Source organism: Uloborus diversus, chromosome 8 (genome assembly GCF_026930045.1).
Source record: "Uloborus diversus isolate 005 chromosome 8, Udiv.v.3.1, whole genome shotgun sequence".
NCBI lineage: Eukaryota > Metazoa > Arthropoda > Arachnida > Araneae > Uloboridae > Uloborus > Uloborus diversus.
The window spans coordinates 67,121,249-67,265,427 of NC_072738.1; the positions used below are offsets into that span (position 1 = coordinate 67,121,249).

Below are 144,179 nucleotides of genomic sequence, written 5' to 3' on the forward strand. Positions count from 1 at the left end.
TGACTGCGAAAATAACTTTCGAGGACCTCTAAAAACTCAAGGGTTAAGGTTAAAGAAAAAATAAAAGTGGTTTTAAACATCATTCATATGCATCTTTTTGGGATATGAGTTTCAAAAAAATTAAAAATGGTCGAGCGAACTCATTCGTTGGATCTGTATGGAATGACCCATATGCGATAGCTTATATAGGCTCTAGTTTATTTATTGGTCAACTAGCGAACCAGCACCAATACTCTGCAAAATTTTCCCGGTCCTTAAGGATTTTTTCTCATCCACGATTTAAAAAAAAAATCCCATTCAAAAAATAAATTAATAAATAGAATAAAATAATAATAATATAAAATAATAATATATCCAACTAGTCGACCCGTACGGAACTCCGCACTGTACTTCAAATCCTTTCATGTGGCATTTCGTTCTTTAAAAATTTCAAAGAAAGAACATTATGAAGAAGAATCGAAAAAGTAAGCGGAAAAAAGTAAACGCACAAAAGAAGGCATGTAATTTGAAGACATCAGCAACAAAACCTCGTAAAAGACAACGTTGTGATAATGTGATCATCGCTCACGTTTTAGCTGTACGTATTTTCAATACAAACATAAATATCATAAAAAATGTGACTGAGTGACTCGTGAAAGAGCAGTACTTGTGCATGTGAAAAAACAGGTTGTGGCAAATACAGTCCTGCCCATGTGAGCATATGACGGAAAACAAGGAAACATTAAAGAGATATTAATTGGCACAGATTCAAACTGAAAAAAAAAAAAAAAAATCTGCACAATAAAAACTATTTTTTAAAAGGTCTGAAACCTTAAACCTGATACTTCTCTTAATGCAAACATTATATTTTAGCTTTCTGAGCAGAGCCAAAGTTTGAAAAAAAAACTTCTTGAATAAGAATAAATTTATTTACAGGCTGCATTAGGGTTTCGCAACAGCAAGAAGCGTTCCCATCTCATTTATTTTACTACCTCACTTGTATTATTTATTGTATTTTAAGTCTTTATGTAATGCATGAAGTTTGTCTAATTTTTCGATACAGATCGTCCAGGCTGTGCCCGAACACTCATTCTTCTGGTTACCAGTCAAACGTTCTGCCGATCCAGCCATTCAGCTCTATTGGGTACAGTGCAAGTTAAACTTATAAATTTAACCGAAAACCTCAGTCCGGTGCTTTAAAACAGGTTTTTTTGACATAAAAAACAATTTTTAGACCTTGGGTCTATTTTTCGTTATTAGCCTACGCGATAAGCTTTAAAATGAGGGGTAAATCAAAGAAATCGATCAAGAAATGAGGAAGTCTTGCGTAGCAACAAAAAACAGGCTACAGAAATAATATATAAGGATATGATGTTTTTTTGTCTGAATTTTGTGACTAATTTCCAAAATGGTCTATGATTAGTTAGTAATTGACCCATTTGCTTATTGGTGCATCCCTAATGTATACTCACACTATAGTAATAAATTCAAACTAAGAAATATTATTGTTTTTCAAAATTTAAATGTTTTTCTCCCTCTTAGATTGGTCCTTTGTCAAACTGTTTGGCAGCCCTCTCTCCACCATTTGCCCAATAGCTACAACTAGTAAAGTGTATGTAGATACCTCATCCAATAAAGTGAGTTACGCTTTTATTGTAACTACATTTTGATTTGAAATTCTTGTTTTTGTCATGTTATGCTTTATAGTTCTCTGCATGGTATCCACACAACTGGAAAGTTATGGATTTTGACCATGATCAAAATTGGTCATGGAAAGTCATGATCTTCAATTACATGCTTAAGTATTTCATTAAATATTACTTATGTTCTTCAATTTTACTTTTAAAAATTATGTTAAGTAGTGAATATTCATTTTGCATAAAATCAAAATAAATAGCATGATTGTACAGTGAGTAAAAATGTCAGTTACAAGTATGGCAAATTGAAATATAATAAACCTTTTGCAAAATTACTTAAAAGTGGATCATAAACTTTAATACCTTTTAATGTAACTACAATCTTTTCTTAGTTAAAAAAATGACTTTAAAAAAAAAAAGCATTGAAGTTTACAAAGTAACTTTATAATGTCCAAACTGGTAGACATTTTACTACTATACTACACTGTAAGTAATATATGTTACTGTGAAAACCAAAATTGGAGAATGTTGAGTTTTGCATTATCAGCAAAATTCAGTCTTCCATCGATGTCTTTGGTATGTGAATGTTTATATTCTCTACCTAAATCAACATTTCCCGACTTTCATAGTTGATTTTGGACGTTAACAGTAACATATGCATTATAATGACATTTATATATATTACTCATTGTAAAGAAATAAATTATTTAAAGCATATTTTTTTAAAATTGAAGATAATAATCATAACCCTTTCTTCATTCCACTGCATCCTAATTTGAGCTAGAATTTTGTTTGGTTTTTAAAATTCATCAATTGTTGTTCTAAAAGTTTGTTGCATGGGTTTATTCTTAAATCTTTTAAAAACTTTTATTGCTTTATTACTAGTCTGTTGCGTAATTTTTATTGTAAATTTAAATGAACAAAGAAATTCAATGAAACACAATTTAAATGGGAATAAATTTCTATGCAAACAAATCTAAAAGTCTATAATTGGTGAATTATTCTTTAAAGATAATGCAATGCAAACATACACATTCAGCACATACGTAGTTTGCTTATGTTTAACCACTATCAATACTTAATATATGAAAAACAAGGTTATGTTTCCAGCATTTTTGTTGATTAAACTTGGTTCTCTTGAAAAAATTCTTATTTTTTTTGCATTAAAAAAATGTCCCGTTTAACTAAATATATGACATATGAAATACACCGCCAGCTCAGTCAATTCCAGCTGAGGACTACAGTTTCGTGCTTATTAGCACTCATCAGCCCGGCATAGGAGTGACTGAGCTGGAGGTGGAAAACCTCTTAAGGAAGCCAAGAGTGCCAAACAAACTGGTAGCTAATACAGAATTAGCACTGACCAGATGAGTGACCGAAGCAATGGTTCGGTACAACTTGAATATTGAAGACAAGGCAGTAAGTTACCGTCCTATAGTCAGGGCTAAGGCAGAAATACATGAAATACACCGTGGCAGTGAATTTCATGTATTTCTGCCTTAGCCCTGTCTATAGGGCGGTAACTTATTGAATAAATATATGACTTTTATTTTTCTATTTTTCATAATGTAGAAAGTTTAAAACGCATTTATTTGCACATTTCTGATTGATTATGTGCCCAAACCTGTTAAAAAATTCCAAACTACCTCCCCCCCCTCAAAAAAAGAATGACAACCAGGCACTGGGTCAACTGTTATCTAAGCGTGTTCTTATGAATCAATCTGATAACCAGGCACTGGACCAGCTTGTTCTTATCAATCAATCAATCCCTAACACTGAATTTCTCGTGTAAACTTAATATATTTGTTGTGTTCTATCATGCATATTTATTAGAAACATTAATTACGAAAGCAATTAAACTCTCTCCCCAAAAATGCATATTTATTGACAAGTGTGTCTTTGCATTACCTATAAATATTTAGTAACAGCAGTTAATGTTTCATTATATGCAAAAGTAGGTTTTAAATACAAAAGTAGATTTCTGTGAAAAATCCTTATCTATCTTGATATTCATGGGAAAACAATTGTGTCATTGTCAAATACTAACGTTTGTAATTCTATTTTTTTTTTCAGTGTTCTATATTTACTTTATTAAATTTAGTTTTTAGTTATGTTAGATTATTTATTTTTACATAAAATAAGATTAAAAATGACATTTTTTCCTTTTGTACTCTTATTTTTGTATTTTCATCTATACTATTTAACTCCAAAATGAACAACTGCAGCTGATGCATAATTCATACAAAAACTCCAGAACCAGAAAACCTCTCAAAAACCCACACGGACTGAGTGTTTTCCACCCATGATATGAAAAAAAGAAAAGTGTTAGATATATTGAATGTAAAGTTATTAAAATTGGTTAAATTTTAAACCTTTTTTTACATAGATAACTTTTGTCAATCAATGTTTTTTTTCTTCCTGTAAGCACGGATAATGATAGTCTGTTCCATTTTATGGTTCATGACTATCTTTCTACATCTATTCTTTAAAAATACTCAGATTATATTTGTTTCAATTTGATAAATGTATCTTTTTTTAAAAAGTCTGGTTCAGAATTTCAACTGAATCTGGAGCCGTCAGAAATGGTGCACAAGGAGAGTTTGAGGGAAGGCAACTCCATGCCGGAAAAGACCTTTGCTGTTTTTGACTTAAAGGATATTCTGGAGAAGTCTCGGTATGTGAATGTTGGGGCGACCTATAAAAAACCTCACATTTATGGAATCATAATGCCTCCTGTGCTCCATGCTGATCGTAAAATCACAGGTATATTAAATTCACAATTCACTCATTTTCAATAACAGCTTTCCTTTAACTATTCATCAACTCCTTGTTTGGAATTTTTGTTTTTTAGTTTAAGGTGAATTCCAGGAAAAAAGAGACATGACACTTGAATTTTTAAAATTAATATTCTGCCACTTGCCATATACCATTCTCTTTAGAAGTAAATGAATTTCTTGAATCTGTTTTTTCCAAATAGTTCGATGACTTTAAGAAAATCAAGTGCAAAATCAAGTTTTCTCTTTATGTTTTTACAGAGCAAAAAATCTCTGTTTTCTTACATACTGTCATTTGAACAAACTTATTATCAGCAAATAATATTTAGGTTAACTTTTATCTTTTGAATGTCTAGTTTAACTTTTTGGTAAGTAATTTCAAATTTCTTTTATTTCAACCATCAAGTAGGTCCATTACTGAGGTGACAATTTGATGTCCTTCCGTTACCGAAATACTACATCTCAACTAGAAACCAATGTTTTTTTAAGCAAAGCAGAATTTTGTCCCTTGTCAAGGAGGCATAGTTAAAATTTTAATAGATGTTTAATTTATATGGTTTTTAATGGTAACGGAAGGATAAAAAAACACGGTAACGGAAGGACATTTATCTATAAGCTGATACAGGGTAATATGTAAGGATGCTAATAGAAAACAAACTATTGTTTAAAGTTAATTGTCACATTTCAAACTTATATAAGTAATATTTGAACAAAATTATAAGTGCTTTTATTTAAAAAATAAATTTTTATTTACATTTTCAAAAAAATGTTTTATGATTTTATTTTTTCTATTGTATGTGATGAAAATCAAGAAAACTACACTTTAAAATTCCTAAGCATGTGAAAATCTTTTTGGTATGACATGTTTGTGATATGACAAGTCAATTCAAGCAGAAACATTTGCTTACAAACTTGAAATTTATATTGGAACAATACAATATTGAAACTGCTTCCAGATTTGTTGCCATAAGTCACAGGAAAGGACTGTTGAGAGCACTGGTTTAACTGTTAAACGAACTACGAAGAGATCAGTAAATTTAAAGATCTACTTTCACAAAGATGGAGTAATATTCATTCTCATCCTGACACCCAAAATATGCACTATTTGAACCCTGTAACAAGTTAGTATAACTTGATTAACTTCTGTTACAAGACCCTGTAACAAGTTATAGTAAGTACTTCAACAAATCTACTTCAGCAAATCGAAGGAGATTTCCCTTCCAGTTCAACAGACTGAGGACAGTTATAACTAATATCAAAAATGAAGATACAGCTGAATCAAAAACACCAAATCATAAAGAATATGCCAAATGATTCATTAATGTTTGGACAAGTTTTGTTAGTTGGATGGAAGGGAAAGAAATTAACAAAGAGCAATATTAGACAAGTACTTCATATAGAAGGTAAAGGAATAGAAATAGCTTGTTTGAGAATGCATAATAATGCGGTAATGATCTTTGTATTTCCTGAGAAAGAATTTAAATGTTCTATGGATTCTGATAAAATTATTGAGTATTTAAAGAATTCAGAATTGTAACAGATGGCTCATTCATTAGATATCATTGTTTCAGACTGCTGTATTATCTGAATAAATATTTTTAAGTTGAAATTTACCAAGTTTAAAAGTTTAATTGCTTTGGATTTCTTGTCCTTCCCTTACTGTCCTTCCGTTACCCTTAACAAATGTATAATTTATGTGCTTAAAATATTTATCTGTTAAAACTAGAGGTTAAATTGTAACCATTGAACACTCCGGTATGTGATCTAATTTTTATACAATTTTCTCTTTTATAGTTTAGCTAAACGTTTAGGAAAAACATGATAGCGTGAAAATCATGTTGCAAAAATATCCTTCCGTTACGGTTTTTAAAATTTGAGTTAAAAAAAGTAACTAATGAGAAATTCTTGGCTTTTTCTTTTTTAGCAACTTACTATGATGTGTATAAAAGTCTATGCATCAGTTTTTGAAAAAATATGTATTTTGATATGCTCACAGACAGAAATCCATTGATTTTTTGTAAAAACCACCCTTCCATTGCCGCTGACCTTAATTATTTGTTCATATATTTATTCAACCTTGATTTTACGTTTCAAAGTTGATTCTTAAAGCTTTAATTATTTATTTCACAAAAGTCATTGCTGAATTATCATATTGGTTTAGAACTTTATAAACTGCACATAATATTCATGCTAAAAATTTAAAATCAATAATAATAAAAAGAAATGTGTTTTTTCCCTTCCAAGCCAATTGTTTTGTCGTGTATGTTTTTAGCAAATCTTGTCAATGTTCTGTGTCTTACTGTGATAATAATCTGTACCTCAGAGCCAGAAGGTCATAAGTCCTAAAATTGCGATTTTCTGTTTATTTGTACATTAGATGTAGAAGCTTATCCTGCATTGAACAATGTAAACGTCATTCTTAAGAGAAATCCTTTTAAAATTTTTACCAGAGCTAAAAGAGCGTGCGTCCCATCCTTGGCATGTGACAGAAAAAAGTTTTTTCTTTTTGCTACTGGATCATTTCACGGTATTTTTGACATTTATGTAAAACCCGTACCGTGACCTTTTTTTGCCATAATTTTTTAATTTACTGTTTGATTTGCAAATTATTTTAATTTGATTTGGTGTGTTTGCAGGAAAAGCTCAAAATAAAATAATATGCTAATCAAACAGTAAAGTAAAAAGTTATGGCAAAAAAAGGTCACGCTACAGACTCTACATAAATGTCTAAATTACTGTGAAATGACCTTACTGCAAAACTATCATAATCTGTCTTATGTTCCTCTGGCTCTGAGGTAAAGTTATCATTATGGCTGCATGTTTTAAAATTTTTTTAAGAACGTTATATACCTAAATAGTGCTAAGGTTAGTCCCAGTATATCTTCAGCAAATATAAATTAATTTTATTATCATTGTTTACTCATGAAGGTTTTGGGCAAGAGCAGGGAGGAATTCACTGTACATTCTACAACCACCATCCAAAAAAGGCTCTTAAAATAGTGTACTTAGATGTAATACCATGGTACTTGAGATTGTACACACACACACTTGCCATCAAGCACGGAAGTAAAGATATTAAACCTGGTGAGTTGCTTCCTTAGATGCACTGTACAAGGTGATTACTGTTATTTGTTTTCTGAATTATGTACTAAAAATGTAATGTTGGCATACTTGCCAACTCTACTGGTTTTTCTGTGAGATTCCTCGATTTTAATCATTTCTCTTGATTGTGTATAAGATGTAAGGAACATTTGGTTGTACTAAGAAAGATAATAAAAAAATCCTTTCTTTCCTAACTAACAATGAAAAATCCGTGGTTAATATCTACTGGATTTTTTAATGATCTACTGGATTTTTTTCAAGTAGATGTTGGCAGGTATATATTGGGTATTTTCAAATATTTTTGTGCAAAATAGCACCTTTATTGAAAGGCAGTGGAATATAATGAAAAGAGACATTATGAATAAAAAATTAAATTAACCTCAACATGGCAATATTGTCTCTGAATTTTCAAAACTGTGAATAAAATTTGGTGAATATAAATTTTTTTGGAAGGTCACAATGACCTCCCATGAGGGCGGCCTTGGCGAGGTATTGATTGATTCCTAAATGAGTACTTAGTAGAAAGTAAGATGTATAGATTGTAATTCATGAAATAAACTTTATTTGAAAGTATTTTAGTGTAAAATTGGAAAGTTCTGGAGTTTTGCGGAAATACTTTTAATATGATCGGCCTATTTTTTCCTCATTTTGTTTTTTTTTGTTGTTTGATGTTGGTGATTTTTCTTCTCCTACCATTAAACAATAAACCTTTTCCACCACAGTAATATTTTTGTATTACTTTAAGTTTGTCTTTGTCATGAATTCAAAGTTTTGTTAGTTAAGTCTAACTAAGAATGTCAACTTATTTTTAAATTTATTTCCATTATTATGTTTTAAGTTGTCATTGGATTTTGCATTTTGAAGCTATTCCAGTTAAGATGTCGATAAAATTTTATAGGAAGTTCAAAGGGTGATGATAACAAAGTTGACTATTTTTATAGACTCATATTTTCCTGTAAAAAACTGTTTAACACTAATTTTTGTGAGAAATTGTGTTCAAATATTGTCAGAAAAAACTTGAGTTGAAACCAAGTGTCGTGTTGTATTTGTGAAATAAAATTATTTCTTGATTGTACAATTTCCTCCCCATTTGCAGATCGGATGCATTATGAACCTGCGCGGGATCGCAGTCGCCCACACCATTTGGAACTGATGCTGACGCTTCCACCCAAATCGGTGGTTGAGTTGAGTGTGGAGTATGACCTGGCATTCTTAAAGTGGACTGAATACCCTCCTGATGCCAACCATGGTTTCTATGTTGGGTCTGCAGTCATCAGTGGCATTTTGGATTCGGACAGGAACATATCTCACTTTCCTTCTAGCACATCATCAAAGTGAGCTCATACTTTCCCCTTTGTCATTGCACTTCTTTTTAGATAATATGCCAGCTGAACCATGCCTAAGCACAAGCAAGATTTTCTTTTTGTGCCCTACACATTTGTTGTAAAACCGAAAGACATTATGCAAGATGCAAAATGTCCACACTTAGTAGACTGAAAGATGTCATATAGCAAAGGGAAGTAATTTACAATAGAATAACTTGTGAAACTGTTTATTAATCATAATATTGAATGAGTAAAAGTTGCAAAGACTAAGGCAGAAGTCCAAAACTCTAAGGTACTATCAAAATTAATAGGAACAAAAATCATAAGAGCTAGGTTATGATGCAAGTTGAATGATTGATAACAAGAAAATAAAATAATCCCAATGACTTAATCAGATATTCATATCCACTGCTTTTTCCAATCATGCTTACAAATCCTCTCAAAAAATTTCTCAAACTTCTATCTAAGTAGTTTTTTATTACTCTAAAACTCATATCTAAAAATCATCTAATGGTGTGACTTGCATGGTTACATCAATAAGGATTCACGCTCTTAGATTCCTGTTGACTAGGGAGAAAAATCATGGGAACGTTAAATACTTCTAACAGTTACTAAAAGAAATTCTAAGATGTAAGGATAAAAAACCCTAATTGAGCACCCCTCCATCTGCAAACCAAAAGTCCTTCTCTATGCTAATGGAACGAAAACCCTTTGTTCTAAGACGGGGGGTTTTCAAACTGGGTGTTGTAGAAAGAGGGGAGGGGTGCCATGAAGTATCCATGTTATCAATATACATGTTTGGTGGGTGTGCCAAGTAAGGCCATCCCAAAATTTTTTAAATGTAGCATAGTTAAAATTCTCTGGATTGTGACCTCATCATCACCATCGTGAAGCCTAACTGATGACAAAGCCTTATCAACACGCAGCTTTTAATAAGCAGGCAAAAGTGGAAAATAAAATACCCTCCTCATATGAGGAGGGTATTTTATTTTCTGAGGGTTTTTGTCACCCATAAATACAATTTGGGCATATATGTGCAGCATTGCAGCACATGATCAAATACTCCACTCGATACTCGGGTATTATATTATAAGGACACTGGACTGTTATGAAGGCTAACCACGGCTTTAATGGCTAACAATCTGTTTTCTAGGTTATCAAATTGCGAAAGAATAATGACGGTACACAATGACATTTATCTTTGTGAATTCGTCAACTATATAAAATTAGGCTACAAGAACAATAAAACAACTTTTTGTAAAAATACTAGTAACAGTGAACCATGCAGAAGCAAAACGTACAGGAAAATAAGATCAGAACGTTCTTACGTCATTCTTCCCTAAATATTATGGAGGTTCTAAAATTGCTGAAAAATATAATTGAAACTTAAATTTTCACTTTATTTTGTTTTTTAAAAAGTTTTTATGAGTAATCTGTTGAATATGCAAAAACTACTACAATTCAATCATAAAGAAGCTAGATATTAGCTTTTGAATCCTAAGGTAGCCTTATTTGGTACACTTTTGCATTTATCTCAAAAAATAGAGATGGATTAGGGTACCGTAAGAAAATCTTAACTCTTCAAAGGGTGCCATGAGCCGGAAAAGTTTGAGAACCTTTGTTCTAAGATACAAAGCAGAAAGTCATGAAAGATTATGAACATTGTCAAAGATGCTTCTTTAGTTTTCGTTTTTGCTAATATTGGGTTTAATAATGCTGATGGGGCTTCGGTGGCCGAGCGGTATTGCTCAGCAACTGCTTGGAAGCAGATAGGTGCGGATTTGATTCCCGTCTACTGCTCTGGGTGTTCTTCTGATTTCCTTGTATTGTAATAAAACTGAGTTGTGCTATTTGTCTTATGCGTCTGAGCAAAAGTCGGACTTCCACCTAAATGGGGCTCAGTCAAAGGGAAGCCGCTTATATTAGCTTCAAAAATGGATTAACGCCTTCTTTATCCATCACCTTGGGATGTTCCAAGGGGCATTAGAAACAACAACAACCAGTAATAATACTGATAATTTTTCTAATGAGTGCTGAAAATGCTTAATTTTTCTCTTTGGCACTGCAACCTCAAGTACTTTAGTCTTATTTTGGATTTCTAGTACAGTAATAAAGCTAAAATTCTCAAGCAGATTCAATCCAAATTTATTTACTACTTGTGTTACAGAACTGATAATCATGATTTTTTGTCTTATTCTTATTTGTAATATTTTTAATGTTTTCAATCTTTAATTGCGCCGTGATTTTTGTGTCTTCTTTTTTTCTAAAAGGTCCTATATACAGACACGCTACTTTTCCGCGGAAACGCGGATTTCCGCTTTTCCCCCCTTGAATTTTATTATTCCTGAGATTGATACAGATTTGCATTAATATTTTCATAGTGGGAGGGAGGGGGGAGGGTGACTGAAATGATAAAATGTTCCATGCCTTCCACCCGCACTGAGTTTTGAAAAATATTCCTTTTGCGAGAGATGTCCAGATGCGCACACGCATTTGAGCTTTGCTATCAGCGAATGTCCATTCTTGGCAATAAATCGCTCTCTCTCCAATGCTTCCCTTCCGCTAGCGTTCAATAAGTGACGTCACCTACGGAACGCCCACAGCTATAGAACGCCAGCGGAGTTCGAAGTTCACCGATTCTCTTGGCGCACTCGCTGACTATTTAGGCGCAGATCATTCTGCGCTTGTGTCGAACGCGCGGATTAGGTGTATTTCCAGGGAAAGCAAGCTTCCTCGATCGTCCACGACGAGATTGTATGGTTTTTTAAGAGCGATTCAATATTTCTTGTCTTAGTCGTTTCAAAATCCTTTAAAATAGCAAACAAACTTGTTTCTTTTTTTTCTCTATTCACGTTGAGTAATTCAATTTGAAATTATCGAACGCTGTTCCCGACAGTGGTTAGTTACGCGACATTGATAGCGTGGAAAAAAAATTAATTCCGATATATGAATGGTTTGCACAATCAGTTCCTTTTACATTAAGCTAAAAAGAAAAATTAGACATCAATTAATGTGTATTAAAAATATCGGTTGGTGTTCATTGGGTTTGTGGACAATTTCTGCAATTGTGGGTGCAGATGTTAAAGGAAACTTAAAAATAATTTAACACTGCTTTTTCATTAAAAAAAATTCAGTATTTAAACATAATACATTTAAGAAAAAAAATATTTAAACAAAAGTTTGATTGTATTTATGACTGAGTCCATTACCATCTGAAGTAACTAAAATCTTTGAAAAAATAAAATTGAAAAAAAAAATGTAATTGAATTTTAAAAAATCAATATAAAAATATATAAAAATAATATTATTTGTGCTCCCTGTTTGAAAGTATATTAATTACTCTCAAATGTTAACATCTAAGGTTTTATTTGTTACGCGTAAAGTTCAGCTTTTTTCTTCATCAAGCTGTAGCATGTCTGTATATAACTTAATTGATTGTTATAATTGTTAATTTTTATTGTAATAATTAATATTGTTAATTCCATCCATTTTAGTGTCCCAAATTGGACTCTAAGGAGTCAATCATGTTTTAAAACTATTTTTACCAAATTTAATAACGTTGGTAATTTTTGTCTTTTTAAATTTTACCAACTTTTTAACACTCATTGTCGAGATTTAGATATTTTCAATGTGCTAAACTTTTTCTATTCCTTCTGCATATACAGTTGCCACCAAGCTCTTGAACCAGTCATTAACAGCTTTAAGTTTCTCATCACTGCCATAGCGCTTTCCGCGCAAAAAGTATTTCAACTTGGGGAATAAGGGAAAGTCACTAAGTGAAAGTCACCTCAGTCTGTAAATTTCTATTGGGCACAGTCTTCTTGCTCTTATGACACTAGGAACCTCACACTTGGCAAGATATTTAATTGTAACGGATGTTTTAAAGTCGCACATCTAAGCAATAACTAGCCCTAGAGGATCACAGCTAATGCCAGACTGAAGTGAAGCAATGCCAAGGTCAAAAATCTTATGGCAGCGGTGGTGGGGGAACACACCCACCTGCCAGCACAAAACATTCCTTGCTTTCTAGATGGCTCTCGTATAATATATTTTAAGTGCTATTTTTGCGTTATTTGCCACTGTAATTGGAATTTTTTTTTCTGTAGTGTGCAATACTTTTTAAATAATTTATTTATTTATTATTTTCTTTTTGTAAAATGTTGTCCTGAATATGCTTCTTATTCCCTTACAGCTCTGAGGGTCATTTTGTAAGGGTCCACACACAGATCTTATTGGTGTCCCTACCAACTCCAGACTTCAGCATGCCGTATAATGTCATCTGTCTTACCTGTACAGTAGTGGCCTTAGCCTTTGGACCTATCCACAACATTACCACCAAAGTGTAAGAACACATTTTTCTACAGACTTAATTCTTTTTAGGAATACAGTGCATGAGGTCCTGCTATTCTTTAAGTTCAAAGTATGATAAACATTTCCTCAAATCCAGCCAATGCTTTCTCACTGTATTACACTTTATTTATTTCAATTATTAGATGTTTTACAACTGATTTGCATGATTGAAGTTTTAAAAAACTTATTGCTTTCATTGACTTTCCCTAGGGAACTTTTCTCCTGCCAGCATGATTTCTTCCCTAAATGCATCTTAATAGGCTCCTAATTTTTTGTGATGATTGATTTAAGTGAACAGCTCATAATAGTGAAATGTTTAATTTTTCTGTGATTGAATACCATAAAAGCACTAAGGGGAGTACTAGTGCATAATACGCTGTCTTAAAAACTCCAGTTTTGAACCAAGTGGTTTTCTTGGTTTAAAAATAAGTAAATGTTGATTCATGACATCTTGTTCTGGATGTTTGTAACTTCATAAATGGATAGAAATCCCCAAATGTTTGAACTTCAAGTTAAGAGAGACCAACTGTGGACTATAAGTTAGATAATTATTCTTAGAACTCAGTTGAAACAATGTTATCAGAAATTAATAGGATGAGAATGTTGCTTTGAAATTTATGGCTGGTAGTCATCTCTGTATGCCATCTTTTGACTAAAGATTTATTCTTACATTAGTCATATAACTTTTGCTTTGAATGATGACTTCTTGTTTTCTTCAATAAAGAGCAACATGCAATTCATAAGGCAAGGAAAAAAAAGCATCCGTTTTAATCAACAACAAGCCATTTTAATTGACAAAATGTTTCTAAAAAGGGAATCACAGATTGCTAAGATGTATTTATGATTATGAGAGGTACTCAAAATATTTATTATGCTGTATGCATATTTTTGCCATTGTGTATTATTAATATGCATACTGTTGCTTTGTTCTGTACTGTAAATGAAATCTAAATTAATATAGCTTACCATATTAGGGAAGGCTATCCTTTTTGGATACAAACATTACAGTTTGACCACAAGTACGAGTAATTTGACAATCGATTAAGTTAAGCTAATTCCATTTGAAGGAATCTAGCAGGAAGGAAATGAAAATAGCGATGGGATTTTGATACACACGTTTTATAATGTCACTAACGCCTTATTAATTTATTGAATTCTCTAAAGTAAGATGAGGGGAAGCGAAAAGAGTCTCCATGGAAACAACAAAATGAAAATGAAATGCTCTCATTTCATCCATAAATGTAAATGCGGAATGTTAAGATTAAAATTATATGTTGTACGGTTATAAATGAATTAATTTTTATAATGAGAATATAGATCAAATATAGTTTTGATAAAAAAAATATTGGCTTGAACAAATTGTCATTTTTACAAAACTGCATCGAAATAATTAAGAGCCAAAAGCGCACATCTGTGATGAACAAACTACCACCCCTGTAAACTAATGGATGCGTCCATTTCCACCAATAAACTGCATGCTTGCCTTTCCATATTATCGGTGGTCAAACTGTAGTGTTGGTAGCAAAGGGGAAATCTCTCTAGGACATCTTTGTCCAAGCTCCGTAGTCAACAAATTATGTGTAGTTAGTAGAACCTGGATTAAATGAACTAAAAACTATTGAAATACATTTACACTAAAAGTCCCTAAAATTATGCAGCAAAATATGCACTTTTTTACATAGAGAAAATTAGTTTGATCTGAATTTAAAATGATTGACTTTTATATCCCAAAATGGAAACCATTAGCTTTAGTTGGTTAGATCATCCTGCTTATAACATGAAGGTTGTGAGTTCAAATTCCCAACAGCCAAAAAACATTGTTTTTCTGATTTATTTTCTTCAGCACAGCTCTGATCCAAATTTCCATCAATTTATAATATAAACTCGTTGTAGAATTTTGAGCTACAGTTTGATTTTTTTTTTTTTTTAAATTGGGAAACCAGACATTAATTTTAACATGATAAATCACAGTGTAACTTTCTAAAAAATTCTAACAAAATAGAGGCATTGATTTCAATTCATTTTGATGCTTTCAAAATAAATTGAACAAGAATGAATCGGAATGCTATACACTGCACATTGCTTTAGTGTATAACTTCCCAAAGTGTTGCTCGATTAGTTAATTGGTAAATGTGAGGACTCTGTCAGTAACTCGAAGGTCATAGAATCAATCCTCCCATAGGCTAGAAAATACAGTTTTTGAACGACTAATCTTCCTGAGCTGAAATCTGGTCCAAATTTCCCTGAATATATGATCTTAAACTCATTGAGGGCAGGATTAAAAACCACAGTTGTGTTGTTGGATTGAAATCAGAAAAAAAGTTAATTTTAAGATGGTGAATCACATATATATTATTTGTCAAAGGTGTCTTTTGTGGGTATGCCATTACACCCTTTTCATCCCTCATTAAACTTCAAAAGTAAGACATAATTATAGAGATTTTTGCACCGCCATCCGCAAAATATAAGCAAGTCATATTTTTGCTAATGTTAAAAGAAAGTCCTAAAAAGCCAGGTTTTTGAATTCCTTCTGTGGATATTTAAGCAATCATTCGTACAAAAAATGTATGCACAATAATTATTTATCTGGCAATAAACCACAATGTACCCTTCAATGTTTTCTGTTGTTCAGCCTTGCCTTTTGTCATTCAATATCGCTTCCAAAAATGAAAATACCCTTTCAACTTATGCAGGTGTTATTAAAAAGTATTTGAAGTGTTTAGGCTTTCTTTTTTCAATATTAAATTACATTTTCATCTGTAGTCATCTTCACCATGATTGGATAGCATATTCTTCATGAGTATACTGTTTGAATTATATGTACACAGGAAAAATTGAATTGCTATTATATTGATAAGAATCTTGTTTTCAAGTCAAAAATCTAAGTCATTCAAGCCCATTAAACATGTGCCAAGCAAACACTCTATTGCAGAGTTGCTCACTGACCTCCCCATTAGGACATCCTTGAATTCCTTTTCTTTCCTCATTGGCTATTGTAAAGGATAGTGTACTTTTCTACAAAATAGCTACAATCATCTGGTTTTTGAAGGACAAAATATTTCCTTTTAGTTTTCTTGAAGCAAAAAAAAAAAAAAAAAAAAAGAAAAAGAAAAAGTCAATAGAGTAATTTGCAATTATTAAAAAAAAAAAAAAAAAATGCGCTTTTAGGTATACCTTGAAGATGAAAATGTTGCTTTTTCAAAAACTACTTAAATATATTTCCGTTCCAAAATAAACTATTTTTTTGCCTCATGTGTACATGTATATTTATGTGCATGCAGTGGCACGTTCAGAGGGTGGATTTTGGGGATATTTCCTCCTCTGAAACCCAGAAGTTTTAACCACGTCACACCCTGAATTGTTTTCCTGTCTATGCCATTGTATGCATGTTTGTATGTGTTTAAACATGGGATATGTATGCTCTTATATTTTAGATAAATATACATCTGGACTGTCAAGGTTGATTTCACTGTAATGTTTCTGTTCTAGTTTGCACCCTGTGGACGAGCAGAAAAAGGAATCCATGTTTTCAAAGTTGAAGATGAAGATACGAAACTTGTGGGGCTCAAAGCCCCAGGAAACAGTTTCAGACCCAAGTGAAACTCACGAGAGGTCTCGGTGATAATGTTTTTTTACTGCCATTTCTGTAAATACTGCCATTCCACTTAATAAAATTTCTAGTAACAGCTTAATATTTTGTCTTTCTATGTTATGAATTATGCAAATACAAATGTGACCACCAACAACAGACTCTGGGCCCAGCTAGGCTGGTCCTAGTCAGTTTATTGGTCACCAATAAAGATCAATGGCCCTCTTAAAGCTAACTCCCCCTACTCATTACAGCCTCTTCTGGTAAGTTTTTCCAAGAGCTCACAGTCCTCCTCAAGAAGTAATTTTTCCTAATTTCCGGGTTAGCTTGAGATTTGAATAGCTTAAAAACTATGACCCCTTGTCCTACTTTCCGTGTTTAAATTTAATTCATCAAAACCTTTGCTTTCATTTTGATAAATTTAAACAACTGAATCTTGTCCCCTCTGACTCTGCTTTGCTCCAGGCTATACATGTTAAGACTAAATTTCCATTACATTTGGTATTTACCCACATGAGAGTGAACTCAAGCTTCCTACAATATACACATTATGTCCTAAGAAATACCTTACATTATGTTTCAAAGAGAAGGAATTCTGTTACATTATGTTGTAAATCAGCGTTAGGCAACTTAAATTAACTACTGATCTACTTTTCAAGTTCGGGGGAACAGTAAGATTGTTTTTGGTTGGGGGGACTGGTCCTTCCCTCGCTGTGCCTGTGATAAAATTTGGTTGAAAGCAATGCTTTCCTGCTTAATTTGTAAAGTATCCATACCAAGTTTTATTTGTCAATCCATAGTAACTTTTGACATTTTTAAAAGTAAAAGGCAAAAAGAAAAAAAAGTTTTACTAGAAAATAAAAAATTGTGGTGTTTCCAACAATCATAAAAAGTTATGAAAAAATATTTAAATAACTAAGTCTAATTTATTTCTCAGAAAAAAAATTGATAGTGGTACTCTTGACAAAAAACACGCTCAAGAATATTGTCCTGATTGACTGAAAATGCACGTGAGGTCGATAGCGAGTGGCTAGTTGTAAATGTTCATGGTATGAAAACAGGACACAGTTTGAAAAAACATTAAAATTTTATTGCATCTACGAAAAGGTAATCATAAAGTGGTTCGGTACATACAGAGAGAGAAAGAGAGCGGGACATCCCCGACAAACTCGGACGGGCCAGCAAATGCTGTGCTGACCAAGCGAAAGAGAACCTTTGGCAGATTCGAATGAAGTCGAACATAGGAAGAACAGACATAAGGTCGACAAAAACAACAAGTGTGAGTAACATACAAAATATCTCGGATAATTCTATGTGAAATCAGTGTGCCTCTGTGTTTTGCAAGACATCAAACCTCAATGCTCATTGGGGTTTTGATTTACTTCTTTGAGGGAGTGGCGTTACTTTGATGACATTACAACAGAAATGGCTCGCAAAATTATGTTCTAACAAATGACATCTTTAATTTAAAATAAAAAGTATGAGTAAAAATGAACATGACGAAGAAAATTTCAAAAAAGGGGGGGGGGGTGCATATTTATTAGATTGCTACTAGCGTTTTTTGCTTGTAATTTTTGACAACAAACAAAATTACATATTTATCTAGTACTTTTTACGTAATGTATGAAACCACTTTTGGATATTCCACGTTGATTGATTAAAACAAGCCATTATTCTCCATGTATGTTAACTTTTGATTGAAATTCTACCAACAAGTTCTAGCATGCAGCAAAATGGCGTTTACTGTCTCGTTACTTTGATAGTCTTAGATTTCCATAGAACTATGTATGTTGGGCATTTGAGCGCCTTGACTCTATTGTTGCATAGAATGATATAGACGGGGCTTCGACTATATTTTGCATAGCATTTTGTTATGTTCCCTATATACATATTCAAGCGATTTCATTTTTTAATTGCATTATTTTACTAAATTCCTTCTTTTTACACTGCCAAAGGGTCTTCTTGGACGGCTTTTCTACAAATTCCCACTCTCTGGAATCATCAGAAAAGTAGATTTAAGTTACCGCCTTTTTTTTTCAGGAACTTAAATTTGAAAATTGTATAACGTTGTTTTTAGTAATAATTTTAGCGAATATACACTTTCAAAAGCATTTACTACAATTTTCTTATTTTATAGCTCTTTGTAATAAAGTTATAGTCACAAAGAAACCATTACATTCTCTATAAAAATAATGGCTAAACATTGCATATCTTTTTAAAAAATTCATCTTTCAATGATTTAACGTTTAATACACTTAATCTTAAAAAAGCTTTTTTTTTAAAAACCATCTTTGACATTGAAAGAATTTTTAATTGTAATCATATTATGAAACTTTGGCTGAGTTAATTTAATATCGTCTAAAAAGAAATTTTATACCCATGAAATTATCCTTATATATGCATAACAGTCTACTGAAATAGAATGTTGTATTTGCCATTCTGTGTTCATAACCTACCATGGGAAACTTTTCAAGTTTCATCCATAACCTGGTTTATTGAAGAAATATGAACCAATAGGAGTACTGATTTCAGATAGAATTAGCCTGTTTAAAGATTCCTTAGATCGTTTTTCCGTTAATTATGTCTGCATCAAACAACCTTCAATGGTTTTTTATTAAGGGCATCAATGAATATGTAGTTATTAATAATTTATACATATCAATATTTTAAAAGTTATTACTTTTTCTAAAGACATGATTTTAATAAACATCTACAGAACTTTTATTTATAGTTTTTCACCCAAAATTGATTTTAACTTGAATGTTTTTCAGAAAAATGCGCAATTTCAATTTTGACAACATTGTTAGCAAACAAAAACTTGTGTGTCACGGCCATTTCGTGGTCACGAAATCCCCTCCCCCCCCTTTTGCTTTTCAATCTTACCTTTTGAATTTTACCACATAGAATTTTTCAATGAGAGGGGGGAGGAAATTTTAGTGTCGATAAAACGGGGGGGGGGGGATAAACCAAAAGTTATACGCACATGTGTTTGTGGGATCATAGGTATGAGCATTCAGTTAAAATTTTATGTTGCCTTTTTTTCCTCCAAAGATGGATTTGCCAGGAGGAAACCATGATTGGAATTGTATTTATATTCTAAGAACAATATAATATTTTGAAGTGAATTTAAATTATCATTCTTTTCTACTTCGAGCCGCATTCTATCGTTATAATTTCACTTTTTCTCTCTCCTCCAAAACGGTTTGAAGCAGCTTTTTTGCAAAACATATTTCAAAGTCTTCATTTTTAATGAATTTTATTTTAATAGTTATGTAACTGCTTTATATGTGTGTTGCAGCAGGTCTTGTCCTCCTTATTTTAATTTTGTTTCGTTACTCACAGGGGGGAGGGGGGGGGAGAGGGAAAACAAATATCAATGAATGATATGAAATGCCTTTTATATTTTAAGGCAATGTGGAACTCATCAGCATTAATGCTTGCTTATCTTTTGCTTTTCATTAATACCTTCATAAATACTTCACCATAACTTTAAGAGGGGATAAACTATTCTGTCATAACATGCCATATTGCTGATTAAACTTATTAGAAATTATGTTTTAAGGTAAGACATTCATTCGACAGTAGTTGCAGATATGTGCTTTTGTGAAACATTTTAATCTGCTAATCGTTTTTCATGATGACAGCAGAAGTAAATTTATCTTGAATACAAATATTTTGTAATTATAAAAACTGGTTTTGGACAGTAAAGAAACTACTTGTAGATTGTTTGATGCAGCAAAATGCTAACATTCTGTTACACGATCGAAGGATTGAGTGCAGAATTCAGGTGAAAAGATATTGCCACAACAAATGCACTTTAAGAAAAAAAGCGAGTTATTAGTTCCAGAAGACGTCAATTTTTAACGTTCTATAACTCACCAAATTTTGCACTTTACTACAAAACATGGAAATTGATTTTGAGAGAACATAAAGAAGAAAAAGCTGCAACACAAATTCATATACCGAATCACTGTTCAAATGATATGCATGATAACAACAATGAAGTATAATTTTCCTTTTCGATATTTTTTTACATTGCACAACCCGACATAAATTATCTGAGAAAACAAAACTTTTATATTTCTGTGTCATGATATAAATCTCTGAAGGTCATTCAACATCCGAAAACATAGTAGCACCGAACCTCATCCTGCGACGACAACGGCTACTCAACAGTATAAATAGTGTTCTAACAGCGATAGAAGTGGATAAAAGTTGACGATCAACTGTGTCTATAGAAATGTATATATAGGCTCAGCCCTTTTTACAAAAGGGAGTAAAACACATATAAAGCTTTCTTCGGAGAGGGAATATCTCGAACGGTTCCCGTAATCACAGCCGTTGAGCTGGGGCCGCACGGATCTCCGCTGCGCCATTTTGGTTGTATCAAAGAGCTGAAAGATCGACATAATTATTGTGTTTTCCCTTAGTGGAAATCTTCATCGAATTTGCGCATGCGTCAGGTCTGCGCTGATTTTATCAAATTAGGGGTGGAAACCCGGAAGTAAAGGGATGCAAATTCGAAATAACGTAATCAGAAGTTCTTCCGAAGAAGTGTTGAAAAAGAGAGTTAGCAACTGCGAGCGGAAAGTGCCCATCCTCAACCTATCGCCCCTTTTAAAAATAGATTATATACCGAGTGCTGGTCTTTGCTTTCGGGAACAGAGAGTAGCAGTTTTGATCCTGGTAACTTGCTGTTTCACCTTGGACGAGGTTATTGAAAGAGAAGAAGTTCTTAGATCAGCACAACGCTAAAAATTCTTATCGGCAACGCAAACAAGCTCTCCCGCCCTTATTTTAACGAATGGAACGCTTAAACCTCAATGGATCTGAACTAAATTCAACGAACAAACTTATTTGAGGCATTTGCAGAGCAAATGCAATGACCCAGCTTATGACTGGGAGTAAGAACTTTTGATGGCAGCCGTTTGCACTATCACCTGCAGTTGACCTCTACTGAGCTATCCCGCTTTGCCTCAGGTAAAGAGTAGGTCGAAAATTCTACTTTCAATGATTCGTTCGTTTTCCTTCTTTTACTGAGTTTTTTTATACACGGTTTTAAAGTACCTGCAAGGAATCGACTTATTGGATAATGTGAACACAGGCTCATAGAACCGAAATGAGATTGCATTCGAAACAAAGTTTCCTGTGAATTATCCAGATATTTCTCAACAGGGTGTCCAAGAAAGAAATATTGCTGATGGACAGAAGTAGAAGCATTTGATATTGTATAATTTGCTAAATGCATAAAATTACTTGACTTTTTTTCATTAAGAGCACCATCTTCCTTACCAATGTACTTGAAAACCTTGGATCCATAAAGAAATATTAGTTTCTGTTCTTTAAGTTGTCAGAACAGTACAAAGTTTGAATTTACTCTAGAAACGCTTTACTGCTGGACTTTCAAGCAGTAGACATGCTACATATTTTGCATTAATCGGACTGCCCAACAGCTTTTCTCCACCATTTATTGCTTAGCAATTGTGAAACAGCAGTTTTGAACACCAAGTTTACGAAATATTGAAAATCTCACCAAACTTTGTTTCAGCGCATTGTTTTTACCAAAACATGGAGTTCTTAAAAAATCGCTTAAGCTGCCAGCTGTTGAAAAGATTTTACACTTCGCAGCAAAAAGTACTTCTACCTGCACTGGATATTACGATCATATTTGCGATCAAATTTGAACATCTGTGAGGTCAACCGACCTGTGGATTGAAGCCTTCTTTAACCAATCAAAAAGTTTCAATTTGCAATTCGAGTGCCCGCACGTATAAACGACCATCAGAGAACAGTCGGACAATCTGCAACGATTTCCCAATAGATGTGCTAATGGCGTTCAGAATTCCGTCTGGCCCCAGCACTGGAAGGCTTCATCGCAAAAAACAACCTCAAGAGAAATTGAATTAATTCAGACATTTGATCGGAAGAGAGCCTGTCAGCTCGCTCCAATGAAAGCTCGTGATATCACGTGGGAAAAGCAACCTTGTGTACCGCAGGTCTAAGGTTGAGCTCATCACATATATTTCCACGTCTTTGCTTCAAACGGACCGTTGTGGAACATATATTGAACACACATTTCTTGCTCCGTTTGTATTTAAAAAAAAAAAAAAAAAAAAAAAAAAAAACTTTATCACTTTATCGTCTTTGATTTAATCGGATATATAAGTTTAATGCTTTGAGATGAAGCAATATTTATAAAGTAATCAGTTCAGTAAAAATATTTCTCTTAATCCTGGAAAAAAAAAAAGAGAAGTGAAGAGATTTCAAATGGATGCCTGCTTGAGGAGGACATTGAGAATGAGTTCACTGGGAAGGGGAGATCAATACTATTTCATATACTTATACTTATTTTATTCATAGGTCTCACCATATTTTCTTTCGCAATCGCATTTAATATATTTTAATGTATGAGGTTGTTTTGCACGACGAATCTTCCAGGTGAAAAAGAGAAACTTTAAAGTCGAATTTGACGTTTATAATTGCTCGGAGACTGGCTTAGCATTGCAACTCCGTTACTTCAAATTCTATTAACCACTTTAGACTGATAAATTTCTCAGATGTTTTAAGCAGTATTTCAAGTATTTGGCATTCGTGTTTCAAAAAGATCATTCATGCACTAATAAAGAATTTTCTCACAACAACACATTTTTCTTAGCTCACGAGAGAGACTTATGGTCTTATTACACGGTGCGACCTTTTCCTGAAACTCCCATGTATTTCTATGGAGAAAAATTGCTCGGTGTCGCCGACAATTGCATGCAATAGTTGCACCTAGTTGCAGGTTTTATCTAATGAGAATTTTTCAGACTGCATGACGTCAGTGACTTTACTATGTATACTTGGTGTCGTCCGTCAGTACTTCTGGTAAACCTGTGAGTGGGCGGAGAAAGTTGCAGCAAGTTGCTGCAACCAAAGTTGCACCATGTAATGAGACCATTATTCTGCAGTTCAGAGAAAAAAGAAAGATAGTTTAGAAGAATGTTTTATGAAGTTACAATTCGAATCAGCCACTTTCTTCTGAATTGTTTTGACGAATCAAGGAGCTTGATCACAACCGTTACTGTGCCGGAGAACTGTTAAGTTACTGGATCTAGTTAGGCCTCAGTTGAAGTAAATGAAAATATAATTATATATTTATTTCAAATAGTTAAAACATTGAAGCCTATGGATTGGAGAACTGCTGCTCCCTCTCTCCCTTTAGCACAAAAATGTTGTTTGTGTGTTTTTTAAACTTTACTTAAATCGTTTACATGTTCGAAGATGGTGGCTTCATATTCGTTGAATAAAACATTCTTCTGAAAAGAACGGATGCATCTTTTTATTTCTTATAAATTCCCACAAGAACAGTTTAGTTTCGGGTACAATGTTAATCTAAAAAAAAAAAAAAAGATCTTAAAAACTGATCATTATTTAAGATAATTTCCTTTGAATTAGACGCTTCTATTATTTTTTAACCCATGTGATTGGGAATATATCTATGTAAACAATTATTTTTTGCTTCAAATAACTTTTGATAACGTTTTTCTAAATTGCAGAAGAATTTCAATTGAAAAATAGTCTTCTGCTTTGTTTTTGAAATAGTTCATCGAATCATTTCGCATTAAAAAAGTTATGTATAGTAATGGTACACAGAATGATCTAAAAATCGAGCATTTTAATTTCGGAATTAGGTGATAAACTGAATTCATTGAACGAATTATTTCAGTTGCATACAAAAAGTAACTTTTATAGATATTTTCAGGCAGTTCCTTCGTATTAATGTAACAAGTAAAATTTTGTGTCTATCGAAAGCGAGAGTAACAGAATTGTACTAGAAATTTAAAGCAGGTATACCGTATGGGTTAGTGCTTAGTTGCACAAAATGTCAAACATTCTTCAGTTTATATAGTTAGTTGCCAAATTACTGGGGACTTGTTATTTACTGTTTTTTGACGTCATCTTTTAGAATTAACTTTCCTGAATACTAAATTATGAACAATGAGTATTTTATTTCTAGAATAGAAAGACTTCACAAATCGTTTTTCATTTGTGATCTTTTTGTCTTTCTTTTTTAAATCAAAGACGATCTTTTTAAAACGGCACGCAAGGATTTCTTTTTATATATGTGCGCATTCTTAGAAATTCTGTTGACGAAACAATTTTCTTCAGGGACTTGAATAAATTGGAATCAAAATGATGTATCGAATGTTACTGACACTTAAACTACTCAGTAGTACCTTTTCTATTTCAACAAACTCAGTTCTTTTAAGCACTTTCCTCTCCTTTCTTTAAAACAGAAAATTAATGTTCCATGCCCGCATAATTTGGCAACTGACTGCATTACAAAAAATCACAATTGAAACAAACACTAGGAATAAATTAAAGTAAGACGAATTAAAATATATTGTTAATTGACGAGTTGCATACATCCTCAAGAAGCCGGAACATATCACATTGTCCCTCCTGCTATATATTGAATAGTTCAATAACAAAAGAAAACGTGATCTTTTTTGATAAATTTGAACTATTCAACTTTGTGCTAGGTTGGAGGCTTTTTTGGCACTGGTGTATGGATTTGTACATATTTCAGAACAAAAATTTTCCAACTTCATAAACTTACTATAATCTCTTATTTGCTTAATCACTTCCAGAATAACGTGTTCGGATCATAAACAAAATTTTTAAAAATCTTTTATCGATGGCATGTTTTTTTTTTGGGCATGTACCAGTGTGGGCATAAAGTTAATGTACATTTGAAGAATAACGCAGATTCTGTCAGTTTCCAAGTACAAGAATTATTTTCAGAATTACTTGGCACAGGCAACAAATATTATCATTCATTATAGCATTATTTACATGGTCAAATGGTGTGGATTGCTCAAGTACTATAAACAATAGACCACAATTTTAAACTCTTATTTCAATGATATCGCAATGTGTAAAATAATTTCAATGCATTTTAAGGTTTTTAAAGAAAATATTTATTTCGTTTTGTTTATAATCCGAACTCGAACTCGTTTATTTAGAAACCTTCATAACATCAACATTTTACTTGAGGAAAAAAAATCTAGCTTTCAAGAGATAAATACCAATTAAGGGTTTTTGTAAACAGTCACAATTCGTAAAAGGTTTTTTTTTTTTTTTTTCGTAACGTTTCCAAGAGTGCTTCAGGAAACATATTCATTTCAAGTGCAAACAAAACGTCACTGACACAGATAAGTGTTGAGAATCCAACTTCGAGACAGATCAATCGCCCGTGCTTTGAAAAGAGTTCTAACGTAAAGGCTTTGCTCCGAAACGCTTTCAAAAAGTCCCCACATCTACACAGGATTATCATCAAAGAGCTATAATTCTATACTTTCTCTTAAACTGAGCATATATCTTTCATTATCAAAACTGTAAATGGTAATACTATTAATAACAACAACATTTAATTTGCTCGCCTTACAATAGATTTAAGATTTGAACAAATATATTCTTAAGTATACACGTAACAACAATCCTTATTATATCCTAAATTAGGTTTGGGTAAAAATGCAACGAAAGAAACTCCCGCCGTCTTGCCCCTTGCCATTTTTTCTGCCAGCAAAAACGTTTTCGCGACTCTAACTAAACTCCAAATTCTTCTAACAACTAGTATTAGTATAAGGTGAAGCAACGAAAAGTTGCGTCTAAATTGAGCAAATTTTACTTCATGTCCAACAATGGTAGATTTCAATTTTAAATGCCTCCGCTGTCCAACCTCAATTCTTAATTGGTGAATGATGTTCAACTGATGTCGCTTCATTTAGTGTCCAAAGTAAGAAAAAAAATTCAGACATTCTTTGTGATTATGCCTTCATAGTTACTCTGAATGCCTTTAGTGTCTCGTGAATATTCCAATTTAAGTTATATGACTAATGATAATTTGTCGTTATGTTGATCCTTATTCTGGATTTATTAGTAACGCAGCTTCTTTAAAAGTGACATTGTTTTATCATCAACAGTTTCCCACTAATTAAAGAAAGATTTTCATGGTAAACAAAATGGCGTCCCCTGCAAGCGGTTAACTACTGATGGAATCGAGAATAAGAGCATTGTTAGCTTAACATTTTATCGTAATCGAATGGGTTTTCTGTAATATGTAAAATGTCTTATTTCCCACACAGCTCAGTAAAATTGTCAGTTACGACTTTATGCTTAAGTTACTTTATCAGGCTTTATCTTCTTTGGACAGGCCTGGAAGGTTTCTTTTGGTTTTGGTTACTGCCTTGGATCCTATTTTTAAAAATAGGTTTGCATACATTTTTATATATAGGAAATACCTTTTATCTTTCCAAACTACTTTATCAATGTAAAAAGTCAGGAAATAACTTGCTTTCTCACTAACCTACTGACTAGAATTAACGCCGTCATTTAATTTCGTTTTGGGCAAGTACAAACCCTGAATCACATTTTTGCGACTTTGAAATTCAAAGAATGCCATACGTTGCTTTGATCAATCTGAAATATCGGCAGGCATTGTGCAAGAAACATTGCTCAGTTGCACAGCCTGTGGAAGTTACAACTATTATACTTTCGCCCTGTTGCAAAACTTAAGTACGTGTTTCCATGTACTTAACTGCCATGCCTGTTTCCATGTTGAGTGTACTGTTGTCTTTGTGAAGGGTTTTCTAAGATTTATTCACCCAATAAGCAAGACCTATAATTTCTTGTATTTAGAAGAAGGATGAAACTGGAAATCTATAACGACCGAACTTGATGAGTTAATTAAAATATGCCTAGTTACCAACAAGGCGAACCGTATAATGTATAACTACAACCACCACCGATGTTCTAATGGCTTGGAGTGGACAGAGACGGGAGTGCGACTGAAAGAAAATTGCTGACGTGAATTGAGCGTGAGCAGACTAACACAACGTGAACGTAAGTGATTTGGCAGGTTGAATTGACTAGATTGTTGGAACTGAGCGATAACAAGTATAAAGTTCATCGACTAGGAAAACACAACAGGCAAGTGTATAAAAAGCTTTCGGTTGCAGGCATGGCTACGTAAGGTCTAAGAATAATACATATGTACAAGTGAGATGAAAGGACGCCCCGAGGACAGGGTCCAGAAGGCCTCTCGTAGGTGTGTGCGCCTGGACTTGGCTGTCCTTTCGACAGAACAGTTCTTTCTTTGTAGCTGCATCGGAAAAACTTTCGATTAAAACACAGTTTATGGATTTCCATCGAAAGAAATCTCAACGTAAGTTATATAAGTAATTACTGTCTTCAAATAGACCCAGTTCCTTCGTAGAAAAATGGTGAAATAATATATGCGTTGTTAAGATGTTTTTGTTGTTTATTGGTATTATATGTTTGCTTATGATGAAGAAAAAAACTTATTTGTAAGTAAATGCGCAATTAAGTTTTCGTGTAGAAATTTCTTACTTCTAGTAGTCATTTGCTATTTGAAACCATAATAAGAAATATAGTTGCAACGTATGAGATTTTTTTTTAAAGCGTATTTAAAGAAAGTTAGAATATGATTGTAATATTTAAAATCAAATATTTTATGCAAACTTTTTATCATATGCAATGAAGATGCACTTAATATAAGCAATTTTAAAAGGACACCTATTCTTCACGTTAAATGCTAAGGAAATGTCCATTTCTCTTTGTCTTTGTGTATTTCATGCTTGGAAAACAGACCAAACTATGATATATTTAGCTGTTTCAAGAGGTAAATGAGGGAAATGTTGAGATTCAAAATGTACTTACGACTTGCTGACTGGGAAGAAAAAAAGCAAACATCAAGTAAATGATTCATTTTTTTTTGTGGTATGTGTGTGTTTAAAATGAGTTCATTCACAATGAACTTCAAAATCTTTGCCTCCATCGCTCTGATTTTGTTCTCCACGTACTATCCATCAGTTCGAATTGGGCTCAACAGATGTCCAGAACACACACACCGAGAGAGAATTGATCATACGCGAAAACAGGGGGTTTGAGAAGATTGTGGATTTTAAATAATTTCTACACCCGAACTGAAGAGAAGATGGAGGCTGCCGGTAGGAGATCGAGATTGATACGTAACAACTCCCCCCCAAATCGCAGGCAGCAACAGGTGAGTGTATCCACGGGTCCTTCAGGAGTAGATGGTGATGACTTCTCGTCCTCCGCCCCGCACCATGAGTACTCGTTCTAGCCCTTCCGTGAGCACCTCAATGAATTCCATATCTAGGACAATGTTAAGGTGTAAAAATAAACTGAATCATTGAAATTCAAGAGATGACTGAGGATGCATGGTATAGAACGCCTATAACAGGAGAGGCCGACGCATTCACCATTTTGGAGCAAGCGTACAACAGGGAAAGCTACCTTTATTGGCAATCATTTTCCAAACAAGGAACGAGAGAGTCGGAGAGCGAAGGTGAACATTGGCGAAATTTTGGAAACAATTGGCGTCGTTTCCAGGCTACCAGTCACTTCGCGGGCTATTATTTATCTATTTCTTTGTTCTTTCTGCATCTGCTGGAAATCTGAAGAATTGAAATAATTTTTGGAGCTGTTTACACAATTAACAGCCGAACAACCACTTATTTGACTCAATTTAACACTTGATAAAGAAATGTAAACATCAGCAGCAATGCTATCGCTACGAAGCACTGGATCAAATTTGCTCCAAAATGGCAGATGCGTCGGCTCCTCCACTACAGGGGCATTAGCATGGGATAAATACAGGGGCGTCCCGAACTCAAGTTTTTGGGAGTGCGGAAATTTACATTTTGCCGAATGGAACTTCAAATTGAGCCGAATGATGATAATTTTTCCAAATCGTCAGACACAATTTGCTGAATAAGAATTCTTTTGGGAGGTCATGGTAAGCTCCCGTGATCCCATCAGGGTGCCCCTGTATAAATACAATATTTTATCTGATGAAAGAACAAATAATATCTAAACATCTATATTTCAAGAAAGAAGATGATCTGAATTTTTGATACCTTAGAGAGAATTAGATATCTGCACAACTGTGAGATATCGTTTGGATTTCTATCTTTCTTGGATGTTTTTGAGACACATGACAATTGTACGCATTTTTAATACACTGCCGTGCTAAGCTCATAAGTATTGTCCGCAGATAAGCTAAGAATGAGAGATTGATTTTTTGAAGTTTTAGGCCTTCATGTACTTGTTTCAAATGCTCCATTTTTAGAAATATTTTAATATTTTCCATTAAATGATCCTAAAACATTGGTAAAATATGTTAAAATGAACCACCTGTGGCAATAACTCAGGTTTGAAAGAAAGTGCATATACGACGTTTGTACTAAGCGCGGCAGAATATTAGAAACACTCAAGGAATTTTGAAGATTTTAATAAATGATGCAGTGAGAATCAAAGGTATGTAAGTGGACATTTTCAAGTTTTGAGTAAAACGCGTTTAAAGAGAGGTCTTAAGTAGACTTTCATTGAAAATGTTTTCTAAATCAGGCTGTATATCAGCATCTACCAGGGCTACTAGTTCTATCTCTTGCCTCAAGACAGAGGAGATGTTCCCCTATCATTTGTATTAGTAATGTCCGAATTTTTAATTTTGCCACTTACATCCTTTGCTTCTCACTGCCGCAAATGTGCATTTAATATTTGCTGTGGGTTTTCTTGATCTTGAAAACATTTAAGCAAATGTTGTTCAACACCATCCTATCCATGTTTCCATGACATGAATACTATTTGGTTACCTATTATGTCTACGAATATATATATATATATCATAATCCGCTACCCAGTAAAGTCAGCCAACTCTAAATAAACCGCAAAGACCGAAATAAAAAAAATGTAAAAGCAAAGCGCCACTCAAGGAAAAATCAACGTTGCTGGTTGACAAAGCCGAAATTTTCCTTACCTGCAAAAAGCATACATGTAACCAATGTTAGAAAATTAATGAAATTAAAATCGACATTGAAAGGCTTTATTTATAGGCTGCTCATAGTCGAACGGTAGGAATGGTGCAGTGATAATTGCACAAATGTTCCGCAGTTCAAGCGCTTTTCTAACAGTTGGCGTTTCTGTCATTAATTCATCAAATTCTTCCCGAGCGTCGAAAATTCGCATAATACAAAATGAAGGCTACATTTTACATTTATGTCCTACTTACGTTTCGAGTAAATATGGAAGCCTATAGAGGAAGGAGACTGATTGAAAGACAGCGACTCTATAGACTAGACAACATTAAACTGGGGCCACTGAATATACAGGGTGTTCCGTTTTAACCTGCAAGACCTTTATTTTCGCAACCGTTAGTCCTAGATGTACTAGTATACTTCCAATTGCAAAAATGTTCAAAATCAGATTCAGGGTTAAGACATTGAAAGTTTGAAGCAAAAAAAAAAAATAATTAAAAAAATACCAAATTTAACTTTTGATACGTGTCCTACGTCCCCCAACTTATATTCATGGAAATAATCTCCATTGAAAACTATTACTGACACAAAAAACTTGACATTTGTTCGACCAAAACTCAAGGAGATATTCCAGTTTAAAGTTTTAAAGGACCATACAGAAGATGAGATTGGAACTTATCGCCCTTTCAGAAGAATGAGAGGTTGTCAAAGTAAAAAAAAAAAAAAGTTGATTATATTTTTTATTGCTTTTCAAAAATAAATGCAAATGTTATACCGTGATACATTAAAACGCATTGCAAAACCTCGAACAATTTGAAAAACCACACTCTATGTGCACATTAATTTTATACACTTTTTAACCGCTATAATTCCCCCCAAATGGTGTTATTGACGGCGAGTGTAAAGTGGTGCAAGCCACAAAACGCTGCTTTTCATATCTCGGAAAATATTGGTCGTACCAATGTCAAACTTTTTGTGTTGGAATTATATTTCAATGGAGATTATATCCCTGAATATATGTAATGGGACCTGGGGCCTGTATAGAAAGTTAAATTTTGTAGTTTTTGATTCATTTTTGTTTTTGCTTCAAACTTTCAATGTCTTACCAATGCATCCGATTTTGAACATTTTTGCAATTGGAAGTATACATCTAGGACTATCGGTTGCGAAAAGAAATGTGTTGCAGGTTAAAACGTAACACCCTGTATAATGAATGTCAATGATAACATGTTGATGAGAAATGTGCAGCAATAAAGGATACAGTTTTCTTCTCCGGTCCTGAGTTTTGGTGGTCCTGGCAAGTTGATGACGACTAGCTGAGCCTCTTTTGATTTACTCAAAATCACCTCGTTCAGTTTGACTGCAGTGTGCATGCGACGAACGTTCGCCTCATCCCTAGAAAAGAGGAAGTATATGTATTTCGAGATCAAATTATAGAACTAGTCATTGGAGAAAATCATGGTTTAGAAGAGAAAACTGGTAACAGTTATCTGAAAAACGTATGCGTTTTACAAACAATGTAATTTTATTCCTGCAAGCTGTGAGGTCTGTCTTCGCAGGAAAAAAATTAAAACAACATAAATGTGGAATATTTATATTTGATGCACTACTAAGACCTATTATACTTGATTCTAATTAAAGCAGCACAACTTTATCAGTGCCTTAGTGACGCAACATTTACGTCAGTAGGGCATAAATAAAAAAAGTTTGCTCGACATTTTCTTCGCTAAATTAATTTGTTTCTAACGAAGACTTAAGGCTTCATCGTGATTGTGACCGAATATCAACGTGCTCAAAACTCTTTCGCATGAAAAAAAAAAAAAAAAGATCCGTACGATGTATCCAACGTATTTTCCGAAACTTGTGGTATAACAGAGTTAGTTTACTCATTAAAATCCAAGGGTTTTTATGGTACATGATTTTAATATGCATGAAGAAATATCTACCAAGTTCAACAGAAAATCCTTTTTTGTCTTCAAAATAAACCTCGGGACACAGTAACGTGAGTAGTTCAAACGAACTATGGTGCATTCAAGGGGAAGAGATAGTGGAAGTAAACAAAGAGTGTTGCTGTTTGTTGCTAACCTTTGCCACTTTCGATCGTGACCACGCATCGGACAAGCATTACTCATTGGATTGGCGATTCTGTTCACACTGTCTGAACATTTCTCTTATCTTTGTTCAACATCCCAGCACCAAGTATACAACGGTGTCGCCAACAGACCCCTCATTTCGAGTTTTTCCAGTGGGGAGGGGGTAGGGTCAAATGGTGCATTCATTCTCAACGCAAATTTAATAGGAAAATAGCTAGTGTAAAAACATAAACTTTTTAAAGCGGGGGGGGGGGGGAATTGACCCCTCTAAATGACAGGTCTGGACGAAAAGTGTCACGTTGCTTTGTTTACTTCGGCTATCAGTTCTCGCTGAGGTCCCTAAAGGATGACTTGGGGGGGGGGGTGACTGACCTATCTAAACGACGGTACTGGACACCAAGCGCCACGTTGCTTTGTTTACTTCCACTATTAATTCTCGTTAAATTTACTACAGGAAGCTTTAAAGGGGTAGTTGACCCCCTCTAAACGACGGGTCTGAACTTCAAGTGTCACCTCGCTTTATTTACTTCCATTATCAGTTCTCGCTGAATTCACCACAGGATGATTTCGGCGTTCCTGGATCTATACTTACTTGCAGTTTAAGTTGACAATGACAGCACGACGTGCGGAAGAAAAACCGAGGATAAAATGACTTACTAGCTACCTACCCTACCTACTTCGCGAATAAGCGGAGATCGCCACCTGTCTATGAGCTGCTATTGGCTGGCGCGTTTGATTGAAATGGATGAAATGCTCCGCGGATGAATTTACCTCCTGGATGGTAAAATTGAAAATATTTAACGATTGACAGAAATTACGACAAAAAAGGTTACGTATGCATGGGTTTTACGTAACCGTTTTTGTCGTAATTATGGGTTAATGCGACTAAAGCGATGAGTGAATTTCTCCCGAATATCGTACAAGGCTCTAGGAACTATTTCCATCGTTTGGTCTCAGCCTACTTCTCCATTGTCAAGTAAGCTTGCACTCGAGTATAGATCCGTATTGATTCAGAGAACGAACTTACGGTTTCGTGAGGAGGTCCTTTCCCTCTGCCGGCTTCTCTTTGATATCATTCTCGATAGCCGGTGATGCCGGAGGCTCCTCACACGCGTCCACTGAGATGGCTGGAGGCGGACTGGCCGGAGGCGGGCTCGAGGACGAAGGGGGTTCAGACTCGATTGGGGTGGTATCCTGCTCTGGCATCTCGATGAACTGAACCTTGCTGGGCTTCGCGGTTGGTTGGGCTACGCTGTCCTTGATAGTCTGAACCTGTGTAATGATTCATGTATCAACCTTAGCACGTTGAGTTGATTAAAACACTTTATTCAGCAATGCATTTTAGCAATATGACATTTACTATGTTTCATTCAATGTGATTAATTGGTTATTATTTACAACCACCTGGTTATTGTGATTAAAGTGAAAAGCAAACGTAAATAACGAACAAAATATGAAGAAAGCACAACATATAGCTATTTCAAGGCTGCAATGGAACCTTTTCATCAGTGTTAAAAACTCAGCACATAGCAAGCAATTCGTGCGAGAACTGAATGTCACCACGTGGACACAGGTATTTTATATGAAATGGGTCAACCTATAGGAATTCACGACAACAAACTACAAGTCAAATCTCGGGGTGCGCAGCAAGCGGGGTAGACAACCAATCAAAGGCTAGGAAACAAAAGAGTGGGAGAAAACGAAGAAATTAAAAAAGCAATTATAAAAATTGCTTCAAAGTATCATGAAAAATGGAGTGCTGGAAGAATCATTGACTAGAGAATGAGAATTTTCTCAAGTATAGTAAGCGTCTCAAAAATCGAGGTCATAGACCGAAGAATATTTGCGAATAGTTCTGACAGATGAAAATTCGAAACCGTGGCCAGTCCAACAATGCTGAGCGATGGAAGAACGAGCAAGTTCCTCATGTTTAACATAACTATCATGTTCATTCAGACGGTGCTTGAGAGCACACTTAGACTCCCCAACGTAGCCAAGTTCATATTTGCAGGAGATGTTACAAATACTCCAGTTGCTATGGCAATTAATGGGATGCTTCAAGTTTGTAAACTTAATCTTATCTACAGGAGAAAAAGTAGTATCGAAACTAAACTTCCTCAAAATCTCTTTTTCACCTGGTTATTATTAACTATAGTTGGGGCAAACCTTAACTGGCAGCGTCGTAAAACTGCGATTAGGAACTGCGTAACGTCCACAATGCTGCCAGGTTAGGTTCGCTCCAACTATTACGGGCTCTGCTTTGTTCACCGATTGCGACGACCTGTCTTTTTTCCAATAAATTGATGCATTGCATTGTCATATCCGGAAGTTTTTTCTGTTTTGATCTCTAAAAAGTGATAATCTTTAAAAATGACTAAAATTGGTCAAAAATCTCAAAATATGATTATAGATGGTAGAGTTGATGGCTTCAGTGTGAAGGACCAGGATTCGAATCCCAGCTTGGGCATGGATGTTGTTGACCGGTATAGCACTTCTTATACACTGGTGAGCAAAACTTAAGGAACAAGTGGTTTTTCGGCCACAGATCCCCAACAAAGTATTAGATAGCCATGAAATTGCAGTATAATATGCACGTAATTCAGTAGAAAGACTATTTGTATGCAAATTTTAGAAATAAAACGTCATAGGTGATATAAGTGTACGTAAACCTTGTGGGTCGGCGCGCGCAGGTCAAAGCTGTGATAAAAGGATGAAGAGCACAGTAGTTAAAGACATTCACTGCAAGTGCAAGTGATTTGTTTTGTGAAACATGTCTTCAAGAAATCATATAAACGACTTTACTCGAGGAAGAATGATTAGGAAGCTTGAGGAGGGACGTAGTGTGCCCAGTGTCGCCGAAGAGTTCGGGATCAACAAAAGTGTTGTTTCTCGTGTTAGGAATGTCTTTAAAACTACTGGTACAGCTGTTCGGAAGGTTGGTGGTGACCGTCCAAGGAAAACAACACCAAGAGATGACCGTTACATTGTCGTACAGGCGAAAAGAAACCGTTTTCAGTCAGCGAGCGCCATATCTCAGCAACTGTGCACAGCCACAGGACGACAAGTATCAAGATTTACAGGGGCCAGACGCCTCCACAAAGGTGGCTTATTTCCTAGACGTCCTGAACGCTGCATACCTTTAAAAGTTAACCATTGGCGGCACCGTTTAGAGTGGTGCAGAGAGCACGAAACCTGGACACCTCATCAATGGAGTCGTGTCCTCTTCACAGATGAGAGTCGTTTTAGTGCTACAAGCGATTCTCAACGTCAGTTGATCTGGAGAGAAGTTGGAGCTCGATTTCATCCCAATAACATCGCGGAAAAAGATCGTTACGGTGGTACTGGAGTTCTCATCTAGGGTGGCATTATGTTGAACGGGCGAACTGAGCTTCAGATCTTCTTCCGAGGTTCTGTAACTGGAGATCGCTACTGCAATGAGGTAATCGTACCCCATGTGCCTCTGTTCCGATTGGACATTGGACCAGACTTTATTTTTATGGATGACAATGCCCGGCCACACCGTACTGATAATGTTCAAAAGCTACTGGAAAGTGAAGATATCAGACGAATGGATTGGCCAACTTACTCTCCAGTTTTAAATCCCATAGAGCATATGTTGGATGCATTAGGGAGACGTCTTGCGACACGACAGTATCCTTCTGGTAACACCTATCAGCTGAAAGATGCGTTAAAGGAGGAATGGAGACGTTAACCCCAAGAACTCCTGGATAATCTGATGCTTAGCATGGAGAGACGATTCCAAGCAACAATTGCAGCAAGGGGAGGGTATATCCCATACTAGGGAACATCTGCCAGTTGTACTTACGCTTCTTCAGGCAATCATGTGTAAAGTCACTATATGTCAAATAAAGCCTTTTTTTATTCCATATCCTACTTTAAACTTTATATTCATTTCTGGGCCATTATTCTTTCACCACCATTTAAGTACAAAATAATGTACATCATATTCAAATTTCATGTCAATCGGATGATTTCTTGTAGAGTTATGACAAAAAACTCACTTGTTGTTTAAGTTTTGCACACCAGTGTAATTATGTCTCAGTGAATTGATCCTATTTTAGGCTCTAGATCTCCCAGCTTTCCATATTAGCATTTTGTGCTAGGTCTGTACAGCCAAATATAGTTGCACAAGATGCTCAGTCATTTGGATTAAAACGTTGCAAGTAATGTACCAAAACAACCAAAGGTTATATTAAACTTTATACCAGGCTACCGAACAAGTATAGACTCTGAACTAGTACCGAACAATACAAGTATTGAGTCTCAGTTTACAGGACAGTAACTTTTGAAGCTAAAATCTTATTTTTTTAAGGCTGTTTGAAAATTCTTTTAAGGTATTTGTGACTATATGCCATGAATTAAGGTTTATTATCTAAGTTGTAACGCAGTGTGATTGTTCAATGATTGTTTTTTCAATGATTTTGAGCTAGAGACTCTGAGCTCAATTGAGTTTTTAAGATTTTGAAAACGCTTGTATGGCAAAGACAGTCCTTGCGGTTACATAATCTACTATATATTAAAATCTGTTCGCGTCCGTCCGTCTGTCTGTCTGTCTGAAGATCGATCTTCTCGAGAACCACTGCGAATGGAGAGTCAAACGAGATACCGATCAATTCGAAATTTTCCAAAGAAAACAATAGGACCAATCTCGTAATTGTGTGACTTTAATTAGCGGAGATATTAATTAAAACGTTAATTAACATAACGTTATTCAGGAATTTTTATTTCTTTCCTGTTGCCATTTTGCATAATCGTGAGCAAGTAAAATTCTAATAATTGTTTTAAAAGAGATTTTTTTGGCTGCTGTCCAAATCTTAAAACAACGTTTCCATCTAGAATTTCATTTTAAATTAGCTTAAAATTGGTTGCTCTATTCGGACATAGCCTTTGTTTTATCGTCTGTCCTTTTTTTTTAATTTTTTACATTCAACGTTCTTAACTCATTTCAGCATATGAAAGTTGTTTCTTTTGCTATGTTTATTGATTGTAGTGTAAGTTTATCATTCACCGGCCTCATATTTTGGTACACTTAGGATGTGTGACTAATTATGTTTATTTTGTTGGACTTTTTCCCGTCACATGGATGAGTTTTCGAATTGTAACAAGTCTCTTTTTCTTTCCTGTTTCTATTTTTAAAATACAGTTTATATCGTTAAAAGAACATGTTAAATTAAGATTGTTTGGATTTTTATGTGAAACAGAGTTGAACAAAAAAGATTGTTTTTAAAGATTTTAACTAAAGCTAAATTGGAATCTGATTTCTTGGTATTAAATTAATGCTTATTAGTAGTTATTTAGTCTTGGTGCTTTAGTTTCTCGTAATCAACCAAAAAGTATGTGTCATTCTATGTAAAAACTGATTTTAACTGTACATAAATAGTTCAGATATAGTCTATCAGATGTAATTCATTTTAACGTGAGCACAGATTATAGTTGATAATGCATATATTTTCATCTTTTGTGCTAATTGAAAATACTCATAACTTGTATCATTGATAACTATGATTAACGTTAAAGAGATTTTTGTCAAAAACATGCTCTACTGGTGTTTCGCAAACCTTGCATTACGCGTATTTATTTACTCCTTAGCGCTTTAGAAACTGATGTCAGAGTAATACAAAAACATCAGTTGGACATCTCTTTCATTTTTTAAGTAGCCCGTGCAACGCCGGGCACGCAGCTAGTTTGAATTAAAACTCGTCATAGAAATTGAAATGGAGAATGGCTGTTTTGGTGAATGAGCTGAATGGAGCACGTAACTTATAACAGTTTGTCAGCTGCTGAAGTGTTAATAACTCCTTAGTCATCAGTAGCTAGTAGATAGTTATTTGCGTCACTGAAATGAGGTATGAAAAACGGTCACCCCAGTTACTAATCTAAAGGACACCGGCAATCGAATTGGACAAATTCTCTCTGAATTCTACGGAAGAAAAAAAAACTTTGCCAACAGGGTTTGATTGCTGAAAAGTACTAATTTCTTCACTGTATGTGCCTTTTAAATCGAATTAAAATGCACATTTAGCTAATGCGGTAAAGACAGCATTAAGTTGGTTACACAAGCAGTTTCAACTGAACAGTTAACTGAGTGCACTGTAAGTGCTTCCTTCAGCGTACATTTTCAATTCACAGTTTCAACTATTCAGTTCCAACTGTCAGTTTTGTACGGCCGACTTGATCCAAATTGAGATGAGAACTGTGCAGTTGAACCTCCACACACGTAAAAATCAGTTGAACCTTTCAATTAAACGAGCTGATGTGTACATCACATAAACTTCCTTTTACTCCAATTTAATGTCATTTCCCCATTATTGGCAATTTTAATGGGATTCAATTGTTTACTCTCTAAATATAACCAACAGTGATCAAATTAAAAACAAATTTAAATTAAAAAAAATCGCCAAATTTGTCACTAAGTTGGCGACAAAACTTGGCGAGCAAAAGACTGGTGATATATCGCCAAGTGTCCGACAAATTATAACACTACGTCAGTTTACATCGAAATTAACAATGATTTCCTCCCAAAAAGGGGCAAAAGACCCCCTTAGGAACATCTGAATGCAAACAAGGAAAGGTGCACAACTAGGCCCCACTAGAAGTCTACGTACCAAATTTCAACTTTCTAGGACGTACCGTTTATGAGTTATGCGAGATACATACACACATACTCACATACGCACATACATACGTATATACAGACGTCACGAGAAAATTCGTTGTAATTAATTCGGGGTTCGTCAAAATGGATATGTCGGGTGTCTGTAGGTTCTTAGGCATATATCCACGTGTGGTCGGGTCGAAAAAAACTCAACATTCATTCGAGGGTGAGAAAAATGGAAATTTAGGCTGATTTTTGAGTGAAATTTTTTTCGCGAATACAATACTTCCTTTTTCGTAAAAGGAAGTAAAAAAAAAAAGGAGAGAAAAAAATCATTCGTTTCAGCTTAACTGCAATTTTGCGTTGAACTGATGCTTAACTACCTCATGTAGAGGATAAAATATTCAGTTCAAACTGCATGTCCATTTTTCTTTGCATTAAAGTAAGAAGAAAAGGGATGTAAGTGCCAAAATTAAAAATTTGGACGTAATCAGTACAAATGGTAGGAGAACCTCACCTCTATTTTAGGGGAAGAGATGGTACTAGTAGCTCTGGTTGGTGTTGCTACACAGCAGAAAAAAAATTCAATGAAAGCCTACATAGGATCTGATGTTTAAACGCTTTTTACTCGAAACTTTGAGAAGTCCACTTGCACCCCTTTGCTTCTTGTTGCCTCAAATGATCTCCGATTTATCTATGAGATAAACATGTATTTCTGACGATTTATATCGTCAGAGAATAATAGACTCACCACCGTCAGCGTTCCTCTCCTCTGCTTGATGTGCTTGAGCATCTGTGAACGCTGTTCCATCATGAGCGTGCGCTCGTACGTGTAGGCCGAGATATCCGTATCCACCTGAGAAAAAAATCCATCGTTAGCTTGTCATTATACTTTGATTTTAACAATGAATACTCCTATTCAAGATACATAATTAGCTCCCCGTTGTGTGTATGCAGTCAACCTGGAACTCCTGAACATTACATATTCAACTATCCTTTAACCAGCTCTTTCCATTGCACTTACAATGCGAACCTTTCTCTTCTCAACAATATTGCATATATTCCATCTCATGCAGTTTCACGTAAGAATATCTATAAAATAATGACCCTACTCATATCACAAGCAGATGACTTTAAATTTCCTGCCCAAAAACTTTCAAAGAACTTTTATTGCAGTTTAATATTGTATTTCCAGTCAACCAGATATTTCCAACTTCTATTTCCCTTACTTACTGTATTTTTAAATGTTTTATGTTTTTGTATCAAAATTGTTCCAGCGAGTGCTTGGTCGCTCGTGACCTGTTCTGTTAGCCACAATCACCACATCCGGTTAAATCCTCACCAGGGTTGGTACGGTGGTGATTTGTGGGATTTAAATAAATAAATAATAATGCATACTGATACTAATCCCCGCAGTGATTTTTGAAGGTTGAAATGAAGGATGCGAAGGGAAAGATTAAAAACAGAAATGGAAGTTGGATGAATTTCGAGGTTTATCTTCAATCATATCAAAAACTTAAATTTATTGTACAACGATATAGCATAACAGCTTTTTTTTTTAGACGTTTAGGATATGATAACAATCATAGATGTATTACCAAACGAAATTTCAGATGCTCCATAATGCCTTATTATTTTCTTATTAAAATCACTTTGTTAGTAATACATCTATGATAATAGCACGTTAAATATTGATTATTTTAATTATAATTCAAACTTCTCTTCATAGGAATTTGAATGATTTTTTACATCGATATACGAAATGAAGAACGGAAAATACTTGTTTCGCTTTTAACAGAATATATTTAGTTTCTCAAAATGAACATTATAAGTGACTAAGATAATTTTTCACTTTACACGTATTCTTTGAAAGTTGGAACAAACAGCGTATTTAACTGAAAATCAGGAGAACAAAAAAGTTATTAAGGACGGGTGTAACGTAAGTCTTTTTCTACTAATTTAGCCTTAAAAGTAGCCAAGAATAGGACGAGATTTTAAACAGAGAAATGAATTCTGACAGGAACCTCCGAAAGCGATTTTTGCAACACAGGTAATTATTACCGTGTATGCGATCCCCTTTTAACTCCTTGAGTACATTTGACGAAATGCGAGTCGTCATGCACTTGTTTTGCCTAAGCTACAGATGACAAGTCTGATCGTTACCGACGAAATACAATGTTTCCTTGCTCAATCAATTGCTAGGTGCTACGTCATCAGCTTGAGGCGAGTTTCTTTTCACTACGGTTCACCTTCCTGCTTGTTATAAGCTGAACTACTTGAAAGTGGTATTTCGACGGCAACGGTCTGATTCGTCAAACGAGGACGAAAGCAAACGTGTACGTTTCTTGTTAATGGCACGAGTGATTGTTTTCAGTTTAAGCGGTCATTTATTTCAGTGTTTCTGATCGAGCCTCAATTTTAATTAATTTGAGAAAATAAAACTCTCAAATAAAGGGATTCTGATGCAAAATCTACTATTTTCGTAAACTTTTCTATGAATCTGAAACTTTAATCCGTTCCAAGCACAGCGATTGGATAGGAACTAGTTATAACTGCCCGTAAAAATATAACGTGCAGTGTAGTTTCCTATCATTAAATGGCAGAAAAATTTAGAAAAACGTACTGCGTGTGTTGGGGCTCTACTTTTTGTTCATTAAAACTAGGTTGATGAATAAACATAAAAGAGAGTATCAGAGGCTCATTCGATGACTTTATCTTCAGTTTATCTACTATTTTTCGTCTGGGATTGACATAGGAAGAAAACAATTTAAAAAATGTGCTCTTTACCATTTCGACGACCTCTACTTCGGCTGAAATGCGTAGTTGGTAAAGGAAAGTTGACAGGTCCTTCTTCATCTGAATGCTGTTGTCCTCAAGTTCTGGAATTAGTTAAGGGTGAAATAATGTATGGTAATACCCTAAGATGTGTAACCTGTTCCTTAGAACTGCAACGAGAAAAATTCACAAATCAATGAAATTGGTGAATTTTATTATTTGATGAAAAAACTTATTTTAACATGAATTTTTCCTACTGGCTGTTTTTGCATTTTCAATATATTGCAGTATAGATGGTACTGGATTTATTTATACATTATGAACTTAGATAGACTTCTCACCCCCCTCCCCCTCAAAAAAAAAGATTTTTTTACAAAGTGCAATTTATGTTCAATTTATGGTTAAATTTGTATTACACTGCTATAAATTAATTCCAATATTAATGATTGCTCAAGCTTCAACTTCATCTAGAAAAATTTATTTTTTTCTTTGTTTATCCCATTCGTTTTGAAACATATTATCAGAAAATAAATACCAATCTTTTAATTCCTACTGAGAATTAGAAAACAAACTTTTGCCTGAGAAATTAGTTTACACTTCTTAAGGCATCTGCACTGTAAAAAATTTGTGTAACCTTACTCCATTAAATCGATGGCAGCTTAGCTGCCTCCACTACTATGGAGTAACTTAAACTGATATAACTGAGGCGTAAAGTTACCGATCGCTTGTGGAAGATTACATCATGGTAATGTAACTATAGCGTAACGTCTCACCAATTTCTGAGTAAGGTTGCGCCAGAATTTTCTGTGCACTTGCAGAGATATTGCTTGAAAGCAAAAATTAAGCTTTCATCTAACTTTTTTGAACGATTTATCAAGTTCATAATTTTTAACAATATTTAAAAAAAATTAATACGCATTATTTATGTATTTCAATATACAAACAAGACATTTTTATTGCACTAAGAGAGGAAATGACCTGAGTGGAGCTCAAACTCGGAACTCAAATCTCACAGACGAGACGAGTCGCAAAGCAAGAGCGTTTTACTGCTCGGCTACAAAAGTCGGTTTTTGTTTTGCTTATAGAGTTTAGCTGGTTCGCAATGATTGTGATCTTTACGATGCGCTTTGAATTCTACTGAAATCATAGTGCAAAGTTCTTCCAACAGTTTGAGTTCTTTAAACAATGATTCTACACACTTCCTTACACATTTTTTTTAGTATGGGGGGGGGGGGGAGAATCCTTTATTTGTCATAGCAATCAGAGCTGTGTAAAAAGTAGCTCAGTGGGTTGAAATGAAAGTGTTCTTACGCACCTGATTTGAAAATACAGCCATACAACGAGGTCGATAGCTTACATATTTTTTCGTCAGCTTCCCCCGGTGCGTTCCTGCTTGGAATTTACTTTTAGAGTTACCATCTTATAGCAACCCAGTCATTTTCCATTCGTGTTTAAATATTTGCCAAAGCTACGAAGTCAGAGATACCGAGTCAGAGTCTGACTAATTTTCGGGTGCAGGAGTCGGAGTCAACTGTCCTAAAATTCTAGGACTCGGAGTTGGGAGTTGATCATCAAGAGCTTTTTACGACAAGATTTGTTTGAAATAAATCCGCCTTTAAGTTCGGGATCTATATTGACTTTTAGTTTCCCCGTAGGTGCTAATGTTAAGGGATTTGAACTGTTCAAAATTTAACGAAAAATTGTTCAAATAATAATAATAAAAAATGGGAATGAGGTGTCTTCGCCGAGATCTTTTGAACAAAAAAAAAAAAAAAAAAGTTCGAATCCCACTATTGACTCAAATGTTATTAGGGAGACAGACAGACAGACCGACAGACTTTTTTTCCATATTTCAAAACCCTACTTTCCAATTTTTAATTTTTCGATACTTATCTAATAAATATCTTTATTTTTGACTTTTTTTTTGTTGCGTCTGTCTGCGTGTATAACTGTTACTCAATCTCCTCCGTACTGGCAATGTCTACGAGATCAAAACTGGCACCGTTGAATACAGGACATTCAGGGGAAGTTATTTCGCTCTGTTTCACCCCTCTAAAGGGGCAGGATGTAATGGGCGGGACTTCCAGTCCTGGGAATGTCCTAAAGGTTATCCTCACCCCTGGATGCCCTGTAAAAGCATTAAAATCCCCAATTGTCACAAGCCGTAAGCGACATTGAGTCATTGCAGTTGGTGAACAGGGGCTGGTTAGCGAAGCGAGCAGGAGACTGAGCTCCCCTAGTATCACATTAAGTGTAGGTGTTTTCACTAGATCATCATCCCTTAAGCAAAGGATACGTGCAATGGTGAAGATCCGTAGCTTGCAATTCTTCCACACTCTGTGTTGCTTCAAGAGGAAAGGCAGGAGCATCAGCAGGCCGCCGTCGTCTGGAAACCAAGAGTTAAGGAAAACAGACAACAATTCCGTGCACATAATTTTTAAACTTAAGAAAACTAAGTCCCCAAAAGTTTTAAACACCCTTTCTTACTTCCATTTAAAAAAAAGGAAGTATAGTATTCGCGAAAAAATTTTCACTCAAAAATTGACCTTCATTTCCATTTCACTCACCCCCAAATGAATGTTGAGTTTTTTTTTTTTCGTTTCGACCACACTTGGATAAGTGCCTAAGAACGTATAGACATGCGAAATATCCATTTTGACGATTCCCGAGTTAAATACAACGAGTTTTCTCGTGACGTCTGTATGTACGTATGTATGTGCGTATGTGCAGATGTGCGTATGTATGTCGCATAACTCAAGAACGGTATGTCCTAGAAAGTTTAAATTTGGTACGTAGACTCCTAGTGGGGTCTAGTTGTGCACCTTTTCTTTTGGTTGCATTCAGGTGTTTCTAAAGGGATTTTTTGCCCCTTTTTGGGGGGAAATCATTGTTAATTTCGATGTAAATTCAAGTGGTGTTATAATTTGGCACTTGGCGATATATCGCCAGTCTTTTGATCGCCGAGTTTTGTCGCCAACTTGTCTACATTTTTGGCGGTTTTTTTTTAAAATTTGATTTCAATTTGGCCACTGTTGGTGATTTTTAGAGTGTGAACTATTGAATCACATTAAAATTGCCAGTAATGGCGAAATGATATTAAATTGGAGTAAAAGGAAGTGATGTGATGTACATATCAGCTCGTTATTAAAAATAAGTTTCACTTTAATTGTATTTAAAGTTATTCTTTTACTTTACCAATTAAATTGTTTAATTCTTAATCTAAGAGAAACTAGAGGTGATATGTGTCATTTTGTTTCGTGCTGCCTGGTGACCATATTTATTATTGTTTAATATAGTATATACTATATTGTTTAATATGGTACTTTTTAAGTTAAAAAAGAATATATTTCGCCAAAAATGTCAAAATTGTTATTTTATTATTATTATTATTATTATTATTATTATTATTGATTATTAATTTTTTTATTCACTGAACTCTGGAATGCCTCTTAAGTCGGAAGAGCTAACCCATAGTTTTTTTTCTACGAAATATTTTTTTAAACAATTGCTCATGGCTGAGGTTCTCAACCCTTAATTCTCGCGACCCAGTTTTCAACCATCTAGTTTTCATCGCCCCTCTCTTTTGCCTATTGCATAAAATAACATGAATAGTATTGTATTTTCAGCTCTTTGATGTTAAAACGATACTATTACTTTAACTAAAAATTTGTGCTTAAACTGCAGTTTTTTTATAAATTCTAAATAAGAGACTCAAATCTTCAGATAGATAACTTAACATTCCTCAAATCATAAAACCTTAATTGCTACATGTTTTTCCACAAACGTTATAAAGTTATGCTTATTATTTTGCGTTGCACAGAATATTGGATACTTACTGAAGTGCAAATGTTCTGCTTTTACGCAAATAATTTGAATTACTTTAGCAAAGCATTGACACTTCACATGTAAAACTAACACCGCTTATATGGGTCAAAGTGTAACTTTTCTGTCACACGCCTTTTACAGTAAAAACTTTGAGAAACAATTAACTTAACCATGTTTTTTAATTTCATCAAAAATATATCTATTTAAACCTGCCAACAGTTTTTTAATAAAATTTTTTATTTCAATATATTTTTGGCTCACAACATGTGAGTTCTCGCCTCCATGGCTTATCACACACCTGATGTGACTGTTTATGTTGCTCAATAACTTGTTTAATTTAAAGTATATATCTGTTTATTTATTGTTTCTTTAGCAAGTGTCTCAAATACTAATTGTTTTTTTATTATTATTTTTTTAACATTGTGTTTTAGTTCGTTTTAGTAGGATAAGGAATTATGTCACACAATAAATTCTCACGTCCGTTACCCAAAAACAAAATGCCATTTCTGATTAACAGATGGCAGTAATGACGTCGCATTTTATTTTCCACGATTCAAGGGTTGTTTATTGTCATGTTTATTTTCAGCCATAAAGAAGTTGTGAGATTTTTGTAGAAAATCAAGATATATTTTGTTTTAAAAATGAAGTGTGGTCATTGTGAATTCTCACCTCCGTGAACTTGAATTTCAGGGATGTAAATTAATGTAAAAGAAGTGAACATGTTATCACAAGCTTAACATGTGCACATTGTAGCAAAGAAAAAAATATATATTTCCCTGAAAAATGTAACCATTACACTTATGGGTGATTCTCCAAAATCACAACAATATTATGTCCCAGGTGCCTAACACAAAGGTTAATTGATCTAGAATTTATTTTCCTTCATTTGTAATAGTTAGAAATAACTTTTCCGATGCTATTTTCTTCTTATTAAAACAATAACTCATTTATTTTTTCGAACGAAATTTTTTGAATAACCAGAAAGACACTCTTTTGGCATATTCCCATTCGATTCTCAAATATACTTAAATTATTTAAAATTTCTGTCTATCCACATTCCACAAATTTAACTTGTAGTAATAAATTACTCATACTTCAGGTGTAAAACAACATTCTTTAAATAAATTTAATTATTTAAACAATCAAAATACATTATTTTAAACTTTGTCCCCAGGTTTTCATGTCATTCTCCTGTCCTAGGAATGAGTTCAATTATTATAAATAAATAAATAAATAAATAAATAAAGAAAAAAAAAAGGAATTTTTAGTCCGCTTTCTGACTTAGATATAAATTCGAGTACAACTTTCTAATATAAAGCACCTTTCTAAATTAGAGAATTCAAAACAATAAACAATAGAACTTAATGTGAAATTGTTATTTATTTGGTGGTTTAGAATTTTAGTATAGCAATTGAAAAATACTTTTTTTTGTTTAAAAAAAAAAAAAACTCCGTTATTCGAAGTGTAAGATATCCAGAGTGAATAATATGGAAAAACCTATATAAGGGGACCAGGACTCGAAGAAATATTGGACATTAGGGAGTGTCCGTTAAGGGAGGTTTTACATAGATTTTGTTCGGTCATTCAATAACATACTTTTTGATTTAGGGGGGTTACAGTTATATCTCTATTACTTTTATTAAATTTTTGATAACCTTCGATGAAACTGACTGCTAGTCACTCTCCTGGTGTGTGAAAATTTGACCTCATGTTTTGAGGGTTGTAGCATAGTTAAAGTGAGTTCCATCTATTTTTCCTTTAATAAGTTCCTAACAAAGAGGAAGTATATTTTTTTCAGATTTTTATAAGCATTTTTATTTTTAAAAATTGTGATTGGAAAATGTCAGGTTTTTGGAGAAACACCCCAATATTAACGGAAAATTCCTCACCTCCGAGAATCTCACCTCCGTGACAGACCTAATCAATGTCATTATATCCGAGGTGAAAATAAATGATGGAGGGGAAATACCTCAATTTTAGGCAATCTACCAAAATCATAAATTAATAGTATATTCTCAGATTTACTAATTTGGAAATATGTTAATATTATACTATTTCTTAACACACATTTGAACTAAACGGTTAACTAAAATTATAAGTCGGACTTGAATTAAGAGAGATTAATATTAGATTCACACTATTCATTAAAATAGCTCATTTTTTGCACAAATAACAAAATTACTACTTTGATTTTAAATGGGCCTCTAATTTCAAACACTAAAAGTTTTTTCTTCCTTTTTTTATTTCCGTGAACAAGATATTTTTTATTTTTTTTACTTATGAGTGAAATAATTGGAATTTAGCTGGGCTATTGTTTATGGTTACTTCTAGTGGGGTAACACTTTCATCTAAGAATGAAAAAAAAAAACAAAAGGTTTCGAAATTGAAAAACATTTTCGTTTAAAAGTTACTTTCTGAAGAATGACCCATCGAAAAAATTCACAAGAAACAATGACGATAAGTTCAAGATGTAACATAGACTGGTATTCATAAGGCAGCTTTGCCAACTTGAGAGAAACTAGTTGAATAGCATTTGAGATATTTTTCAGGAGCATTTTGCAATATTTCGGATCAGTTTAATTTTGTTTTCATCGCGTGTATGTTCAGTAATCATTAAATTAAAAAAAAAAAAAAAGGATCTAAGTCCGCCCTGAAATTGTAGTAGTCATCTAAAACAGTAGCATATATATTTTTTAAATTAATAAAACATTAACAAGAACTAGGTCTCATTTGGAGCATAAACAACTTGAGTTTCCCAAACATGTCTGTCATTATAGCGTTAAAATAACAAAGTACGGAACAACAGAAAAGATCTTGAATATAATTAAAAGTATTAATTATAGTTAAAGCTTTAAGACTTAGAATAGTGCAAAAAATAATAAAAATATCACAAGAGGTAAAAATGCATGTAGTGAAAAAACAAAAATTCAATTAGTAAAGCAGTGAAATTAAGGATCATATAATGGAAGAACAGGTGTAAATCCTTTGGGAAGTCTTTGACGAAAAAAGTCTGACAGCAGATACTGTCTGCGACTTTAGGAAAAGCATTTGTGTCATTGCTTGAGAAACCTCGTTTGATAAATTTATGAGGAGCAAAATAACTTTTCTGAGGAATAGTTGGCAACCCTCCATTAGATTATTATTTCATTAAAAAATACACTTATGCAACCCTCTTCAAAAGTAAAACACATGAATGTCAACACGTGTTTCACATTTTATTCTGTCATAATATATTTTCTTTTGGATTATTTCAGTAAATTAATTAATTAGCACCATAGCTTTTCTTTTTTGTTATGCTCGTGCCCCACCTTTACTGATATTGCACCTTCCCTAGAGGAACGCGCTTCACTGGCTGAGAACCGCTGGCTTGCGGAATGTTTTACAGATGTAATTTAGACTTGATATTTTCTGATTGAACTTTATTCAGACCTTATCAAGCCTGAGAAATTTTCTAAAATAATTGTAATAGCAACAATAATGGTAACATTAATATAAGATTGCCTCAAAATTATAAAAATTCAGCTCTGAATGATCAGGTGTACAAATAATTTTTACGTTTCATCTATCTTTCATTTTCCGGTAACAAGGGATGAGTAATTAATATTAAAACCAGAAAATGTTACATAATCCACCAAAATAGTTTTAGTCCTCCCCTTCCCCAATTGTTCGCATAATCACTAAAATATCTGCTTTAAGTTTGTTGCTTGTTATATGTACTTTCGTCATGAAAAGTAGAGTCTGCCGTTTCAGCGCTTAGCGAAATAAGTAATATCGCATATCAAGATAAGTAAGATATGACAGATTAATGTTTTGCTGATCTAGCCCGATGTAGATTAAAAATATATTCAGTAACTGAAAGACGTAAATTAGAGATATTCGATCAATTTGACCAATGTATCGGTAACTATATAATAGCAACGTCTAAAGAGTTTAATGTAATGTAGCTATGCTGTCCTGTCACCCATTCGGGTGGAATTATGCCTTGTCAATGGACACGACAAGGAAGATTGCTGAAAAAGGATACGGACTATCCACCAGACGTCTATATGACCGGCCACCTTGCCAGTGTTGTCCGGGAATTGGTCAATTCCCTTAGGGATGAGGAGTGAGTTCTTGCTGGCTGCAATATTTCGGACGCTGTCTGTGAAATATAAAATATGTTTGTCAGTAAGATATAAATAAATACCTTTGTGCAGAGAAATAAATCGAAATTATCAACGTTTTAACGCACAAAATTAGCATATTACTGCACGCACATGTTTCGAAGTTACTAGAACCCCTTTTTCAACGTAAAATAGTAAGCTTTCGGATGTAAAGACATCCGGTTAAAGCAACAAGAATGAACAGTAGATAGCTTAAATAGGGAACATAGCAAATTAGCAAGACAAATAAGACAAAATGGAACTCAGAGCCGAAATTTATTACATGATTCCCTTCGAAAAAAATACGTTTAGTAATAAATTTCATTAAAAATTCCAAAATAAATTTTGCTGACAAAATGAAACCGCTAATTCATTTGTTGGTATCCTTAGCTAATGCTTGGCGTGTATCTCCCGGTTCCAGCAAGCTGAGACTCGAGTTTAAGAGGATTTATGTCTACTTAAGTGAAAAGGAAAAGTGTTAGTACTAAGTTGAGTTAGGTTGCCTTCGGAGAGGTAAGGCAGTAGTAACCGATTGGGCCAATAGTGCTTTCAGCTTTCAGTTAATGCCACAAGAAGAAATAAATTCTCTCAAAGTCAAGTCTTTAATTACTAGGGTCGAACTACACCAGCTGCCAAAGCAGTATTTGGTGCCGTTTATCACGTCTTCCCAGGCATAAGAAAGTTTTGGTGCGTTCCAGGCTCTCTCTTTTATTAATAGAAAAAGGAGTTATATGAAGAAACCAAATTTGCAGCAAGGCAGAAATATACATATATTTCAGTTTAACGTGTACGATTCTAGGTTAGTTAAGCAAACGTTCTGTTAACTGTCAAATACATAAGCAAAAATTGTTCCCTGCGTAAGATAATATCATTTATATTCTAACCTATAAAAGCCAATTAAACTAGGTAACGTTGTGAAGGTTACGCAGATCCTAATAACAGCATTACGAAGCTGCTATATTAGATTTGCCCCAACTAGGAACAATTATTGGGTTGTTCGGAAAGTCATTTCGTTTTTTTTGGGGAACATGAAAGACAGTTTTCGTATAATGAATAAATATTTTATTAAATTATATATTGGCCATTCTGGTCCAACACCTTTTGCCATCTTTCTGGCAGTAACATAATTCCCCTCTCATAAAAGTTTTGGTCCTTGCTGGCAAAAAACTGGTTCAGGTGGTTTTTGACATCTTCATTTGAGGTAAAGGTTTTGCCATCCAAAAAATTTTGCAGGGACCGGAACAAATAGTAGTCGGAAGGCGCCAGATCTGGAGAATATGGTGGATGTTGCAGTACGTCCTATTCAAGCTGTAAAAGTTTTTGGCGAATGACCAAACTTGTGTGAGGTTTCGCATTACGAGCTTCGAGGTTAAGCCCATGCCTTTCAAATGGCCATAAACAGTCGAATTCGACAAATTTAATCTCTCACCGATCTCTCGTGTGGTTATTCGCCGATTTGCATCAACTAATGCCTTTATCGCATCTTTGTCAGCTTCGACCGGCCTTCCAGACCGTGGTGCATCTTCGACATCAAAATTGCCGGATCGAAATTTTGCAAACCAGTTCTGGCACTGGCGTACTGTTAACACGTCTTCTCCATACACATCCGTCAATTTTTTTCTCGCTTGGACAGCATTTTTACCTTTTCTGAAGTAAAAAAGTAAAATATGACGAAAATGCTGCTTATTGCTCTCCATATTTAAAAGGGCACCAACCAAAAACTACTGCGTAGAATTAATAGAACTTTTTCACACACAAGCCTTGCAATATCAGCTCTCAAGACATATAATGGTTATGCGGCTTAAGTGTGAAGTTGGTTTCGAAAAAACGTAATTAAGTCCTCTGACGGGAAAAAACGAAATTACTTTCCGAACAACCCAATAGCATTTCCAGAGAGAGAGAGTTTTGGAGAGATGGTTCAGGAAGATAAGCGGTGATATGTTTAAAACCTCTCGTATCAATTGATTTTTTTTGCAAACCACACATAAACAGCATGGTCAGTGACGACAGACAATTTTTTTTATAATTTGGATATGAAAAAGGTTTACGATGTATATTACTGGGTGAAATTTTATGAATATGAAACGTCTAGTTGACATGGTGCCACCTTCATGAATAGGCTCGAAAGGCCAGTGGCGGATCCAGATGATCCTTTTTTGGAAGGACGAATGAGCAATGCATAAAATGTTGGGGGAGGGGGGGGGGGAGAGATGATTGATGAAAGTAAAATTTACAAAAATTTAAGAACTTAAGTATGATGTGTTTTTCTTCGAATAATGTATATGATTGATATGGTTGAATAAAATTTAAAAGTGTTTAGAGTACCAAAAAAAGGGAAGAATTCCTACTTTTTTGGATTTATTATCTAAATTAAACCCGTCAATTTTTGATTCGTTTGAGGACTCGTGAAGAATTTTCAGTAGCCATTTAGGTCCTCACTGAACTTTTTTCCTTATAAAAGGAAGTACCAAAATGGTATCTCTTTTTATCAGTTTTCGTACCGAATATTATGAAGTACAAAAATTGCATTTGTAAATAAAATTTGGAGATGGTTCTGGATTTGTTTGTTGATCAAGCCGTTTAATATTCGCGTATAAGTTTGAGGTCCCTCCCACGAAACTTTTTGCTAGAAACACATTTTTAGAAGCTCTTTGTCGGTTAATAGGAGGAAGGAAGGTTTGGAGGTCCCTCTCCAGAAAACTTCTGAAATTTAAGGGTATGTTTTCGAAAACATAATTGTTTTGACATCTTTAGTGACTTGAAGGGAAAGGATGAGGTTCATGAATTCTCCTCAATCGCTCCTTGATATTGGAGTTCAGCAAACACAATTATAGAAATCTTTAATGATGATAAAAACCAGGATGTTCGGGGATTTTTTCGGAAAATTTTCGGAATTGAAATCCTAAAAATGCAACTGTAGGCTGCCTTTGATGACGTAGCAGAAGACATAGGGTTCAGAACTTTTCCTCAGAAATGTTTCGATGTAGAAGTTTTAAAAACGCAGTTTTAGACAACCTTTGAATGACACTGAAAGACTGACATGCGGGCTCCTCTCGGGAAATTTTTCGAAATTGAAGTCCTGAAAATGTAGTTGGAGTCCAGCTTTTATGACGTTGTTGGAAAGAACTGGGTTCGAAACTTTCCAACGGAACTTTTTTTCAAGTGGAACCTTGAAAATGCGATAATTGGCCATCTTTGGTAGCGTTAAAGAAGGGATGGAGTAAGGATTTGTCCCTCAACTTTTTGATATCGAAGCTTCAAAAAAGTTAAGTTAGAGAACCTTCACTGATGTTAAAGGCAAGGCTCGGGAGCTCTTCCCTGGTAATATGCTGATAATTAATCTCCAAAAACACAGTTTAAGATTTTTTTATGTAGTTAGGAAGAGGTGAGGTTTAGTTTCTTGAAACTGAAATCTGAAATATTAACGTAACTGCACGGTGACTTAGGTAACATTATGTAAAGGGATGGAATTCAAGTAATCTGCCCTGGAAATCTTTTTGAAAATGAAGCTTCAATAATCCAAGATTTTTGCCGATCTTCGATGACATCGGAAAGAATGGATTCAGGGATTCTCCCGTAGTAAATCTTATTTGACTACTGATCTTATTTGACTTTTGGAATTAAAGGCGTAAAAATACAGTTGTAGGCGATTTTTTGTGATGTGTTGGGAGGGGGAGGGGAATTAGAGAGGTTTGGTGGTCTTCTCCCGGACGTTGTTCGAATTCACAAACTTTTTTTGGGGGAGAAGGGGAGATCGCCTCAATTACCCCCCCCCCCCCCCTGTGGATCCGCCACTGCGAAAGGGTGTATGAAAGGGAGTAAGAGTATCCTACGAACCAAGGAACGTTTTCCAAACTTCTGGAGACTGCTTCCATCCGAAAGGCCAGCCCATGATCACAGTATTATGCTTGAGACCGCCCAATCCGGCCGTTTGGATCCTGCATGGAAGAAACATTTTAGTGAAGATAGGTGAAAACTTAGATAGCCGTCAAAAAATGTTATGAAATTTGAGATGCGTCAAAAGATACGAAGAAATTAAAGATAGATAAAATTAAAAATACAAAAAACTGTCACGTAATTAGTTAGCTCACAAAGTCAATAAATGGCATTAAGTACGTTCAAAACAGTTTGTGAAACTTGACAAGTAGTTCAATAATACTGAAAGAGCAGAAAAGCCGTCAGATTAGACGGATAAGCTAGGAAACAGAATACTTGAAGGATTCTTGTGCATTAAACATATTGCTTTTCGAAAAAGTGTTTTGAACGATATTTTAAAGAAATATATTTTTAGTAAATTAGAATCGCTCTTTTTGAACGCATTTTTGTTCTTTAAAATTGAGCTTTATACTTAAGTACTGCACTTAAAAGTTTTCGCATGTTGGTAGAGCAAAATAACCCTGCTGTATCAACATGTGAAAACTTTTCGGTCGTGCCTTTTTCAAGCGGGCAATGAGCAAAGACCTATTTTGTCAACATTGTTCTCAATTAGAGTTGATTTAATTAGAAAATGTGTTCACCTCTTCTGCCATAAGACCAAATTTATATTGCTAGTACATCTACGTACATTTCGCGAGAAGAATTAAAGTTCAGGTGTATTATTTAGTGGTCACTTTTCAAGTATTTTATTTGATTATAGAGTAAGAGAATTCATTTTATGCAACATTTTAAAAGTATTCACCACGCCAGCAAACACTGCAGTTCGAATAGCGATAGACATATCGCCGCCTCAGAACAGCATCAGGATATCTTACTGTTATTTCTGAGCTTAGATGTCTTATTATCGCTCGGAAGCGACGATATGCCAAAAATTTCTTTTTATTTCTTAGATCAAAATATTTACAAACTGTAACATCTTTTGCTAGTCCTTTTGTACTTAAAAAATTTATTTTTAAAATTTTTTAAAAGTGTCTTTTCAATGGATACTTTTCAAAATTTTGACTCCCTAATGATGTGTCAAGAGATCTCTTTTGGAATCTGGATGAAAAGTTTTGAACATTGATAGGAAATCAAAGTGAAATATGTGATTTGGCGAAACAGTTAAATGTAACAAAGGCAGAATTGAGCTCTTTATAAAGGCCGACGAAATAAGTGAGAATTAGGGCTCTCTACTCTTTTATCTTCGTTAAGTAAAACCTTCGATAACATAACCCATAGTGAAGATGGTTTAACGAACTAATGTTCTCATTTACAGCAGATCGTAGTTGGTAATTTAGAGAAGACTTCCATCTCTCACTAGGACTGTGTGCTGGTAGGGTCGAAATGACTACTGGAAGAGAAATTAATGCACGAATTCAAGAGAGGGACGAATTGCATATTGATTTGTCTACCGGTAGAGGTTTTTCGCCATACCAACACGGCGCCAAGATAGATAACAATTGACCATGATATACACACGCCCATACGCCATTCCCACGACAAAAAAATCTTATTCTAGGTTTGGTCTTCGTTTAAGTCCAAGGAATTTTTCAAAAAGAGGACGTGAGCTTCATTTACTAGAGGAAAGAACCATGGAGGTGGAGATTAATCTCTATGTAAGGAATGAGTGATATGCATGCAATGTACCGACAGCTCGCTTATTACATACAGATACTGCAGTTTCGTCCTTGTTATGGACTCATCAGCCTGGAATAGTGAATAAACGACCTGAAGGCAGATTTCATTCCATTGAAGATGAGAGTGTCAACAAACTGGCAGCTAAAGTAAATTTAGCTCACTAGCGATATTTGTCTGTAGGTATTTCGCACGTAGTTTTGCCTTAGGGATTAAGGGTGGTAACTTACTACTTAATTAGTGCTATACTCACAGGTGGCTCAGTCCATCAGCGGAGCTTTTGGACACGACTACTTCAGCAAATCCTTTTACACGTTCCTCCCCCATGACTTTCCTAAGGCTCTGTAAAAAAGAAGAGAGAGAGTAAGAATCGATCAGTTTCCAGATTAGCATTTAACTCAAGTCAAAAATATCACTAATGAATATTCATTTTATAGTTTCGAAGCTTCCTCACATGCATGAGTGACGTGAAGAAAACATGAAAACGTAGAAATTAAAAAATAAGATAAAAATTGACACATATAGTCATAGCCGAATTTAGCTCGACGTCGCCCCTAGGCAGATTTGAAATCTGCCACTCCTCCCCCCCCCACATACAAAAAGAATCAAAATTACCTTGACTAAAAAAACGCAAAAAGTAGTGCTCTCGAAATTTAAACTATCAAGCTAAGGCCCCTATATATACGAGCCGACGCATCAGCTTAAGATCAGCCTTTTTGGATCGGAGCGCGTGTTTGAGTGGTTGTCTTTTCTGGCGAGTTATCGCGTTGGTGGTTGTTCACTGTAAGCAATTATTAGCGGCACATGAATTGTTTATAAAATAAAATATTATTTTCTGCAAATTTGGCAAAATCCGAAACTTTGCTGTGGTAATCCAAGCAGTGCAACAATGAAAAATCCGATCCAAAACGGCTAAAATTAAGCTGATGCGTTGTCAAGCATATTTAGAAATGATGACATTTTGCATTCAATGAGCCCCGATGGGAGATTACTGTGACCTCCCAAAAAATTTCTTTTTTAAAAAAAAATTGCTGACGATTTGGCTAATTTGAAAACAACATAGCACCACTGACATTCTTTTTTCTTTTTAAAAAATTTTTGAATTGTTTTTTAATGACGGCTAATGTTTTATTCCATTAGATATTATGTGTGTATGACATGCGAGCATGCTCATATTTTATCATTCAGTAAAATGGGAACTTCATTCGACAAATTGAGAGTTTTCCCCTCTCAAAAATTTTTATTTCGGCAAAGCATATTAAGTTAAATATAGGTACAACATTATATTTCAGCACAAGTATAATTTTTTCGTGAAAATAAATTACGGTTATTTTGGGGTGTCAAATCTCCAAAATTGCCATGACACATTGCATATTGTTCGCAGATTATACGCCGCAGACGCCTTTGTTTTCAGAACTGCAAAGAGTGCTGTTGCTGAATTAAGTTCTAGAAAATACTTTTTATAGGGCATGATTTTATGTATTGAATGTTTTACGTTTATTATCCAACTTTTTTTTCCGCAACATTCGCTAATGTAGAGGTAAGATAATTTCCACAATGTAAATTTTGCAGCTTGCATCAAACTATTGAATCATTGTTTATGAAATACGGAAAAAATAGATACAGTAGGAGTTTCAGCTTTGTACTCACCTGTTTTGCTGCTAGGGCCTCACTGTACCGCTTCATGAATTCTCCCTCCAAGACGGCAGACACTACTGTTAAACCCTTGCCTACAACAAAAAGAAAATAGTGACTAATAATGCATAAAAAACTTCCCAGATACAACAGTGCAATTATTCGTATGATGTCACCAACAAAACCCTTCCAGAAAGAAGACAACTGTACTTTTAACCGAGATATTTAAGTTTTTCCGTGCTATCTAGGGTAGCCAACAAATGGGCGTATTCATAGATACAAGTGTATCTTGTCTTATAGACCAATAACGAATACTTGCTCAACTGTGTATCGTAATAGTCCATTGACGGAGCAAGGAAACAAGTATTCAGTTAATCCCTTATCTGCAGCCGGGGTATATATTCGCCTTGCTTAGCCAATGCATTAACTGCCCCGGGCGTATACGCCCTTCCAAAATACTGTGGCGCACTCTCAGAGAGCACAAAACCCAACTTTACCCCCAAGCCTTGAGGTTCTTTTGGCTCAGCAGTAAAATACTGGGTCATCATCACAAAGGACTGTGGATCAATGTCCACTACGGACACATTGGACATCTCACCGTCCACACATGCCACATATTGCAGACACATCGCTCACTCTGCTATCCACACCCGTATGTCGCAATACTATCATTCGTATTGTGTTGCTCCCAGTAAAATTATTTCCAAAGCATTAGAATACAGTATTTTGTATTTTAATTTTTTTTCGCCTTATTCTTTATTTTGTGGAAGTAAAGAGATTTTAGCCATCCAACCTTGCACTTATTTCGCCCCTATTGTATTTATAACTACGTGCACGAATGTAAAAAAAAAGAAGAAAAAAAGTGGCATTGGGGAGTAAATCTTGTACATTTTCTTAGGCAGGTAAGGGGTTAAGTTCTCTGCAAATTATTGGTACATCACTGGGTCATAAATATCGGATTATGCTTCTAGAGCCGATGTGCTGTTTGTGCATCTTCACATAACTTTGAAAGAGTTACTTATGGATATGGTTCGAATCGGAAGTCGTAACGCGTTTTTTAATCTGATTCTAATAGACGATTTAAATGTTTCGGAATTAAACAAGATTGAGAAGCAATCTTCGGGGTTTGGTGAGCGTTAGCGAACTGGGGTACGGAGCCCCCTAGTAATTATAATTAACAATTTGTTAGTCGAGTTCTGAGATCTTGAATTCAAATTACGTTTTTCGCAATCACGAATTGCGATAGGACCCTACTGGCTGGGTTTCTTGTTTCTACTAAAAACTTTCGTCACAAGCATAATTTGAATTCAGACATCAAAATTCAAATGATTGCCAGAGGCGGGATTCTGGCTGTGGTACGTTGGATTTACTGTTTTCGCGTAAGAAGGATTGTGTAAAGTCAAGAAGAAAGTTTATAAATAATTCGATTCTGAGGCCCATGGACGGCTGCATTATAAGAATAGAAACATAAAATCAAAGGACGGGACGTCCTTCAACGGCCAAGTGAAAACAATAAGTAATTCGATATTGCTCAAAAAATTTGGGGCGCCTTAGGTTTTTTTTTTTTTCTTCTTTTATAAAAAGTAATAATAATAATTGATAAATGAGTAAATAAATATAAAAGTAACACTTCCCATGGTATTAAAGAACGGTCATAAAAAATATTTAAAGAGCTAGGTAAGTAATTATTGTAATAATTATACATAACTAATAAACATTAGAGTAAAATCATTGAAAATTAATCGTGAAATTAACGAAAAAAATTTCGTATAGGATAATACAATTACATTACATTTTCTGGCCCTTTTTTAGCCTACTTTCCCAGTAAAAGTCAGAAAAAGAAGAAAAAGCACGAAAGAAGGCTTAATGCATCTTAAAAATGTCACGAAAAAAAAAAAATCAAAAATAAGTAAAATAATTAAATAAATATTGAAAAATTGAAAATTGGAAAGTAGATGGGGGAAAATGTCTTGCCGGTATGTCTGTCTGTCGGTCTGTCTGTCTGTCTGTTCCCCCCCCCCCCTAACAACTTTTGAATGAATAGTCCGATTCGAACAAACTTTTTTTTGTTCGAAAGATCTCGGCGAGTTCACTTTTTGTTTTGAACTATTTTTTGTTCAATTTTGAACAGTTCAAAAAACTTAACATTCGCGCCTACGGGGAAATTCAAGGCAATTCCGAACTGTGAGGAGAATTTGCTTCGAACAAACTTTGTAGGAAAAAACTTTTTATGAAAAACTTGTATGTAAAATATCTTTTTGATTTGAACAATTTTCCGTTCAATTTTGAACAGTTCAAATCCCTTAACATTAGCCTACGGGGAAACTGAAAGTCAATGTAGATTCCGTACTTGAAGGCGGATTTACTTCAAACAAATTTTCTTGGAAACAGCTCTTGACGCCAAACTCCAGACTGCGACTCCGAGAATTTAGGGGCACCTGACTCCGGCTCGACTCCTGTGCCTGATAATTAATTGGACTCCGACTCCCAGACTTCGACTCTGACTTCGTAGCTTTGGCAAAAATTTATATACGGAGGACAGATGACTGACTCCGATTTTTGGATATTCGACTCCGACTCCTTTATCCCAAAATGAGATTGACTCCGACTCCACAGCTATGGTTTTAACTGTGAAATAATTATTGATGATATGACTTGTTTTTATTTTCACGCTAAAGTTTTAATTTAGTCATTCAGTTTTCGGCGAATAAACTCGAAGTCATTCATGTTTCTACATAAAGATATACGCAGACGATTTTTTTTTTGACAATGAAAAGTATTTCTTTAAGTTGACATTTTATTGTTTTTATTTATTTTGGTAATTGCATTAATTCATTTAAAAAATTATTTTTGGCAACAGGTGAAAAAGAAACGATTTTTTTTCGATATGATGTATTTATTTTAATAAGTTTATTAATTTTAATTATTATTTTTTCGTTTTGAAAGCTGTCAAAGAATTTTTTTAATGGGAAAAAGTGCTTTGCTAAAAAGGTGCTGTTTTTTTTGTAAGATGAGTGAGGAATATTTTATTCCTAGAAATCAGCTTAAAATATTTAAAAAATATTTTTGAAACAATTTGCGATTTTAGCTATTTTTGAGAATATTGATCAGGTACTAGAAAGTAGTAGGGGTATATGGGAAAGTAGGCTCGTTTAGTTCTAGACAGAACTTCTTGTTGCTTTTTGAATAAGGATTTTTTTTTAATGTGGACGAGCGAAAATCTCTGAGGGCTGGTCAAATTTTTCTGCTGACCGGTGCCGGACCCCCGTTGAGAACTGCTGTTTCAGAAGATTAGATTATGATGCAAATTCCACTTTTTCATGCATTTTACTGAAATGTAGCGTATAATTTGATTTATTGAATGAGTTTTCTCTTTATATGATTTCATAATGCATATGGAGGATTAAGCGGAACTCATAGCACTTATGGACCGAAGATAGAATAGGGTCAGGTGGGGTAAAATGGATATAAAATAGCCTACTTTTGGATTTTCACTCCAGTATTTTTGTCAAAATATTTCGTTTCTAATTTTTTTTTGTTTTATGTATACATTACATATGTTGAGAGTAGAATTAAATGATTTTCACACATAATTTGATACAAATTTATTTTTGAGAGGAGTGTTTATGACTATATGTTTTGTATACCCATTTTACCCCACGCAGGTGAAAATAGGTAGCCTATGGGGTAAAATGGGCATTAAAATCTTAAGAAGTGATGAAAAAGCATACTATTTGTTCAATGCAGTGTGATAGTAAAGGCATAAGAGTCAGTTATCAAAATTTAACTATTTAATTAAAAAAAAAATAGTGCAAATAGTAACTTTGACAACATATTAATAAGGTTTCTTTGAACGCATGATATCCATACTTGTCTTTCTTTTAAAAAAGTAATGGCCTATTGTTAATTTGTGGCGCATTAAAATTTTTTATTATTTGATGTTCTTCAATGAAATCCATGTCGTCTACATCAGAAAAAAAAAATCCCCCATCTCGGATTTTTTAAAAGTATTTCACCTCATAAAATTTTCCTCAACAGCCACATATTTGCCAATAAATTCTTTCTTGCTTGTTTCCTCAAAGTATAATACTTATACCTTTGCACCTGTGGTTAAACGTTGCTTCATAAGCATATTTTCAGCAGTTTCTATTCCAGATACTTCCTCTGAATGGAGACTTTCTTTTTCATCTATTTTTTATTTTCTTGTTTTTAAATTCCTTACGTTTTTCACTTTCAACTCTCAGCCTTTCTAAAACATCTTTGTCATTTATTTCCTGTATTTGCCAGCACCTGTTTAAGTTGTTTTAAATAAATCATGCAGGTAGTTGTCAAATCTGAAGCACTTGTTAAAATTGCTGACAATATTGCACTTTTCAAATCTTTATAAGGTGACGAAATTGTGCTTTGTGACGCACACTTTTCGGATTGAAACGAGGATGTGTTCCGAGAAATTAAAGGTACATTAGAGAAATTGATAGAATCTGATTGCAATCAAATAAAAATGTGATGAGCAGCAGGCTGGGTCCAGCATATTCTGAAGAAATTGTTATTTTATGCGCAAGTGGCACATAAACACTAGAATAAGTATACCTGTGGCTTATTTTTATTTATTATGATGCAGTGAAGTTGATTTTATAAAATCATAGCATTGTGCATATTTTTATGTTTCAATCATTTTGAATCAATCACAAATGAATTAATATTCATTTAAAGGAAAATATGCTGTACCTTTTAAAACAACTTGCTGGAATGATAAGTCTAACCACATATACCCATTTTACCCCATTTTCAAAATATGAGATTAAAAATAGAAAAAATTATTTTTTTTTCTTCCCTGTAAGTTGAAGCAGCAATAAAAATGTCCAACTAAAGATATTATGACACAGTAATGAAAATTCCTCTAAAATCAGGAGCTGGAGATAGAAGTTTAAGCAGACAACATGAGGCTTGAATTTATCGACTTCAATTTAAAGTGTTACCACTCACTAAAAAATAATCTATTGAAAAAATATATTTTGTGATATAGAATTCAGAACAGCCAAGTATAATAACCAACTCAAAAAAATACAAATTTAATTTAAAAAAACTGACTTTTTAAACCATATATTTTGACTACCCATTTTACCCCACTTGACCCTATTATTGCTGTGGAATTTCTTAAGCCTGTAAACTGCGTGTGTATGGCATTAACTGCGTTTACCAACCTTATGGGGAAGGAAATCAGTTTCCGTGAACCCCTAGTCAATAGAGTAAATGTTTTTGTTTCTTTTCCCACTTGGCAGACGGAAACATCTTGATGAAGTTCATGAACCTATCAGTTTTCAGTCCCTCTGAAACAGCAGAAGGGTTGGAGTACAGCTGTTTCTTATCACAGCTGATATATGGATGCCCCAATTGCCAAATCAGTTGACTCCCCTTTTTCTAAAAATACTCATTCCTTCTTTAATAGTGCTTTATCAATGCTTAGCATGTGAGTTTATATACAATTTTTTGTTCAGTACATTTCTGACCATATGACGGCAGAAAATGTAACACGAGGGCCTATTTAGTCCTGTGGATAACACCATCTTCTTCATAACTATTCTCTACGTTTTGTTTTATGGAGTTAGTCGATTTGGCAAGTGAGGCATCCATGTGGTAGGGGAAAAAATATGGGTAGGAGCGGCTTAATTCATATTGCATTTTGGACATAGAAGATAAACTTTAAAATCAGCCGCATGTCGTTGTGCCCTTGTTGTTTTTCGGAGTAAGTGTAAACACACTGAGCGAAGGAAACTTCATTCGATAACAAACTGTCATAAAGTCAATTTTTTTCATAACAATTACTCTCAGGGAGCAACAAAGCTAAATGAAGGAAGGGAACTGACCTGCCTTGAGTTGCGAGACAAAAGAGACGAGCTTCCGGTGCTTGGGCATGAGGTCGGAGTTGAGCTTGCAGAGGACGAGGATCTGGGGTCTCCAGTTTTTGGTGTGGGGCGGTCCTTCTTCTAGACGAAGCAGGCTGTAGCGGGCTGCAGACAGGGCAAGACCACGGATGCCGTCACCCCACTCTTTCTCGGCCCTGCAGTGGAAAAAATAGAAACTCGAAAATCATAACATGTTTCACAAATCCACATGTTCTCTTATTTTAAGTCTTTGCTCCCACATTATTATACAAATACAAATGTGAAGACCAGCAACAAGCTCTTGTCCCAGCTAAGCTGGTCCTAGTCAATTTATTAGTCTTCAACAAAGATCAATGGCCCTCTTAAATCTATCCACCTCCTTGCTCATTACCATCTCTTCCGAAAAGCTGTTCCAAGTGCCCACAACCCTACAAAAGTAGTAGTTTTTCCTTATTTCCAGGTTAGCATGAGATTTGAATAGCTTAAAACAATGACCACTCGTCCTGCTTTCGGTGCAAAAATTTAATCCATTAACATCATTCATTTTGATAAATTTAAACAATTGAATCATGTCCCTTGTGATTATTCATTCCCCCTCCCCAGGCTATACATATTAAGCCTATTAAGTCTGGTATCATAATCTAAATCTGAAAGTACCCTTAATAGTCTAGTTACAGTTCTTTGAACCCTTTCCAATACACAAATATCTTTCCTCAGATAAGACGACCAAAACCGCATAGCATACTCCAAATGGGGTCTTACTAAACTCTTATATAAAGGCAGAAGAACCTTCTTAGATTTGTTTGAACTAGATCTATTGATAAACCCAAGCATTCTGCTGTCTTTGTTACTTGCAATGCTGCACTGTTGACTAAACTTGAAGACCTGATTTATTAAGATACACAGATCAATAACATTTTCTACCTGACTAATGATTGCACCCTGTAAATGATAACTCGTACGCTTATTTTCATGATCTAAGTGTAGCACTTGACATTTCCCTACATTAACTGCCATACCCTACCTATCCGCCCACTTAGTAATATAATCTAAATCCTCTTGAAGTTGTTTTTCCTGTTCTTCATTTTCTACAATCCCCATAACTTTTGCATCATCAGCAAAACAATTCATGCTTCCAGAAATATTCTCAAATATTTTATATCAAAACTACAAAATGTTGAGCCCTTGCTTACTAATTGAAAACAAAGATAAATCTTCGACTTTAATTGCATTGTAATATCTTGGTGAAAGTCTTACGGCCTTTTTAAACCAACTTCGCAAATGAATGAGAAAGATACCAAGATCACAGACTAAACTAATTTACTAATCAGCATACTTTGTACACATTTACAAAATCTCTTCTTAGATAATCATTTCATATCATTGCATGTTAACTGTTTTCTTTGTGAGCACTTGAGCTGTCACTCAACTCCCTTTGCTCCTTCTCTTCTCGGGGAAAAATCCCTTTTTACTCTCTAAAACCAACGAACTCATAAATACATCGGCGTTGGCGCCTCAATAACGAGATTATTGAGACTAGATGTCCACAGATCATTATTAATCAAAAAAACCCCGAAAAAGTACACTGACAATTAATTCGCATTAAATCAAATTCAGTTTCCATACTGAAGAGTCAGGGGGGGGGGGAAGGAGGAGACATTACATTATATAAAGAAAAAAAGCTGAACTTACCCCATGAACTCGATATACTTGTAAATGAGTCCTGCCAGGGCCATGGAAGCCAGGGCATAATACCAGCTGCTAATGAACATAACTGCTAGACACAGTATCACACCAAGTAGTGAGACAACCCTGAAACAGAATTTGAAAATTCTAATTTACTCATCAGACTTGAGAAAAAACTCATTATAATCGTACTTTCTTTCAGCCCTAGCTTCCTAGCATCATCCCAGGAAACACATTACGGAAGTTCATTGAAAACCAGAAGTGATCAATGCGCAATATTAAACCCATCAATCTGGCAATGGTTAATTCTCCTCCTACCACACATGCACACTTGCAAAGTGGAAAAGCATCAAAACTTGTTGGCACAATAAAAATTTTCAAAGAGTTTTTTTTTTTAATTTTTAGAGAACGATTTCATATTAGATTATATTTAGGAGGCATTATCTTTTCTAAGGTTTCATTAAAAACACTGAAAATACATTAAAAATACTCAATAATTTAAAGAAATTCTATTGATATTTTATAGATATTGTTTGCTCAGTATTCCTATCTATCCGCAAATTTCCTGCCGAAAATGCGATACAAATTCTCTAAATGATATAATAATTGCATCATTTTTTAGTCAGTATATTTGTATCGCAAATATGAAAAGTCATAGCTTAAAAGCGTCAATCTTAAAACATAATACAACAAATGCCAAGTGTTTGTGAGTATGGAAGGGATCTCAAGCGTATCACTAAAAGGTGAGGTAAGGTGAAGAAAACTATGGAAGGGGGAATGGGATGTTTCAAAAATAAAAAAGAAATGAAATAAACTCAATAAAACCAACTGCATTTAGATTACTATTTAAATTTTTAAAAGTCAAAAAAGTAAATGACATTTGCTCCACAAAAAATGCTTTTTCAAGTTTTTCACTGTATTTAAAGAAACTAGCATTTTTTATATTCTCCGCTGGAGTATATTTAACTTCACATCTAAATGTTATCATTTCTTTGATCTGTGAATATTTATTCTAATGGTTACTGGAAATATGTCGACGATTCTTATATTGCAGATCTAAAGACGTCAATTGTGCAGCATCTCGAAACTCATATAAGGCATTATATTGTGGCAGTGGCAAGTGTAAGAAGCACGAATCATACATGATTTGTTGTACGAGCTCGACAAAAAAGAATAGGGCAGCTGTATTAGCCGTTGTAAACTTTAAGTTTATGTCGTAACGCTAAGAGAGTCAATTTGTGAAGAGGCTCTTGACAATCTCACATAAAACAGTTCTCAGTGTTTGTTAAGCAACACATTCATTTATTGATACAGATTAATAGAGCTCTCAAGTTGCTTTCATTACTTGTTAAAAACCATGGAAATTGGTTAGGAAGATTTTACCGCATCCTGTCCTTCGGATGGGGTTGTATTGACTACCCATAGTTTTGCTAGTTGGTCATCCTGCAAAAAATAATAGCAGTGAAGTCGTTTATTCAGTCGAACGACAGTGAAGTCGTTTGTTGCAATATGCAGTTACAAAATTTGTTTCTATCATTAGTCAGCGAATAATTTGACATTTTGATGATGTAAAAACGTCCATCCTAGGTTATTTTCAATATACAAATCAAGCATAGATTCTTTTAATTACGTGTGAGCCCATTTACTACTTAATATATTCCAAAGAGTCGCCGGTAGTAATGACTAAAATGCACATTTATATTCTTGATTCTTCATTGTCACTAAAAAGGAAGAACTTTTTCGCTCACCTACTGGATAATTTTCGTTAAAATAAACGAAGTCTAAATGCAGCATATTTTGTTTTTTGAATCATGCATTAATTTTTTTATAAAATATTTCATTCAAACCAAATATCATTCTCTTTGGAGAGCATTGAAGGCTGGGTTATTGTTCAGTAGAATAACCGTAAACTGCATATCTTATAACTACAGCAGCGAATAAAACAACAATTTTTCTGCTGGAGTCATGTTTGGAATCTCTATGAAGTTTATATATACATAAAACTCATCATTTATTGTGCCGCTATAAGATACATTATATGGTGTTTGTTGCTATAGATTTGTTTCAAAACAAAGAAAGAAAAACCTTTACTCGAGGAGAGCAAGAAATGCACAACTACAGAAATATTTTTCATTGCAATCACTAAACCAGAGAGCCTGGAAATACTTGCCAATGGTAGCATCGAAATCTTGGTCTCCAGTTCGGGGTTTTCAGCAAGCTCTGCAAGGTACAAGCAAGGTTTACAAACATGTAACATATCAGGAAACACCTATGAAAGAAAAATAATATCGTCAGTAAGAAAGGCATGGCAATAGTCATATAAGGTAGAACAAGATGGTCCTTAAAGATGAAATTTTTATGGGGTACTCGCTAAAGTTCTATATTTGGGGCAAATCTAATCTGGCAGCGTTGCAATGCTGTTTTCATTATCTGCATAGTCATCACAATGCTGCCAGTTTAGGCTTGCCCCAACTATAATCTCGGATATCTGAAGAGAAACCACTGATTACTAAAGTCACAAAATATGATACCGTCTATTGCACTTTTGGTAGCCATTTTTAAAAAAGAAGTATGCGCTCAAGACAAAAAGCAAACAATCTATTCGCCATAAAAATATTAACAACAAATAGAAAGATTATGATACTCTAGAAAAACAATCAACACAGTTTCACTAAAGATTTTTTTCAACATAAGGATACAAACGTTAAAGAAAAAGAAATATTAAAAAAAAAATTAAATGCAAAATACAAGTGGAGGTAATTATAACTAAATCAAAGTAAATGTGAAAATACATATATATTTTGGTTTATTTATTAGGCAAAAAATTTCTGCCGCCTGACACGAATTTTTTTCACGGAATTTGGAATTGCAAAAGGTAGTCAACGCAAAAACGAACCCTTTACCCAAAAAAATCCGTTTGTATTGAATTCTGCAATTGACCATTACCACCTTCAGGTGATGACTGACTAGTGAACTTTCCATCAGGTAAAGAGTAGGGCAAGAGTTCCACCCTCAACAGCCGCGTTCATAAGAGACTATTGTACCTCGACAATCCCCACTACAGTTAAAAAAAAAGGTTAGAAAATTCACTGTTTACATGTCAGAAGAGTTTGAACCAGAGAAAGCGGTTTCATCCAGCAACCTTAGCGACGAAAACCAGCAAGTAAACAAACTCGTTTCGCTTAGTGTATTCTGGTTACTGCCGATTTCTGACAAGTTGAGCTCCGCTGCCCGACCGATTGAACGATTCCATTTGTTGAAATAGGGGTGAGGAAAAACGGCTTAAGAATTTGCGGATTTAGTTTGCAGTGTTATTGCTCATTTGGCGAACAATATAATTCAGGTAAGAAGTAACAAACGGTGCAGGATTTTCTCTCCAAAAAAAGGGGTTGCAATGGTAGCCCAATTCTGCGCCTAGCAATTCCTTTTCTTACAGATTGCTCTCCCATGAAAGAATTGGACTTGCTCAAGGCCATAGCTCAGCTTCTCAGAGGTGGACAGTGAAAACCCAGCGCTTACGCTCATAGGAAGCAGGAAGGAAGAAGATCCACATTTACCCGGGAAATAACGGAATGCGTTTAATGATCCTCTCTTATTTCTCCAGACATACCAGGCAGAACTTTCTTGTTGGAGGTAAAAGATATCTTTAATGAGCCGGTGTTTTGATCTTCGCAAACGAGCTTATTAATTACCAACCAGTGCTATATTTATTTACTCTTTGCCAGTGTTGTCCATATGAGCTTATTATATATGCTAAAGTGTTTTGTATACTTTATATCTTAATGTTTTTTTATTATAGCTATGCGCTTTGAAGAGAATTTAAAAAAAAATTAAAACATCTGCGTCTGGCGATGGGTCCTTCGGGACCTTTTTATTTGAATGCTGGCAAGATATTTTCGCAATCCGAATTGCGACAGCATCTTAGCACGTAATTAGTGCGATAGCACGTTCTTCATCGGTTAGTTTTCGTCGAGGCATGACAAAACTATAAGGTATAAACTAACCTAAGGTAAGGAGGAAGTAGGGAATGCATAAACCAACTCCCTAATTTCGTATATATATACTCCATTGTATTATAAAAATCAATCAAACTTTATTAACATCACACATAACCTTGTTACACCTCAAGAAGTCGTCGCTCAATTGAATTAAAAATCTATCGAACACGATCTTGTGCGTCTCTTACTTTTCAACAATGAGGTGTTGCCATTCGGCAGTTTGTGTAAAATGAAATAAATAAATACATGTAACAATTGAAAAACATTACAAATATGGATGATGATTGCGTGGGAACATTGAAAAAGGAACCGGAACGTCAATAGGGGAAACAATAGGGGGGTCAATATAGGAACGTCAAGTGAGGATAATAAGCAATTCGGATTAAAAAAAAATCAAGCAAGACTCACATGGTTAGGATGGGGGCTATGTGGTCCAGGTTCCCGATGAGAATGCCCATCTCGCAGATGGTGAGCGTCAAGAAGAGAGCCCACACGGGCTCATTGCGGCTGTTGCTGTATTGGAACACGTTCAGGAAGGGGATGATGCCGTCCCGGGCGATCGCCTGCAAAAGACGGGGTGCACCTGCAGACGACAAATGGCAGTGAGAATCGTCATTTGTCCGGAAGAACATTAGAAATGACATCAAATGCTCAGCATGCTATAGAATTTTAGAGTTTTTAAGGAAGAGTTTACCGAGATTTCCAATTTATATATAATACATGTTGTTTCAGAGGAATTTAAGGTAAATGGAGAAAAGTAAATGGTAACCGAGAGGTTAAAGATCCGGATTGCAAAAGAGCAGCGTTTGTTGTGTTTTAATAATTCATTAAAGATTAACATTGCCATGGGAAGGTAAAGAGCAGTATCTACAGAAATTAGGTTTTGAGACAGTTGAAGATATGCGTTTTGAAGTCCATACTAACAAAAGGAAAATTATGGAATTTGGCATTTTTTTCGTGCTTTAATTTCAGCGTAAACCAAATAAGCAAACTTGTACAGTAAAGCTTAAGAACAATAGATTACAAAAATGAAAATAGTAATAAAGAAATAAAAATTTGCAGTTACTGCGTTTTACCTTCACACGGCAGAACAGTGTTTCAAGCAAAAAGCTTACAAGCACTTAAGTTCTCAGTTGAGTTCAGAAAAACATGACACAATGAATTCATTTTAAAATTGTGTGAAGATAGACTTGCCCTTCATTCTCAGTTTCTACTGTTTTCTGATGTTAATACCTCTGTTTTTGTAACTTTGAACTCAATTATTTATCTGCCTTTTTACTGTTCACTGTTGAATTTCTACAACTAAACTTATGATTTGCGGCTGTAACTCCAGGTTTCAGATCTTGTTCGTCTTGATGAAGAGACATCTCTTGTTTTATCAAAATTATTTTCAATTCACTTACGTACAAGTGTACATTCATATAAAGACGGCGATTGATTTTACGAACTTCTAAATTAGGAACACTCGCTGTCTTTAGAAATATTTCCCAGTTTCGAAATATCTTACCTTGCAACAACGTAATTTTTGATTTGTATGAAATTTTTCTTTTTCGAAAAAACAGAGAAAATCCCCTTTTTACAAACTTTCGAATTTCGAAGGATTTGCACGCTTGGATTCGTGCTGAATATATTTTTATCCGCTTTGGAAAATGTCTGTCTGTGTGTGACTGGTTATGTTTGGTAGCTCTACCTCAAAACCTACTGCACGAAATCGAATGAAATTTGAAATTTGAAACAGATTATGTACCTTCATATGAATTGTTGCCTATTAAATCTTGACGTCAATTCCTCCAAGGGGAGGGGCAGCTGAACGTTTTTTTCCGATATGCGTGAGGGATATATCTCAGGAGCAAATGACCGGAGTCAAACAAAAAGGGGTCCATATGTATTCTCTAGAGGGTAAAAGTGTGGATTCAATTTCAGCGATATTATCTGAAAGGGGGGGGGTGAGGGGGTGAGCAACTGACCGTTTTTTCTCGTTACTTGCGACTGTTATATCTCAAAAAGTTACGAACGGAATCAAAGATTAGTTCTCAGATCGATCGAAAAAGGTGCAAAAGCTGATTTAATTTTGATGTCAACCAGCTCTAAGGGGAGTGATGCAATCAAACGTTCTTTTTTTGTTCATTGCGATTGCTATACCTCAAGAAGTACTGCTACGATTTGAATGAAAGTAAACCTATACGAAAACAAGAGCTGATTCAATTTTGGAATTAATTGCTATAAGGGAGGCAGATTTTGATTAAATTTTTAGCGAGTTTTACTGCTGAGTTAAACAACATCGGGAAAGATAGATCACATTGGAAAGCTTTCAAATACGATTGCTTCATTAAAGCATTTCACGCAATTTAATTCGCTGCTTGAAAAGAAGAAACACAACTCAAAAAAGCGACTTTTCAAAGGATCATTTTTTAAATTGTTGCCATTTATAATTTGTTGTTTCATTCATAACAATTCCTAATTATTGTGATGCCTCTTAAAAACGGTTAATACTATTCTTTTTGTTTATTCCATGCAATTTTTGTGCTAGCCTTTTAAAGTTCCTAGACATTTTAATCAAATTTAGGTCAAACTAGGTTTTACTCAGAGTTGCCATCTACGAGTTGTGTCTTTATTCCATGTAAAAAATGCAATTTTTTAAAAGTAATATCAATTAAAAATATCATTATCGGAAATTTTTAGTAGTGTCGCTCTTCTTTTCAAGCGATGAATTGTTGGCAAACAATAAAAGAAATCACTATGATTTTAAATTTTTTTCATCTGTTTCCATTTTCTATTTGTTAAAAACAAATGTTTCCGATTAATTTAAGCAAAGTTTATAAAAGGATTTTCCTTTTTCGTGCTTTGATTCTGCTTTTGCCAATACCAGTATATTGGCCTTCTCTCATCGAGTTTCCGAAAATTGTTGCAGCAGATGAAGAGTAAAAGTTTTAAACAAAACGCGAAAATAATAATTTCTACCTCTTTCACGTTAACTAATCAGGGTTGCCAGGGGCTGAAAGGTGTCTAAAAATGTGTATTTTACTCTCATTGAGTTTCCGAGAATTGTTACCATAAATGAAGAGTAAAAGATAGAAATAAAATGCTTAAGTAAGGTTGCCTACCTTTTTCGGGTCCATAATCAGGGTTTTCAGGGCTAAAAGGTGCCCAAAGAGTGGGATAATTTATCCCTCACCGAGTTTCCGGAAATTATTGTCATAACTGAAGAGTTAAAGCAGTAATAAAACGCTAAAGTAAGGTTTCCTACCTTTTTCCGGTCCCTAACTAGGGTTTTCAGGGGCTAAAAGATGCCCAAAAATGAGAAATTTACCCTCATGGAGTTTCCATAAATATTGTTGTTGTAAATGAAGAGTAAAAGCTGTAAAGAAAACGTTAAAGTAAGATTTCGTACCTTTTTCCGGTCCCTAATCAGGGTTGTCAGAGGCTAAAAGGTGCCCAAAAATGAGTAATTTACCCTCATGGAGTTTCGATATATTTATATAAAAAATGCAGGTCAAAGTATTACAAAACCGATGGTATCGGGTTGCCCAAGCAAAAGTGGTCCAATCATATGTTTGCCGCAATTTTAAGTTTGAATTATTGAAACTTACTCATTTGTAGGCTTCTTTCAACTCCTGGCAACCCTAATTAGTTCAAGTGAAAGAGATTGAAATTTTTACTTTCACGATTTATTTACAACTTTTACTCTTCATCTAAGGTGACGATTTTTGGTAACTCGATGAGGGTAGGTCAGGCCTAGTGGGATCTTATACTACAAGGTTCTGGCACGGTATCTTTATCACTTTGACACTGGGCAGCGTCAGCTCTGGTGAACAACTTCGCTTTCCACTTATAATTGCAAAATTTACGTAGAATACTTCACAGCTTTTGTTTAGTACACAAACTTGAATTTCGGGAATAATTCGGCTGATAAACAGTACTGTCACAACTCATATGAAAAATTGTATTCCAAAATATTGCATGAAAGTGCAATGTTTCGAAAAAATGCAAATAGAAGTGGTGTCCAAATTTGTGTTATGGATTGTGTAATTTTAAAACTTACCAGTAAGGGACTGGATGCCAGCACCGATGGTGGATAGGAGAGATCCCACCACGATGACCAAGGGGTGTGGCCAGGCAAGTTGCGCCACTGCTAAGTTGCCACCTATGCTCTCTCCAAATCTGGTGGGGTAGGAAAAATTTTAAACAATTAAGACAGTAACAGACGCCAATGTCCATTTTTTCTAACAAATTGTTACCAAGTTTTTATATTTAATCAATGATGTAACTATCCTCGTTATGAACACTCATTTGCCAACTTGTGGGAAAATTTACAGTAGCGGATCAATGAAAATCAATTAGCTTTGGAGCAAAATATCTGGAGATGGCATTTTGAATTTCAGCCAAATTTTCTAGTTTTTGTCCCTTAGAGTATGCCGTAGAAATTTAAACAAAGGGAAAAACTTGCTGTAATATTGGCAAGTATAAGTAGCGATTATCAACAGAAATGGTATTTCCATTTCTGTTCTCTGAAGCATAATCATGCAAGAACACTCTGCTCAAGAAGAACCTTAGAAAAAATTAAGAAATTCCGGTGGGTTGCGACTAAGGGGTGGCCTAGAGAAAATATTAATTACGTAAAGGCTTTTTAACTCAAAAAAGTTTATGAACCACTGCATTAAACAGCAAGCTTACGTGAGGTACTGTTGGATATATAAGAACAGTTAAATTATTTCAGTTTAAGCTTTGTCAATGCAGTTTACGATTTATAATGGTGAGATTATGTTATTTATACAGAGTATAACGTGCATAAGCATGATAGGTAGGCATGATAGGTATATGAGATGCACGTACATAAAGCAAGCTGTTTTTGTACAGTATCATTAAAGTATAAGAATAATATTAAGTAATAGGATTTAGTGCTTACTTGTCACGAAGGAATAGATTGTCGAAAGAACCAGCAAATAGGAACACGCCAGAGATATCTAGAACCTGTTAAGGCTTTCAACTTTCCCAAATCAACTAATATTGTAATGATAATCCTCATAAAGCAACTCGTGGTAGTTGATAAGTAGTACGGGTTTTTATGTTTTTATTAAAGGAATTAATTTTAGCAGTTCGTGTTGAAGAAACACTAATTTAACGTCATGATGCTTCTTAATGCTTTACGAATTTGGCATTTTATCGCTGTAACTGCCGAAACACACAAATCCAAAAGTTAAGGTACAGCATGTTTTCCTTCCAAAGCTCGTTACAAAATCATTAATGAAATAAAAAATTTCTGATGTACCATGTTTTTAAAATGAACTAAAAAGTATGAAATAATCTAAGCTTCATGTAGATTTATAGCCCCCATGCAGTTTCAGAATTTCTTACAGGTTGTCTGTAAAATTTGTGATGCTGAGTTTTTAATAGCTATCAAATTGTTTGTAAGCTTCAAAACGTAAAATATGGGGGCGGACGCAACAGACAATTGATGCATTTACAATTTAACTAACAATTTTATCGCTCAGAAAGTAGTATAAACTGAGGAGTAAGTTTCTCATTGATAGCCACCCTTTGCAACTGTGTTTTATATCTAGCTACACGAACAACATCCAATTAGCGTATAGAAGGAATTGAATTACAATCCAGTTCGTTTCACAAGCTGTGTGATTTCGTTTTATGAGACTATTCAAGAACATTGTTCATCACACACGATGCCGAGAACACTACAGCAACTTCAAGAACTCATTTGCGTATCCATGCAATTAAAACCTGTGCCCATCTGTCTCCCTGTCTGTGTGCCTGTAACGCTATCGCCTTCAGACTATCAATGTCCACCAGGTCAATACTGGTACCGTTAGATAAAAAACATTCAGGAGAAGTCATACCGCCCTGACTCACTCCTCTAAACTAAAGGGGACCGGAGATATGAACTGTAAAATATCATTAAAATCATCAACTGTCACCCACCTCAGGTGGCAATCGGGTTGGTGAGCGAAGCGAGCAGGACGTAGCCCCCTAGTCTATACTACTAAAACATATGCACGTCTGTCTGTGTGTCTGTAACTTATTTTCTCCGAACTGTCAGTGTCTACCAGGTTAATACCTGTACCGTTGGATATAGGACATCCATTTCTCACTGTCTCACCCTTCTAAATTTTACTGAGCAGGAGATATGAATTGATACAAATACCATTGAGGGGAATAGGAACGCTGTATACGCGCGATGTTAAAACTTTAAACTTTATGTACCATTTTTTTTTTCAAAAAGTTTTAATGCTAGGAACTTTCAATTCAGTCAAGTGCCCATATTTGAGACAGTTTTGAACTTTATTTTTAGTTGCATATTAATTATATGTTTTCCATTCGAAAGAAGCATTCTATTTTTAGGATGTGCCTTAGTAGTACCCCAGGACAACGTATTGATAGGTATGTCCCTTTAAAAATGAAACAAAAAATGTTCATTGTCCCAAGTTAGGGATCCCCCTTCCTAACTTGAGACACTTAACGTTTGAGCCTTTTCTCATTTATGGAGCAATCGGTAATAGTTTGGGACAATAACTATCATTTTCAAGAAAATTATTTTACAACTTAATAAAGAAAAAATATCATTTATAGAAATAACATAGACTTGTAAACGTTTAAAGATTTCAGAATGTATACTTGCCCCTGAAAGTATTGCAAGTCTCCCCAGTCTTCTTAAATCTTTTGAATGTAATATTTCCGCGTTCCTCTCTACATTTGAAGGCATAAAAGCAATGGGTGAACCAAAATAATTCTTAATACAGCTGATATTTAGCTCTTCATATTCCTCATTTTACATTCATTTTCATTAATTCATAATGCGTGAAACTCACAACAAATAAAATAGTCGCATCTACCCTGTGACTCATTTTCATTAGTAGAACCAACAAATGCAATATTTTGGGAAAATGTCTTTTGCTCATCAATAGACTCCAATTTTTTTAACAATGACAACTTTTCTGTTCTGTTATGTTATGACACATTTATTGTCTTTAAATGGTCATCATTTAAATTTTTTTTGTATATATGCTCTTTTCTTAATGCAATTATACACTTTATTTCCTCAATATTCCTTATAAACATTTTTTATACCTTAGTACTCTAACTTGGAACAATGTCCCAAATTTGGAGCGTGTTTTCAATATCTCACATTTATGAATGAATTAGTTAAACTGAATTAATTAAGTGGAAATGGTTTTTCCCAAATAAGGCATAGGTACACAGCCGAGATGAAATGTGCAACAAATTCAAACTGATGCTGCTCAGTTAGCGTAGGTAACCTAAGGGCAAGTTTATGCGTTGACGTCTGATCTCTTTTACGCACGTTTTTACTGTGTTTTAGGGGAAACTAGGGAGACTTGACCCAAGTTTTTTTTTTTTTTTTTTTTTGTAGAATAGTAAGAACGAAATAAAAAATACAAATAAATAGTTTGCCATTTTGCCAAGTATTATGGTTAAAAATAACAGCATATTTCTAAGTAGAAATGGCACAAAAAATTATATTCACCACGCCTGTAAATGAGTCAAGTGTCCTTAGAGCTAGGGAGATTTGACCCAACACCTAGGGAGACAAGATCCCTCGCATGAATGTAAGAAGACTCATAGATATTGAAATTAAAAATCGCAGGTTTGGTGGTGTTTTTTGCTTCAATAAGTGATACTTGAAGTGAATGAACAAATGTTCACTCTTTAGGTGAAGTGTTACAGATTTTTTTAAAATTAATCTTATTGTATATCATCAAAAAAGGAGAAGTATAAATCAAAACTTTATCAGTAAAGACCTAAACAATATTTCAGTTATTTTATTAATATACATCATTGGGCTCAAAGATCATTAGTATTTTAGTTATTTGTCAAATAAAAACAATTTATTAAGCCAAACTACTTTAGTTACTCTTTAAGTAAAAAAAAAATGCTCCTTCATATTCAAAATATTAAAGTTATTGCTGAAATAAAAGCAAAACATTAACTAAATCACAATATTTTAACTCTTCATAAACAACAATTCATTGCAAAAAACATCCAAGTTATTCTTAGGGTCAACTCTCCCTAGTTAGCTTGGGTCAAAGTTCCCTAAGTAGTTTTCTCTTGTTTATCTTAAATTTTTAGCAGCTTAGATCAATGAAATCAAATCATTAGGCCTAAAACATAATATGTTATCCGTTCAAAAATAAAAATTCATTGAAAAAAACATCAAATTAAACAAAATTATCAAATTAGTCTTTGGGTCAAAGCGCCCTAGTTAGCTTTCTTTTGCTTACCTTAAATTTTTAGCAACTTAGATTAAAGTTACATAAACTACTATATATCAATAGATACCTAGAAAAGTAACTAAAACATGTATATTTTTAAAAATCTTTTCCCTCAAAACTGGAGGATAAAATCAAAAAAATTCCAAAATCTTCAAAATTTAGTTTTTAGGTGCAGTATCATTTAACACTGAATTTCTTGAAAACCGCGATAATTCTGAAATGGCTTATCCCTGCAAAATACTATTGTGTGACTGGTCAACCAATAATATGACTAAAATTTCCCTGAACATCGTTTTCATGGAAAAAAAATCCTCATGGGTCAAGTCTTCCTATGGGTCAAACCTCTCTAGTTCCTCCTACTTCTAAACGTGCGCTGAACCTTTTTTTGCAAAGAATTGTCGCAAATTTTTTAAATATTTTCAGGCTATTTAGTTTTGAAAATCATCATTTAATTTTTAATTGAGTTACAAATTCGTACCTTATAGCTTACAATCATGTAGTGCAGTCTTCATGCCCGTTCAGCTTTTACTTTATACTCTATTCAGTCTGTAATAACTTTGCTTTATTTTAACGATGGTAAGATATTAAGTTCAAAACACTAAGAGAGCCATGTTAGGTGTCAAAATAAATATGCGTAAACGTGCCCCAAGTCTGGGGCAAGTTTACGCAACTGACTTCGATTCAGAAATAATTTTTTTAACGGTTAAAACATATACTGAACAGCAACTGAATATACCAATTTTAACTCCATAAACTGCGTTATAAAACCGCATTGTCGAAAATTTCCTACGTTAAAACATAAAATTTAGAAAATTCATTGAAAAAAATCCGCGTAAACTGCCTCGGTCTACCCTACTTAAAAATATCATATTTTTTCGAAATGGTCAAAATTATTAAACTAACCCATTAAGATTATGCATCAAAGTTTAACTCACATAACCTCAAAAGATAATTACTAATTTATTCTGTAACTCCATTTTTTTTATTGGTGAAATACCGACAGGTGGTACCAGGTTTCAAAGCTAAATTTGGCAAAATGTCCCAAGTTAGATTTGTGTCCCAAATGTGGGCACTTGACTGTATATTTATTGTGCTTTTAGCAGATATCTAAGTGTGTGCTGAAGTGCAATTTTAAGAAAATTCTGTTTAGTTTCCTAATTTATTAAATTTTAACCAATAGTCACTTTTTAAATGAAAAAAGGCCATTTTTTACTATAAAAATATCTGTGTACGAAAAAGTGAGCCCTAAAATAAAAATTTCTCTTCAGTACAATTGTGAGCACTTAAATAAAATGTGGTTGCATTATGTAATGTGTATAGTGGTTTTATAGAAAAAAGGACGCGAGTTTTTAATTATGACGTTTCGGGAAAATCATCTTTTGAAAGTAAAATTGTACGTACATTTTAATACATTTCCGACCCATTAATATTTAAATTAAATTTCTTTTAATCTACACAGAAAAATTAATTCAGTATTGCTTGACAGCTCTTGACTTGAATATTTTGAACGCATAAAATTTCTCTCAAATTGTCACACACCGCAGGTGACACTGAGCCACCATTATGAATCATTGACAAAATATTGTTTGACAAACGCATTGCGAGCCATTGACAGTGTAATACTACTCTGTTAAATTTTTTCCAGAAATTTTACGGTAAAACTTACTGGCATCCATGTTGCCAGTACTTTTTACCGTAAAATACTATACAAAAAACGAGAACGCTGTGGCTAGTTGTACTGAGTACAAGGAACGAGGCGCCACAGTTGGGTCCGAACCTGCGCCGTCGGGATTCAAGACCACTTCGCTATACACCATATCAAGTGAGATGCGTAAGATGAACGGAAATAGAGAAATATATGCCTCGCACAATAAGGTGCGTGGTGTACAAATTAGCGCTGCAATCGTTTATTTTTTGAAGTACAATTTACGATATTATCTTTCTGTACTGCAATCACTCCGTTTTACCGTAATAGTTACCTGCAAATTTTCCTGAATTTTTAACAGTGTACAAAATGTATGGAACGAATAAGGCTAGAGATGAGATATTTGTCGTGCAGCAAAAATGCCGCACATCGCGCATTTGTAACTGAAAAACCACTATATTTCTCTTTACGTTCATGCATCACTTATTGTTACATGTGAAGTAGTTAGAAAAAATATATTTTTTTTGGAAACCGGGTCCATCACCTTGTATATTACAAAGAAAGCACTTTTTTTGCTTATTTTGTGTCGCGGTTCTTCCATCGGCTCATTAAAGGATACAGACAAAAGAGGTGGTGAGTTGTGCGGCCAGAGTTCCTGTTGGAATTGACTTCTGAGCATCAGCTAAGTCTCCAGACCTGTTCGAGCCCGCCATGATACCTGAAAAAGAGCAGCGACTAGATGAGATCACCGACTCAAACACGAACAAAAATAGCAATTTTCTCCAAATTTGAAGGTGCCGCTCTCTATGTTAATCATACTTTTATGTGTGTAAGAAAGTGCATCTATTTAGAAGCAGCACACTGCACCCATTGCCTCCCTCGTCTGGTCAGAAAAGATGAGACGGAAGATGAGACGGACATTTGTCAGAGTGCCAAGTTTTGCAAATTTTTTCCAGAGCTAAATGTAGTACCTGCCAAAAGTGGCCAATACCTATGGACCTTACGTTATAAATTCCTTTTTGAATCTAATAGTTTTTTCTTCTTGTTGTTGTTGTCGTGTGGCAATTCGAAGTGCGCTGCTTCACTTTTCCAACTGCACCGTAATTTGGTGTGATGTCCGACTTCCACAGTAAACACATGCCATAAGGACCAGTTTATAGGGTAGGCAACCATTCACAGCATAACAACACATTCACACAATTGAAGGACAAGGACAGGAGAGAGAAAGTACATCCATGCCCGAGCCGGACTCGAACCCGGGACCTCTCCATCATAGTCAGACTCTTTTGATCACTAGACAGGGCGGGTGGCAACAATTTCTTCTGAGAGAGAAGTATCACCTCAAATTTTCGAAATTAGAGCAAAAACACTAAAAATGTTCACTAATTCTAGTTGCAGTAAAAAGTCATACTTTTGCGTTAGCAGATGTCAACTATGATGAAATTTGATGCTCAACCTTGAAAAGGTCAGTTAAGTCATGTGTTATTGACTTAACTGACCTTTAACTCTGATTACACTTAAAAACTAAATATCAAAAATCTAAAAAATCTGCTTATTGTACCGAATTTATACCTCTTTTCTAACGTCAGGGGAGGCATTTTACTTTCTTCAAGAGTACTTAACTGACCATTTGAGGTTTGAACATCAAATTTCATTATAGTTGACATAGTCTAATGCAAAAATATGACATTATTACTGTAATTTAAATTAATGAATATTTTAGTATTTTTTTCAGAGTTTTTAAATTTTGAGGTCATACTTCTCACAGAAAATATCATTTGAATCAAAAAAGAGTTTATGTACTATGTAATGTCTATAGGTGTTGGCCCCTTTTGGCAGGTATTGCATTTCGCTCCAGTAAAAAAAATTGCAAAAACTATGCTCCCTAGTCGGGAAATGTCCGTCAAGTCTTTTCTGACCAGACTGAGACGGGAGAGAAGGTGACGGCTGCAGTGTGCTACTTCAGAATAGATATTGGGGATAGGGGATCTAGCTGCAGTGAAATCTGATCCGATTACACTTATAATCCAAACATGAAACAAATGGAAATTTTTTGATCTCAAATCTAATGAATCTGTTTATTGTACTGAATTTACGACCCATTTCAAGCACCACAGGAGACAATTTTACTCTCTTTAAGATTGCTTAACTGACCTTTTGAGATTTGAACATGAAATATCTTCACATTTGACATCTTTTAAACAAAAAATATGAATCTTTTACCGTATTAAAAATTGGAGAGCATTTTAGTGTTTTTACCAAAATTTTGAGGCTGTATCGCTCACAGAAGATATTACATTTGATTGGAAAAAGATTTGATATCCGTAATGTCCATAGGGATTGTCAACTTTTGGCAGGAATTATATTTCGAACCGGAAAAAAAAGTGCAGAACGAGGCACCCTAGTGTCTACATCAAATGTTATTTATTAACCGTCAACGAAGTAGAAATGAAATGTAGAATATACCTGTGCAAGAGGGGAAGAAGATGCCGACGAGGAGTGTAAAGGAGGTGGAAATGTCAACCAGCAACTGGTTATAAGTTTTCTCTCCTCTAGTGTTGGAATCCTCCGGATTTTCAGAAAGGTCGATGTAGTCACCCTTTTCCCGGAAACGAGGCTTCAAGTTATCTGAAACACAAGATTCAGTTCAGAGTTTCATCTGAAACATGTGAAAGAGAAAATGGAAGCACGAAAGTTTCAGTTACCAGAGTTACCCGAAACATATGGACACAAATTTCAATTCAAGGTTTCATTCAAAACACAAATACCTTGTTCAGTTCAGGTTTTTGTTTCGAACACGTGGGTGCGAGATATACTTTAAGGCAGGGGTTCTCAAACTGGGTGCCACGGCACCCTGTGGTGCCTTAGGAAGAGGTGAGGGGTGCCGCGACCATGGTATCAATATTTATACAAATGTGATGCGCCAAATATGGCCGTGCAGACCAATAAAGTCACCTGCTCATTTCTTGTTGTAGCGTAACACAAGTTCGCTAAATCATGACTTCATGGTCATCAGAAAGCATAACTGCAAGCGTTATCAAAAAACAGAACTACCAGGAAACAGTGTAGCAAAAGTTATTACAGAAGACTGATATAAAAACTACTTGATATCATTGCACGGTGAGTTTTGTTTCTACAGGCTTCACTGTAGTTTACTAGCATCAAATGGTTCTTGAAGTCCAATTTATGTAGTTGACAGATTAAAAAAAAAATTCTGTTTCGTCATTTTTCCTGCGATTTGATAACCTAGAAAAGTAGATCATAGCTCAATAAGGTCATGACACTCTGGTAACCTTATAACACTGGAGTAACTGGTGGAGAATGATACTGTGCTGCATATGCTGCTGCACATACGTGCACGAACTGTACGCAGGAGTGACAATAAAAAAGGTAAAAAACAAAAACAGATAATAACAAATTATCAGTTCCATCGAATGAAATGGCTGATCTTTTTCCTTTCCATGCGGAAAGGAACTTCCAACGGAAGTAAACATGGAATTTTCGGTAATGTTTGTGAGGTTATCAAATTTATCTTAATAAATTTTATATTGACATTAAAGAATTTTTCAATTCTTCTTGGTTTGATCGTAGGTTTCGGAGTTTTTTTTTTGTCTTCAACTCTGCGTGAAGTAATCCATGCCCAAACTTGGAATTGTGAAGGACTCATGATCCAAAAAGATCAAATCGCCTTAGAATACAAAGGAATTTTCAAAATACTGCATTCGAGATTAAAGAAATAGCAACATATGAAACATGTGAGCTACAAAAATTTATGTCAAGATATGTTACAGAAACGTGCGAACAATGATTTTTACATTCTGCTGCAAAGAGCTGAATTTGACATGACTTCCCTCCCCCTTCCATTTATTACAAATTTTTAAATTCAAGGTTTGTTGCCATTTTTCAAAATTTTCAAGGTTTCCAAGTATTTTTCATTTGCTTAAAAACAAATCATGCAATTTTTCGGGAGTTAGCCCCCTTCCCCCTCCAACAACGCGAGGTCATAAGCTATTATAGCTTGCTTAGCTTATAGGTAATTCCGGCTCTGCTGTGAAAGATAAGATTTCTTACCAAAGAACACTCCGCTGTAAAGACCGGGTATAGCTTGTATGGATCGGACCTCGTTCTTCTCAAAGTAGGGGTCACACTCATAGATCAAGTCGGTCTGGTTGACTCCGGACACGGTCTGGTTGCCGGCCACGTGACAATACTCGTAAAACAGAGAATCGGTCACGTTTCTCTCCTTGGTGCAAGTAGCATTGGAACGCAGAATTCTGTCACCCAACGAGCAGAAGCTGCAAAATATCAACAGGTTCTTTGGCAGTTGTTCAAAATGAAGTTCAAACAGGTGATGGTTTTTAGCCTACTTTCCCAGTAAAAGTCAGAAAAAAAGAAGAAGAAAGCATGAAAGAAGGCTTAATGCATCTTAAAAATATCGCGAAAAACAAAAAAAAAAAAGTCAAAAAAAAATAATTAAATAAATATCGAAAAATTGAAAATTGGAAAGTAGGGTATTGAGATGGGGAAAAATGTCTGTCGGTCTGTCTGTCTGTCCCCCCTAATAACTTTCGAATGAATTGTCCGATTCGAACAAACTTTTTTTTGTTCGAAAGATCTCGGCGAGGACACCTCATTCCCACATTTCACTTTTTGATTTGAATTATTTTTTGTTCAATTTTGAACAGTTCAAAAAAACTTAACATTAGCGCCTACGGGAAAATTCAAGGCAATTCCGAACTGTGAGGCGAATTTGCTTCAAACAAACTTTGTAGGAAAAAGCTTTTGATGAAAAACTGGTACATAAAATATCTTTTTGATTTGAACAATTTTCCGTTCAATTTTGAACAGTTCAAATCCCTTAACATTAGCGCCTACGGGGAAACTGAAAGTCAATGTAGATTCCGTACTTGAAGGCAGATTTACTTCAAACAAATTTTGTTGGAAATAGCTCTTGACGCCAAACTCCAGACTTCGACTCCGAGAATTTAGGGGCACTTGACTCCGACTCCGACTCCTGTGCCCGACAATTTATCGGACTCCGACTCCCCGACTTCGACTCTGACTTCGTAGCTTTGGCAAAAATTTATACACGAAGGACAAATGACTGATTCCGATTCTTAGATATTCGACTCCGACTTCTTTACCCCAAAATGAGATTGACTCCGACTCCGCAGCTATGGTTTTGCAACAGGGGAAAAAGAAACGATTTTTTTTTGATACGATGTATTTATTTTAATGAGCTTGTTAATTTTAATTATTATTTTCTCGTTTTGAAAGCTGTTAAAGATTTTTTTAATGGAAAAAAGTGTATTAACTGCTTTGTTTAAAAGTTGCTGCTATTTTATTTGTTCAGTTTTATTTTTTTTTACGCATCTAATTTTTTTAGATGAGTGAGGAATATTTTATTCCTAGAAATCAGCTTAAAGTATTTTAAAAATATGTTTGAAAACATTTGCGATTTTAGCTATTTTTGAGAATATTGATCAGGTACTAGAAAGTAGTATGGGTATACGGGAAAGTAGGCTCGTCTAGTTCTAGACAGAACTTCTTGTTCAAATTTGGGTCCATATCGTCGGAACCATACTAAACTAACGAATCTAAAAATTGGTAGTTTTAAGAAGCGCCAAAACAATATTTTTTTCCCACCAATGTTCTCGACAAGCATTTCATTTGTAATAAAATTTCAAGCATATTCTTCAATCAGAGTTTAAGAATAAGCTTTGAATCAAATATTCTTGACGTAAACTATGAACATGCAGCTCCATCCGAGTTTATTCCGTATCCTTGAAGAAAAAAAAGTCTTTTCGAATCACATTTATGAAATTCGTTACATACACACACACACACACATACACACATATATATATATGTAGGCAATATCGTACCAATAGTTGCACCCAAATACTCTACAAAGACTCCAAATATGTTAGATACTTGCTTCATTGTATGAAGTTTATGAAGAACATATAGGTTCTACTTCTAAATATTGTTTTATCTGCAGTGTTTATTTTTATTGAAGTTATTGCAAACATCCTTTCTTAGAAAACGATAAACTGTTTTCCCTCAAATTTTGAATTCCTGACACTAACGAAAACATCAAAAATTCTTTGAATTTGAAAGTGCCAAACTCTATGTCTAGCACACCTGTAAGGAACTGCCATCCCTGGAAACTAATAGATGCGTCCATTTCCGCCAATAAACCGGATGTTTGCTTTTCCACACCATCGGTGGTCAGGCTGTACATAGTATTTAACGATCCATCATATTCAGAGATTTTTCAGCCCAACCTATCTGTTTATGTATTTGCACTTATAGTACAAGCAAAACCAAAATTTTTCAGATACTTACGCAGGCTCGTCTTTACCGTTCATGTTGTAGAAGACCCCGACGTATACACAGACGATGGATATGATGACGCAGACAAGAGCGACGGGGGCAAGCTTGCTGACGAAGGCGACGCCGATAAATACCATAATGCCCACCAGAACCAGAAGAATACTGCCGTACGTTCGGAAGTTATGATACATTATTTCCTGGTCCGCCAAGTCGCCGTACAGGGCCAACTCTGGCGCCAAGTAGTTCTGGAACAAAGGTAACAGTCATTCATATCATGCAACAAATATTTCCGGCATATGACATGCTAATTACATCCGCGTAAAATAGAACGAAGTTATGAAATCATTGAATTTTAAAGAGCCACATTTCAAATAACACTACAACTAGTTCTAATCAGTGCGATTCTAGTTCTCCTCATATTAACTTATCTGTCGTTTTTGACTTGGTTACGTGGTGAATTCAACACGCGACTGGTCGAAAACGACAGAAAAGAATTTCGATTAGTACGAGAATTGCCGTGAATGTTTTTGAAAAAAATAAAGACAGTTATGGTTTTTTAAGCTGTTAAAATTGTTCACTCTTTTTGAAGTTATGCTTCCTTGATAACGATGAGAGTAAAATATGTAACAATGTGGAGGAGGTATCGTTAGTTAGATTCGCTAATCAACGAGTTAAATTATTATTTTTGATTAAACTAATTTATGTTGCTTGTTCGTTTGATTACAGGATACTGTTTTAAAATCTATCCCCGGAAAAAATGTCAATAAAATTCAAAACTACTACCATTGATCTCAAAACAATTTCAGCTTCTTTTACAATCGAGAACTACCAAATGCATCCATCCTTTCATACTCTTCGTGAATGAAAGCACTTTTATAAAATCTACAGTGAACTTCTGCAAGGCATTCATTACTGAACATGGAGGCAATACCTGGGTGCAAACACGTCAAAAAGTAACTATCTTTTCCATACCTGATCATCAAAATGGATACCAAGACATAACTTTTAAGAACTTTTTCCGCACATAACAATAAAATTTTTTTGTAATTATATCCCGTAGTTGGGAAAATAAATGTACTTTATCACTATTTTGTTCCCATAAATTTGGCCATTTAATTCCTCCCAGACGATATTCTATGTAACTCATTTTGTGACGTTAATTTCTTTCACAATTTACACTTTCAGATTTCAGGCACAGAAAGAATCTTAAATTTCTTTAAATTTGAAGTCATTAATTTTGGATGTGCCATTCTGAATTAAAACAGTGCTACACTTAGAAACTAAGGGGTGTAGTTAAAAGTGTTCCTATCCTCAATCTGCTTCAGGTTTTGCAATGTACGTTCGTAACTTTTTCATGTTCTACTTAGTTGTTATTATAGGTGTAGCCGCTAGACACATCGTGCCTGTAACAAATATTTCGTGTTTCTACACCTCTTCATCAGACCACAGCCGGCCAACATACGTATACATGCATACATATATGCTCACTCCATTTTATTTATGTAAATAAATATAAACATAAATTAATGAGAGTTCAAAAAGTTATAAGATGTCTTTATCAGATCATTTTTGCAGCATTCAATGCCAAAACGTTTGGTTTTAGTAATCAGAGACTCTCAGAAATAGAACGATAACTGTTGAGGATTCTTCAATCATAAGACAAATTTCTTCATTTGCAACGATTCTTTCAATAGCTCGGTTAGGAACTCAAGCTCAAATGCCAAGAAATTTTGTTTTATTTGACAAAAGGTTTACTCAAAGACTTTTTTTACGGAGTAATTTCTACAAATACGACGAAAATTTTGTAATATTTGATGATTTGAGCGTGCGTTCCTGACCTGAGAGAGCTTAATAATTTTATTCACTTAAAATTTTTAAATAAATGAAATGTCTCTTGAAAACACAAAACTCATAAGTTCGCAATTTTTAAATTTGTGAAAAATACTTTGAGCTACAATACTAGTTTTAAGAAGAATGATTGAAAATAGCTCCAAAGAAAGCGAGAAAATTAGAAACATAATTTAGAACTTTTTTAAATAACAAAGTTCTACTTTCATAAAAACTAAGAGCTCACCAGGAAGATCTCAACGGCGCCAACCAGGTACATAGACCCGGCCAGGGTGGTTGCCAGATAGAAGAGGATCCCCACGGCACCCCCGAACTCAGGGCCTAGAGAGCGGGAGATCATAAAATACGATCCTCCCGCTGAAAGAAAGATTTTGTTAGTCTAACATTACTTAATTTTTTTCTCTTTCGCAGAAAAATAATTTATGCTAAAGCACATTTTAAAGAATTTGAATGATTAGAAAAAAAAAAGTTGCAAATTCTCAATTGAGTCAAACTTATTCTTTATGTTAACTCCTGAACTGTTGATTGGTCCGCTGCTGTTGGAACAAAATCGATGCGATCGCCCCACAAAGTTCATCATCAACATGACTTTTGGAATTATGAACGTCTGTCAAGTCTGCGTGATTTGATATCTCCTAAGGTCAATAGGGCACAAAATCCAGCACGAACATGACTTTTAAAATTATGGACGGCAGTGAAGTCTGAATTGTTTGATGTCTCGTAAGGTCAGTAGTACACAAAATCCAGCATGAACATGACTTTAGAAATTATGAACGAATGACAAGTCTGCGTGGTTTGATATTTTGTAAGGTCAATAGCGCACGAAATCAAGCACAAGCATGACTTTTGGAGTTATCAAACAATGCAGACTTGGCTGCCTTCTATAACACCAAAAGTCATGCTTGTGCTTGATTTCGTGCGCTATTGACCTTACAAAATATCAAACCACGTAGACTTGTCACCCTTTCGTAATTTCTAATGTCATGTTCATGCTGGATTTTGTGTACTATTGACCGTACGAGATATCAAACAATTCAGACTTGACTGCCTTCTATGTCTCGTAAAGTAAATATTGCATAAATCCTGAACCAACGTAGCTTTTGGAATTATGGACAGCTGTCAATCCTGCATGGTTTGATATTTTGTAAGGTCAATAATACACAAAATCCTGCATCCAACACGGCTTTTGGAAATATGACTGTCAAGTCATTTCACATTTTTTCAGACAGCTACCGACGACCTGTGGAATCTATGCCACGTCGGGTTTTTGCTCTATTCCAGGAAAATGGAGTTCTCATGTGATAGTATTATCGTGCATCCAATGACTTTTAGCATTTCACTGATCATTATTATCATTCTACAAGCATAAGATTTAAATATAATTATGCTTCCTGTACCGAGTATAATGTTCGTTCTCAGCCAAAAGGTTAATTTATTCCCTAACTTTAAATTTTAAAGTTTTTTATTCCATTAACAGATGTGGAAATAACATTTTTAGGCAATAATATAAAGAAATTAAGAGTAGACACTTCGTTAGGATTGATTCAAAAGTGACATAGTTTTCTTTTCAAACGTTTAAAAGTTTTTATACAATCCATAAGTAAGAATTCTTACAAAGATGGCCATTTCAACTGTTGGCAAAAAAGAATAACAAAGAACAGTTGTTCAAAAAACTTATTATAAAAAACAGAGATAGTGCAAATGTATGAGGATACCTACCCGGTACTATACCATTCGTCGCAATGGCACTCAAAGATATAACAGTGGTGAAGGTCTAAAAGAGAAACAAACAAAAGTAATTTCAACAGTTGATTCAATCCGTATATTTGATGCAAATACACAGCATATATTGTAAACTGTTCAAATCAGTTTTAGTTCTTTATTAAATTGCTGAAAGTTATAGAAAACTATATTGGGCCAAAGCTTGTCAAGTTCTATGCCTCTAAATTTGCTTATTTGCTATTCACTCTAGGATCATTATGTTATAAATACCCTATATCCTGAATAAGTTGAAAAAATTAGTTTAAATTTTTTATGTGCTTTTTTGGTAATTTTAAACTTATTGTTCATTTCACATTCTTAACTCAGTCTTTTAAATGTGGATGAAGACTTTTATGTCTTGAAGTAGCAAGAGTATAATTTCAATTCATGTATATTTTTCAATGCTTCAGGATTTTTCGTCCTTGACATCTGAGGATTTCTGAAAATATTCAAATGTCTTAATTGAAAAGGAAGCGCAACCGAAGAGAAACCGAGTCTATAAACGTTAAACTGAACATAAAATAATGCCACTAAGATCAATCTGGCTTAACATAAAATCCGCGCACCCCCCTTTTTTTTTGTTACTTGCACTCATTTCAATATTTCTTGATTAGATAAAAGAAAACTTTTTATTATGTTGCTGATGATTTGCGTTATTATTGGTAATCATTGTTCTCCTACTGATGACTGTAGTTAGTTATTGCTACCAACAGTAAAACCTGGTGCTAAGGATTTTGAAATGTATAATGAAATAAAAAACTTGATTCATGATTACCACAAGCGAAAGAAGAAATCTCTTCTTTTATTTCAATACAAGTAAAAAAAAAACAGGTAGTATTAAATTTTTTCCAAAAAGCAAGTTTACAGTTGAAGCAGTGAGAAGCAAAGGGATGTAAGTGGACATTTTTAAGTTTTAAGTAAAACGCGTTTAAAGATAACATCCTAGGTAGACTTTCATTGAATATTTTTTCTAAATCATGCTCTACATTGGCACCTACCAAGGCTACTAGTACTATCTCTTGCCGCAAGACAAAGGAGAGATACCCCTACTATTTGTACTGGATGTCTACAAATTTTTAATTTTGCCACTTACATCCCTTTGCTTCTCACTGCTTCAGTTGTACATGACCTAACGTGCTACATTTGAATTTTAAAAGGCCACACTTTAATATTTAAGTTTTACTAGAAAGTTATATTACGAGCCGCAATAAAGAGCATCTTATGAACCGGAAAAATGATGCATCAACATATTATCTAGTGAATCAATAACTTACAACACAACAACAGAGGAAGACGGTGATGAATCCGACGATAGCCCCGGCCGTACCCACGATCCATACCAATCGAATGAAGAAGATGACCCCGAAGATGTTCTGAATACAAGGAAGGTACACGCCGGCGATTGTCCCCAGGTTAGCTTTCTAGAAGAAACGAATGAAATCATTGATCGGTTATCACATTAATTTATATTTCTAAAAAACAATGTATGAGATCCTTTTTTCTTACACAAATCCAACTTATCCGAAATCGGAACGGAGATAATTTAAAGCCTAGAAATTCACAAAAGATTTTTTTAAAAAATGAAACACGAAGTTCTGCCCAGAACTAAACGAGCCTACTTTCTCATATACAAATATCGACTTTCTAGTAACTAATCAATATTCTCAAAATTAGTTAAAATCGTAAATTATTACGAACCTATTTTTTTAAAAATTTTAACCCGATTTCTAGAAATAAAACATGCCTCGCTCATCTGAAGAAATGGATGTGTGAAAAATAAATGAACGAACAAATAAAATAGTAGCACCTTTTAAACAAAGCAGATTATATATTTTTTTTCCGTTAAAAAAAATCTTTACGCTTTGAAAAAAGAAAAAAAAAGAAAAAGAATGAAAAATAAAAAGCTCATTAAAATAAATACATAGGTACATTATGTTAAAAAAATTGTTCGTTTTTCCCACTTCTAAAAAAAGAAATGAATAAATGCACTTTCAAAATAAATAAAAAACAACAAAATGTCAAGTTATGTATGTAGTTTTCATTATCCAAAAAAAAAAAAAATGTCTGCCCGTATCTTTATGTAGGAACATAATGTCTCCGTCGAACACTGAATACATAAAGTAAAACTTTAGCGTGAAAATAAAAAGAAATCATATCAACAATAATTATTTTAAAGTAAAAACCGTGGCTGCGGAGTCGGAGTCAAACTATCTTTTGGGGTAAAAGAGTCAAATTCAGACGTCGAAGGTTTTTAATTGAAAGACTCGGAGTCGGAATAGGTCGTTTTCCCTTAAAGTCCGTTACTCTGCCAATTTTTTCGGAGTCGGACTTTTTTGGGATAAAGGAGCAGGAGTCGAAGACATTAAATTTCCAAGAGTCGGAGTCAGTCATTTCCCCTCCGTGTTTAATTTTTTGCCAAAGCTACGGAGTCGGAGAGTCGAAGTCCGACTAATTTTCGGGTATAGGAGTCGGATTCAGAGTTGGCTGCCCTAAAATTCTAGGAATTAGAGTCGAGAGTTGGTAATCAAAAGCTATTTCCAACAAAATTTGTTTGAAGAAGAGCCGCTTTTAAGTTCGGGATTTATATTAACCTTTAGTTTCGCAGTAGGCGCCAATGTTAAGGGAACTGAACTGTTAAAAATTGAACGGAAAATTGTTCAAATCAAAAAAATATTTCCTATACATGCTGATCTTCAAAAAAATTTTCCCACAGAATTTGTTTGAAGCTAATTCGCCACTAAGTTCGGGATATTTGTCTTGAATTTCCCCGTATTTGTTAATGTCAAATGTTTTTCGACTGTTCAAAATTGAACGAAAAATAGTTCAAATCAAAAAATGAAGCATGGAAATAAGGTGTTCCCGCTGAGATCTTAAAAAAAAAAAAAAAAAAAAAAAAAAAAAAAAAAAAAAAAAAAAAAAAAAAACCAATGTTCGAATCAATGTTCGTTTAAAACAATGTTCGATTATTCACTCAAAAGTTAGTCGATCCGGGGGGGGGGAGACAGACCGACAGTCATTTTAACCCATCTCGAGACCCTACTTTTCAATTTTTTTGTTTTTCGATACTTATTTATTTAATTATTTTATTTGTTTTTACACTTTTTTCTTTGTTTTTCGCGATACTTCAAAGATGCATTAAGCTTTCTATCATGCTTTTTTCTTCTTTCTCTAACTTATACTGAGAGAATAGGCTAAAAACTGCAAAAGTGCTCTGAATTTAGCTTTAGCCTCATAAAATTGTCTTTTTCCCGCACGAATGAATTTACGTATCGTTTCGAATTTTATAACAGGTTGAAGTCTGCAAAAACTGCCCTAGGTTACTCACTTTGTTATCAACATAAGAATTCCTCCCATGCTTACCCAAGCATCAATGAATTCTTTCAATTAGAGCGCCATGTTATTAAAATCATAATGTGGCTTGAGTTTTAAAGAAAACAGCTGTGACTAAAATATTTTGAGAGCACGTAAAGCTGAGTATGTTACAAATTAGTAAATTCATTTAGTCATTAGTCTTCCTAAGCAAATGAAAATTGCTAAAATGATTTACTTTTTTGACGAGTCTGATTTTCGAGAGAGAAATAACTTCGAGTAGTTATGTCAGATTACAGTTGGATCTCTGTAAACGACGCTCTATTTAGCGACTTTCTCTATTTAAAGACGATTTTTTACGGTCCCAGATGCTCCACTGTAGTTATAAATGCATTCTATTTAAGGACGCATTTTACTTAAGGACGATTTTTTGTGGTGCCTTCAAAGTCGTTTAATAGAGAGCCAACTGTATGTTTATCAATTCGTAGAAATTCGAACTATTAAATGACAGAGATAGAACAATAGAAATTGTAAACTCACTTTGGGGGCCGCTTTCCCTTCCTGCTCCTCAACGTTGGGGATAGCAACGTTGTAATTGGCCAAAGTACTGAGAAAGGTGGACACGTGGGGGCGTTCCGCCATCTCCTCCTACAAATATTAACAACAAAAGTGAGCGATGCATTACTGAACCTTGGAAGTGAAATTTTTATTGAAACATTATTGTCATCTTTTACAATCCAAATGGAAATAATTTGATTATATAAAAATTTCTGTTACAAAAGATTCACTCGACTAATAGCAGTATATCATTAAATTGAAAAATTAGCGTAAAGCACAATTGAGCACGAAGACATTTTCTTGTTCATTTGTGTTTTATTTACGTTGGTTTTTCAATTTAATCATCTTGTAGCACAAAGCTTATTTGATCTTTTGTCATTTAATAGCATTATAAATAAAATTTAAAATTTCGATTTGGTACAAATATTTAAATTCGCACAAATAATTATAGCTAAAACATTCATTGAATTATTTAAAAAATATAATTTTATAATTCTAATGAAATCATTAATGCAAGTACATTTGGAATCGATGTTTTTTACCCATACATATTTTTAAACATCACTTACTAATGTAAATTACGCTATTTATCTTTTCTCATACTGTTAAACTTGTAAACCGTTGCATTTTAAAAATAACCCCTTAAATTTATAAATATTTCAGTTGCATACTAACACGTAAAAATATTGTGCAGAAAGCAAAAAGTTATTGAGGAAATAAAAATGTTATTTCATTAAAATTTTGAACAACAATTTTAAAAGAAGGTGTTTGAAAATATTTAAAGCAACAAAATAGTAAGCAAATCTTTCATATTTATTATTAATCAGTTGTTGTGAAGAAGATTGATCACAAGTGACTTTAAAAGGTTTCAATAGTTAAAATATTTTAAATATTTAATTATCAGGAAAAGAACATTGAAAATGACATTTAATTTGTTATGAAACATTTTTGGCATTGGAATATCATTTTTAAAATATCAACATTAAAGAGCCAATCATCAAGAGGTACCAAATTCATTATATGTATTAGTCAGAAACGACATTCAAAACAATAGCTTTTTAAACTATTAATCAACATTTCATGTGGAACCATCAAATGGGGTAATTTAGTGCCACCATGGGGTGAGATTGTGCCATATCATTAAAATCAATATCAAAACAAAAAGGTTAAATTAAGCAACGCAAAAGGTAATGTATCATTGATTTTTTTAAATTAAGTTATTTTCTTTCTACCTAGCAAAAGGAGGGAGGGGGGGGGGGAGGGATTTTCGTTTCGTATTAATTGAAGTACAAAATTTCTAAAATTAAATTCTTTTCTCTTCGGATAGTAGGAACTTTGAGGGATAATCTCAAAAAATAACAACCAATTATTGGTCGTTATTCTTTTTAGGATTTTTATTATTACACAGAATACACTTAAATCTGAAATTTCAGACTATGTTCGCATTTGAACTGAAAAAAATATTTTTTTCATTTCAGGTAGGAAGATATTTTCATAAATTCAAATGATTCCCTTTAAATTCTTAGCACGGGCATAGCCGTGCGGGTGCAGTTAGTCTGTTACAACAGTGTTCCATCTCCAATACTTACGCCGCAATCTATGTGGCTCAATCTACCCCTGTTGTCACACGGTCTCCCCATTTGACAATACTCTATAAGATGCGAAAAAAACATGGGAACTTTATTTAATCATACTAGTAATCTCAAGTAAGATAATTTGATTTATTTGCCATTTTTAGTATTGCTGTACGAAATTAGTTCGGATCAAAAATTTAACTTTCAATCAGGTAATTTTGGTAGCTTTTACGTGTGTACGTTATTTGATTAACGTATTTACAATTCTCCAATAACTTGAGCTAGTTTTCTCATTATTTTTGACCAGTCAAGATCAAGATTTATTTCTATTTTTAGAAGTATGCTTTAAAAACTTAATGGAGAAGAATTAAAATAATTGCTTCTAGTAATCAAAGCAGAAATAAAGGTACAATTGTATCTTCTCAATTTCGTCTGATCCCGTAATTACTTTTAAATATTAATTCATTTTATTCCCTTCTCTAATTATAATTTGAAGTTTCGTTTTAAATTTTGAAATATGATAGTCACTTTTAATTCTGTAAATATTGATGGTAGGGCATTCAAAGGAAGCATTATAAATTTTTGAACAGTAGTAATTACTTGCTTCCGTATTTTTAGGCATGTATATCTAGCAAAGAAATTTCAAACTACAAATAAGAAATTGGCACTATGGGGCATTTTTTTTGGAGGTAAAAGATAAAGTAATGAAAAAAGATCAAGAAAAGCAGGTTTTCGAACATTTCTTCGATGTTATTTATTACTATCAACCATTGTGTTTAAGAAGTAAAATTGGAGCATAATTACTTAAAAAGTATTGTATTCGTAGAAAACGTTTCACTACGACTTCAGTATAAACTTTACTTTAATTACTTTTGTATGACTTTTGACTAGATTTATCGAGATGTTGGCACATACATATCGTCGCCTCAGACAATCAATAACACATACGAGCCTGAAAACAACTGTAAGATATCCTACTGTTGTTTTGAGTCGACGATATATATACTAACAAATGTATGACAACCGAAATATCCATTTTATTACCTATAGCTCTTGCCTAGTTCAAGGTAACGAATTTTCTCCTGGTGTTTGTACGTACGAATGTATGAAGCAAAGCTTAAATGTTACGCGGATTGAAAGTTGTAGTTCGTAAGTAGGATATAGTTATGCGCCTTCTTTTTTTATTTGCAGTCGGATGTTCTAAAAGGGCTTTTACTCGTTTTATTGTGCCAAATTAATGTTCATTTTTATTCAGACTAAAGTACAGTTATAATTTGACGACCATTCGGCGATATATTCACAAGTTTTTTTTCGCCAATTCTTTGTAGTCAACTAAGAAATGAGTCGCCATCTTAGTGAATTTTTTTTTTTTTTACCAAGTAACGAAAAACAAAGATACAAAATCTAGCGCCCATTTGGTGATATTGATGTAATTTTTATAAGGTTAAAAATAATTGTAGAAGAAAACTTACGCTGTAGAGGTAGAGGTTTTTTTCGAAGTGGGCCGCATCCTTTGCATCTGCCCTATTGTCATCGGATTGATGGCCATCACCTGTAACAAAGACGGAAAACTAGCTCAAAACGCACCCTTCGACCACATTGGGACAACAGAAATATACGAGATGAATATAACTTGGAGATTCGTTCATATTTAAAACTTGGAATCTGCATGAGAACTAGAAATATATTTGCAGTAGAACCTCTCAATAAAAGACACTAAGGAGAATGGACATTTTGTCATTTACATAAGGTGTCTCTTCTTCGAAGGTAGTTGAGTTGCCTTATTCAATGTACTATCTTAATATGACTTTGTTATCAGCTTAAAGTACTAGAACTGAATATGTTTTACATATACTAAATGAAATTTATAATCATTCAAATTCCGAAATTTAACCATTTAATAATTCAAATTCAAACAAACATTTAGTAATGGCTAAGTTACCATATAGAAACAGTCTGTACCATACAGAAGTTATTTCAATGTAACTGACTACACGGATCTGTTTGATGTAGCGCAATTTAAATTGTTGTACAGTGTAAATTATAATGAAGGCTCACATTTCAAGTTTTCTGGACAAAACTTGTCATAGGCCGTTTACAATTCGTCAAGCCTGAACCAACTTAAAAAAAAAAATCTGAGAGGGAAAAGCATGCATGCAAATTTCAAGTAGAATTTTTCAGTAAATACTTATACCAATATATATCTTAATGTCTAATTTCCAACAATTAATTTTTGAAGAAATGTGAGCCTTGAGATCCAGTAAATTCAATATTTTTTGTTTAGTTTACATTCATTTTTGTAATTTTTCACTGCAACCGCCCTTTAAACGGAGTGCCCTGAATCAGAGGCAAATATGTGGAGGTCCTAATTCAAAAGGAATGGGGACATAAAAAGTGTCCCTTAAATAAGGGTGTCCATTATTTGGAGATATCCCTTGAAGGAGGAACTACTGTATATATATATACCTTGGGACACTAGCGCATCCAGAAATACCTTCTGAAGAAGGTTTTTTTAAATCAAAAATATCTTCTGAAGGTTTTTTTGGATCAAAACAGCTCTTCATATGCACTACTGTATTATAATTTGCATTTATGGTAAAACCAATGCCTCTGGGAAGTGTTTTTACGCTCAAAACCTCCCTTTCGCTGCGGCACTGTTTTGGAACAAAATCAATCATCTTCGGACGTTGACCCAATTTAACTTATGATAAAATCTTTCAACCGAATAAAATTTTCGGGGAAACAACTGATGTGCTGCCATAGTATTGAGTTATAGCAATCATATCAATCACGTATTCCAGTAACTTAAAGATTCCTTAAACTGCTTTCAAGTATTTTTATTAAAAGCTGAAAGAATCAATGCCTCTTCTAATTCAAGTACGCATTATTTAAATAAATTTAAATTTATAAGAACATTCTTAACGCAGCATGCGATAAAAATCTCTCCTAGTGATCAAAATTTTGCAGACTTCGGGCGTAAAAGTAAAAAAGAGCCAGAAAATAATAATTTACTGCAATTTTTTTGAAACTGATACTTTTCACATTGGTTATTGCTGTTGCAAAGTACGATAAGTATGAAGCTGGGGACTGGATATTCTGAGCAGAAATGTAGTGAAAGTACATGAATTAAATAAGACTAGCTACATTAATAAAACTACATAAAATAAATAAGACTAGCACAAAATTATTAAAAAATAGAGAATGACCCGAGTCTTCGGCCTAAATTGGTAAGAGGCATACTGAGGGGCAGGAATGTCAAAACACGTGCAAGCCTTATTATTATTATTCTTTTTTTATGTACGAGGTGTTCATTCACTGGTCGGCCTACTCTATATGTAAAATAAATTAGCTTATACGCAACTGACTTTTTCAGGACAAAATACCGAATATTTACTACATGAGCCAATCCACGGAAAACGGTCACTTTGTCCCACACGTGACATTGCATACATTTCATTAAAATAATATTTTAAATTATTAATGAACACATTTTTCTCTGCTTAACAAATCAAAAACTTATGTGTGATTTCTTTCCCAAAAAATTCGTCGCTGCCCTTCAAACTTTTAAATTAAATATATGAACCGTCACGTGCGGGTACAAAGGGTTGACGTTTTCGTGGATTGGCCCTATTAAGAAGGTTTTAGAAAATTGATTATTTCTAGGGAAGAAGTAGACTTAAATACCAAATATAAAGACACTGTTGCTTTCAAATTAACAACAAAATCGACCCTTGTTTGGGAATACTTTTTATACGGAGAAGTTTTTTCTTGATCCAATAACCCCCATGCGAGAGTATATTTTTTTCCCTCCAATCAATTTGTCGCATTACTTCCCCTTCATGTCGCAAGAACTCGATAATTAAGAAGCAGGTGGTTGCTGGAATTCGTCTCCAAAATCGATTACTTCAATTTGGAGCAGAAAAAAGGAAGTATTTCTCAGAAACCTACTTGTTCCATCTTCCAAAAAAAAAAAATCTCTTTGGAGAAGATAACGAACTCTGCGAACACTTTTCTTCTTCGGAGGATTCAGACAACTGTTGTTGCCAGGTTCTCGGAAAATGATTAAAGAGCCCAAAGAATTAAATCCCTCAGGATTTTAGTATCCATGGAGTTTGGCGCACTTTTAAAGGAGATATGAAAGAATTTTCATAACTTTTCATAATCTAAGACAAAGAATCTAGGAAAATCTCTCCTCTCCGTCTCCGGCAGACAAAAGCGAGACACGATGCAATGTCATATATTACTTAAGCCCGTTAGAAACGAGATCTTTCATTATCTACATGTTTCTCAAGAATAATTTTCAATACTTTTCCTTCTTTAGAAGGAAATTCATCGAGATTTTTTAAAAAAAATGTACGATGAAAGAGTACATTCAAACGAAAATATAAAAAAGTTCATAAAAGGGGAAAAAAAAAACGTTAAAAAAAGTTTATCACGAGTAAAACAATCCTTATTGCATTCCAATATAATCTAAATCACAAAGAAAAAAACCTTTAATATACAACAGATTATTATGCAGTTAAAGTGTTGGCCAGTATATCATGATGGTAATGATTAGGGTAGACCGGCGTACGTTTATGCATGGGGCACGTTTACGCAGCGCCCTTTTTTCAAAACGAATTATAACTGAAAAGCCAACAGTCATGGCAGATTGATGCTGCTCCCTAGCAAATATTCTCACAAGTTTTTGAGTTCTAGTCGAGCTTTGGTCTAGCATGAGGAAAGGAAAATGTTTTTTACCAAGCTGAGTAAATTTTGCGTTGAACGTTTTGAAGCTCATTGTGAACATAATACTTCCTTAAAAAAGAACAAATATATACGAATTTGCAGAATTTTATCCTTTTTTGAGAATTGTATTTGTATGAACTGAAATGTTATTAAATTTTTTTGCACGTAAGAAATAAATCCAAACTTGGCGATGGGGCACGCTTACGTCAGAGTACTTTTACGCATGTTCTGACTGTGGTGTTACTTAAGTGTGAACCTGACGCCTTTTTCGCTCCGAACTGTTCAAACCTTTTTAGTATTTTCGGGCTATTTAGTTTTGAAAATCATTCTCTCATTTTTAATTAACGTACAAATTCGTATCTTATAGCTTACAATCATATAAAGTTGTTTTCATGCCCCTTCAGGTATGATTTTATATACTATTCAGTCTGTAATAAATTTGCTTTATTTTAACGATGGCAATACATTATGTTTGAAACACTAACAGAACCACTTTCGGTGACAAAATAAATATGCATAAATGTGCCCCGTGTCCGGGGCAAGTTTACGCAACCGACTTGGGCTTTAAAATAATTTTTTTAATGGTCAAAAACAAACTGAGCAACAACTCAATATATCAATTTTGACTCCATTAACTGCTTCATAAAACCGCAATGTCCAAAATTTCCTAAGTTAAAGCATAAAAATTAGAAAATTCATTGAAACAAATCGTCGTAAACGTGCCCCGGTCTATCCTACACGATATTCTCCATCAATTGTCCTGTATTGGGGCAAGAGATTGTATTAGTAGCCCTGGTATGTGCTGTTATAAAAATTGAATGAATTAGAGAAACAATCAAATGAAAGCCTAGCTAAGATTTGCACGAACTTTAATTAAGGCTTAAAAAGTCCACTTACAACTCATTGCTGATCTCTGCTTCAATTGCATATATCAGGAAAAATAATAAAGAATTTGCTGGTATTACTTTGTCCTTACGCCATGCGTGTGCTTCGAAGGTAATTCCAGCGCAACAGGGGCATAGTGGGGTGGAGTAAGTGCGTGTGTGCGGGGGGGGGGGGGCGGGGGTGAATCCCCAGAGTTTTTAGTTTTTACACTCATTTCCAATTCTTATATATTAGTTCATATAAAAGTAATCAATTACAATTTACTATATTGATGCGGAAAAGTCACAAAGACATTACTGCCCCACCCTCCCCAGAAGATGATTTTTGGCTGTACATTAGGGCGGTCCAAAAGTACATGCAAAAAAAATTTCTCCTAGATAACGGGCCACCCCTCAATATTTTTAGACTTGTGGAGATAGTAATGTACTGGAAGAATTTTTGTTTCCTATTTCAACTGAAAGAGGGCGCTCAACCTCCTCCCCTAAACTTCATGCATAAGGAAAGGGGGGCTCAAAAATACAATGAACTGAAAAGAACAATGCTATATATTATAACATGCATTAGTAATATGCATATACATTGCAATAAAATAATTATTTAAAAAGAAAAAAAAAACAATTGGGGAAATTAAATGTTTCTAAACTTGTGACTTTCCTATACTATGGCTAAAGTTAAATTAAGGGGTCATTGAGCACCCTCTTAAAATTTGAGTAAGAAGCTAAAACTTTTACAGCATAATACTATTAGTAAGTCTTAAAAAAAGGGAGTGGCCTGGATTTTTTTCTCATCCACCCTACTGTACATATGTGTGATTATGGCTCAAATAGATTACTTAGCTACTTCCAAATTTTGCTACATGCAAATGGATAAATCGTAACATTGCACTTCGTGTGAACGGTAGAACGTCCCTTTTTAAATTCGCGTCTGAGCAATAAAAACAAAATTAAGTGCATAAACTCGCTTATATGAAAAAATGCTTATCAAAATGTTAAAAGAAAAATAAAACTACTTATACAGTTCAGTTATTTACTTATTTTTGTTACGTGTGAACTAAAATTGCGTGTATGAGAAGTTTTATTGCACCACAATAACAAATGAAAGATATGGGCTAAATAGATGCAGCTAGAGATTAAATTAGAATAGACCGCACGAAAAAGTTCTTCGAACAATATATGAAATAATACCTTCTAGAAAAAAGATTCTTAAAAGCTTCGTAATTAAATGCTTCCTTTTACGTCAACCGGAGTACAGAAAGGAAATGAAGTCCCAGAATTTCACAGAAAGGATTAATTTTTTTCCCTGATAACATTTTTTCTGTTAACATTTGTGAGGAAACATATCTCATTTGGACTTCTTCCGACGGAAACATTTTCTCCCATGCGAGATACTTAGTTGTTAATTCGATAAGCAATTGCCATTTTTTCCCCTTTGAACGGGTAGACACAATAATCAGTAATAGACATAATAACTAGCAAATATAGTTGATTTGAATTCAAGCTGATATCGAGTTAAGTGGCTTTAACAGAAATAGTTACAAGAAGTTTTCATGAAAGTACAAATATAATTATTGCTATTGATTTATCTTAATATAAAATGGAAAATTGAATGGATACTTACGCTCAGTGGTTGAAAAACTACATTTTTTTTTCGTAGCGAACTGCAACTCCCTTTAATTGTTCGTAACCAAATATCAACTGTTTGCACTGAAGTAATTTATGAAGAGTTTAAAAAAAATTTACTTTGCAGCGAGACGGAGAATTTTACGTGTTCAAGTTGCAGCTCAATAGGAGCGTGATGAAATGCTATCAGTAAAACTATTCCGTTTACTTTTCATCTTTATCTTTACTAATAGTAAAGTTGAAAGTCTATGTCTCTGGATCTCTGCCTGCTACGCGCATAGCGTCTAGACTTCGGCCGATTTTCATGAAAATTGGCACAAAAATAGTTCGTAGCCTAGGAGTGAGAACCTTTAAGAGATAAAATTCGATTTTGCTATTTTTTTTATTTCATTTTTAAGAGCATTTTATCGAGCAAATTGTCATAACGTGGATGAGCAAATTACCACAACGTAGACGAGCAAATTACCACAACGTGGACGAGCAAATTACCACAACGTGGACGAGCAAATTACCACAACGTGGACGAGCAAATTACCACAACGTGGACGAGCAAATTAATGCAGCAAGTTTTTGAGAAATTCATTATCAATTATTAGTAAATGTACAGGCGAACCAAATGACCTTTTAATTTTCTACTACAGGCAAAGCCGTACGGGTACCACTAGTATAAACAATTCTATAAGCACAACTGGGGAAAAGATATTTTCTGAAAAAAATTGTCCAACATTTTCTATATCCAACGTTTTCTATGTTCCATATTTCGCAACATTATCTGCTGTTCATATTATTACAGCCATTTCAAAGATAAATTAAACAATAACTTTGAATCTGATAATATTTTAAAGAATTATTAGTATAAATTCTGTGCTTAGTTCGCCACTTTAAATGCACCAATATGCACCCGAACATGTAAAAAAAAAAAAAAAAAAAAAACCGTGAGTTTGAATAAGTAAATGTTGCAACATTATTTTTTTTTTATTTCAATTTTTTATAAAACTGATATTCAGTGTGCTTGGTAATGATTTCCTTCTTTTCCGTTGCTTTTTATGTTTATTCGTTAAACCTTAGCATAAAAAAAAAATATTGAGTTTGCAACTGAATTTTCTAAGAGTAAAGACGCATTTTGATTTTAGGTTCATCGTGATGGTTACAAAAACATTCATAAGATGCATCAACATTTTATTCAGATGATTTAATTTAAATTAAAAACTTATCTTTTACTAAATGTGTGTAAAGAATGTGCTAATGTCTAATAATTTGAAAGCTCGTTGCAGTTTTTTTCATCAAAACAAAAAGTTAAAACTTACATAAATACAGACATGCAAACAACAATTTCCAAAAAGGTTCAAAAAGGACTCATCATATCCCAAAATCATGTATTACATCCATCAAAATTCAAAATGCGAAGATTTTCCTGAATCTAATACTTCTTTCTATGTTATATATAAAAGAAAGCTAAAATTAAATCTTGTAAAAATATAGTTCTGTGGTTGTCTTGTAAAAACAACCGAGATTGTATAAACTATCTTTTTAAAGATACATGCTCAAATGCTTGTCATTGATGTAAAAAAATCAAGTTAACAGCAAAAATGAGTAACAAAAAACAGCTGCAGATGACCCGTCATCACCAATAGAGCGAAACCGTATTTCTTCTAAACAAGTAGGTCACCCCGTAAGGTTTGGGGCGCCACCAGAATCGATTTTCGAGTGTTTTTTTTGCTACCGTTTTTATGTGCAGTCATTCCTCGAACTGCCAAAGCTGCCTGAAGGCGAAAAGGAATTCAAATTTGGAAGGCCAGCTGAATTTATTCGAAATTTTCCGCGCTCCCCTACCATTTACACAAGAGGATTATGGAAGAAATAGTACAGTAAAATTAGGCCAAAAAATGGCCAAACCCAAACATCCAAAAAAAAAAAGTGAAACCTGTTGCAAATTACTTCTTACCCTTCCAGCTAGAAGGGGTAAAAAGTCCCAGCACTTTGCGCGTCGGGTTTTGGGGGGAAGGGGGGGGGGGGAGACGAAATAATCCTCTATTTAAATAAAAATAATTTCTATTACTTAAAAAAAATCCGAAACCTCGCAGAAACCACTCTATAATAGTAAAACAATAAACTCTCACATAAAAAAATTCTAATTAACCGGGGTGTACAAGCGGGGGGGGGGGGGAATGGGGGGGAGTGTCCATGGAGCAGCTTTGCATAATTGGAATTTTTAAGGCAGTTTTTTCAAGGGGTATTTCTTTCTTTATTGAGGACTTTTATTCTTGATGGGTACTTCGTCACAATTAAGGGGTGCGCCATCGCTTTGAGGGGGGGGGGGGACCCTGAATTTACATTCCAAAATCACAGTGAGTGCACAATTGCAGTGAAGTTCACGAAAAAATTTCCCTGACTTAAACTTTTCCGAAGTACAAAATGCCTCACAATGATATGGTAATGTCAGAATGATAATTCTAAAAGATCTAAGCGAGCTTAGTAACCAAATTATTTGTGACTGGAGTTATTAAAATGTTTAGAGCGCTGGAAAAAAAAATTCCTGTGCAGCATAAAAAAAAGTCCAAATTGACCAAAGTTTTCCTACTTCTTCTTGATTAACTTACTTCAACTTTTCTACAATCTTTTGCATCACCGTAAGGTGGGACAAACCGGAATTGCCAATAGTGAGACGGGCAATGCTGCAATTCTGCACCCTCTAAGTCGGTGGGGGTTCTCATTTGCAAACACCAAGCTACCTCTCTTTTACGCAGCTGGTTATGTGAATTATGCTAAATATGCGGACATATACTTGCAACTCTATCTGAAACTTTTGAGTACATTATTCAATAAAAAAAATTTGATCACATCAAACATCAGCTATTCATCGATCTAACGCAGTGACAAATTCAGGTGGTCTAGAACCTGTAGTGATTCAACGATAGAACAAGTCTTGATGAGAGCAATGAGCAATACATCAATAAAATGATAAATATTTACACCTTTTTGTCTCCCAAGTTTGGAAATCTCAATCCGTTTCTAAAGCCCCAGAAGTTTCTTCCCTCTCAAGTTGGTATGGGTATTGATCGCTGATGATAGGGTGAGTTGCGATAAGACCTTTAACGTTCGGGTAGTAACATCAAATCATATTGAAGTCAAACAATTTTGTGGCATTTCTTTGTAAAGGAGGTAAGCAGTTATGTCTTTAGCTTCTGTTACGAGAGTAGTTACTATCTGTAAAGATGTGTAAGCCCAAACCATCTTTTACACCGAATGGTATGAACAGTAAAGATGGAATAACAAATTGCTAAAAACTTCTGGTACGAGTTATGCGCTAATCCTCCATCAGTATTCGATGAATCTGGTTTCAGAAGGAAAGAAATCCTGTATCGTTAAAGTACTATTATCTGAAGCAAAAGGTTCATCCAAAATCACAGAACGAACAGCTGGTGTCATATATGAGGCAGTGAGAAGCAAAGGGATGTAAGTTTACATTTTCAAGTTTTGAATAAAACGCGTTTAAAGATAAGATCCTAGGTAGACTTTCATTGATTTTTTTTTCTAAATCATGCTGTATAGAAGCAACTACCAGGTCTACTAGGACCATTTCTTGCCCCAAGATATAGGAGAGGTTCACCAACCATTTGTACTGGTTATCTCCAAATTTTTAATTTTGCCCTTTGCTTCTCACTGCCTCGTATGTAATAGAAGGAAGATACCCGCTTGAACATATTTTTGGTAATGATATGTAAGTTTCAAGGAAATATGCCAGCAATGCAGCGTGTAGGTCACTTGTAAGTATGGGAAAGCTAGTGTCATTTTTGATGGGTGTAAAGAAAGCACCACAGAAATATAAATGAAGTCCTATTACAACAGCCAAGCCTTCTGCTCTAGAAGACTTTCTGCGTCTCAAATCTTGTGCTTGCTCTGAGGGGTTCATTGGATATAGTGAATGTTTGAAAAGTCTGAAAGTAGACTGAAGTGCTCAATTATATGCACAAACTGTGTTAGACATAGCTGCAACAATAACGATTTTGCTGAGGATCAAGATTCCAAAAAACATCTTGATAACGAAGACTTTTTGCTACAAGCTTAGGAGAAATCATTTGAAAGCAAAAACCAGTTCAGCGTTATTTTTCTGGCCATTTAATCAAATGTGCACCATCTGAGGGGGTGGGGGGGGGGAGATAATATTTTAGTACATAATTTCGTTTTGGGACGTGAGCTACTGTTCTTATGGGGTGGATAGTCCTGATTTATGCATTTTAGATTTGCATGAAATAATACTTCTACTTGAAATAAAAGGTGGGGGGGGGGGGGAGGATTTATTTTATTTGGCAGAGGGGGGGGGGTGTTGTAGCTTTGAGAGGAGGTGCACCATCGCTCTTGGAAAATGGACACTCTTGATTTCTAACAATTTTCTTAGCATAAAATAATGTTTCCATATGAAATGTATGGAGGGGGGTTCGGGGATACTGCTTCGCTTTACGGGGATAGGGGGGCTCTGTAGCATTTGTGGGTTTTGTCATCCCTCTTGGGGGTCAAACTCCTTTAATTTTATGTTTTTAAATTTAGTATAACATAATATTCTCACTTTAAATTTATTCTAAAAATTCTGAAAAAATACTCAAAACTGCAATTTTTAGATGCCCCCCATTCCAAAACCCGACGCACAATGGGGTGGGACTTTTTACCTGTTCTTATTGGGAGGGTAATAAACAATTTGCACCAGGTTTAGCTTTTTTTTTTTGGATGTTTGGGTCCGACCCCTATTTTTACTGTACCATGACGTCATCGACATGCTGTCGAACGATCGAGTAAAATCGTATATCATTTATTTATTCCCTCTGAAATGACAGCAACGGCATGCAGGTAGCAACGACTTTGCAGTAAGGGGAGTTCTTATGATTGGTCTGCAAATAACAATTATTTATGAGTAGGACAACATTAAAACTCGTTCATTCCAAAATCTGTGGGAAACCGAGGAAAAACTTTTTTTTTTAAAGCTTTTATTCCATTGCATCACAGCTCTTGAAATTTAAAGTTCAGACCTTGTGAGCAGTCGTAAAAAGAAAATACTTCTCTGACTTGAAGCATTGAACATAGCGCAGGCCATATGGATCAGTTTCGTGAGCCCCATATTTTGGGCAGAAGGCTCAGCACCCCAACTAAGACTCTTGATCAAATCACCTTTCAAACTTTAACGGGCAACATGGATAAGATTCGATGACCCCATATCGCATCCCGCCAGATAAGTAACACACACACACACAAAAAAATCAGCATTTGAGAAATCAATGTTTTAAGTGATTTAGTCTCAAGTATTACAATAAACACACACACACACAAAAAAAAAAGGTTGTGATGTTTACAGGTTAGTTTTTGTCGTCTGAATGAATAATGCACACTTTAAGTTCGAAATTGATTTTTCAATTTTGAAATTTTAATGATGCGTTACTATTGATTATACCGTTTTTACGCCGCCGCGTTCCGATTTTGTAAAATAATTTCGTGAGAGTTTTGTGGCAAGAAAGATTATTAAATCAATAGTCACTTTTCAAAACTTTCAGTTGTGTCACTTTCGTTGCTGGAGCGCGATATGGCGTACAGGTCATACGTTGGGCAAAACTGGCTATAAACACTCTCGATTAAGTCAACTTTCAAACAAAAGAAAAATTATCAAAATAGGTTCAACCGTTTAAGAGGATGCCACGGTCAGACCCAGAAATACACATGTCAAACTTATAACTCCATTTCTTTTTGCGCCAGAGGTTAGAAATATCTTTTCCGCTTCTATCTACAACTGCTACATTTGATAGTAAAAATAAAAATGAAATCAAAAGGTGACAGGAATAAATAAAACATTAGAATAACTAAAATCACCGCGATTGTCAGCAAAAATGTCATAACTGGTACATACCTCTATCGCTCAACAAAATTCTAAACGTAAAACGATCCAATGCATTTCGTTTTCTGCAATACAAGACAAAAATTTGCTATTCTTTTATCGCTCTTTTCCTTAGTTGGGAATATGGCAAACTTAAATATATTTGCTTTGAAGAGAAGATCCAAAAATGATCTGAGGTGTTAAGAAAATGGTTCGGAAATTCACCGATGATCAACGGTAGCCAAACATTTCTGGAATCGTATCCGCTTTTATGACGTCATAAAAAAGTAACGTGTGAATAAAATGTGCCGATAGACGCTAGTGAAGACGTCGCATACTTTGCTAGAGGAACTTTAAAATAGTGTTAAAAACGTTTCTTTGTCGGTCTGGTATTACAGGATTCATGCGCTCGGAAAGCAAATAACAGTATTGAATAGACCAGTGAGTTGGGACAGAGATAAATTTCAAGCATCGTGCTAGTTTTTAAAGGGAGGGAGGGAGTACTTTTGAAAAATTTCAATTCTTATTATTTCTACAGTGGTCAATTTATGAGGTATGACTCAAATTTAAGAATTTTCTCTTGCTTCAAGTATTCAGGACTGCAGAGTGTCAAGACGCGCCCTTTGTCAGTTATGTCGCCGGGCCCTCCCCCCCCCCCCCCAAAAAAAAGAAGAAAAGACAGGAAAAGGAAAAAATTGGGGAAAAAAATAATCAAAACTGCTTACTAGGAAACAATTAATACTATTTTCAGTGCCACAACAATAAGTATACCAAAAGAGTAAATTTTACTTTATCTTAACGTTTTCGCTTATTCGGAGTTTTTTTCCTCTTTTTCTTTCTTCCTTTATTTTTTCTTTCTTTCTTTTTTTGCATCAGTGTCGCCGTCCCCCTCCTATCAAGGCCCGGGTCCCTAGTTTCCGACTAGGCTGACATTGCCTCTCTTCGGGCCTGCAAGCATTTAATTTTTTTTAAAATAAACTCTGTATGGCCAACCTAATGTGTTTTTTTTTGTACTTAAAACGTCAGTTGTACTTAATACTGACATTTTACAGGTCATCTAATGAGAAGTTTACTCAGAAATATTGCAACCGTAAAACACGTGTCGGCAATATCTTTTACAAAATTGTGCGTCTCCTCCTCCCGAAACGTTGTTCTTTCTCCTGAAATTCTTGCTAATAAAATTTACAAGAGCGGCTTTTTTTGAGCAAAAGTTAAGCTTCTAAGTTAAAAGCTTCTAAGTTAATTGGGATCAATGCATGTTCGGGTTACAATAAATAAATAATTTAATTTATTTAAAAAATGAATAAATAAAATAAAACATACCAATTGAAAATAAAATAAAAGATTAACCTTAATTCCGACTTTTAAAAAAATAAATAAATAATTAAAAACAGTGAAAAAAATGTAGCTTATAAGCAGGGGTGCGGAGTGTAGACTGATTTTAGGGGTAGAGGAGTTGGAGTTGAGAGTCAAAGGTTGTAACATTAAAATAGTCGGAGTCGATCATTTTCCGTCCGAGTTCCCAATTCTACCTAGGCTGTCGGAGTTGAAGGATCTAAAATTCTAGGACTTGGAGTTGGAACCGGAACCTGCCTTTCTCCGCCTGACTCCGCAGTCCGGGATAAAAACACTCAGTACAGCCTTGAATTTTTTTATTTCAAAGCAGTAGATCGAGGATATAGCATCTTTATTACTATGTTTTCACTGCATGTAATTTTGATAGTTTTGTACTACAAATTAAATTTGAATGTAATTAAATGGGGAATGAAATGAATAAAGAAACTAATCAAATTTGAATAGAATTTTGATTAGTATTTTCAATGCGTACAAATTGTGCATTCTGAAAAAGCCATCATCTTTTTATATAAGTATTTGAAGTAGTATTTTCAATTTTAATTTTCGAAAACAAAAGATGGAATTCGGTGGAATCAGGTGAGGCCCAGGGAAGTGAGATTATATTTTATTAATGAATCAAAAAAGGGGAATCAAAGTGGGGGAGCACCTTTCTCTGAAAGAATTGCTTTATTTTTGTAAAAATAATGGAAATTTAATTCAACCAAGCTGCCTAGCGATACACCAACCAGTCCAGTTGGTGTAGAGCATGGCTACTTCACTACGCCTAGACTCAGGCTCGGATTTATACATTTTGGGCCCCATCCTGCAACAAATCTGTAGGGCCTCTCCCATGAGGCCAGCAGTGTATATTTGTAACGTTAATAAGTCTTAGCGCTATTTTTTTCCAATTTCTTGGGCCGTTGTGCCCCATTAAGGACGTGGGGCCCCGCGCACTGCGGGGTCTGCGGGTTCGTAGATCCGGACCTGCCTAGACTCAACTTTCATGACCATAGCTCTTATCATTCAGAAATCACTGGGGTTGACAACGAACTTTAGCGGGCACACTATATGTGTGGAACGGGGTACCCCGCTAAAATGTCCGCAAAACGAGCTGATGTGTGCATCACATTACTTCCTTTTACTTCGATTTAATGTCAATTTAATGCCATTACTGGCAATTTTAATGTGATTTAATAGTTTACTCTAAATATCATCAACAGTGGCCAAATTGAAATCAGATTTTAAAAAAAAATCATGAGAATTAAATTTACAAGTATAAAGCTTAATAGTATAAAGCCTAATAGTACAAGTATAAAGCCTAATACTTCGAGTAAAAAGCCTAATATTAAGCACTTTTGCGATAGTGAAAGAGGCATCACTCATCTCTTTGAAATTTAGACTTTAATTTTGTTTGAAGCAACCTTAAAGACGACATTTAAGGAACTGTGAAGTATTTTTTAAGCTACATTTTGACGATATTATTTGAACTTATTTTCGTTTTCATTGGAAGTAAGGCATTTTGAGAATGTTGCAATCAAACTATGGTTCTGAAGATGGGGTTCCATGAAAAAAGTGGGCACTAAAAACAATTCCACATGTCAAAGAAATTAAAAGTCGCTGTTCTAGAGCAAGAAATGATTATTCAAAGACAGGAGATTACTTACATCATCCGGTTTGTTGCTTCCTGAAAACGGAAGCCAAATAAGTGCAATGATTCACTAGTTCGACTTCTTTGTTTTTGTAAAAGAAAACGATTACACACTAACGTAGTAATTCAGGTGGATAACCTTCCCCTTTGACCGTTAGGCATGTTCCCCTGTCTACTCCATCTTGGAAGAAGCGATTAATTTCTTTATCGTGATCGGCCTCGTTTGGCATTTTATACACAGCCCCTGTCAGCCACATTGAAACAATGAGAAGGAAACGAATGTATATCATGGCTATGATTAGTTTAACCATGACATTATCAGCTTATCATAGCCAATAATGTCAAAAATATGAGTGGACTTAATGTTTTTGAGTTAAACGCTTGGTTTGTTCAAACTCAAGGTAGGTTTTCGTTGAAAATATTTTTTAAATCATGACGTATAGCTGCACCTGCCAGAACTAACAGTACTGTCTCTTGCTTCAAAACAGAGGATAGTTTCATCTACCATTTGTACTAGTAATCTCCATTTTTTAAAAATTTTTTGGCACATATAACTCTTTGTTTCTAGGCGTTTCAATTTAAATAGGACAATATTGCCGTGTGCAGGTAAAGGCCAGTAACTGCTAAGTTTTAACTTTTTTTTTTTTTGCCTTTTTGTCATCTAATGTACGTTATCTTTATTGTACAAGCTCACTTATTTGGTTTCCGATGAAAAAAAAAAGGCGCGAAAAAGTCGTCTACTTCCAAACTTTCCCTACTGTTAGTATTGAATTCAGATCGCTTTTCTTCAAATATTTCGAAAACTCATTTCTGCAGATACTGCCGTTTACTTGCACATGGCAGAATAAGATCTCAGTGACTGAGCGGTCTGAACAATTAATTACTTTTGAGATGGTGGGCCCACTCTTGTTCTAACTCTCCCTTCTACTGTAAACTTTGCCATGCGTACTATATTTCTCAATGAACTTGGTTAGATGTGACATTTTTGGACACATATTTGCATTTTGTAACGGAACTTTCAAGCTTTGTCTTTAAATATTTTCAAATTTGAATATAAGGAGTCACTGTATTATATTTAGTATCAACATTCTAAAAATCGTTTTTTCATGCAAAAAGTAATGATCTGTACACAACGTGTACAAATCCTTATTTTTTAGTACAAAATGTTTTTTTAGAAAGTTGATATTTTATTTCGGGATACATAATGGTTCCTTGTATTCAAATGCGTAGTCTCATGCATACTACGGCTAATTCGTACCATGCTATATGAAAACTATGTTATACGAGACTTTTTTAATTGTTTATTTAAACTATTATTTACTTATTTATTTTTATGTATCTACATAACATCAATCAAGGCAATAGGTACCGTGCTAAGTCGAAACTGTGTTATACGAAACTTTATTTATTTATTTTTATGTATCTACATAACATTAATCAAGGCAATAGGTACCGTGCTAAGTCGAAACTGTGTTATACGAAACTTTATTTATTTATTTATTTAAACTATTATTTATTTATTTTTATGTATCTACATAATATAAATCAGGGCAATTGGTACCGTGCTATGTCGAAACCATGTTATACGAGACTTTTTTAATCGTTTATTTAAACTATTAATTATTTTTCTTATGTATCTACATAACATAAATAAAGGCAATAGGTACTGTGTTTAATCGGGGTCTTAAGGAGTAACATTTGATGAGAGCTGAAACTTCGTTCCAACAAAACATACGATAAAACGCTATTTACTTTCATGAAAGTAACAAATAAAAATAAAAACAAAACCAAGAAAGTCTTTATCAACTTCATCTACAAATAATAAAACGCATCTTATCAAAAGGGAATCTGGGAATTTCTGCAGCAACAAAGTTTGTCTGGCCAACAACAACCAAAAAATAAAACGAATAGAAATATTAAATTGCGACATTTTTTTATTTATCGTTTGCCAAACTTAGCTTAGTGTTATTTTCTATGTTTTTTCAACAGTGAAATGAAACAAAAAATTATATTCAATCTTTTAAAATCGCCGTTACATAAAAATCGTGCAGTACATAACTCAACTTTCATACTGTGTAATATGGATTCGTGTTATAGTAATCACAAATTTTGTTTCGTGTAGTATCGAAACCCTGAGTACAAGAACCGTGTTATACGAAGGAAACCTGCATATGAAACTTACAACCGAAAGTTTAAAATTTTGGGAATAAAATGCAAATGCGTGATGTAAAATTGCCACACCAGTTCAAACGGATTGTGTGACTGTCATTAGTACATAGCTTGGAACTAATGCATAAAAAAGAAAAGGGCGATCGGAGGCAAAATGCTATTTTCAGATGGCACAGGTCTCATACGGAAATATGGCAATGGAACTGGAAAAAAAAAGAAAAGAAAAGAATCTATGATGACTACTGACTTTTTCATATTACTACACTTAAAAATGTCTTTTATAACTCGGCCAGTAATTTTTTTGGCAGATTGTATGCCTTAAATTGTCATGAAGTGAATCCCATTGAAGAATAATTTCTTTGTTAAAGCTGCTCTAGAGAAAACTAGAGCATTAGAAAACATTGGCCAAAATAATTTCAGTCCTTACTGGCAGTGCATATTCGGATTATTTTCCTTAATTAAAGCAAAGGCCCTTTTTCTTTTTATTAATGATAATTTTTTAGCATTCAACTTGTAATTTTAATTATTTCAGAGATATTATAAAAACAGAAGATATGCATCCTTTTAAAGTTAACTTATTTAAGCTATTTTTTGAGTGGTTTGTTATAATTAAGTTAGAGATTATTTATCTCTTTGTATTAAAATTATATAGCATAAATGTAGTGTATTCTTAGTAAGTATTTGATCTAAATAAATGCGAATATGTTCAGCAGTATCATACATTACATATAAAAGCAATATTTGTTAGTTTTAAGAAAATTCAAACATTTTTAGATTCGATTAGTTTTAAATAACAATGAATGTTTTTAGGATAAATATTTTTTGCTCACTGACTCGCTGTAAGCTAATACATCGCATCCCGACAAGAAAACTGACTCAATTCAAAAAACGTACAAGATATTGATTTAAAGTATAAATTTATTTCTTTTTCTTGCCGCAAAACTCGCACAAACTTAATTTACATAACTAGTGCGTAGTGGAGTAAAAATACGCACCACGACGACATGCAAAACGACATAATCCATAGCAACACATCATTAAATTTTCAGAATTTGAAAGACAATTTTTCGAATTTCAAGCGTGCATTATTAATTCAGAAAACGATAGCTAACCTGTAAACATTACATGATAGTTTTGTTTTGCTGTATAGCAATGTTTGAGGCTCAATCACTTAAAACTAATATTGCTTAAAAGTTATAGATTTTCTCCAATGCTGTTTTTTTTTTTTTTTTTTTTGATTTATGTCTATTTCGTTAAAGGGTTGAGATAGGTGGTACGTTTTGTTATTCATGTAATTCAAAGAAAATTTGAGACATTTTGTGACACTTTACAATAAATTAAACATTCAACTACTCAGATTTCTATTGTATTTCGGCATAACATTTTCCTGAATAAATAAAATAAATCCTATTAAAGTTTGAAAGGTTCATTGCCACGATCCTTGCTAAATAAAAAAAACCTTTTAATCGATCATTAACGTAAATGATCAATGAAATTTATTAAAGCATTTTAAAACACAAACGTTTATATGACTGAAATTTGAGCGAGTTATACAAGATTACATTTCGCAACAATAAATTTACTGTTCTACACCTTTTAAAGCATTTTAAGAGATATCAATCTACAACCATCAACTATTTGCTTAAAACAGAAAATTTAGGATTATAAAATCTTCGTTCATAAAATATTCAAGGCGAAGCTTTGCTTTCTTTGTTGTTTCAAAATATAGCTCAATTGAGCACTTAATAGCTACAATAATGATAGGAGATATCAACTGCGAATTTATAAGAAATCACTACGAACAGCTACGAAATGAACAAGAACTGCTCCTGCTCGATTTTTCGCTTGTCATAAAATGTCTTCCATTTAAACGATGTAGTTAAACGAACTGGGTGTCGCAAAAACCTCTTTTTTACGAACTCGATGAAAGGTCAAGGAAGAAGATAATTTCATTCATTTATTCCTCTTCAACTTCCGTCTTACTCCGTCAGTTTTTATTTTTATAAAGAAATAACCCCCCCCCCAAAAAAAAAACTGTCAACAGACCTTGATCTTATAATCTAAATTTATTTTTACTTGTTTTTTTTTTATTTAACGCGAAAAAAACTTTGTATTCATAGAATCTCACGGAAATATGCGTATCATACGTACTGCATGGTTTTTGATAGAGTTTCGATTTTGCGATCTCGCGTTTTTACAAATTTTTTCATGGTTCAAAGGATTTCCTAAAATTAAGCACCAACTGTACGGTACAAGAGACATAACAAAGCTTAATACACAGTAAATTCACCTCGCGATTTATCATTGTGTCGTTTTTACAAATTTTTCCTTGATCCTTAGGAGCTCATAAAATTGAGCGCCAACTGTACGGTATAAGAGACATAACAAAGTTGAACACAATAAACTTACTTCGTGATCTGTACTTTTTTCGTTGTTCAGAGGATTTCATAAAATTAAGCACCAATTGTACGGTACAAGAGACATAAAAAAGTTTAATGCACAGTAAATTCACTTCGCGATCTATCGTTCAATCGTTTTTATGAACTTTTCCCTTGATGCCAAGGAGTTCATAAAACTGAGCGTCAACTGTATGGTACAAGAGACATAACAAAGTTCAACACAGTAAACTTACTTTGCGATCTCTACTTTTTACAAACTTTTTTCATAGTCCCAAGGAGTTCACCAAAATTGACGACTAACAGTACGGTACAAAAGACATAACAAAGATTAACACAGTAAACTTACTTCGAGTAACAGTAAACCTTCGATTGAAAATCACCTTCTTTAAACTATCTCGTTCCTCAGCATGTATTCTTTCCTGGGACAAAATAAGAGGACTGGTCTCGAAAATGTTGTGCAATTGAATAGACATTATTTAAAACATTAAATGCCACTGTTAAATGTGATGATAAAATTGTTTGGTACGTTTAAAAAGGCACCACGTGAGCCTTGTGGCAACTTGTTTTGGAAGATTTTACACCCTCAACCTGCTACTTTTTCAACAGCAGAGCTTTCACCGTATTGTTTTCTATACCCGCTTGTTGATCACTGAACAGTTAAAGTTACAGGTAGGTCTTTTATTTATTTATTTTTTTATTTATACAGAAACTATACAGCTTTGCGTAAAAAGTGTCTTGCCTTTGGACACACACAAAAAGATTTACAACACAAGAGAAGGAAATAACCTAATGAGCCCAATAACCTAACACCTAATGGGTCGCAGGAATTGAACCCATGACTTCCGGCGTATTAGAAGACAGAACTTCTACCACAGAGCCACGGAGGCCCCAGGAAGTTTTCTGTTGAAAATTTCTGGGAGAAGATAAAGGCTGCTGAATTTTTTAGAAATTTTTCCCTGCATTTTATTAGTGTTCAGCTTTTATTTCGACTGTTGTTAGTTTTTACTCATCAAACCAAACGCCAGTAAAGGAATGATTTTCACACGTCGCACAGTGTGGCATAGTGGGCAAAAATCCACCGAACTCGCGGGTTTTGAGCTAGAATCTTTTATTATGGCTTAAAATGCGGCAAAATTCTTTGACTATTTCGTAGTGCTGCTACAATTTTGAATTTCTTAACCCCCTAAGCCCCGCAGAGCTCAGAATGAACCCAAGTCGCGATTTTGAAAACTAAAAAGTATGACCATATTTTTTCCCTGATATGTGGCTCAATGCTTAGTATAAATCGAGGAATAGGATGATAAAACACAACTTTTGATCACTGCCGGGTGTTAAGACATGCTTTTTTCCACCGTATAAGTCATTAAAAACATGATTTTTCAGGTTTTTTCCGTTTAAAAAATGGGTCTTAACTTTCTTCACACATATCCCGCGCAAGAACAAATATTTATTTAAACTCTAATCTACACGTTTTCTATCATTTTCCAAAGTTCAAACGATAAAAACACCCTAAAACACCGAAAAATTGTTCAAAGTTCGAATTTCAGCTCGAGATCCTACCATTGTCTTTGGGAATACATCTGTGCAATAGCGGCAAACAGCTTATTTTATACGTACACATTTATATGTATACATTTTGGGAATAAATCGTCTGCGTTCGAATTAAGACTTTTACATTTAGAATTTCCGAATGCTTTTGATGTTTTTAAGAAAATTTAATGTATCAAAGTTACAGTTGAGCAAATGTGTATTCGCAATATTAGTATGTTTGTCAGTTTCCTTGGATTAATCGTAATATTCGAATTCTAATAGGTATGTTCACTCTCTTACATAAGTAAACAAAATAGAAACCTTTGTCCTTTGTTACATAAATAAGTATTTAAACAAATTATGTAAATTACATTTTTTAAAAAATTAGTTTCTGTGTGTAAGACCAACAAAACAACATAAATTTTAATATAATATCAATAAAACTTTATTATAAAGTTAAAATAAAGTGGCTTTACTGTTTTTCATACTTCTAAAGTGAAATTTAACGGTCATATATTTGTAAATATTTGTTTTTTAAATTAAATAGAGTGAAGTAAAATCATACAATTTCATTAATATTTTCAACCCTACCTTAAATTTAGCTGTATTATAACTATAAATGATGTTGTTAGGAACAAAACTGGGGCTAAAAGGGTTCATCTGAGCATTAATTGTTTAGTTCAAAACACATTAAAATTTTAACATGTGTTTTTACATTTTAAGTTAGAATTCCAACAAAAACACTTACGTAACCTGTTACAATTCAAATATTACGATTATTCCGAGGAAACAGACAAACAGAGTAATTTTGCATCTACACATTTGCTCAACTCTTACTAATGTATTAAATTACTTAATACATTAAATTTTCTTAAAAACATCAAAAGCATTCGGAAATTTTAAATGTAAAGGTTTTTATTCAAACGCAGACGATTTATTCTTGAAATGTATACATATAAAATAAGCTGCCACTATTGCAGAGTTGTATTCTGTTCTCGTGGACAATGGTAGGATCTCGAGCTGAAATTCGGACTTTGAGCGATTTTTCGGTGTTTTAGGGAGGTTTTTACCTTTTGAACTTTGGAAAATCATTAAAGTGTTCTAGTTTAGAATTTTTTTTTCTTGCGCGGGAGATGTGTGAAGACCGTTAAAACCCATTTTTCAACGGAAAATCCTGAAAAATCATGTTTTTAATGACTTATACGTTGAAAAAAGCATTTCTAAACACCTGACAGCGACCAAAAGTTGTGTTTTATCATCCAGTTCCTTGATTTATACTAAGCATTGAGCCACATTTCAGGGAAAAAATATGGTCACGCTTTTTAGTTTTCAAAATCGCGACTTGGGTCCATTCTGAACTCTGCGGGGCTTAGGGGGTTAAGAAATTCAAAATTGTAGCACCACTACGAAATAGTCGAAGAATTTTGCTGCAATTTGAGCCATAATAGAAGATCCTAGCTCAAAACCCGCGAGTTCGGTGGATTTTTGCCCACTATGCCACACTGTGCGTCGCTTCAAAAACGCAAGAAATCATCCCAATTAACGATTTGCTTGAAAAACAGTGTTGGATAGCTTATGATGTAGTTAGCGTGACTACAATTAAGCCACGCTGCATACTTAAAGCTAAACACTCAACACACATAATGTTTCATTTCTCTGAAGTTTTGAAGAAGCTACCGACTCATTCAAGCTCTATAGCAGAAGGCTCCCACACCATGGGATCAGGTTCAAACCTCGGCAAGGACATGGATGCTTAATAATTATTGTACTTTTGATCATGTCTAAGCGGTTTGCAACGCACACGAAGCTGTGATTCCCACAGCAGAAAAAACTACTACATAAATTTTTCAAAATCGGTCACGTGAAAAGTGAGTTATCAGTTAGTAGCTTCTGTTAAAATGATGTGTAATGTGACTAAAGAAAGATATATGCTATGATAAATTCAGGAGTTCAACTCTGAAGTGCTATTCATTCTGTTGAATTGTAATGACACATAAGTCTGTATTAACTGTCGCCATCACATGTTTTTGATGTGTACAGAAATATTCAACTCTGAACTGCTATTCATTCTGTTGAATTGTTATGACACATAAGTCTGTATTAACTGTCGCCATCACGTGTTTTTGATGTGTACAGAAATATTCAATTGACTAATATGGTTTGTGTCCATAGTTTTGGTTTAAAAGCAAAACCAATTAATTGACGTTTGAGTTGTAATAATAGGTTCTTAGTTGAAGCAGTGAGAAGGAAAGAGATGTAAGTGGACATTTTCAAGTTCTGAGCGAAAGCGTTTAAAGACAAAGTCCTAGGTAGGCTTTCATTGAAAAGTTTTTCTAAATCATGTTGTATACCAGAACCTACCAGGGTTACTAGTACGATCTCTTGCCCTAAGACAGAGGAAAAGTTCACCTACCATTTGCACTGGTTATCTCCAAATTTTTATTTTTGTCCCTTACACCCCTTTGCTTCTCAATGCCTCAATTAACCTAAGAGAAAACTTAACTTTCTCAATGTTTTGAAACTTGAAGGAACATTTTTCTTTTAAAAGCTCAAAGATAGAGATCGTACTGAAAAATGTGAGCAAAAGATGTGGTTCTAATTACAGCGGAGTTACTAATAAATTTTTTTTTACTGCTTTATGTTTCGAGCAAAAAACGTAACTACTTAAACTAAATTTTGAAAATCATAGGAATAAAAAAGCTGTTCCAGAAAATGACTTAAATTTGAAATCTTCCTTAATAAGTATTGAAATTGTTAAAACTAATTCTTTGCAAAATCGACCAGATGGAAGGGCAGTTCAAAACTTAGAGTCAGATTTTGAAACTTATTCGTAAGTTTTTTCTGCGGCTGAAACTGTTAATCTGAAGAATTTCATTTTTACTTTCTTCTACATTGTAAAGGAAGTATTGTATTTGCGAAAATATTTTCACTCAAATAACGGCCTAATTTTCCATTTTGCTCACCCCGAATGAATGTTGATTTTTTTTCGACCCAATCACACGTGCAGAACGTATGGATGCCTGAAATATCCATTTTGACGATCCCCGAGATAATTACAACGAGTTTTCTGGTGACGTCCGTACGTACGTATGTATTTGCGTATGTGCATATGTATCTCGCATAACTCAAAAACGGTATGCCGTAGAAAATTGAAATTTGGTACGTAGACTCTTAGTGGGGTCTAGTTGTGCACTTTTTCTTTTGGTTACATTCGGTTGTTTCAAAAGGTGTCTTTTATACCTTTTTGGGGGAAAATCATTGTTAATATCAATGCAAACTCGAGTAGTGTTATAATTTGGCGGACACTTGGCGATATATCGCCAGGCTTTTTGTCGCCAACTTGGCAACAAATTTTGCGGCTTTAAAGAAAAAATCTGGTTCTAATTTGGCCACTATTGCCAATATTTAGAGAGTTAACCAATGAATCATATTAAAATTGCCTGCATTTGGAAAAATTGATCTGTGTACAACGTTTTTATACTTCAGTTCGTAATAAACTAGGGGCGAAAATATTTAAAGTGTTTCCTTACTTACTCCAAAGCAGTATTATTATTAAATTGGCGTAAAACGAAGTCATCTGATTCACACATTATCTCATTTGTAAAGGCAACCCCAAGATACGTCGGGGCGTATCTGTTAACGTCGCTGCGATAGTTACAGTACACACATTTTCAGAGCAAAGAAGTGGCAACGTTACTCGTAGTGGTAAAGGACAGCGGAATTTATCCTGACGGCTGGGCTTGTTATAGTTTAAGATCCCCCCAGTACAAAATTTCTGCTTCCATCTGTTTTTTTTTTAAACAAGGCACAATTTTCATACACAATTACCATCAGAGAAATATGTTGCTGTCGGGTTACTTATCAATGTATGGCCGGAAGTAGGGAGAACTCGCTCTGCCATCTTGGGTTATATAGGTACGTTTTTTCAGTTTCACATCTCGAAAAAGTATTTATATTGCGAGTAAAATCGTTCATTGATGAGTATAAAAAATCATAAAACTACGCATAAGGTTAATATTTAGATTTAAGAACTCTTGATTTTGAAACATTGTCTGAGCTAGGAAAAAAAATGATTTTCAGGCCTTTCGTAAAGTCCTAAAAATGAACAAAAGAGGGGAAAATATTCATTTTTTTCAAAAATTCTCGATTTTTTAAATTGGATTCCCCCGCAACTATTTCAGTCAAAATCAAGCATTAAACAAGGTTTTAAAGATAATATTATGCTCTTTAATTCATCAAGTATTGATTTTACTCACAAGTAAATTTTTTTTTCAGGTATAAAACAAAAACTGAAAATAAGCACCAAAAATACAAGATGGCGGTGCAAGTTCCACCTACTTCCTGTCATATTTTGCTAGTCAACCCCATTGAACACGTTCTCTTTTGTTCAATGGGCAAACCGGCAGTTGCATGTTATAATAATCATGTATAAAAAATGCGTTGTGTTTAAAAACCAGATGGGGGTAGAAAATTGCAGTGCGATTAGGCACTATTAGTTATTCAAAAAAAAAATTCAACTTGTGTCACAATCACATCTTTTAGATATGGATTGAGTAAGCACTGAGCTTCATTTTAAGCGTTACCTTAAGAAAAGGGTTCCAAAACGTTTCTTACCCTTTGTAGAACTAAAATTTTTTCACTGCACCCTAGTCATATATTGTGTATTCGCATATACACTATATCACCAAAAGCATTGGGACACTTTCTCAAGTTCATGTTTCTACCGATTTCTTGAGGATTAATATACCAACTGTTCTGTAACTTTTGTCACATAAAACGTATACTCCAGCTGTCATTTTTCAATAAAAAGTAAACCACCCATGCATTTGGGGCACTAGTAACAAATTGAGAAAACAACAATAGGTTTTTGATCACCCTTCATCGTAAATTGGTGGGAATAAGTTATAAGTTTTCGAACTATGTAGAATTCATTTTATTTTCATCAAAGTATCACTTATATTTGCGAAGACATAAGCATTTCTGTCAAAAGTACAAATTCTGTGTGAAGGTTTTTGACTCATAACACGCAGTTTTCCGTCACCCCTGACCAAACTTTTAGAATCCGTAAAAATGTAAATTTTTGGAAGTGCCCCAATATTTTTGATGATACAGTGTATATTGGCACGTGGACCCTTGGCGGCAACCCTAACTTTTTCCTGGGACACCCCTGCCTTAGGGCCTTTCAATAGTATGCGCAAGTAGTTTAGATTTCCGAACATCTTTTTTCAGACGTAGAAATTCCCCCATTTCACGGGGAAAATTACTTTCGGCCACTTTTGGCCCTGTGAGTGGATCGAACATTAACTGCCCTCGTAAATATTAATTTTCTTGATTTTAGTTTTCCGTATTTTCTCAAACGGTCTACAAAAACCAGATTTATTGATTTTTTGAAATATGCATAAAATGTGTCCTCATTTGGAGGCATTATTGCATGAATGCACCAAATTAGTACCTGTTGTTTTAAAAATGATATTCACCGTATGAATCTGAAATTTAATAACTAGTAAATCTATCGAACTACATCTGTTGATGCCTTACTCTCCATTGTGAGATAACGCAAATAATTACATATCCGTTCAAATAATCATCTACTACATCTATTAGTTATAATCTGACCAAAACTAATCCTAAACAGACACGGATGGGATGGTAATTCCTGTACTCGATGAATGAGTTAATCAGAGAGATGATTAGTAACACGAGTTGGATCCCAGAAAATTTATGCTCTGCAGCTCCATTTAATCATATTTCATACGAGACAATTTTACAGATTTAAATTTAATCTATCAATTTCAGGTTTATTGGAAAATTTATGTGTTTGCTAATTATTTCTTTTTTTAAAATCACGATTTGCATTTAACTGTGCATAATTTAGGATGAAATTTTAGAAATTTAAAAGAGCATGCGCGTGTGTGTAATGAATAAATGCACGGGGTGATGTATTATCGTAATTTATATTGAAGTTACTGAACGTACAAGACTGAATTGTAAAACACAGGAAGAAAGAAAAAGAAGAAACGAAGAAGAATGCATAGTTAAAAGGAACGAAGAAAAAATATGAAGTAATAAATAACAAGATACGTTGTAATGCACAGAAAAAAAAGTAACGATAAGTAAAGTAAATAATAAGATGCATATCTAATGAATAGTACAAAAATAATAATATTTAAAATGAAAAATGCAACTTAAACTTGGAAAAAGATATATCTTTAAATACTATGTGGGGATACTTAAACGTTGCCATAAGAGCAAAAGTTTCTATTTAATGCCAATCACTTACTTTACTGTTTGTATTTTTCAGTTTGATAATTTTTTTAAATATACCTTACATTAAAAAAAAAAAAAAAAAAACATACATATATAGAGCAAAATCATTTTTTGATGAAAATTAAAAGTTTTAGGCCTCTTGCTGGACGCTTAAATATTTTTAAAATTTGGATAAATATTTTTGTGGTACAAGTGGGGCTATAGGTGGAACGTTTTGTCAACATAATATTTAAACTTCCGGAAAAAAACGGTTTTTTTTTTCTCGATTTGACCTTGTACGCCGTGTTGGTTCTCACTTTCAGCCGCAAGTCGGCACTGGATACAGTTGTTCAATCTATATGATGCTTTTTTTTACGATTGTTGTGACATAAAAAAAATACAAGAGGGTGTATGACTTGGAACATCGACTTTTTTTCGTAACATCCTAATGTATATATACGTACACACACACAAACACATGTACAAAATGGCAAGAGTACGAAAATAAGATTCATGAATAACAACCACGCTCTTTCCGCCGTAAGGAAAGTAGCTAAGTTACGGTTATACATTATTCAACTGAATGAGCTCGAAAAGTTTCACTCGTTACAATAAATGTTTCCCGACTGAATTATTTCATCAAGTTGATGTTTCTTTTCGTTGCGTGCCAAACGTTTTGAAACACAGGTTACGTGATAGACCAGAACTTTTGCTATCAATTTTCGGGTGCTTCAATCACGTCCTCTATAGCCATAGTTCAACGATATTTCCTAGAATAGAATTAAAATTGATGCGGTTGACTGAAGATTTTTATTATGAATGAAAGAAATATATGAATGATCTCTATTAGGAAAGAAAAGAGAAACGCTTCAATTTTTTTTATCGGTCGGGATTTATTGTACGCTCCCAAATAAATAAATTTGTGTATATTGCTCTCATATAATCAACGCTTTCTCATTTCTTCGAGCGCAAAATAAGAAAACAAATAATAATTTGCTCCTGAAAAATGGAGGGTTTCGCAATCAAAATTGCAGCTAGGTTTTGAACCATTGTGTTTGTATTATTTAAACCTTCGTTTTTTTTTCTTTTCGAATTTTTAGACGGATTTTTTACCTTAATAATTTAGCTTCTCTGAATTTATTCGGCACGCAATAACTTCGGATCCCATGACTGGTTATCTACGAATCATAATTTAAAGAAGTAGAGTGGTACTGATGTAATTGACCATCAATTGTGTTATCAATTTTCTGACATTTCAATAACTTCTCGTGAGCCGTATTTCAACGATATTAATTGAATTAATGCTGCTTTTTAAAGATTTCCGCTATGAGAAATTTCATCTAGGATTTGCTGTACACTCTTCGATAAATAATTTTGAGCATTTGTTCTCACATCGCTAATACGTTTTTCATTTTTTTCCTACGTAAAATCAAAAATCAAAAATCAAAAGAAACAATTTGTTTTTTGAAAAATTGAGGATTATTCAAAGATTACAGCTAGATTGTAAAACATTGTTTTTGTTTAATTTCATTTTTTTCTCGAATTTATAGAGTCGGTTTCTCCCTTAATTTTTTAGCTATCCCAAATTTCATTCGGCACGCGGTGACTGTGGGTCATATGACTATCTACAAATCGCAGAGTAAAGTTATAGCATTGTACTAACGCAATCGACAAGCACTCGTGTTATCCATTTTCTGACGTTTCAGCCTTATTTCACGGATGTCCGCCTCAACTGAATTGATGCTGCTGGTTAAAGATTTTCGTTATGAAAGAGAGCATTTGGAATAAACAAATTTAAGTAGTATTTTGTTCTCATATCACTAATATGCTTTAGCTTTATTTTCAGAGTTAAGAAAGATAATAAAAAATGAAATAAAAAAAAGAGCTGATGTGTACATCACATGACTTTTTTTTACACCAATTTAATGATAATAGTGCCTTGTACTTGGTGTAAGCAAAGAAACACTTAAAAAATGTTCATCCCAAGTTTGTTGCAAACCGAAGCATAAAGAAAAAAAAAGTTTTTATACCGATTAATTTTCCCAATATTGGCAATTTTAATGTGAGTCAATGATTAACTCTCTAAATATCACCAATAGTGGCCAAACTATAAAAAAAAAAACCACGCCAAATTTATTGCCAAGTTGGCGACAAAACTTTCCGAGCAAAAGCTTGTCGATACATCTCCTCTAGTGTTTGCCAAATTATAACACCACTTGAGTTTCGATTGAAATTAACTATGATTTCCCACCAAAAGGTGTAAAAGACCCCCTTCGGAACATCCGAATGCATTCAAAAAGGGAGGTGTACAACTAGATCCACTAGGAGTCTACGTACCAAACTTCAACTTTCAAGGACATACCGTTCTTGAGTTACGTAAGGTACATACCTACATACGCACATATGCACATACATACGGACTTCGCGAGAAAACTCGTTGTAATTAATTGGGGGATCGTCAAAATTGGATATTTCGGGTGTTTATACGTTCTTAGACATGTATCCACGTGTGGTCGAGTTGAAAAAAAAACTCTATATTCATTCGGGGGCGAACAAATGGAAATTAAGGCCGATTTTTTAGTGAAATTTTTTTCGCACGAATACAATACTTCCTTTACTTCGTAAAAGGAAGTATATAAAAAAAAAAGCTTGCTCAAGCTAACGATACACCGGAAAATACATTAAATCTCTGTGGCCGATAGATACTATTAGTTTAGTAGTCACCTTTTTCTTTTTCGTAGCCAATTTATCTGCTGTTGATTCATAGTTCATGATTCGACAAATCTAATGCTGGTATACCTTGCAGACTACCTTTCGGCTTTTTTAATCTCCATCGTAGTCTACTGAAACAAATTCTGTTGCCTCGGTACTGGCACTAAAATATTAACTATTGAAGTCCCATCTATGGAAATCAGCAATAACTCTGACATTTTTATTGACAAATATAAAGGATTTGCTGTTCAGAATTTTATATTTCTTTTCTTAAAACGCGAGACTCATAAATATTTTATATCTCTTCATAAATTCTAGTAACTATCAAATTATGTATGATTTCAGCTAAAAAAATTTTTTTCTTACATTTCTTGCATGAAAAACTAAATCAATAAACGTCTTTTCCTCCAGAAACTTTGTATTTGAATTTTCATATAATATTCTACCAGAAATTGTCGTAAGGAAGTCGCAAGAGATACAATTTTTTTCCCGTATTTCTTGTTCCCTAGAGCAAGGAGACCATTAAAAATAGAAAAAGCCAAAGATTCTTGTGGTATCCATTATAAACGAGGAACTCTTCTGCCCCCCCCCCCCTCTTTCGGTGTAGCCCCAGAGGAATGGCTCAAACTCATCTTCCGAAAGGAAAGAAGCGCATAGTTATTTATCCTTACCGGAAGAAAATTATTATTTACAAAAACTCTCTCATGCCAGAAATCCGTCTAAGTTCATGTTGTGGTTCATAATTGAATAGACGGAGGGAAAAAATGGATGTTAGTTTCGGTATTTATACCGAAAGATAATTTTTAAGCGTAAAGTGATAAAATGTTTTGACTTTGACCAAAACCAAAAAAGGTGGTTTTTTGGTCGGTGAATCCGGAGTCACAAAGTCGGAATGGGGAACAACAGTGTGTTTGGGAACAACAGAGTGAATTTTACAGAAGTGTTCTGATGGTATTTTTTTTTGCGATTCAGTGTAATCAGCGGAAACAAGGAACATTTGTACCATTATAAAAAGTTTACGCAAATGAAAATATACCTGCGTAACTGGAATTGCATAGTTCCCTTAATAATAGTAATTGTTATTGTAGTGATAGTAATAATAGTACTACTAATAATAATTATGGTAATAGTAGTAGTAAAAATAAATATAATAACAGTAGTTGTCGTAATAATAATAATAATCATAATAATAATTATAATAATAACTACAGTAATAGTAGTAATAGTAATATTATTAATAATAATAATTTTTAATAATAATAAGAAGAAGAAGAAGAAGAACATTTGATTTAATTTATTTGGCATAAACTCGCTGTATGAGTTACGTATTTTCGTTGCGGTAACAGAGATAAGAGCATTAAAATAAAATTTTAATGTAATTGATCAGTAAATTAAAATTAAATTGATGAATTTCATTTTTTGATTTTCATGAATTTCAGTAGAGACAAAATGGAGCCTCGTCGTAGGGAATGCTTTTTTAAATTAAATTTCTTGAAAGTCAAGCTTAAATTTAAGATTAACAAAAAGAATCTTCTGAAATGCAACCAAGTAGAATTAAATAGATTTATTTTCTATGACATTTGATTGAATCCTATACATAACAACGGAAAAAAAAGAGAAAAGTTAACAAAAGCTACAAATTCGCAATAAACAGAAACACGATTTTGAGATAATATTAAATATTTTGAGAAGGCTAAAATGTAATAGCCTCTTAAAATTTGAATGGAACGATGGGAGAAAATAGAACGCGACGAAATTGATCTAACTTTGTACTCGGCTAAAGGCATTTCAAGACTCGGAAGAGAAACACGTGCAGAGTTTCTTTTCGAGTTCTAAAGTTAGAGGGAAATTTTCTTCCAAAAACGTGGATTCAGTAATTGGATTTTCACAGGATCTTGATATTTTCAGAAGATTCTAGACTTGATTTAATTAAAAGTTATTTATGCTACTGAGAACGAGAACGAAACCAAATTTTAAACACGATTGGAAGAGGGAGTGGGTTGATGCAGTGAAAAATGTTAAACGAAGAGCAAAGTAAAGTTTTATTGCACGTTTTCTTGCTCATTGAGACAGCTGCTTAAACTTTAGTAGGGCAATTCCACGGTTAGCTGTCTGATATTTTTCAAGCAAAGCAATAAGTATTTTGTAACATTCAACGCAAAATATATGTTGAGCAAACAATCTTTTGCCCAGGAATATTGTATTTTTTAAGCTAAATCTAATGGTATAGTTGAATTCTTCAAAAACATTTTGGATGATTTTTAAATATTTATTAAAAACATGGTAACATTTTAAAAACAAGTATGCCATTCAGTTACTATGCTTTTAACAACTTCTTTTAAATTGTTCAAAATGTATTTTGGCGATTTAGTTATACCATTGAACTTCACCTAAAAATACATTATTCCACGGGAAAATATTGTTTTTACAATGTATATTTTGCGTTGAATATTACAAAATACGTATTTTGCTTCAAAAATGTCAGTCAGTTACCCGCGGAATTGCCCAGTAACAAAATACAAACCCTTATGATGTTAGAAAAGGTCCTTATCACTTTTAGAAAATTGCATTGTAATTTCACAAAGTTTTATTGAGAGAAAAAGTTATATCCTACTCTTAACGAACTGCGATTCGAAAATTTTGAATTTCCTTTTCTGTAACTGCGTTGTGTAATATCATCACTATCTCGAGCGCATATACCTTCAAATAACCATATTTAAAACCTTAGTTCTATTGGTTCAGTGGATAGGCAACTAGGGCTTCGTATGTACACTGTAAAAACGATTCAGAAACGTTCCTGAAAACTAATAGGTAGCCGGAGTGCCCAATTTCTGTGAGTAACATATCTTGCAAAAGACAAGAACGTTTCCCGCTAAAAGCTGTAACCATTCTGAAATTATCCTTGGAACTTTCTGAAGAACTAAGAAATCTCCTCTGTTAAAACCAGTCATGTCTCGGGGATCTTCGAATAAAATTTTGTAGGGTTAGTGTAAATGACATGGACCTTCCTGATTTACCAAGAAAGCTCCAAAACATTAGAACAACCACGGCCAAAGCTGAGAGAGAATTGCTAAAACGAAGCAAGCTTATCCCCTTACCTACAATTTATGCAGCTACCCAGTGACTTATTTGCTCTCACTGGGAACTTAGTTAATCTGGACGGACCGTAGCCGAATTGATGCCGAACTAAACACGCTCATTCAATCTTTAAACTGGTAGATTTTTTTTTTTCACAACACAGAAAAGTCTGCATCATGCAACTTGTGGCAATTTAGGATTTTTTTTTTTGCCAAGATACTTGAATTTACGGGGAAATAGGTAAAAACCTGTGAAATTCCGAAACGTTCAACGAAAATAACCAATAACGTTTCGGAGTGTTTTTACAGTGTATGGTAACTTCTCTTCTTTGGATCACCCTGTAAGTTAATTTGCGAATGTTCCCCAAAAAAGTATGCAAAATTTTTTAAAGTACATAGATTTTATAAGCACAGTACAGAGATTTAACATTGATTGCCCAAATCTGAATCTAAAAGTTTTCACTTGCAAAACCAGGAGCTAACTTCTAAATAGACGTATTGTAAAGTACGAATTTTGCGTACGTTTCAATAGATACCATTTACCTTAGTAAAAAAGGGTTTGAATATATAGCCATACAGCAACTAGAATTTTTAGAAAACTTTCCCAAATATGTGATCTATTTTTTTTACTTAGCATTTATCGATAAAATTAAAAAAAAAATTTTTTTTGAAAAAAAAAATATATTAAAAAGAACACTATTCTTTAAATGGAAAACCAATACCAACTGAAGCAAAAGCAATCGCAGTCATAAAAAGTTTGGTGCTGGGTCGGTTCACAGAAGTATTTGAATGCGCAATGGAACAACTAGCAGAACAAAAATTAAGTAAAAGTAAAAGATGAGAAGCAACAGAAAGAACACCGAAGAGGCTCGAAAGAAGACGAAAAGTTTGGTCTCGGACCCCGAAGCCTCTACTTGATCACGTTTGAAGAAAAAAAAAAGCAAAGTTGTGTTTTTGGACGGCAGCAGAACTAATTAGATTTTCAGAACGTGGAAGTAAGTGTGAGCGCTTCTCACGATTTTAGGCTCCACTAATTGATTGGAGTTCGAGCGGAAAGTACTGCTCGCGTCCCTTCTAAAGTTCTACAAAGTTAGGAAGAACCAGTTTTATATATGTCAGGAAAAACGTTGACAGCCCTTTCAATAAATCTAAGAAAAAGAAAATATTTATGCAGAAGGTAGGATAAGCACCAAATTTAGGATATCTTTTGTTCGTGTTGCTTAGAAAGGTGAAATAAGTAAAACAATCCAAATTGCATCAAGTAACAAAAAAATTGGATTCATACCAAAATAATGGACGACGTTTAGAGGAATAACACTTTTCGAATTCATTATTTAAAATAAAAACAGCTTTACAACGAGATTTCTGAGCAGAAATTTTGAATTTCTTACACTTTTGGGAAGAATAACATGCTAGAAAAGTTAAAACTGCGAAATTATATTATTGAATCGTGGTAAGTAAATTAACAACTCACTTAAAAAAGAAAAAAAGAGGCGATAATACGTGAAAGATATACACAATAAAGAATACGATGTTATGCGTACAAAGATACTTAATTTTTTTGTAGTTTATATCATTTACAATTTACTTTAACGAACGTATTATCAATATACGTTAAATAGCATTTGAAATTCTAAAACAAATTTTTCAATTGAGCATTCTTTTTCACTTCTTACCTTACGTCTCCTTTACTTTTTGTTTTTGCTGAATTTTTGCAGATTAAACAGATTTTCAGATAATTCGTGCACGAATACTAGTTTTGAAGAGTAGTGCTTCAGCACTTTTTTTAGAAGTTAGTAACAAAGCTCCTAATGTAAGTGAAACATAACCTTACACAAGTAGTCGCCTATCTATGGATATTAACATATTCCATTTCAGGAAATTCAGGGATGTAGCTTCGTAGTGTTTGTGCATTGAGTGGCATTACTAGAGCGCATCGCCAAGGCTTTGTGGTCATCATGTCTGTGCCCCATTATTCCTCATGAAATCATGTAAATGGCTGCTTGCCGGATATGCCATTCCCCGAGGATTTTAGATCAGTAATGGTTCGTTAACTCGTATGTGTGAAGTTTAGCATTGTTGTGTCTGGTAGTATTCTAAATGCATCACAATCTTACTAATGGTGAATTCGCTGTGGTATTTCAAAAGCCACCTTTTAATTTTTTAACTTGATTTTTTTCTATTTAAAATATTTTTTCCTTGGATATAAAGTGTATAATCGTTTCATTTAACTTTTGCTCTTTCTGAGGCAATAATACACAGCGATGAAAAACTGCAAAACCTGTCGAGACCTTTACGAATTATAGAGCGCTATAAATTTTAAAAATCTTTAGCTGGGAGGTAAAGGGCACTATGTTCAAAATTGCGATCCAAGCACCATTTTACTCATCTTTTATAATCTATTCAGAGGTATAAAGCGTTAAGATTTTGAAAAACAAATTTTCATTTTATAAGCCAATAAATGACATTCCAGTAATACAAATCATCAGAAAAGAAAAAAAACTTTAAACTCATATTTCCCTCCATTTTGGTTTTTTTGACTTGTTTCTCTTTACCGCTCAGGCACGTAAATAAAAACTATGGTTTCAAAACTTATTATTTTTTTAGAAATAAAAAGAAAATGTGGTATAAAAACATATATATTTTTTTAAAACTAAAAAAAAAAAGCTTTTTGAAAAGATATTTATTAACTCTAACATTGAAAAGATATTTATAAACTCTAACATTAAGACGCATGCTAATTGAAAAACCATTCAATTAGTGTTTTCTTATTCTTTTTAAGTATAAGTGCAAAAACATAATATTAATTTTTATTCAATTCCAACAGTTAAGCAATTTTGTGTGGCGTTTCCATTCCTTCCTCTGTAAAACGAGTTTTTCCTTTCGCACAGTGGTATTACTGAAAGCTGAGCATCTGTCCTTTGCGCATGATCGCTTCTGCAGTAATAGAAGCGCCCATTATAGTGACGCCGTATGTAGTGAATTTACGTCAATAACGTAATAAATCGAATTCCCTTTGTTTTCACTTAAAAATTGATGCAAAGCTGTTTGCTTACAGCGAAGTAAAAGTTTTTTTTACTGATACAAAGAAACGTCGCCATGTTCGAAGAGCGAGTGACTGGAAGAAATTCCAGGAACAACTAAATTAAATGGTAACTGTTTTAGAAATACTCATCATTTGAGGTGATAAGAATAATCTTAGACTTAACGGGATTTTTCACTTTTCATATGCATGCATTTACAAACATAGTTAATATATAGAAATGAGCAAAACCCAGTTATTTCTCTTTTTGCTTTTAAAATATTGTTCATTTCTTAAACTACCTTCAAATAGTTAAGTTTGCAGTTTAAGACAAGCTATGATTATGACATTCACAACTTTTTATTTCTTTATATATTGAAATAAAATTTTCGCTATCTAAACTACAACACGAAGGGATATGTTTAAATGTTTTAGACAGGCATAGTTATCCGCTAAATAATACTGAATTTTTAGTGAAAAAGTTTGCTTTAAAAGTTATTAGATAAAACGTTTTGGATTATGCCCTTAAGTAAAAGACCTATTTTCTAACTGCTATTTCATTTCCCACATGTATAGACCCCAGTAATTAAAGCATAGCAATTTATATATAATAGCTTTAGAAGCTCATATTTATTTTAGGCTTTAATCAACTTACTTCAAAACCAATATATCTATCCCCTTTGAAAATTCCTTAATTTAGATATACTTTTTTCTTTCGTATTCACGGTTAATAATTTCCTGGCTACACTTGAAGTAATTGTCTCGTCGGCAGAACTGAGTAGCCGCTATTTGGCAAGAATGTTCTCTGCTATTCATTCGATGTATAAAATGTATTCACATATTCGCTTCTGAAGCACGCTCAATTAAGTCGTTAATACCAGATTTTTTTATGGCGAGAAAATTTCGTTACCTCTAAAAAGTTTATTCTAAGCGAAAACTTATTTTAGGAACTTGAGCTCATTATCCGAAACTGCGCCTGACAGAGATTAATTATGCGTTTGCACATACATTGGCTTCCTTGCTTGCTTGGCATATTTATGCCTTTTTGGCGCTTTATGAGTTATCGCTACGATAAAGAAATTTCAGGGACAACTAATGAACGGTGAAGTGCAAACGAATTTTCCGTTTAATGAAATAAATTTAATCTAAACTCAAACTTGAATCACCTAGAGTTCAAGGCTGAGAAATAAACGTATAATAATAATAATAATAATAATTAAAAAAAAGGGTAAACAGGTAGATAAGCTGAAATCGATTGATAGATAGACATGTACAAGAAGTAGTTATACATAGATTGATAAACATAGAGATAATTAAACATTTATATAGAGAGATGACAGTAGCTTTTTATGTAGATAGATCGATAAGTAGATAGGTAAAGAGAGACAGGTACATATATATATATATATATATATATATATATATATATATATATATATATATATATATATATATATATATATACATATATATATATATATATATATATATATATATATATATATATATATATATATATATATATATATATATATATATATATATATATATATATATATATAGCTCGATACATAGATATCGATGCATAGTTAGGTAGATATTTAAAGAAATAGACAGATGGATAATTAGATGTTTATCTGTGCATAAATACATCGATAATATAGCATCGATATCGATATAGAATACGTTTGAGAGGTAGACATGCAAAGAGAGATAGATAGAAAAATATAGAGAGATAGAGATAGATAAATACCGAGACAAGATACATCGATACTGATGTAGATGTAAGTAAACGAATAGATATAGAGAGATATAGTAAATGTTTTCTTGGAGTTAATGCATCTATAAACATAGATTGATAAATGTTGAAGTAGAGACAGCAGAGTATAAAGATTGATATAGTAATAGATATGTGTAGATGATTAGATGTAGAGCACGTGAAATCAATGCAGAGATACAGATTGATAAATATGGAGAGAAATATCAATCTAGAGATAGATAGATGCACATATTGATATGCATAGATTTGTAGTTATAGAGATACACAAATATAAATAATTTACATGGATTGGACAGATATAAATATATAGAAAGCTGTGCTAACAATAATTTTAATTATAATAATGATTTTTAATAAAAATAATAATTTTTTAAAAGTCATTTTAACAAATATCTATAAATATAGGTATTCATTAAAATGATTTTTATTCCACTACCAAATTTATTAATGCATCTTTTGAAGGCGGTATTCCTGACGTAAAAAGTGATTTACGGATCTAGCTGGTGGCGTATAGTTCTTAAAGGATTAAGTCCAAAATTTAAGTTTAATTTGTTCATAAAAGTTTGAATGGGTTTCTGGAAAATATGTTTCAACAGTTACATCGCATATAGCAGTTTCTATTGTACGATTTGCCTCTCTTAATGATATTCAAATAATTTACCAGAGCACTCCAAAGTTCTTTATTAACTTAGAAATGAAAAAAAAAGTACGACAACAACGTTTCAGCCAAAAACAAAGTGCATAAATTTAGAACAACGTGCTTAAAAAGAAGCAATTTTAATAATTTCAGAACGAAACATTGTATTTACAAGGGAAATGTATACCAATATATTACAGTGAAGTACAACGAAATCAAATTCCACTGTCGTTATTCTTATGAGTATAATGATTAATAACTGTTTTTTTTAACAATGCCTATTAAATGGAAAAAGGTCTTCAACTACTTGCGAATAGAATATCTTCTTATGTCTGCTTCGCAAAAATAAAAGAATAAATAAATTAAAAATAAATTTAAAAAACAAATTAAAAGAGAGCTAATAAATAAATTAATGTATTCATACATACATGAAATAAGTAAATCAATACAATAAATACACATAAAATGTAAAAAGTAGAATGGAATAATAAATAAATAAATAAATAAAAAAAATAACATAAAATATAAAAAATGAAATGAAATAGTAAATAAATCAATACAATAAAAAAACATGAAATATAAAATAAAATGAAATAATAATTAAATAAAAAAATAGAAACTAAAATTAAATAAAATGAGGAAATCAATAATGTAATTTAATAATATAATCAATAATAGAATGGAGAATATTAATGTAAGCATAAATTATAAATCCAACTGAAGACATTTTTAGTACAAATAATAAAAGTTGACGCATTGAAATTTAAACAACAAAAGATAGCAGAATCTAGAAAAATCGTTAAAAGATTTTTTTTTTAAATTTACGGTCTGATTATTTGAAGTCAAACATTTAAATTTCAATAGTGAATATCATACTCAGTTCTAAAATAAATAATTTAAAATTTGAAAGATAATTCTTTTCCGGTCTGATTGTTCAAATTTGATTTTATTAAACACACAATACTTGAAGCTTTTTTCTATGTCATTCGAACTGACTAAATCCAAAAATTATGTGGCATGCGGAAAGGAATAAAAAGATAAGAATTTACCGCACCCTTATTTACACAAAAAATGCTAAACGAATCTAAAATACCCAACATTTTTTCAGATACCCCAAACTAACATTCAGTCAATAAAGTTCGAAGATGGTGCAGAAAAATTTTGAAAGCACGTATGAGCGGCCATGTTCGAAAAAGAGAAAGAGATCCGGGCGAGTTGAGTTGTTAATAGTTTCGTACCCTCCCACAAAAGGTTTGATGCATATTTTATTAAACGCTTTCGTCTGTGTAAGAAAAATGGAGTCCAAACTTTCTTCGAAGCCACTTTTTTTCCCGCCGTTTCACTGCGAAAAAGATGATGCGCTTATTGATTACGCTGCTTTTCCTAGTCGTTCCAGAAATAGCGAACAAAGGCTGGGTAAGTAAAAAACCGGGATTCGCTCTGATTTGTCTGCCGATTAATGGAGTTTTTCGATTGAACTGAGACGAAATTTGCTTTGTAAGTCACAGTGAGAGCTTTATTAATGGGTGGGTCGGTTTGTGCATACATTTATAGATGTAAATTCGTGGTTGAATATTTATGTATTAATAAATACAACAATCGTTTGCGATCATTATAATGAATTTTGTATGATAATCGTTGTGTTTTAGCTTCGCAGCAGCTATAGTGTGACTCTAATATATTGAGCTATGACCTTGACATTGTTTATTCCTTTTTTGGGAAAACAATGGAATGTTGCGTAAGAACCTCCTCCAGCTGAGAGTTACTTCGAAAATAACACCTAAGAAACTTATTACGAATGAGTGGTAACACTCTAAGTAAAGCGGGAAGAGTAAGAATTACGCAGACCTATGTGCGACTACGTTGCAGAATGAGGTTCTCCTTTTAAGTACGACAATAAGGCGTAACAAACAGTACGTTTTCATTTATTTGTGTTCATATGACTTCTGTAAAGCTCCATGTACATTTTTGTAAATGAATAGCCTCAATTGTTTTTGCTCCTGGACTTTGAAAGTACGACACATCATTTATTGGCAAGCCAGCCAGGATGTACGGAAATCAGAAGATTTCAGAGGCTTTGTAAGAATATATAAATAAATGTTTGTAAGAATAATAAGTACGTAAATTGATATTCTTCATACGAAAATGGACATTTTGAAGCAGAAACGTTCAATTTTACGAAGCGCCTTCACAAGAGCTATAAATAATTTTGATAAGTTAACGGAATCAAACGAAACAAGCAGTGAAGAAAAACAAGTAGAATTTGAACTGTTATCTGAGAAATACAAGCAGTTAAAAGAGTGTGACGCCGAAATTTTAGAACTATTACCGACGGAAAAATGCACAGAAAAACAGTACGAAGAGGAATTCGAATCGTGTGAAAAATACGATAGAAACTTTCTTTTTGCGAAAATGAAAGTAAAACGAACATTTTCCGTGCAAGCTCCGAGAAACTACGAAGAAACGCCACTTCATTCGGTACATGGTACCGAAACAGTATCCCAGTATCAGCTACCGAAAATTGAGCTCCGGAAGTTTGATGGAAATCCGAGGGAATGGTTAAACTTTTGGTCACAATTTGAGCAAATTCATCAAAATACGAGAATGGACGAACGGGACAAATTCCAATATTTAATACAGGCGACAGTTGCCGGCTCCAAGGCGAGAGACATCGTAGACAGTTTTCCCCTCACGATTGAAAACTATCCCAAGGCCATCGAGTATTTTAAAGAAAGATTTGGAAAAGAAAGCGTTTTGATTCAAGTGTATATACGAGATCTATTGCAGCTGGTTATGACAAAGAACAAAAGTGATTTATCGACATTGCATGATAAACTCCAGACACAGTTACGTTCGCTTGAATCGCTAGGACTCACAAAAAATAAGTATGCAGATATTTTGTTTCCACTCGTTGAGTCAGCATTGCCAGTGGATATCATTAAGTTGTGGGAAAGGCAGCGAAATACTGCTGCAGATATAGTGGGTAAGACTGATTTAGATTTATTAATTGATTTTGTAAAGAATGAGGTTGATAGTGAATTCAGAGTAAAAATTGCTAGGGAAAGCTTTTATTCTGATAGGGTAAGTAATAAAAAAGATTAAGTAAATATTCAGAATCTAAATCTCTTGTACCAACTGCTTGTGAATTACTTAGCGCAAATGATAAAACTGCATTCAATGATAATAATAGTAAATCTAAAAGGTATGATAATTGTATTTTTTGTGATAAGTTTCATGCATCTGAGAGTTGTAATGAAGTTACGAATATGACCTTAGATTATAAAAAAGATATTCTTAAGAAAAAGAAAGCTTGTTTTGTGTGTCTTAAGAGAGACAATCATAGGGCAAATCAATGTAGTTCTAAGCATAAATGTCAGATTTGTAAAAGGCGACATTTCGTGATCTTATGTCCAGATTTGCCTTCGAATAGACCAGATAATCTTTTAAAAGATAATAATGAAAACAAAATTAGTACTTTAAATAATCATGTACAACTCTCGGATGTATACAGTAAAACCTGTCTACAACGATACTGTTGGGACTTAAAAAAATATTGTTATAAACAGGTTATTGTTATAGACAGTTCGGTTATTTATTCGGCTGACATTTTGCTGCGACCAAGGAAAATATCGTTATAGACAAGTTTATTGTTATAGATAGTATCGTTATGCACAGGTTTCACTGTATCTTCAAACTTTGATTGTAAAATTGTGTAATGGTTCGAAAGAAATGCTTCTACGTGCAGTCATAGACATGGGTAGTATGAAATCTTACATAGTTTCTGATGTTGCTGAGAGTATGAACTATTGCCCTACTAATGAAATTAAATTGAAACAATCACTGTTTGGTGGAGTAGAAATTTCTGAAAAAAATTATAAGAACTATGTTATTGTTTTGAGTAATGTTGACAACAGTTACAGGTGTAAATTTGATGTTCTTGCACAAAAACGCATTTGTTCTGAGATCAATCAAATCCCATCTGGTCATTGGTTAAACGAGCTCAAACAGCACAGTATTGAAATTACGGATACAGAAAAAAATAAATTTAAGGTAGATAAGGAGATAAAGTTATTAATTGGAGCTGATGTTGCGGGAAAATTGTTGACGGGAAGAATAATAAATCTTAAGTCTAATTTGACAGCTGTACAGACTCGTTTAGGATGGACGGTTTTGGGGAAATTATGTGAAACAAAACAAAGCGTAAATAGTAACCATTCTTTAGTGATTACATCGCTGTTAACGCCAACTCAGTGCATCAGTGATCTTTGGAAATTAGAGGTTTTGGGAATTGATGATCCAGCATATCGAAAGAGCAAATTAGAATTGGAGGAAGAAACTAGTAAATTCTTTAATGAAACTATTTGCGTGAATTCGGAGGACAGGTACGAAGTTGCGTTGCCTTGGATAGAGGATACCTCCTCCTTACCGGACAATAAGAAATTAGCTGAAAAATGCTTGTTGAGCACAAAAAGAAAGCTGGTAAATTTGGGAAAGTTGGAGGAATATACGGAGGTTTTTAGCAATTGGGAATCTCTTAATATAATTGAAAAGGTACCGGGAGAAACAAAGATGAAAGTACACTATTTGCCTCATAGGCCGGTAATTAAAGAAAATAGTACTACAAGTTTAAGACCGGTATTTAACGCAAGTTCTCATTCAGTAGGTTCTCCGTCATTAAATAGTTGTTTATCTGCCGGACCTAATTTAATAGAAATTATTCCAACGATTCTAAATAGATTTCGTAGGAACTACGTTGCAGTTACGTCCGATATAGAAAAAGCATTCTTGCAAATCGCTATTAGGGAGAAGGATCGAGATTTTTTGCGTTTTCTGTGGTTTGGTAAGGATAACTCAGAGCAGTTAGAGGAGTTCCGGCATCGGATGCTGGTTTTCGGGCTAAGTTGTAGTCCGTATCTCTTGGCTGCTATGCTGCAGTTCCATTTGAATCACGTTCCAGAAAACTTAAGCCACCCAGCTGAAGTACTAAAGAATGCATTTTACGTCGACAACTGTGTGACCAGCCTACATACCGAAACAGAAATGAAACAATTTGTGTTGGAATCGCAAATAATCATGACTTCGGGTAATTTTAATTTACGAGGCTGGGAATCCAACTTAAGCAGTGCAGTTTCGGCTGACAACTCCGTTGGGAGTAAAAAAGTTTCAGTCTGGGGTTATGTTTGGCATACGGATTCGGATACGTTATCTTGTAAAATGGATCACAAATTAGACTTAGAAAAAACTGTTACGAAAAGGTCAGTTTTAGCAGTAGCCAATTCAGTTTTTTATCCAAAAGGTTTTACAGCCCCTATGATGTTGATACCTAAATTAATCTTGCAAAAAGTGTGGAATTTGAAACTTAAGTGGGATGAAATTCTTCCAGATGATTTAATTAGAAAAATTAAGACATGGTATCAACAGTTAACGAAACTACTAGAATTGAAAATGCCTCGGTGGTTAGGCATTTCCCTTGAATACGAGTCAATGAGTTTGCATCTCTTTTGCGATGCCAGTCAACGAGCTTACGCCGCGTGTGTTTATATAAGAGTAGTTCGAAATAATGAAGTAGTAGTTAATTTAGTACATGCAAGAAGTAGAGTTGCACCATTAAAGCATATAACTATACCTCGTCTAGAGCTACTAGGGGCCAGATTACTCTCGTCAGTTATTGAAGATCTTAAGCTTTCCGGTATTAATGTTTATAGTTGGACAGATTCCACTACCGCTTTGTGTTGGATTGTAAGAGAGGGAAACTGGGGTACCTTTATACAAAACCGTGTGCGAGAAATACGTTCCTTGACATCTCCTAAAGTATGGGGACACGTTCCCGGAGTCCATAATATAGACGACGTAGCGTCCCGCGGACGTTCCGTAGAGCAGTTAGCGCAGCTAAAATAGTGGGAGGGGCCAAAGTGGTTGTATGACAAAGAAGAAAATTGGCCGAAGTGTGAGGGTAAGCCAGATGAGGAATTGGTGAACTCAGAACTGCGTAAGACTATTATAACTACATTAACAACAAATAAGGTTGATGACAATTGGTACTACAGGTATTTTTCATCGGTAAGAAAAATCGTACGCATGATAGCTGGGATCTTTAGATTTTATTGTAAGTTAAGAAAATCAGTAACTGGGTTCACAGGTATTTTGTCTGTTTCTGAGCTAGAAAGGGCTGAATTAGCTCTTATGAGGTTGATTCAAAAAGAGTCATTTAAAGGTGTAAACGATGATAAATTGAAAAACCTCAGACCGCTACAGGACTCCAATGGTTTAATAAGAGCTAAAACAAATGTTGCTTATCGTGATGATACTAATGACTTTAAGTTTCCTATCATCTTACCATCTGACCACCCCGTGGTTAAATTATTGATAATGGATGCTCATAACCGTCTTTTACATGCTGGTACTTCTATGTTGATGTCTCATTTACGGGAAAAATACTGGATTATTAAGTGTCGTAAAACTATACGTAATTGCATTAGAAAGTGCGTGAAATGTCAGAGATTTAAGGCTGAAAGGTGTGATGTCAGTTCATGTATTATGCCAAATGATAGAGTACGTGATGCAGCTATATTTGAAATAGTGGCTGTTGATCTCGCTGGTCCACTATACCTAAAAAATGGCCAAAAGGCTTATATTGCACTTTATACTTGCGCTGTCTATAGAGCCATTCATCTCGAACTTATTACGTCTTTAAGCACAGAGGTATTTTTTCAGTCCCTGAGGCGCTTTATTGCTCGGCGTGGTAGGCCAACCATCATATATTCTGATAATGGCTTGAATTTTAAGGGAGCAGAAAGACTTTTGCACGAGCTGTATTTGGAGAGTTTACGTTCTTAAGTTGCGGAAGAAAAAATTCTGTGAAAGTTTAACCCTCCATCCGCCGCTTGGTGGGAAGGATGGTGGGAGCGCTTAGTGCAAATGGTGAAGCAAATTTTAAGGAAAATTTTGGGTCGTGCTGCTCTTGATTATGAAGAGTTAACTACAGTACTTTGTGACTGTGAAAGAATTATCAATTCGAGGCCACTTACGTACGTTTCTGAAGACGTCGACGATATGTCGCCCCTAACGCCAGAAATGTTTCTGCAAGAAATTTCTAACGCCGGAGTTTCTTATATTGATATTGTCGATAGAGAAAAGTTAGGTAAGCGAGCTAAATATCTTCAGAAAATAAGAGAACAACTCCGTAAAAGATTCCGTTCTGAATACCTAGGACAATTACGTCAACAATCTGCTAAGAACTTCAAACTTGAGTCTTTAAAAGTGGACGAAATAGTTCTTTTGGAGGATATTAACAAAAAACGTGCTTACAGGAATTTAGCTCGTGTGAAAAACTAATTCCAGGGCGTGATGGGCAGGTTAGACTTGCTGTTGTTAAAACTGAAACATCTGAATTCTTAAGGCCAGTTCAAAGATTATTTCGACTGGAGTTAGAAAACCCAGCATTAAAAACGATTGAGGAAGCTGTACCTCTAACTACCAGTAGTGGTAGAAATGTCAAGCCACCAGTGCGTTTGTAAATAGTTATTGTTCATGATCTGTGTTTTGATTGTTTTCTGGTTCATTTTTCTTTGTTAAGATTGTGTTTTTTTGTATATTGCTTGATGTTATATTGTGCTAGTTTTGTATTTTTTGATTTAACCTAAGTCATTTTGAGTGTTTAGTAGATTATCCACTCAAAAGGTGGGAGGAAATGTTGCGTAAGAACTTCCTCCAGCTGAGAGTTACTTCGAAAATAACACCTAAGCAACTTCTTACGAATGAGTGGCAACACTCTAAGTAAAGCGGGAAGAGTAAGAATTACGCAGACCTATGTGCGAATACGTTGCAGAATGAGGTTCTCCTTTTAAGTACGACAATAAGGCGTAACAAACAGTACGTTTTCATTTATTTGTGTTCATATGACTTTTGTAAAGCTTCATGTACATTTTTGTAAATAAATAGCCTCAATTGTTTTTGCTCCTGGACTTTGAAAGTACGACACATCAGAATACGCTGCTTTTCCTGGTCGTTCCAGAAATAACGAACAAAGGCTGGGTAAGTAAAAAAACCGGGATTCGCTCTGATTTGTCTGCCGATTAATGGAGTTTTTCGATTGAACTGAGACGAAATTTGCTTTGTAAGTCACAGTGAGAGCTTTATTGATGGGTGGGTCGGTTTGTGCATACATTTATAGATGTAAATTCGTGGTTGAATATTTATGTATTAATAAATACGACAATCGTTTGCGATCATCATAATGAATTTTGTATGATAATAGTTGTGTTTTAGCTTCGCAGCAGCTATAGTGTGACTCTAATATATTGAGCTATGACCTTGACATTGTTTATTCCTTTTTTGGGAAAACAATGGAAAAAGGGACGTGTTGTTGGCCCGGATTTGAATTTCAAGATTTTTTCAAAACTACTGCGAAAGTAACCTAACAAGCAATTGCTTTTATTTCCTTTCCATTGAACATAAATTTAGTTCTATTTTATTGCAAGTATCCCTCGTATAACAGCGGTTAATTCGTTCCGTGTAATATCGAAACCGTGTTATACGAGACTTTGTTTTATAAATACTTTTTTTAAATTATTTTTTAACCTAATTAATCATGTACATATCATAAATCATGTCAATGTGTACCGTGATGTGTAGAAACCATGTTCCGTGTTATATCGAAATCATGTTATACGAGACCTTGAAATAATGTAAATCAAGGAATGTGTACCGTGTTATATCGAAACCGAGTCATAAGGTGTAAAATTTATAATTACTGAAATTTCGGCTCAATAGAATATACAAACGAAAACAGGCTACCAGAACATAGAAAGACCCACTGATTTAAAAGTAAAAGTTGTTATAAACAATAAAACTTATAAAATAAACTCAATATAAACAATTATTTTACATACCTCAAATTAAAACAGTTATTCATAACAAGAAAAAAACTTTATCAACTCTCTTTACTAGGAACAAAACGCATTCTATGAGAAAAAAATCTGATTTTTACTATAGCAATAAAGTTCGTCTGAGCAACAACAACAAAACAAAATATAAAATAAAATAAACAGTATTATTCTATTTATTTTATTTCATATTAGTGATACCCGCACGGCTAGCCCGTAGTAGAAAATTAAAAGGTCATTTGGTTCGCCTGTATATTTACAAATAATGCATGATGAACTCGCCAATTGGCTTTGTTCATTCGCTCTGCCATTCCACATCATGATAATTCCGTAAGTTACTCGTCCATTTTATGATATTTTGCTCCGGAAAATGTTCTTAAAATTAAAATAGAAAAAGAACAAAATCGAATTTTCAAAAAATCGCTTCGAGGTGCACACCCCCATGCTACAAACTAACTTTGTGTTTAATTTCGTGAAAATCGGCCGAACGGTCTAGGCGCTATGCGCGACACAGAGATCCAGACATCCAGACATCCTGACAGAGAGACTTTGAGCTTTATTATTAGTAAGGATGTTGTTTCGACTACATTTTTTATTTATCAAAATGTAATATCAAAAATGTAAACTTTGCAAACATATTTATCAAAAATGTTTGCAAAGTTTAGCTTATGTTTAATTCTAATGTTATTTTCTTACAATGCAAAATAATATTCATCTTTTTGCTTTTAGAACACTGATGAGAAAAATAAAGTATGGATTTAAAAGTTAAAAGTTAGTGTTGTACGAGGAAAGAGCCGAAGACAGACAATTTTTCGTAAAAGCTTCATAAAAACAAAATAAAAAATTATTACAGTGATTCTCAAACATTTTTTTAACCGTGTATTGAACAGAAACGAAAATCTTTCTTTTAAAATTCGTGTTGCATCAAAACCGAGTAGTATTTAAAATCAAGTTTTGCACCATGCAATATCGAAACCGTGTTATAATAATCGCAAATTTGGTATCCTGTAATATCGAAACCGTGTTGTAGAAGTACAGTGTTATACGAGGGACGTCTGTATCATTTTGGTGGTTGTTTTACGTAACTAGCGGTACCCGCACGGTTTTTCCGGTGGAAGAAAACTAATTAGTCATTTGGTTCGCCTGTATAATTACAAATTGTGGATGATGCATTTCTAGCCAATATGGTATGTTAATTTGCTCGTCCTTGTTGCGGTAATTTACTCGTTTATGAAATGGTAATTCGTTCGGTAAAACGGGCTTAAAATTGGAATAAAAAAAAGAAAAAAAAATCGAATTTTCTAAAATTTGCTCAGCTGTATGCTAAGAGCTAATTTTGTTCCACATTTCATGAAAATCAGCCCAACGGTTTAGGCTCTATGCCCGTAACAGACATCCAGATATCCAGACTACAGACTTTCAGCTCTATTATTAGTAAAGAAAACAAAGAAGATATTTCTCATAAATAAAAAATTGCAGCCAATTCTCTTTCAAATCATTGATGCCGTAAGATGAATTGACAGTTTCGGAAGAATTGAATGGATTATTTTATCTTTTATTCTAATTCCGTA

At 34.0% G+C, this 144,179-nt stretch overlaps 2 protein-coding genes across 2 annotated transcripts in view; one reads left to right on the plus strand and one right to left on the minus strand.

The window, feature by feature from the left end:
- The window catches only part of LOC129228405 (GPI transamidase component PIG-T-like), a 25,689-nt gene extending 8,830 nt beyond the window's left edge, over positions 1-16,859 (plus strand). Inside the window, exons 3-8 of the mRNA XM_054863084.1 lie at positions 1,522-1,616; positions 4,160-4,379; positions 7,319-7,474; positions 8,589-8,826; positions 13,010-13,159; positions 16,657-16,859. Of these exons, the coding sequence (XP_054719059.1) occupies positions 1,522-1,616; positions 4,160-4,379; positions 7,319-7,474; positions 8,589-8,826; positions 13,010-13,159; positions 16,657-16,789 (992 nt within the window). The 3' untranslated portion in view covers positions 16,790-16,859. The remainder of the gene's footprint in view (positions 1-1,521; positions 1,617-4,159; positions 4,380-7,318; positions 7,475-8,588; positions 8,827-13,009; positions 13,160-16,656) is intronic.
- Positions 16,860-24,328: 7,469 nt separating this feature from the next.
- Positions 24,329-99,708, minus strand: LOC129228406 (solute carrier family 12 member 6-like). Its single transcript, XM_054863085.1, has 26 exons — positions 99,702-99,708; positions 95,549-95,628; positions 92,485-92,592; positions 89,910-90,056; positions 88,594-88,648; positions 87,101-87,231; positions 85,039-85,271; positions 82,762-82,985; positions 81,157-81,318; positions 79,310-79,408; positions 73,712-73,769; positions 72,848-72,966; positions 69,214-69,388; positions 66,978-67,076; positions 64,814-64,933; positions 63,104-63,297; positions 57,252-57,331; positions 55,855-55,943; positions 53,889-53,989; positions 49,934-50,050; positions 44,381-44,470; positions 42,097-42,188; positions 40,061-40,165; positions 33,721-33,965; positions 31,862-31,995; positions 24,329-28,936 (listed from the first exon to the last, which is right to left on the minus strand). The coding sequence occupies exons 1-26, from the start codon at positions 99,706-99,708 to the stop codon at positions 28,845-28,847; spliced, it is 3,156 nt and encodes a 1,051-aa protein (XP_054719060.1). The 3' UTR covers positions 24,329-28,844.
- Between the last annotated feature and the right edge of the window lie 44,471 nt (positions 99,709-144,179).

Excerpts from the sequence above, each read along its gene's own strand:
- LOC129228406 (XM_054863085.1), bottom strand. Across the intron at positions 53,990-55,854 it reads GCTGATGGACTGAGCCACCT|GATCCAAACGGCCGGATTGG; the intron begins GTGAGTATAGCA and ends TCTTCCATGCAG. Across the intron at positions 31,996-33,720 it reads AAGGACCTCCTCACGAAACC|GGATGAGGCGAACGTTCGTC; the intron begins GTAAGTTCGTTC and ends CCTCTTTTCTAG.